The 142,504-nt window shown below is 32.4% G+C and overlaps 8 protein-coding genes and 1 long non-coding RNA gene across 18 annotated transcripts; 6 read left to right on the plus strand and 3 right to left on the minus strand.

Annotated features, from left to right (window-relative positions):
• Positions 1 to 31,580: 31,580 nt before the first annotated feature.
• LOC108453205 (nuclear poly(A) polymerase 1) lies at positions 31,581 to 39,414 on the plus strand. Of its 6 annotated transcripts, XM_053018988.1 has the most exons (13): positions 31,660 to 31,790; positions 31,878 to 32,549; positions 32,640 to 32,717; positions 32,880 to 32,987; positions 33,856 to 33,918; positions 34,017 to 34,178; positions 35,053 to 35,166; positions 35,260 to 35,322; positions 35,419 to 35,748; positions 36,982 to 37,146; positions 37,333 to 38,307; positions 38,909 to 38,976; positions 39,091 to 39,414. In XM_053018988.1, exons 2-13 carry the CDS (start codon positions 32,433 to 32,435, stop codon positions 39,134 to 39,136), a joined length of 2,289 nt encoding a protein of 762 aa, XP_052874948.1. In that variant the 5' UTR covers positions 31,660 to 31,790; positions 31,878 to 32,432; the 3' UTR covers positions 39,137 to 39,414. The 6 variants fall into 6 exon arrangements, with proteins under 6 accessions (XP_052874945.1, XP_052874948.1, XP_052874946.1 ...); XM_053018985.1 differs by having other exon boundaries at positions 31,581 to 31,704; positions 35,053 to 35,322; XM_053018986.1 differs by having other exon boundaries at positions 35,053 to 35,322.
• A 2,400-nt stretch (positions 39,415 to 41,814) lies between these two features.
• LOC108453646 (uncharacterized) lies at positions 41,815 to 48,438 on the plus strand. Of its 3 annotated transcripts, XM_017751877.2 has the most exons (10): positions 41,815 to 42,009; positions 42,112 to 42,302; positions 43,736 to 43,844; positions 45,174 to 45,513; positions 45,997 to 46,066; positions 46,214 to 46,281; positions 46,703 to 46,818; positions 46,907 to 47,013; positions 47,765 to 47,904; positions 48,173 to 48,438. In XM_017751877.2, exons 1-10 carry the CDS (start codon positions 41,833 to 41,835, stop codon positions 48,424 to 48,426), a joined length of 1,572 nt encoding a protein of 523 aa, XP_017607366.2. In that variant the 5' UTR covers positions 41,815 to 41,832; the 3' UTR covers positions 48,427 to 48,438. The 3 variants fall into 3 exon arrangements, with proteins under 3 accessions (XP_017607366.2, XP_017607365.2, XP_052874949.1); XM_017751876.2 differs by having other exon boundaries at positions 45,997 to 46,281; XM_053018989.1 differs by lacking the exon at positions 41,815 to 42,009 and having other exon boundaries at positions 42,178 to 42,302; positions 43,720 to 43,844; positions 45,997 to 46,281.
• A 10,513-nt stretch (positions 48,439 to 58,951) lies between these two features.
• Positions 58,952 to 71,346, plus strand: LOC108450367 (LEAF RUST 10 DISEASE-RESISTANCE LOCUS RECEPTOR-LIKE PROTEIN KINASE-like 1.2). The gene is made up of 4 exons (XM_017747954.2): positions 58,952 to 59,985; positions 69,684 to 69,719; positions 69,826 to 70,089; positions 70,163 to 71,346. The coding sequence occupies exons 1-4, from the start codon at positions 59,223 to 59,225 to the stop codon at positions 71,107 to 71,109; spliced, it is 2,010 nt and encodes a 669-aa protein (XP_017603443.1). The 5' UTR covers positions 58,952 to 59,222; the 3' UTR covers positions 71,110 to 71,346.
• Positions 71,347 to 71,732: 386 nt separating this feature from the next.
• Positions 71,733 to 78,412, minus strand: LOC108452824 (LEAF RUST 10 DISEASE-RESISTANCE LOCUS RECEPTOR-LIKE PROTEIN KINASE-like 2.5). Its single transcript, XM_017750608.2, has 3 exons — positions 77,415 to 78,412; positions 73,879 to 73,911; positions 71,733 to 73,004 (listed from the first exon to the last, which is right to left on the minus strand). The coding sequence occupies exons 1-3, from the start codon at positions 78,175 to 78,177 to the stop codon at positions 71,944 to 71,946; spliced, it is 1,857 nt and encodes a 618-aa protein (XP_017606097.1). The 5' UTR covers positions 78,178 to 78,412; the 3' UTR covers positions 71,733 to 71,943.
• Positions 78,413 to 82,287: 3,875 nt separating this feature from the next.
• Positions 82,288 to 84,717, plus strand: LOC128280783 (uncharacterized). Its single transcript, XR_008270936.1, has 3 exons — positions 82,288 to 82,412; positions 82,885 to 82,968; positions 84,361 to 84,717. It is a non-coding gene; the product is annotated as an uncharacterized LOC128280783 (long non-coding RNA).
• Positions 84,718 to 88,980: 4,263 nt separating this feature from the next.
• On the minus strand, positions 88,981 to 96,048 carry LOC108449981 (AMSH-like ubiquitin thioesterase 1). Of its 2 annotated transcripts, XM_017747386.2 has the most exons (14): positions 95,644 to 96,048; positions 94,329 to 94,393; positions 94,148 to 94,223; positions 93,915 to 94,067; positions 93,629 to 93,723; positions 92,561 to 92,666; positions 92,443 to 92,489; positions 91,877 to 92,201; positions 91,621 to 91,710; positions 91,477 to 91,539; positions 91,268 to 91,342; positions 90,363 to 90,425; positions 89,543 to 89,595; positions 88,981 to 89,447 (listed from the first exon to the last, which is right to left on the minus strand). In XM_017747386.2, exons 1-14 carry the CDS (start codon positions 95,755 to 95,757, stop codon positions 89,273 to 89,275), a joined length of 1,500 nt encoding a protein of 499 aa, XP_017602875.1. In that variant the 5' UTR covers positions 95,758 to 96,048; the 3' UTR covers positions 88,981 to 89,272. The 2 variants fall into 2 exon arrangements, with proteins under 2 accessions (XP_017602875.1, XP_017602876.1); XM_017747387.2 differs by lacking the exons at positions 88,981 to 89,447; positions 89,543 to 89,595 and adding an exon at positions 89,935 to 90,208.
• Positions 96,049 to 102,296: 6,248 nt separating this feature from the next.
• LOC108450789 (cysteine-rich receptor-like protein kinase 10) lies at positions 102,297 to 106,431 on the plus strand. Its single transcript, XM_017748557.2, has 5 exons — positions 102,297 to 102,746; positions 104,387 to 104,597; positions 104,714 to 104,951; positions 105,111 to 105,261; positions 105,850 to 106,431. Exons 1-5 carry the CDS (start codon positions 102,546 to 102,548, stop codon positions 106,225 to 106,227), a joined length of 1,179 nt encoding a protein of 392 aa, XP_017604046.1. The 5' UTR covers positions 102,297 to 102,545; the 3' UTR covers positions 106,228 to 106,431.
• Positions 106,432 to 109,607: 3,176 nt separating this feature from the next.
• Positions 109,608 to 112,171, minus strand: LOC108450178 (40S ribosomal protein S7-like). Its single transcript, XM_017747687.2, has 6 exons — positions 112,061 to 112,171; positions 111,063 to 111,146; positions 110,899 to 110,972; positions 110,681 to 110,804; positions 110,144 to 110,326; positions 109,608 to 109,958 (listed from the first exon to the last, which is right to left on the minus strand). The coding sequence occupies exons 2-6, from the start codon at positions 111,135 to 111,137 to the stop codon at positions 109,839 to 109,841; spliced, it is 576 nt and encodes a 191-aa protein (XP_017603176.1). The 5' UTR covers positions 111,138 to 111,146; positions 112,061 to 112,171; the 3' UTR covers positions 109,608 to 109,838.
• A 23,654-nt stretch (positions 112,172 to 135,825) lies between these two features.
• On the plus strand, positions 135,826 to 137,514 carry LOC108452631 (transcription factor BEE 1-like). Of its 2 annotated transcripts, none has more exons than XM_017750433.2 (6): positions 135,826 to 136,334; positions 136,420 to 136,539; positions 136,639 to 136,704; positions 136,842 to 136,910; positions 136,995 to 137,081; positions 137,176 to 137,514. In XM_017750433.2, exons 1-6 carry the CDS (start codon positions 135,939 to 135,941, stop codon positions 137,281 to 137,283), a joined length of 846 nt encoding a protein of 281 aa, XP_017605922.1. In that variant the 5' UTR covers positions 135,826 to 135,938; the 3' UTR covers positions 137,284 to 137,514. The 2 variants fall into 2 exon arrangements, with proteins under 2 accessions (XP_017605922.1, XP_017605923.1); XM_017750434.2 differs by having other exon boundaries at positions 136,995 to 137,072.
• Positions 137,515 to 142,504: the final 4,990 nt, after the last annotated feature.

Genomic DNA, 142,504 nt, shown 5'->3' on the forward strand with positions numbered 1-142,504 from the left:
TGTATTGGATTATGAATTAATGTGAATAATTGAAATATATTTGTTGAATTGAATGAAAATGTATGCAATTGTGAAAATGTGTGAAAATATGTGATTATTAGAATGGTATATTGATGAAAGATTTATTAAATTGAGAAAGTGAATCAAATACCCTATTAACAGTATCGGACCAGATTGGATACAAATGGCATGCCATTGGTTTTGTGATGTGATGAGGAGATTTGTAGTTCGGCCGAGAAGATGTTTTTGTTATTATATACTTCGGTTTATCCGAAGAGGCATTTAATGCCTTATTGGTGTGTTTGGGAGGATATGATATACTGGTGTGTTTGGAGGATTTATAATATTTCGGGTGTGTTTGGGTTGGATATTCTGGTGTGTTTGGGAGGAATCCACGTATCTATCAGAGTCCGAGTCTTGTTAATAGGGGTAAATAAGTGAAAAGATAAATCGAGTGAATTTGATTGATTGAGCTATTGGAATGAAATGAGAAATTGAATTGAGAATTGAAATTGAGATATGAGATTGAAAATATGAATCAAAAGGTTCATGAAATGAGTGAAGTTCAAATGGATGATAATTGATGCCACTTGATGAATTGAAATGTGAATTGAGATATATGAATTGTATGTATTTAGTGAAAGCTATCTAGAATAACACGTTGATATGTTATAAATGATAATGATTGATGTTAGAATGAATTAAAATGGTATATTGTTTAAGAAGTGAATTGTGAATATATTGTATAGAATTTATACGGTAAGTAGATGAAAAGAATTGAACAAATATGTTATTGTGTTTGTTATATGACTTGTATAGAATTTTTATGGTAAGTAAATGAAAATTATCTACAAAACAAATAAAGGAATACTTATAATTGTTATTGTGTGTAACACCCCAAACCCGGCCCAGACGTTATGGCCGAATCTGACGTGCCACATTGGAGTTGAAAAACCAACGTTCCGTGTTAGTGTTTTAAAAACCATATATTTTGTTGAGTTAACAAAGTGTATGGAAGCTGGGCACCAAATAGGTATCCGGAACAGAGGAGGTGAGCCATGAAGGCTGCTTAAGTACCAAGCTCTTTGATTGGATCCAATCCTAGACATGCCCACAACCATAGCCACATTTTGCTATATCGAGTTTAAATTTGTTTAAGTGGATGTCTCTGATAAATCGATTAATCGTGGCGCTGAGATATTTTGAAAACAAGTATCGTTTTGAAAACACGTCCTAAGCCTAGCCCATTTGAATAATTATCAACCGGGTTTAAAGTTATAAAAAAAATAAAATAATCCCGAAAAAAAATAAAAGAAAAGTTAAAAATGGCCTTATTACAACCCAAAAATAAATAATAATTAAAAGAAATTAAATGAAAACCAACACTTATTTAAAAGTCCAAAGGCGATCACCGTGGCTACTCTGAATCCCCTCCGGCCCAAGTCCCCACATCAAGGCTCACCTGCAAGGTTAAGGAAAGGGGGGTGAGTTTGGAAACTCAGTGTACAACAAGCCCCTTTAAGAGCCCAAAACAATAACAGCCTGTTGGGCCTAAGCCCAAACCCAATCTCAATATGTACTGGGCCGTAGCCCTTTTCATATTTCATATTTCATAATACTGGGCCGAAGCCTTTTCATATTTCATATTACTGGGCCGAAGCCTTTACTGTAAACGGTATGGCCCATAGGCCCATTTCAATATCACATATAATGTCAATGAAAGAATGCAAGCCCATTTGGGGAGACTACTCAACCCACAATCCGCTACTCTCCACCGGTACCAACCAAAACACCATGTGGGGATTAACTCAACCCACCCCGCTATAACTCTCCACTGGCAGCATAACTGCTTTATCATATAACTAGAGGCCTAGCCTCTTTTAATAACTGGGGCAAAAGCCCTTTTAATAATTGGGGCATAAGCACTTTAATAACTGGGGCATAAGCCCTTTAATAACTGGGGCGTAGGCCCTTTTTCACTTCCTCCATTCATATAAAAACCCAACCCAATGCATTTAGGATTACATCAAGTGCATATCATACATATCATGTGCATATCATACATACCATGTTTATCAAAATCTCATGTATTAAATTCATACATAAACCCTAAGGGTATAATGGTCATTTTTACCTAAGGGCAAAACGGTCATTTTCATGTTATAAGGGTAATATTGTAATTTATCAAAAATTAGGGTTTCCATGTTCATTAACGGTTACTAACAATTCATGGGTACAAACAGTGATTCTGGCCTATTTTTAGCGAAATCGAGTTATTGGGCCTAAAACCCCTAATGGGCCCTACTTAGCCAATTTTGTCATCTAGGCCCATTTAGCCTATATCCATAACAGTATTAACAGTTTTAACATGCAATTTAACATATTTCCGTTTTCTACCAATTTTTCCCAAATGGGCCCGAAAGCCTATTGGGCCCTATTGTAGCCCCTCGAGGCCCAACTTACCCTGAATGCCAAAAATCACGTTCTTACCTTTTCCAATGTTCCTGATCATCATCTCAATGAATCTAACTAACTAATGAGCGTTCGCTTGCTCACGAGTCCTTGAAATGCCAGAATTTCGTCATTTCGGCTTTTTGGCATTTATCGCTTTACGCTTATGAAAAAGGGTTCGTTACACACCTGTTTGGCGATATTCCTCGACGAGATCTCCTACACGATTTCTCCTATAATCTATTGTTAATAACCAGCTTCCCATAATTGAACCAAAAAAATCATCTAATACTAATACTTACACATTCGGTCACCATCCATAATGGCCTTAGGAATCTTACCTTTGTCGCGATTGATGACTAGGTCTAGCCACTCCGGAGATCCAAGCTACCCCAAGTCGATACTACACCTTGCTGCTCCTCCACTAAATAAACCACAAAAAATATTAAAAGAACACCCCATAAAGCCTATACCCATATTCGGCCATCTCCTTAAATTATAGGGTTTCGGCTTTTGGCCAACAGTTATTTTAGGAATCGTTTAGAGTTTGGGCACTTACCACAGTCTTTCTCCTCTTGAATCCGGATGCCTAAAAGGTAAAGAAATTGAACGCCAACAATTAGAAAGGAAAGAAAAGGTTGCTTGTCACAAAGAATCGGCACCCCCCTAGCTTCACTGATTTCGGCTTTTGCAGTATTTCGGCAGAAGTAGAGATAAATGAAAGAAATAATGGGTGAATGAAGGGAAATAATGGGCTGGTTTGGAAGAAAGAGAAGGAAGAAAAGATGGAAGAAGAAATGGTAGGTTCGGCTGCAAAAAGAAAAAGAGAGGAGAAGACTAACCTCAAGGGAGAGAAAACGGCACACCAATACCTAAGTGCCGAAAATCCCTAACTAAAACCCCTCTGCCGAAAATCCCCTCTCCAATCTCCCTTATTTGGCCAACTCTATCTTCATATCAAATCCCTAAAATCTCTCCCCTTATCCCTCTTTAATCTATGCATTTGACTTAATCCAACTCTCCTCTTACAGAATCCCCTTAGGTTCCAACACTTACCCTTCCTGCACATAAAAATAAATACTCCTATTTGCCAACACAGGGAATCGATCACAGGTCTTCCTTTATGCTCCACAGGCCATCTTCTTAGGAACTTAGTGGCGTCACCCTTGCCACTTTACTATAGCTCTTTTTGTGATGCATGTTACCCACAACTTTATATAAGGGCACCTAGCCAGAACCCCTAACTCCTAAGTCCAAAATTTAAAAATTCTACCGGGTTTTGGCCAACTCATGGGCCTTCCATAAGCCCATTTACATACCCAAATTATGAATTCCATAATCACATACCAAATTTTAGAAACTTACTTAAAATATCAAAAATCGCGAAAAACCCGAAAATCAGGATGTTACAACTCTACCTTCCTTAAAGAAATTTCGGCCTCGAAATTTACCTGATCCAAACAGTTGAGGGTATCACGACGCATTGCCTCTTGGTCTCCCAAGTAGCTTCTTCCTTGCCATGGTTCCTCCAAAGTACCTTCACTAATGGGACTGACCTCCTTCTCAACACCTTGACATCGCGATCAAGTATTTGCACAGGTTCCTCTTCAAAGGTCAAATCCGATCGTACCTTGATTTCTGCAACTAGCACGATATGAGTTGGGTCAGAACGATATCGCCTTAGCATGGACACATGGAAAACATCGTGAATACGATCCAGTTCAGAGGTAACTCTAGCTGATAAGCCATCGGCCCTATCCGCTTAATGATTCGGTAAGGCCTAATAAACCATGGGCTCAACTTACCCTTCTTACCAAATCTCAATATCTTCTTCCAAGGCGAAACTTTCAAAAAGACCATGTCCCCTACCGCATATTCAATATCCTTACGCTTCAGATCGGCATAAGACTTTTGTCGATCCGCCGCCTCTTTTAACTTATTCCTGATCACTTTAATCTTGTCTTCAGTATCTGTTACCAACTCTAGCCCAAGTATTTGCCTTTCCCCCAATTCTGCCCAACAAGTAGGCAAACGACACCTTCGCCCATATAGTGCCTCATATGGACCCATCTGAATACTTGCTTGGTAACTGTTATTATATGCGAACTCTGCCAATGGCAAATGGTCCTCCCAGCTGCCTCTAAACTCAATAGCACAACTCCTCAGCATATCCTCTAAAATCTGAATAATCCTCTCTGACTGCCCATCCGATTGAGGGTGAAAAGCCGTAATGAAATCCAATCGCGTTTCCAATGCCTCATGCAACTTCTGCCAAAACCGAGATGTAAACCTTGGGTCTCGGTCCGAAATTATCGATGCTGGCACACCATGCAACCGTACTATTTCCACCACATACAATTTGGCCAACTTCTGAAGTGAGTAATCGGTTCGGACAGGTATGAAATGAGCATATTTCGTGAGTCTATCCACAATCACCCAAACCGAATCATTCTTAGAAGGTGTCAACGGCAACCTACTTACAAAGTCTATAGTTACCCTTTCCCACTTACAAAGTGGTATCTTTACCGGCTGTAACAATCCCGAAGGTAGTTGATGCTTGGCCTTCACTTGTTGACATGTCAAACATCTCCCTACAAATTCGGTCACTTCTCGCTTAAGCCCAGGCCACAAATATTGCTCTCGCAAGTCTCGATACAACTTACTTCCTCTTGGATGCATAGCACAAAGTCCATTATGTGTCTCTTTCAAAATCATCAATCTCAAGTCGGAGTCTTTCGACATAGAAATTCTTCCTCGAAAACAAAGAACTCCCTCATTATTTAACCCAAAGTCCAGATTCTCCCCCTTCTCAACTTGCTGAAACCGAGAAACCAACGACTCGTCCTCCAACTATTGCTTCTTAATCTGTTCTACCCAAGTCGGTCTTACTTGCAACTCAGCCAATAAACTTCCGTCGTCATACAAACTTAGACGAGCAAACATCGCCTTTAACTCTTTCACAGCCCTTCGACTTAGCGCATCAGCCATGACATTTGCCTTACCTGGATGGTACTCAATCGAACAGTCTTAGTCTTTTAACAACTCTATCCACATTCGCTGCCTCAGATTCAACTCCTTTTGAGTCAGTAAGTACTTAAGACTCTTGTGATCCGTATAGATGATGCATTTCTCCCCATACAAGTAATGCCTCCATATCTTAAGTGCAAAGATTACCGCTGCCAATTCCAAGTCATGCGTAGGGTAGTTCACCTCGTGCGGCTTAAGCTGTCGTGAAGTATAAGCAACCACTTTACCCTCCCGCATCAACACGCATTTAAACTTACATGTGACGATCGCAGTACACAGTGAAATCCTTACCGGACTCGGTGAATCAACACCGGCGCTCACAAAACCTTCTTCAACTTCTCAAAAGCCTATTGCGCTTATTTGTCCAAACAAAAGGTGCTCCTTCCTTATAAGTTTCGTTAATCTGTCTTTGTCAACACGAAAATCCTTCCACGAATCTCCGATAATAACCTCGCTAACCCCGTAAAACTTCTGGATCTCATTATCGACCTCGGTGGCTTCCATTCCAAAATTGCTTCAATCTTCGAGGTCCACCTTGATCCCCTACAGACACAACATGCCCCAAGAAGGTAACTTCTTTCAGCCAAAACTCGCACTTACTAAACTTTGCATAAAGTTGCTTCTCCCTTAACACTTGCAGTACTACACGAAGATGCTCATCATGCTTCTCTTCCGTTTCCGAATACACTAAGATATCGTCAATAAAAACAACTACGAACCGATCCAAGTATGGTTGAAACACCCGATTCATCGAATCCATGAATGCTGCCGATGCATTAGTCAGTCCAAAAGGCATTACCAGAAACTCGTAATGACCATATCGAGTCCTGAACACCGTCTTATAAATATCCCCCTCTTTAACTCTTAATTGATGATATCCTGACCGAAGGTCAATCTTAGAAAATACCGAGGCTCCTTTTAATTGGTTGAACAGATCATCGATTCTTGGTAACGGATACTTATTCTTGATCGTCAGTTTATTCAACTGCCGATAGTCACTACACATTCGCATAGTCCCATCTTTCTTCTTTATGAATAGTACCGGTGTGTCCCACGGGGAAACACTTGGTCTTATAAACCCTCTATCCAACAACTCCTGTATCTGAGCTTTCAGTTCTACCAACTCCTTTGGTGCCATCCGATAAGGCGCAATGGACACAGGAGCTGTTCCAGGTAATAAGTCGATTCCAAACTCGACTTCTCTGTTCGGGGGTAATCCAGGAAGTTCATCTAGGAATATATCCTGAAATTCCTTAATAGTTTTAATCGACTCTATCGTTATCTCCTCAAGTCCAGTTTGACTTACAATGGCCAAGTACGCCTCACAACCTTTCCGAATCAATTTCTCGGCTCTTAAAGCCGAAACAACATTGGACAAATAATCCCTTCGTTCCTCTATGACCATTATCTCCTTATCTTCAGCAGTTCGTAGTACCATCCTCTTTGCAGCACAATCCAACGTCGCCTTGTGCTTAGCTAACTAGTCCATTCTCAAGATAAGATCAAAATCCCCAAATGGCAGCTCCATCAAATCTCCTTCAAAGATTTTATCTTGTGTCACTAATCTGATCGCCTAAAAGTTTATCTACCTTAACCGAATGTCCCAATGGACTTATCACTGATACCGCACTCACAGTCTCCTCAGAAAGCACATCCAAAGCCTCCGATACATCACAAGCTACATACGAGTGAGTGGAACCCACATCAATCAAAGCAGTGTAAGGCATGCTATGAATGAAAAACGTACCAGTTATAACATCGGGAGCGCCACCTCCTCACGATGTCGCAAAGATAAACCAACGCCGGTTGTCGAGCTTCAACAGATCCAAAGACCCCTTCCAGTGCCCCACGTCCCTCGCCCATTACCATTGCCACCTCTACCTTGCCTACGACCCTCCGTGGTGGTGGTCCTCCTCGCCGTGGTTGGGCATCCCTTTGCTCTGCAGCTAGCTCCTAAGCTGTCCTCCGAGGACACTCTCTGAACTTATGTTCCTTAGACCCACATCGAAAACATGCTCCAGTTCATTTCCAACACTCCCCCATATGCACCTTACCACAGTCTCTGCAAGCCTGCGGTCTATAAGTATTTACTGGAATTGCTCGAACAGGTTCCTCCATCCTTGCTCTTTTAACATTTCGATTCGTGGCACTTGAGGGTCTAAAATCCTCTTAAATCTGGTCGATCCTTCTCACGATTCTCGCTCGCCACGACTTCACGTCCTTGGCTATCTTAGCCTTCTCTACCAATGCAGCAAAACCACGCTCCTTCTGTGGAGTTATCAATATCCTAAGCTCATCGCAGAGACCATTCTTAAATCGAACACTGCGCTCATATTCAGTTGCCACTATCCCACTAGCATATCGACTCAGCCTTAAAAATTCTGCCTCATAGTCCGCTACAGTCTTATCACCCTGAGTCAGATTCAAGAATTCCTTCCGACGAGCATCCACATAGGTTGCTCCAACATACCTTCCTTTAAAAGCAGTTTTGAACAATTCCCAAGTTACCTGCTCATTTGGGGTACTCTCCCTTACAGTGATCCACCATCGGTATGCCTCGTCACGTAGCAGCGACACAGCTCCTTTTAGCTTTTGCTCCACTGAGTAATCTAGGTCGTCTATGATCCGTTCTGTTACCTCTAGCCAATATTCTGCCACATTTGGGGCTACTCCAGATACACCCTTAAATACTTCGCTTGCTTGGCTTGAGTCGCTCCGATATAGACCCTTTATTCACTTGTCCCAAGATTAGCTCCAAAGAACTCTTTCTAAAACCCTTAACATGGCTTGAGACAAAGCATCATCCCCTGCAGCTCGATCATAAGACCCAGTCTCCGTTGCTTGTGGCACAGTTGCCTCCTCAACTGGCCTATGCCCTGAGGATGAAGATTCAGCTTACACCCTTCCGCGACCACGTCCGCGGCCTCATCCACGAACTCCTCTTGTACTCATATCGACTTATCGATTTATTTAATTTTACTAAATTAGTATAATGTTCCACTATTTATTAAGAAAATATTTTATGGAAATGTAGCAGTTCAAGAATTGTTTTCAGATCGTCGTAGTCTAGCTATAGTCTCATTTCTACCGCTTTCACGCTTTTACCCTATCTACAAGATTATAGTAGAGTCTCAAAGACTATTCATAATATCATATCATATATCGTAAAGAAAATATACTTACAGACTTGGTGCCGGGATTCAGCAGCCATTTCTTTCTCCAATCCAAAACTTGAAAACCATGTTTTAATCACCGAAAATAGAAATTTGAAAACTTTGATTTGAAAACACCCTTTATTTTGAATTCTTGATTTAAAACAGCAAAAACTTGGACCATTTTAACATGTATACTCTGTAAAACATCTTTGAAAAGAATTTTCAAAAACCATTTCCAAAAATACCCTTCTTAGGCCTAAGTTTTCAAAAAAAATTTTAAACCCGATCCACAGCCGAGTTGTTGCAACCTAGGCTCTGATACCACTAAATGTAACACCCCAAACCCGGCCTAAACGTTATGGCCGAATCTGACGTGCCACATTAGAGTTGAAAAACCCACGTTCCGTGTTTGTGTTTTAAAAACCATATATTTTGTTGAGTTAACAAAGTGTATGGAAGCTGGGCACTAGGTAGGTATCCGGAACAGAGGAGGTGAGCCATGAAGGCTGCTTAATAACCATAGCCACACTTTGTTATATCGAGTTTAAATTTGTTTAAGTGGACGTCTCTGATAAATCGATTAATCGTGGCGTTGAGATATTTTAAAAACAAGTATCGTTTTGAAAACACGTCCTAAGCCTAGCCCATTTGAATAATTATCAACCAGGTTTAAAGTTATAAAAAAAATAAAATAATCCCGAAAAGAAATAAAAGAAAAGTTAAAAATGGCCTTATTACAACCCAAAAATAAATAATAATTAAAAGAAATTAAATGAAAACCAACGCTTATTTAAAAGTCCGAAGGCGATCACCGTGGCTACTTTGAATCCCCTCCGGCCTAAGTCCCCACATCAAGGCTCTTTGCAAGGTTAAGGAAAGGGGTGAGTTTGGAAACTCAGTGCAACAAGCCCTTCAGAGCCCAAAACAATAATAACTGTTGGGCCTAAGCCCAAACCCAATCTCAACATGTATCGGGTAGTAGCCCTTTTCATATTTCATATTGGGCCGAAGCCTTTTCATATTTCATATTACTGGGCCGAAGCCTTTACTGTAAACGGTATGGCCCATAGGCCCATTTTAATATTACATATAATGTCAATGAAAGAATGCAAGCCCATTTGGGGAGACTACTCAACCCACCATCCGCTACTCTCCACCGGTACCAACCAACACATCATGTGGGGATTAACTCAACCCACCCCGCCATAACTCTCCACCGGCAAAGATAGTCTTTATCATATAACCGAGGCCTAGCCTCTTTTAATAACAGGGCAAAAGCCCTTTAATAATCAGGGCATAAGCCCTTTAATAACTGGGGCATAAGCCCTTTAATAACTTGGGCGTAAGCCCTTTTTCACTTCCTCCATAAATATAAAAACCCAACCCAATACATTTATGATTACATCATGTGCATATCATACATATTATGTGCATATCATACATGTCATGCGCATATCATACATACCATGTTTATCAAAATCCCATGTATTTAAATTCATACATAAACCCTAGGGGTATAATGGTCATTTTTACCTAGGGGCAAAACGGTCATTTTCATGTTATAAGGGTAATCTTGTAATTTTACCAAAAATTAGGGTTTCCATGTTCATTAACGGTTACTAACAATTCATGGGTGCAAACAGTGATTCTGGCCCATTTTTAGCGAAATCGAGTTATTGGGCCTAAAACCCCTAATGGGCCCTACTTAGCCGATTTTGTCATCTAGGCCCATTTAGCCTATATCCATAACAGTATTAATAGTTTTAACATGCAATTTAACAGATTTCCATTTTCTACCAATTTTTCCCAAATGGGCCCGAAAGCATATTGGGCCCTATTGCAGCCCCTCGAGGCCCAACTTACCGTGAATGCCAAAAATCACGTTCTTACCATTTCCAATGTTCCTGATCATCATCTCAATGAATCTAACTAACTAATAAGCGTTCACTTGCTCACAAGTCCTCGAAATGCCAAAATTTCGGCATTTCGGCTTTTCGGCATTTATCGCTTTACACTTATGAAAAAGGGTTCGCTACACACCTGTTTGGCGATATTCCTCTACAAGATCTCCTACACGATTTCTCCTATAATCTATCGTTAATAATCAGCTTCCCATAATTGAACCAAAAAAAATCATCTAATACTAATACTTACACATTCGGCCACCATCCATAATGGCCTTAGGAATCTTACATTTGTCGCGATTGATGACTAGGTCTAGCTACTCCGGAGATCCAAGCTACCCCAAGTCGACACTACACCTTGCTGCTCCTTCACTAAATAAACCACAAAAAATATTAAAAGAAGACCCCATAAAGCCTATACCCATATTCGGCCATCTCCCTAAATTATAGGGTTTCGACTTTTGGCCAACAGTTACTCTAGAAATCGTTTAGAGTTCGGGCACTTACCACAGTCTTTCTCCTTTTGAATCCGGATGCCTAAAAGGCAAAGGAATTGAACGCCAACAATTGAAAAGGAAAGAAAAGGTTACTGGTCACAAAGAATCGACACCCCCTTAACTTCACTGATTTCGACTTTTGCGGTATTTCGGCAGAAGTAGAGATAAAAGAAAGAAATAATGGGTGAATGAAGGGAAATAATGGGTTGGTTTGGAAGAAAGAGAAGGAAGAAAAGATGGAAGAAGAGATGGTAGGTTCGGCTGCAAAAAGAAAAAGAGAGGAAAAGACTAACCTCAAAGGAGAGAAAACGGCACACCAATACCTAAGTGCCGAAAATCCCTAACTAAAACCCCTCTGCCGAAAGTCCACTCTCCAATCTCCCTTATTCGGCCAACTCTATCTCCATATCAAATCCCTAAAATCTCTCCCCTTATCCCTCCTTAATCTATGAATTTGACTTGATCCAACTCTCCTATTACAGAATCCCCTTAGGTTCCAACACTTACCCTTCCTGCACATAAAAATAAATACTCTTATTTGCCAACTTAATTTGGAGTTTCGTAGCTCCAGATATAAATATTTTAATGACTGTTGCTCAAGAAGACAGTTTTGACATAAACATAAGAAAATAATAGAATTATGTGTAATTATTCTGTAAACTCCGGTAATGCTCCATAACCCTCTTCCGGGATGGTTTTGGGTTAGGGGGTGTTATAATTGTTGGTATCAGAGCTATTCAGGTTTAGCCGATTCTCAGACTAAATCGAGCTCAGAATTGAGTCTAGAGGTACATGCCATAATTGAGTCGAAATTGAGTCGGGATCGGATGCTGATATATTTGTTTGGTACTGTTTTATAGTGAAAATGTTAGACAAAAATATCGATGGTATTAATTATGAAATGTGTACTGGAGACGAATAGTCTCGTGAATTAGATGAAAACTGAATCAACAACACTGGGTATAAACTCAATGGGTAATTAATTACTGAATGATGACTGATGAAATAATAGAAAAAAAAATGATACATAATTATTTAGAATTATAACTGATGTTCTTCAGTAAATAGAAGAAATTGTATTTGTTATGATATCTGCCCCTCCTGTTTCTTAATCGGTTCCCGAAGTGTTTCAAGGTATAGAGCTTATATGAACGGGTAAGTTATCTGCTGTTAATGATCTGGACATGTATATATATGGTGTGGATGAATTAAGAATTACAGTTGAGAATGATCTTGAAAGAACTGAAATCTGGTTAGAGAATATTATCGGGATTGTAAATGAATTATTCTGATCACCGATTAAATGTTAGAAGGGTATGATATTCCTGTTAAAAGATTCAGCTTACCAGTGGCAGAAAACATTGATTATGTTGTGATTAAGAAAAGGTTATTTGAAAGTTTTCTGAGATGAGTTCTGAAAGAAAAATATATATATCAGTCAAAGATTTCTTGATCAGAAACGTACAGAATTCTTGAAGCTTAAACAGATCATATAACCGCAAATCGTATGAAGGAATTTGTTTGATTAAATAAATATATCAGAGGGTATATTTTGATAGAAACTGTATGATACAAGTGGTTTGAAGATGGTTTAAAATGAAAATATAAAGTCGAAGAATGTAGAATAAAGAGCAGAATATGAGTTAGATATGATTCTTCTGATCATTATCTTAGTGATTGATTGAAGAGAGTTGAAAAGATATTATTTAAATTTCAAGACGAATACTACGCTTATTAGAGGTAGATTACTCAGTAACCCAGAAATGCGAGTGGTAGTTGAAGTGTGATAAAGGATTTCACTATAAAATCTGGAGAATGAATATCAGTCAGGGCATATGTTAATTGTATATAAGAAGATGTTTCTCTACCGGATATCATTACAGGTATTTCCTTCTTTATCGACATTAATATGATTATTTTAAATTGATATTGGTTTGACTATTCCTAAGATTACATAAGTTCAGTATCTATTAAAGATTTGCCTGTTGGGTTTGCTAAAATTTTTGGGTTGAAGCATTAAATTTTTCAGATTAGTATTTATGGGCTGATAAGATCTGCAGGAACTGTTTGATAATGATACTACTGTTTTCTGATCGATTTGATGTTCTTACTGTTTGATATAATCTCAATAATGGAATGGTTAATTCTGCATGATATGGTGGTAAATTATAAGGAAAAGTATATTATACTGCAAGGATAGAATGATGAAATGTTTTGTTGAATCAGAGAAGATTGAGCTAATTGTCTATTGTGATATTGAACATGCCAACACAGATATATGCCGGAAATGGGTCATAATATTTACCTTGTTTATGTATTGAATATTAAAGTATTTAAGTTAAGGTTTAAATCGGTGGCAATAGTGCAAGAGAATTCTAATGTGTTTCTAGAAGAATTGCCTGAATTACTGTTGATTGAAGAAGTTGTGTAACACCCCGTACCCGAGTCCGTTACCGGAGTCGAATACAAGGTGCACACAGACTTAACTTAATTGTTTTCACAGTCCATAAAAAAAAAATTTCCAGACAAGCTGGTTACTGCATCACTGTCGCCTTAAAAATCATATCTGGAGTTTCAAAACTCGAAAATCAGTTTCGTAATTTTTCCCTGAAACTAGACTCATATGTCCATCTACAGATTTTTTTCTAGAATTTTTGGTTGAGCCAATTAGTACAGTTTATTAGTTAAAGTCTCCCATGTTACAGGGGTCGACTACACTGAACTTCGTGCGTTACAACTTGAATATCTCCCTGTGCAGGGCTTCAATACTGATGTCGTTTATTTCTTTAAAAACTATACTCAAAGAGGAATCTATACATATATGGTATGGCTCCTAATTATCTCTGGTTAATTTATAATGAATTTCCAAAGTCGGAACAGGGAATCCGGGAACCGTTCTGGCCCTGTTTCACGAATACTTAAATATCTCTCAATATACAACTCATATGACGTTTCGTTTCTTCCATATGAAAGTAGATTCATCAGGGATCATTTACATAATTTATTCACTATTTAATTCCTCTCCTGCTATTTTTAGTGATTTTTCACATCCACACCACTGCTGCTGTCAGCATCTATTACTAAAACAAACTATGCTTATTTCATGACTTTTCCTTGATTTAACTAATAATTCATCATGCATGTCCCAAATTATAACCATGATTTGTGTCCAAACATCACAAAACCAATTCGTGTCCAAACATCACAAAACCAATTCCAACCGAACATTTACGCCATTTTCGCATGGCTAAAAGTTTACATACCAAATTTCAACAAAGCATAACAGCCTATACATGCCGAAATGTACTCCTAGACCAACTACGAAGAAAATACCAAAAGTTGTTAGCCGGTGTGATGACTTCGATGACGGTCCTGAATACACAAAAAGTCGAGTCCAAGAAACCTAAAATAGGTGACAAGCAAACACCGAATGAGTATATAACTCAGTAAGTCATAAGCAATGCACTACCAACCATTAATAACATTATCGCAAGAGGAAACAAAATGGAACGAGGCTAATTACTCCATTCAAACCGAACTATACCATAGTTCCTTAGACCTTCGATTCAATCTCATACCAAGTTACACATTCACATTCCATATACTAATCAATAGGATATTTGAAGCATTTTATACACCATTTTGTTTTCGTTACAATCATATATCTACATGACCTTTCACTTATTCCACGATAATTCTTATGTACGTGACTTCAATTTAAATTGTCACATAGGTTCAAACTTACCAAGCTCAACTCCAAATATAAACATAGTGCCTATTAGCCATGAACTCAAGGTACTTACCCGATCCGCTGTCCGTGATCGACTCAATAATGTCGCACACTCAAGGTCAATAGTGATTCAAAAGCATATAGTGAGTCCGCACACTTAGTGCTATATAATCAACTCGCACACTTAGTGCTATATGATCAAACTCGCACACTTAGTGCTATACAAATTTTAAACCCGCACACTTAGTGCCATTCTCATGATCACAAATGTTTATACCCGCACACTTAGTGCCAAATCAACAACTCAATACATCTCACCTCTTTTCTTTTCATTCAATACTTTCATCACCGCATACATACATGTATATAAATTTATCATTCCTTTCGGCATAATTACATAGACATTATGTCTATTTAAATCAATACAAAATATATGCTTAGTGACCTACCTTGTGTGGTGTAAAATAATTCCAAGTCGGCTACTCGATGACCTTCGATTTCCCTTGTTTGACGCCTCCTTTAGGATCTTGAGCTTAAACAAATAAATTAACTCATTCAACCGCTTTGCTACACATATTGATATTCACAATTTAATGATTTTATGACATACGAACGGCATGGTAAAAATTTTATCTTGCTACCTCATGCTCTTAGCTATTCGGCTCATAACCATATGCTATAGCCCTACTATCAATAATCCAATCACACATGCATATATATATATATGGCCGAATGTACAAAGCATAGACTCATCATCACCTATGCTCTTAATGTGATGGTCGAATATGCATACATGTATATACACTATTAATCAATCACTAACATTGCACTTCACCTTAATAGCTAGCTTAGCAAACCTCGATTTAACACATAGTTGTTCATAACACAACTTAAGCATACTCTCCATTCCATCAATTCCAAAACTTATTGTCTTACTCAAAAATGCTAAAAAGAAAATCCAAGAGTCATCAATCCACCATCACATGTATCATTAACAAGCTTCATATTTAGCATGCAATGACATTAACACAAAATCTACCTTGGCCGAATATCATCCCCATGATATAGCAAAGTTTTGAACCATAGACTAATTAGAACTCAAGCTAGCAACTAAGAACATGCATAAATCTCATGGCACAACTTCAAACATACCTTAATCTAGACACAAGTATGGCCAAACCTCCTCTTAATCCTCTTCCAAACCAAGCATGAAGCAAGAACCCCTTCCTTCTTCCTTAGAATTTCAGCTCAAAGAAATGAAAAAAGGATGAACAACAAATTTTTTCTTCTCTTTCTTCAACTCACGGCAAAGGGGGGACACTCACCATTCTCTTTTTTTGTTCCTTTCATTATTAAATTCCCATACTCATTATTTTATTTTTTCTTACATACACCATTGTCCCAACATGTTTTATGACATATTTTTACCCATAATCCCTTGTCATGGCTTACCACTAGCTATTAGAGGGGAAATTTGACATGCAAGTCCCCCTTTGATTACATGCACTATTAGGTCCTTCTAGATTAGCCTATCACATTTCAAAAGTGTCACACAAGTCCTAATAACTGAATTCACATGCAATCGACTAAATCAAGCTTGAAATTTTCACACATTCATAAATACATATTCTAGACAATAAATATTATGTTCAAACATTTCGGTGACTCGGTTTAGGGTCCCAAACCACTTCCGACTAGGGTCAATTTTGGTGTCACAACTCTCCCCATTTAAGAAATTTTCGTCCCCAAAATCTTACCGTGAATAGGTTTGGGTATCGCTCTTTTATAGAATTCTCGGGTTCCCAAGTAGCTTCTTCCATCCCGTGTTTGAGCCATAACACTTTTACTAACGGAACCCTTTTGTTTCGCAACTCCTTCACTTCCCGAGCTAGGATACGAATCGGTTCTTCTTCATAACTCATATCGGCTTGAATTTCAACTTCTGATGGACTAATTACGTGTGACGGATCAGATCTATAACGTCAAGCATCGAAACATGGAAGACGTTAGAATCTTTTCAAGTTCGGGGGCAAAATCAAACGACACGCAATCGGACCGACTCGTTCGGATATCTCATTTGGCCCGATGAACCTCGGACTCGGTTTGCCTTTACTACCAAATCGAGTATCTTTTCCAAGGTGAAACTTTAAGAAACACTTTGTCTCCCACCGATACTCAATGTCTTTTCGTTTCAGATCCGCGACGATTTCGACGATCCGTGGCAGCTTTCGACTTTCGCGGATTTACTTTACTTTCTTCAAGATCTTTAATCAAATCAACTCCGAAAATTTTACTTTCACCGAGCTCGGTCCAAAACAATGGTGTATGGCATTTACGACAAGACAAAGCCTCGTAAGGTGCCATCTTAATACTTGATTGAAAACTATTATTGTGTTTAATTCAATCAAAGGTAAGCACCGCTCCCATGAACCATCGAACTCGAGGATGCAACATCTCAACATATCCTCAAGTATCTGAATTATCCGCTCGGATTGACCATCGGTTTGGGGGAGAAAGGCGGTGTTGAAATGCAACTTGGTACCCAAAGCTTCTTGCAATTTCTTCCAAAATCGCGAGGTGAATCTCGGATCTCTATCCGACACAATGTAAATTGGTACCCGTGTAATCTCACAACTGAGAAACGCATAATTCAGCTAGTTTATCCAATGAAAATCCGTGACGCACGGAGATAAAGTGAGCCGACTTAGTCGGTCTATCAACAACAACCCAAATCGCATCCTTCTTACTTGCGGACAATGGCGGTCCGGACACAAAGTCCATTGTGACTCGATCCCATTTCCACTCGGTATCTTGATCGATCAAGTAATCCTCAAGGCACTTGATGTTCCGCTTTCACTTGTTGACATATTAAACATCTCAAACAAAGTCGGAGATGTCTCGCTTCATACCATGCCACCAAAACCGACGTTTCAAATCGTTGTACATCTTCAGACTCCCGGGTGAATTGACATTCGGCTACAATGAGCTTCGCTCGTAATCATCGAAATGAGTTCTCAATTTCTTGAACACACAAACGATTTCGAACCTCAAACAATCGTCATCATCAACTTGAAACTCGATTCCACATTTGGAACACATTCACCCGCTTTGAAACCAATTCATCATCGACTTTCGAGCTTTACGAATTTGACGAATCAACAAGGGTTTGGCCTTTAATTCGCCACTAGTACATTGTCGGATAGAATGCATAAGTGTACATTCATCGTCAGAAGGTAAACAAAGATTTACGACTTAAGGCATCCGCAACCACATTAGCCTTTCCCGGGTGATAGTCAATGTCAAGCTCATAATCTTTCAACAACTCGAGCCAACGTCTTTGTCGCAGATTCAAGTCTCTTTGAGTCATCAAATATTTGAGACTTTTGTTACACATGGCACTTCTCCCCAAATAGGTAGTGTCGCCATATTTTCAAAGCGAATACGATGGCAGCTAGTTCGAGATCATGGGTCGGATAATTTTTCTCATGTGGCTTTAATTGTCTCAACGCATAGGCCACAACTCGACCTTCTTGCATCAATACGCAACCCAACCCAAGTAGGGAGGCGTCACTATAGATGACAAACTCTTTGCCCGATTCGGCCGCACTAAAATTGAGCTTCCACAAATAAGTTTTCAGTTGATCAAAACTTTTCGACATTTTTCCGTCCATTCAACTTAACATCTTTTGAAGTAGCTTCGTCATGGGTGTGGCTATCATCGAGAAACCTTTCACAAACCGCTTGTAGTAACCGCAAGTCCCAAAAAGTTCCGAACCTCGAATATTTCTGAGGCTTCCAGCTAAGTATGGTGAAATTTTGCTCGGTCGACTCGAATACCGATGCAGATACCACATGACCCAAGAAGCTAACCTCTCTAACCGTAACTCACACTTGTTTGAACTTAACATATAACCGCTTATCCCGTAAAATTTGCAACACTAATCTCGTGTGCTCCACATGTTCGGTCTCATCTCTTGAATAGACCAAGATGTCGCTCAATGAACACAACGATGAACCGATCCAAATATGGTCCAAGATCCGATTCATCAAATCCATAAATACCGCAGGGCATTAGAGAGCCCAAACGGCATCACTAAGAACTCAGAGTGACCATATCTCGCTCAAGGCGATTTGGGTATGTCCGAATCTCGAATTCAAGAATCGATAATAGCCCGATCTCAAATCTATTTTTGAGAACACCGAGGTTCCTTCAGTTGATCGAACAAATCATCGATACGCGATAATGGATATTTGTTCTTTATTGTCACTTTATTGTCGACGATAGTCGATGCACAACCTCATGGTTCCGTCCTTCTTTTCACAAACAACACAGTGCACCCCAAGGTGAAAAACTTGGTCGAGCGAAACCTCTATCCGTCAACTCTTGCAATCGAAGCTTTCAACTCCTTCAACTCGGTTGGTGCCATACGATACGGAGCTATCGAAATTGGCGTAGTCCTGTGTACAAGCTCAATACCAAACTCTACTTCCCGAATAGGTGGTAAACCCGTAATTCTTCGGAAAAATATCCGTATTCACAAACCACCCAGCCAGATTCGGGTTTCTTTTCTAACTCTTTGTCATCAAGTACATACGCAAGGTATGCTTCACCCTTTCTTACATATTTCGAGTCAACATTGATGATATTACAATTGGCAACCCTTTAAGTCCGTAGACTCAACTCGGATTATCTCGTTATTTGCGCACCTTAAATTAATGGTTTTTCTTTTGCAACTCACCATCTGCGTCATATACGGTCAACCATCCATACCAAGAATAACATCAAATTCATCAAATGGTAAAAGCATCAAATTGGCCGGAAAACAGATTCTCGGATCATTAGAGGCATCTATTACACACTTTGTCAACAAGCGCATATTGACCCAAGGGATTTGACACTGAATTACGAATTCATGAGACTCAACAGTAGAGTCTTATCGGATGCTAAGGTTTCACATACATATGAATGAGTAGAGCGTGGTCAATCAACGCAATCACACTAGTATCAAAGAGAGTGAAAGTACCAAGGATAACATCGGGAGGATGCCTCCTCTCGTGCGCGAATGGCGATGCTCTAGCAGAGTACGGTCTCGGACCGAACAGTACGAGGCCCCTCTCGACTACCACCCCTACCTCCTGAAATTCTCGGTGGTCTACCTCTAGTCAGTAATTCCACTAGGTCTTGCACCTTGCATCCTATTCTTCTCATCAAGCTCCGTGCAATCTCTAATGAAGTGGTCCTTCAACCTCATCCGTAATGTGCCCTGTTGGTAGACTTACCCCAACATTCACCTATGTGTCTTCTCCCACATTGGGGGCATTCAGTTTCTCTTGACGGTTATTGCCCACACTAGCTACAAAGTAGCTCTGAGTCCGTCGATGGTCGTGTTTCTAATGGAAATTCCCGCATCGTCCTCGATTTATTAGTGTCCTCCCGAACTTCTTTACACCGAGAACGGAGCTTTACCCGTCGATCTTTTGTGATAGTCTCTAGCTTCAAATTCACCTTCTTCTTCTCCTTTCCAAGTTCCTCCGCCTTGCAGCTCGCTCAACTAGTGTTACTGAATTCTTTTATCTCCAAAATACCCACTAGTAGCTTTAAATCTTCATTCAATCCTTCTTCAAATCTCTTGCACATAGCAACCTCATCACCACACACTCTCGCATACCGATCGAGTCTTACGAACTCATGTTCAGATTCGACATCTTGTCATACTACCTTGCTTGAGTTCTAAAATTCCTTACGCTTTTGATCGATGAACTGTTGACTAATATATTTCTTTCGAAATTCTATTTGAAAGAAATCCCAAGTAACTCGCTCGTTTGGGACTATGGAAATCAAAGTCCTCCACCAATAGTAAGTCGAGTCTCAACAAGGATATAGCACACTTTAGACATTCATCGTGTGCATGATAGTTCATCAAACACCCGTATGGTGTTATCAAGCGTAACTCTACCCTTTCGGCATCATCAAGAACTATGGCCTTGAGCTCCTCATTTCGCTTCCTAATCAAGTCTACAGTGGCTTACTCAAATTTCACAGGATCAAGAATCGATGGCATTACGGGCTCTTGGGGTGGATTATTCAAATTCGGAATTCTTGGACACCGGATTGGTTCGGGCATATTGCGACCCATTCATTCATCATGGTAAAGAAGGCTTGTTTAGCCCCTCACCTTGATTATTCGCAGACATCGAGGTTCAACAGTAGCGTCCCTTGCGCAGAGCAGCCGCTACACTTTCAACGCCATCCGCCAAGGTTCTCTCTATACCGGATCCATTTACTAATCAAAACAAAAATTTTAACCGTCGAAGTCATCACACATTTAAACATTAACATTAAGGCATGTATAGCTAGACTCATACGTGCTATGGTAGTCCTAGAACCGACTAAACCATAGCTCGATACCAATAAATTGTAACACCCTGCACTGAGTCCGCATCGAGTCGAATACAAGGTGCACACAGACTTAACTTAATTGTTTTCACAAATCCATAAAAAATTTCCGCATAAGCCGTTTATCGCGCCACCGCCGCCTTTAAAAATCATATCTGAGTTTCAAAACTCAAAAATCAATTTCGTAATTTTCCCTGAAACTAGACTCATATTTCCATCTACATATTTTTTTCTAGAATTTTTGGTTGAGCCAATTAGTACAGTTTATTAGTTAAAATCTCCCATGTTACAGGGGTCGACTACACTGACCTTTGTGCGTTACAACTTGAATATCTCCCTGTGCAGGGCTTCAATATTGATTCCGTTTATTTCTTTAAAAACTATACTCAAAGAGGAATCTATACATATATGGTATGGCTCCTAATTATCTCTGGTTAATTTATAATGAATTTCCAAAGTCGGAACAGGGAATCTGGGAACCGTTCTGGCCCTGTTTCACGAATACTTAAATATCTCTCAATATACAACTCATATGACCATTTCGTTTCTTCCATATGAAAGTAGATTCATCAGGGCTCATTTACATAATTTATTCACTATTTAATTCCTCTCCTGCTATTTTTAGTGATTTTTCACATCCACACCACTCGCTTTGTCAAGATCTATTACTAAAACAAACTATGCCTATTTCATGACTTTTCCTTGATTTAACTAATAATTCATCATGCATGTCCCAAATTATAACCATGATTTGTGTCCAAACATCACAAAACCAATTCCAACCTAACATTTACGCCATTTTCGCATGGCTAAAAGTTTACATACCAAATTTCAACAAAGCATAACAAATTTATACATGCCGAAATGTACTCCTAGACCAACTACGAAGAAAATACCAAAAGTTGTTAGCCAGTGTGATGACTTCGATGACGGTCCCGAATACGCAAAAAGTCGAGTCTAAGAAACCTAAAATAGGTGACAAGCAAACACCGAATGAGTATATAACTCAGTAAGTCATAAGCAATGCACTACCAACCATTAATAACATTATCGCAAGAGGAAACAAAATGGAACGAGGCTAATTACTCCATTCAAACCGAACTATACCATAGTTCCTTAGACCTTTCGATTCAATCTCATACCAAGTTACACATTCACATTCCATATACTAATCAATAGGATATTTGAAGCATTCTTATACACCATTTTGTTTTCATTACAATCATATATCTACATGACCTTTCACTTATTCCACGATAATTCTTATGTACGTGACTTCAATTTAAATTGTCACATAGGTTCGAAACTTACCAAGCTCAACTCCAAATATAAACATAGCGCCTATTAGCCATGAACTCAAGGTACTTACCCGATCCGCTGTCCGTGATCGACTCAATAATGTCGCACACTCAGTGTCAATAGTGATTCAAAAGCATATAGTGAGTCCGCACACTTAGTGCTATATAATCAACTCGCACACTTAGTGCTATATGATCAAACTCGCACACTTAGTGCTGTACAAATTTTAAACCCGCACACTTAGTGCCATTCTCATGATCACAAATGTTTATACCCGCACACTTAGTGCCAAATCAACAACTCAATACATCTCACCTCTTTTCTTTTCATTCAATACTTTCATCACCGCATACATACATGTATATAAATTTATCATTCCTTTCGGCATAATTACATAGACATTATGTCTATTTAAATCAATACAAAATATATGATTAGTGACCTACCTTGTGTGGTGTAAAATAATTCCAAGTCGGCTACTCGATGACCTTTGATTTCCCTTGTTGGACGCCTCCTTTAGGATCTTGAGCTTAAACAAATAAATTAACTCATTCAACCGCTTTGCTACACATATTTATATTCACAATTTAATGATTTTATGACATACTGAACGACATGGTAAAAATTTTATCTTGCTACCTCATGCTCTTAGCTATTCGCTCATAACCATATGCTATAGCCCTATTATCAATAATCCAATCACACATGCATATATATATATATATATGGCCGAATGTACAAAGCATAGACTCATCATCACCTATGCTCTTAATGTGATGGCCGAATATGCATACATGTATATACACTATTAATCAATCACTAACATTACACTTCACCTTAATAGCTAGCTTAGCAAACCTCGATTTAACACATAGTTGTTCATAACACAACTTAAGCATACTCTCCATTCCATCAATTCCAAAACTTAATGTCTTACTCAAAAATACTAAAAAGAAAATCCAAGAGTCATCAATCCACCATCACATGTATCATTAACAAGCTTCATATTTAGCATGCAATGACATTAACACAAAATCTACCTTGGCCGAATATCATCCCCATGATATAGCAAAGTTTTGAACCATGGACTAATTAGAACTCAAGCTAGTAACTAAGAACATGCATGAATCTCATGGCACAACCTCAAACATACCTTAATCTAGACACAAGTATGGCCAAACCTCCTCCTAATCCTCTTCCAAACCAAGCATGAAGCAAGAACCCATTCCTTCTTCCTTAGAATTTCAGCTCAAAGAAATGAAAAAAAAGGATGAACAACAAATTTTTTTCTTCTATTTTCTTCAACTCACGGCAAAAGGTGGAGGACACTCACCATTTTTTTTTTTGTTCCCTTTCATTATTAAATTCCCATGCTTATTATTTTATTTTTTTCTTACATACACAATTGTCCCAACATGTTTTATGACATGTTTTTACCCATAATCCCTTGTCATGGCCGGCCACTAGCTATTAGGGGGGGAAATTTGACATGCAAGTCCCTCCTTTTGATTACATGCACTATTAGGTCCTTATAGATTAGCCTATCACATTTCAAAAGTGTCACACAAGTCCTAATAACTGAATTCACATGCAATCGACTAAATCGAAGCTTGAAATTTTCACACATTCATAAATACATATTCTAGACAATAAATATTATGTTCAAACATTTCGGTGACTCGATTTAGCGGTCCTGAAACCACTTCCCGACTAGGGTCAATTTTGGGCTGTCACAAGTTGAATGTGCTATAGATTTTGTAACTGAAATGATAGTGAAAATATATTTGAAATCAGAGGTTTTCTAAAACTAGTCGGTTATTACAGAAAGATGTGGAATTGGAATGATCTGATAGACGTTAGCAAGGTTTTGATTAGTTGAAAGCTCAGTTAACTGAAGTATTAGTTCTGGTTTAGTCTGAAATCCGGTGAAGAAACTTGTGATTTACAGGGATAGTAGTGTTTTGATGCAAGAAAGAAAACTAATGAATCATGTTAATTACATGAGAAGAATTATTTGATACATGTTGTCTTTGCACTAAGAGATCATGATTTGATAATTGAATATCATCCAGGAAAAAGTAAATAGAGTTATGAATACTCAGCATTGAAAGTTGTGCTTTGTGTTATGAACTATGAACACTCTATTGTCATTATCTGATGATCGCTCAATTCTAGTCGAAATAAAGGTTAAAGTTACTTCTCTACAGCAGGTCTGCAAAGTTCAGAAATGTGGTAATGAGTTATCGGTTAAATGGATATAGTATACATATGATTTCTGATTAAAAACATTTTGGATTGGATATGACAGTTGTTTGCTATTTAGAAATAAAAGCTGAACAGAGAGATTCAGAACATATACAGGAGAATTTGCATGAAATTATAATGGTACTATGTCTATGCATTCTGGAAGAATAAGATGTACAGTGATTTGAGACAGATGTATTGAAGACTGGGAAAAGAAAAGCAATACTTTGAATTTACATATAAATTTTTATATCAGATACAGATATCTTCAGAACTGTTACAGCTAGAAAAGATATCAGAATGGAAGTGGGATATAATTTCTATGGGTTTGAATTGGAATTATCTCGATCTTTAAAAAAAGAAAGACGATATTTGAATAATCGTCGAAGGTATGGTAAAGTCTGCAAATTCTATTCAGGTATGAATAAATTTCTTAATAATTGTCTGAAATATAGGTTTATGAGATTATCAGATTTCATGGTATGGTGGTTTCTATTTTTTTTTATTGAGATACGTGGTTTATACTCTGATTATAGAACAAGTATAAAAAGTTCTGGGTACGTAATAACAGTTTTCAACACTGTATGAAGTTCTGAATGATTATGATGTAAAACTGCATGAGATCTGATTAAATACTGTGAGAAAAAGAATATGCGGAATTGTTTAATTTGTGAAATTGAAGAAAAGTGGAAGTGATTCGAGATAGATTGAAAGCAGTTTTGAGTTTTGACAGACAGGAATTATATGTGGACTTGAAACGTTAGGATATCGAGTATTTTGTTAGTGATATGATATTTCTTAAAGATTCAGTTTGGAAGAAAATTTTGAAGATCGGGTTGAAAAAGAAGTTGAGTTCTTGTTCTGTTGGGCCATGTAAAATTTCAAAAAAAAAAAAAAAGAGTCAGTTGAGATATTAGCTTGAATGGTATTAGCTTGAATGGTAAAGTCATATCATCGAGGAAGCAACATGGGAACCGAAAGAAACAGTGAGATCACTAAACCCCCACCTCTCTTTTAGGCAAATTTCGAGGACGAAATTTCTTAAGGGGGAGAGAATTGTAATAACCCCAAATTTTACCGTTACCGAAACAGTGTATTTTCGGGTCTCCGTTTTTAAAAAACGGATTCGTAAATATTTATTAAAAATATTTACGAAGTAAAATGAGTGGTTAATTAGAGTTTAATTAAGTAAATTTAGCTTAATTAAGAGTAATTAGGAAAAATGACTAAATTGAATAAAGGATGAAAGTTGAATTGTAGATTAAAAGAAAATGAGGAGGACCAAAATGGCAATTATGCCATTTGTCCTAAGTGAGGATATAAACATAAAAATATGAGATTTTTATGTGTTAAAATATATATTAAGTTATTATTATTATTTATTATAGTTTTATATTTAATTATTATTGTTATTGTTATTATTATTTAAATTGATATTATATTATAAAATGAATAAAAGTAAGACAAGTGTGTGGTAAAAAAAATTATGTGTACCAATGATATACGTACACTTGTAATACACATATATGTTTGCTTATTATATAAGTATATTATATATTATTAAAAGTATAGTAAATAAAAAGGAAATAAAGGAAAGAAACAGAATGAAAAGAAATAGAATGTGGAAACGAAACAGAGAAGAAACAGGGGAGAAAGAAAGAAAGAAAAAGAAAAAGGAAAATTTGGGGTTTCAAGGTTCAAAGTTAATTTGGTAAGTTAATTTAGCCCATTTTCTTGTAAATTTTGAGTTTATGGAATCCTAGAGATGAATACTACTTGATTTAAGTGAAATTTTTGAAAGTTGTTAGCTTTTTAGATATTGTTCTTTTTGAATAAAAAGATTAATTAATGGCTAAATTGATAGAAATTCAAGTTAGAAATGAAATAATGATTAAATTGTAAAGTGATTCATAAGTTTTATGCTTTAAGGACTAAATTGAAAGAATTTTGAAATTATGGTTTTATGATGAAAAATAGATAATTATGTCTAAGTTTGGTTAAAAATTGAATAGAAATGAAGTATAAATTGAGATAGAAAAGTAAGTGAATCTAGTTAAGATTAAATTGAAATTAAAGTAGAAATTGAATAAAAATTGTATTAATTAGATATAAATTAGTAGTGAATTAACTAATATGAATTGTTTTAATTCCGTAGCTAATGTTGTCTCGAGAAGTTTCGCTAAGTAAGGAAATAGCAAAGTCGATTTAGGAAAAGCTTGAAAAGCTCGGAAAATACAGTTTGTATTTTTATAATCCAAACCTAGTTATTATTTGTTATATTTATATACATATGACAATTGTTAGTGTTAGAATTATGATGTTTTACTATTGAAATGGATTGATTTTGGTATGTGATGAATTTATCAAATTTATATTGATTGAAATCATTTTGATTAAATTTATATTGATTGAAATTATAATATATATATATATATATATATATATATATATATAATATGATTTATGTAAAATTTGAATATTGAATGAATGTTATATTAAAAATTAAATTGATTGGAAATATGAGAGAATTGATATGAATATATGAGATTTGTGATAATTGAATATTTGATATTAAAAAGTGAATTGAGTTGTATTGGATTATGAATTAATGTGAATAATTGAAATATATTTGTTGAATTGAATGAAAATGTATGAAATTGTGAAAATGAGTGAAAATATGTGATTATTAGAATGGTATATTGATGAAAGATTTATTAAATTGAGAAAGTGAATCAAATACCCTATTAACAGTATCGGACTAGATTGGATACAAATGGCATGCCATTAGATTTGTGATGTGATGAGGAGATTTGTAGTTCGGCCAAGAAGATGTTTCTGTTATTATATACTTCGGTTTATCCGAAGAGGCATTTAATGCCTTATTGGTGTGTTTGGGAGGATATGATATACTGGTGTGTTTGGAGGATTTATAATATTCCGGGTGTGTTTGGGTTGGATATTCTGGTGTGTTTGGGAGGAATCCACGTATCTATCAAAGTCCGAGTCTTGTTAATAGGGGTAAATAAGTGAAAAGATAAATCGAGTGAATTTGATTGATTGAGCTATTGGAATGAAATGAGAAATTGAATTGAGAATTGAAATTGAGATATGAGATTGAAAATATGAACCAAAAGGTTCATGAAATGAGTGAAGTTCAAATGGATGATAATTGATGCCACTTGATGAATTGAAATGTGAATTGAGATATATGAATTGTATGTATTTAGTGAAAGCTATCTAGAATAGCAAGTTGATATGTTATAAATGATAATGATTGATGTTAGAATGAATTAAAATGGTATATTGTTTAAGAAGTGAATTGTGAATATATTGTATAAAATTTATACGGTAAGTAAATGAAAAGAATTGAACAAATATGTTATTGTGTTTGTTATATGACTTGTGTAGAATTTTTATGGTAAGTAAATGAAATTTAACTATAAAACAAATAAATGAATAGTTATAATTGTTATTGTGATTTTAAGTTTAATTGTTATATTATTAAGTGTTCGCATTATAGAAATACCACTGAGTATACCATACTCAGCGTACGGTTTGTTTCCGTGCGCAGGTTTAGTAAAGATAGAACGTTGAATTAGCATCCCAGTTCGATCCCAAATTCATTAAGGTAAAGTGTGTTAATTATTAGTAATGGCATGTATCTAAGATGTCTTATGTGTGTGTCATTTTGAAATTGTAAATGTAAGGATGAAATGATATTGTATGGATTTAGTGAAAATAGTGGTAAATGAATAAATATGGCCTTCAGTAGTGTAACTTTTGAAATTCACCATAAATTGTGGAAATTGAATTAAGGGCTGAATAAAATATGAGATTAAAGCCTGATGAGTCTAGTTTCATATAGAGGAAATGGTGCATGCAATTGGATTTTATGTTATGAGATATTTAAATTGTTGTGAGACAGAGTCTGAATGACTTCGAGATCCTCTATTCTGATTTTAGAAAATCATTAGAAATTATACAAAAATAATTATGAGTTTTAATTTATATAGTTAAAATCCTATCGAGTCTATTTTCAAGAGGGATGGATAGGAACATCATCCGAGTCTCGAATTATGAGATAAATAATTTTTAGTGAAGAGAGGTCAGAACTGTTGGACAACGAAACAGGGGGAAATTTTAGAAATAAACTGTACTAATTGGCTGAATCAAAAATTCTGAAAATTTTATGGTAGAAAGGTATATGAGTCTAGTTTTAATGAAAATTAACGAAACTTAATTTGGAGTTTCGTAGTTCCAGATATAAATATTTTAGTGACTATTGCTCAAGAAGACAGTTTTGACATGAACATAAGAAAATAATAGAATTATGTGTAATTATTCTGTAAACTCCGGTAATGCTCCATAGCCCTCTTCCGGGGTGGTTTGGGGTTAGGGGGTGTTACATGTTTATTACTTTAGATATTCAACCAAGTTATTATTTTGGAAATTGTTTTTAAAACTTTGGTTTTTCTCTAAGTTTATTTTCCGCAGTGTTTTCCAAATACGATTTCCAACAAATTAAATGTAAATATTGTAACTACTAAAAAAGTTATTGTAACATTATTTATATTTTAAATATCTATTTCAAATTTAATAATAGTGTATTTAATTTGTAAAAATAATGATAACTTTTAAAATATTTATTTTAAATATGATTTTAAAATTTACATAATCTATTATGTGAAATTGTAAGTTAAATTATTGAAATTGAAAGGACTAGTTATAAAATATAACTTGCAAAACACTATTAAAATTATATTTAAAAGGTAGAAGGGTTTGTCTTGGGATTTTCCTCTCCACAAATGTTTACTTTCTTTACTTGTCACGTGTAAAAATTTTATGGTCTAAACATATTAGAAACTTAGAAACATTGTAATATAATTAATATATATATATATGTGTGTGATGTAATGTAATGTGATAATTATAAATTTTGTAATGTAAACATGATTTATTTCCTAATTCAGCTAAAACCTAGTAATATAATATAGGGGTAATGTAACTTTTGGCTCTTAAATTTGGCAAGTAAGTTCACATTGGCCAGTAAGTTCACATTGGCCTATGAACTTATTTTTATCCATTTTGACTCCTTAATTTGAAAATTGTTATTCTTTTAAGCCTAATCTGTTAATGACCCAGAAAAAAATAGGGATAATGTAACTTTTTCCCCTCGAACTTTTTTAGGTCCACTTTGACTTATTAACTTGAAATTTGTTATTCATTTAAACCCATTCTATTAGTGATTGTGAAAAAAATAGGGATAATGTAACTTTCGCCCCTTGAACTTGGCAAATAGGTCCACATTGGCCCTTGAACTTAGCAAGTAGGTCCACATTGGCCTCTAAACTTAATAAGTAGGTCCACATTAGCCCATTGAACTTGATAAGTAGGTTCACGTTGGTACATGTACCTTTTTTGTTCATTTTGGTACTTGAACTTTACAACTAGGTCAATTTTGATCCCTAAACTTAAAAAACCTAAAAGTTTTATATGTGCCACATCATCACTTGAAAAATAAAAATAAAAAAATTAAATGACAATGGGGGTACAATCGTAGAGTATCGGGTTTAATGTTTAAATAGCCAAATCGATAGTTGAAAGGTTATATCATCGGTTCGACCACTGAACTAACAATAATTAAATAAATAATTAATAAATCTAAAAAGTCAAGTAAAACTAGTTATATATATATTTACTTTTTTAGATTTTTAATTATTTATTTAATTATTGGTGGTCTGATGGTCGAACTGATCGAACTAATTGAATTGAAAATTAGTGGTATAACCTGTTCAACATACGACACTCTAAGGTTGTATCACATCATCATCTAGTTTTTTTTTTTCAAACTCAAAGCGCCACATCATAAAAAAAATACAAGTCCAATGATTTAAAGTGGACTTGATTGTTAAGTTCAAGTGAACCAAATACATGTACAAAAATGAACCTAGTTGTCAACTTCAAGGGCTAATGTGGACTTACTTGCCAAGTTTAAGGGCCAAAAGTTACATTATCCCCCTTTTTTTTTACGGTCATTAATTAAATGAGTTTAAATGAATAACGATTTTCAAGTTCAACGGTCAAAAATAGATAAAAAAAAAGTTCATTTGCCATTGTGGATCTACTTACCAAGTTTAGGGGCCAAAAGTTACATTATCCATGTGATATATATACTTATATATAAAGAGAAAGAATCCACTTACATTAGTGTAAAACTTAAGTGATTTTATACAAATCCATAATTTTTCTACGATTAATATTTTAACTATCTAAATATTAAAAATTTTAAGATATATGTACTTGTCATGCACGTAAAAATTTGGCACATTTCGATATATATATCATATCAATCTAAAATATTAGTTATATTAACATATATCTAATTTAATAGTTGAAAGAAACTAATAGTTACAATTTTTATTTTATGCCAAACTTAACATGCATTGTGCATGGACAGAGTGAGTAAATATTGTGGGATTTTTCTTTTAAAATTAAAATGTTTATAGAGGTCATATAAATTAATGTATAATTTTTTCCTTATTATTTTTCCTCCACTTCATTAGTAGATTTTCCTTTAAATATTTTTCATTTATATTAAATATTTATAAAAAATAAATTTAAGGCCTAAACATATAAAAATGTGTTTATAAAGTCAACATACAACTAATAATTTTTTAGAAAATAAAAATCACTTATATGCTTATTGCTGTTATGAGAATGTAATATATTAAAAGTTCAAACATAAAAATTTACAATAATTGCAGTAATAATTTTAAATAAAAATATTAAATTTCTAAATGATATTCAAAAAAATTCAAATTTACATGAAAAATAAGCACCAAGAATAATAATAATATTTATTATTATTTATTTTCTACTCAAAATTTGATTCTTATTTCTCTATTTTGCCCCTCAATTTTTTCGCCGCCAGCAACGACCATAATCAGCTAGCTGTTTGGGACGAGAGAAAAGGAAAAGATAAAGTAAAGCCCAAGCAGGGGTACCTCTCTTTCCTCTCTTCAATAAAAAGAAAATAATATAATATTAAGGAATTAAAAGTTTTTCCACAACAATCACGAAACCCCTGTAAACTCTCTGTCTCCTGTCTAGAGTCTCGAAAAATTCCCTAATCTTGATCCAATTTTTCTCTGATTTTTTAAATTTGTTTTTCAGGGTCCTTTATATTTTTCTATTGGAGGCTTCTGGGGGGGTTTTTTATTGAATTTTTCCTTCGGTCGTTATCGCAGACGAAGAACAACAACGTTAACATAGCCATCGGCAGAGTCAGCAACACAAGGCGGAGACCCTAAAGTTCTCGCGACTTCGGATTTCTAATTGTATTTTGTTTTTGGGTTTTGTGCCTGTTTTAGGGTTTGAGTAGGTTTCCAATCGGAGCCCCTAATTTTGGTGTTGTAATCTTTCCTTTATAGTCTTATTATAAGGAAAAAGAAGGATTAGCTTTTTATTCTGTAATTTCAGTTTCAATTTTGGCTGTATCCTCCCTAATACTCTACAATTAGCAATAATTTGATTCTTACCGCTGCATTTGTTCTTTTTTTTTTTGTTTTTATATAACTTAGGAAGGAAAGGAAAACAAAAAAAATCTGTGTAAAAATATTAGCAATAAAATTTTGATTAATTCTCATTTTGTTGCCAGAAAGGAAAAGAAAAAAGTGAGACTGAGTGAGAGAAAAAAAAAAGAAAAAAATTATAAAAAAATAAAGAAAAATGGGGAGTCCTGGATTGGGAACTGGAAACAGTGGGCAAAGGTTAGGCATCACGGAACCTATTTCGTTGGGAGGACCGACTGAATATGATGTGATCAAAACCCGAGAGCTTGAGAAGGTTTCTTTTTAACTGTACTTCCACTGCTGTAAGTTGTTTAGTGTTTGAGACTATACTGAAATTTGGTTCTTTGGAATTTTTAACTTCCAGTATTTGCAAAATGTGGGATTGTACGAGAGTCAAGAGGAGGCTGTTAGTCGAGAGGAAGTATTGGGGAGGCTTGATCAGGTTGGTTTGTAGTCCTTATTTGTCTGTCTCTTAAGAATTTGAAGTAGAATGAATTGGTAATAGTACTTACTATTTCTTGCTTGATTCTTTGAGTGTGGATTTATGTTTTTGGGTTATAGTGATTGGTGATGATGAACTTGTTGTTGATGTTAATTTAAACAGATTGTGAAGAATTGGGTTAAGGCAATTAGCCGTGCTAAAGGTTTGAATGAGCAATTGGTTCAAGAAGCAAATGCTAAGATATTCACTTTTGGTTCTTATCGGCTAGGGGTATGGCTGATTTCTTTCTTGTCTTAGCTTATTTGTATTTATCTCTAAATTTCATTTGAGTTGTAGTCCTGTAAGTTATAAAGGGCAAAGCATTAGGGTTTAATGAATTTATTATAAAGTTTTGTAATGGATGTACACTTTTATTAGCTGATTATGAGATGGTGGACAAACACAGAACTGAGTTATGTCTTCAAGCGGCTATTGATGCGAGCTTGTATGTTTGTTCTGAATTTCTGCCTTGTCATATTTGTTTATATATTCGTAGCTGATGCATCTATCTTAGCAATACCTGGTGGTTTATGAACGACTTGACTATCGTCTTGAGCTGGCTCTTTCAGCTTGTGACTAAGTTTATCGGCTAGAATTACTTTATGCAGGATGCTTGCTTGCTCTGCTATCTCATTCATCTATGAAACAGCATAGGGTTTTGTGGAAGAACTATTCATGCTTCTTCTTTGTGCAATTTCAACTACTCTGTTTAGGGTTTATTTTATTACAGTGCATACTTGTAATCTTAGACATGCCTCCATAGTAGTTCTATGTTCTAAATTGGTCAGATATTGAACTTGCTGTGATGTTTTCTTGGTTTACTCAAATAGCTCCAATCTGACTGGAATAAGGCATTTATATTTGGTTTCTAGTTTCCCATTTTAAGAAAGGAGACAAAACTGTGTCTAGAGTTTGATCTTCTTTATCTGGTCATTGGAGTATATAGTTTTCTATTAATTAATGTCTATACTGCTTTGAGTTTCGTAGTTCTGCAAAATTCATAATAATACCTTCAAATACGTGGTTTCTCTTACTCTTGCTTTGACTTTGGAGTTCTAGGTTGTCATGCTTTCCTTTGTCTTTGTTTTTTTGTAAACAGGTACATGGTCCTGGTGCAGATATAGATACCCTTTGTGTGGGACCTAGACATGCGACACGAGAAGTGCGACCAGATCTTTCTCTGCTTATGTTTCTTCAGTATTTTTTTCAATCAGGAAGTTTTAATTGACACCAAAAATGCTTGTACATGTTTGGATGTAGGAGGATTTCTTTGGTGAACTACACAAGATGCTATCAGAGATGCCTGAAGTGTCGGAATTGCACCCTGTGCCTGATGCTCATGTCCCGATCATGAAATTCAAATTCAAAGGAGTTTCCATAGATCTTCTCTATGCAAAACTTTCACTTTGGGTTATTCCTGAAGTATGCACTGGTTTATCCGGTCTCTGTCTTTAATATCATATACACCATACTGTTTTCATTTATTGCAAGGGGTTTTCTTTAAAGTTAATTTGCCATTCGAGATTTAGAAGAAGATTTATATAAGTGATGAAGCTTGTAATTATTCTATTTCTGCTGGAGTTTTTAGTTTGAGGAATTTGGGGGTTCACTTTGTGGAGGCAGTGTTAGATTGGTTGTGGGAATGGAATCCACTACATGAGTTATATTAGTATTTTATTTTGTGAATGATGACAGCCAAATCTTTATGAAGCATTAGAAGTTGTTTCCACTTCCTGGTCCCCATTATATTTGCTTCTCCACATGCATTTTTCTAGGTTCCTTTGCTTGCTTTCCTTTTCATGTATAATGAGAGTAGGAATTATTATAATTAAAATAGAAATGGTTTAACTGGTCATAGAGGAATGTGATTAGTTCACCTCGTAGTTTAGAGGCTGCTTTGGCTTGCCGGTTTGGTTGTGGTAATGAATCCAAACAAAACCACAGGTCTACTTCCATTATGTATTTTATTAAACAAATTCTATCATAAGGAGGTGCTCATAGTTGGTAATTTACATTGTGATTAGATGCAATGAAAAGAACAAATTAGAATATTAGATTGCAACCACGTTAAAATTTGCATGGTGTTTAATGATGATCATTAGAGCTGTGCCCTTAGAGGTATTCTGAGGGAGAACAGGTGGTTTTTACTCAGCTTTGGCTATGGCCTAGGGAGTGATGATGTTTTGTGTATTAATTTTTGCATAGCAATCTTGTCACTTAAAATTCATTATATTTTACCTCTCTCTTCTTCGTTGTGTCTGAAAATTCTCATAGCTTGTGTTGATTTCTGGGGCAGGACTTGGATATTTCGCAAGATTCTATATTACAAAATACAGATGACCAGACAGTTCGTAGTCTTAATGGTTGCAGAGTCACTGACCAAATTTTACGGTTGGTTCCAAATATTCAGGTTGTGGCTACCACTTTATATAGTGTGCACTACATATGTTTTTTTCCTCCAGAGATTCTGGACTTTGATTATGTTCTGTTACTTGATCTGCAGAACTTCCGTACAACTTTGAGATGCATGAGATTTTGGGCAAAACGTCGTGGTGTTTATTCTAATGTATAAGATGCTTTTCTTATTGGTCAGATTATCCTCTAGATCCTTTTATTCTTACCTTGATAAAAAAGTAATCCTTTTTTTTTTTTAATTCGGCAGGTTGCTGGTTTTCTTGGTGGTATAAACTGGGCTTTGCTTGTTGCTCGTATATGTCAGCTATACCCTAATGCTTTGCCCAATATGTTAGTTTCTCGATTTTTTAGGGTGTATACCCAGTGGCGATGGCCAAACCCTGTCATGCTTTGTGCAATCAAGGAAGGATCTCTTGGTCTTCAAGTTTGGGATCCTCGAAAAAATCCTAAAGATAGATATCATTTGATGCCAATAATTACTCCTGCTTATCCTTCTATGAACTCTAGCTACAACGTGTCATCAAGTACTTTGCGAATCATGACAGATGAATTTCAGAGGGGTAGTGAAATTTGTGAGGTATGATATTATGGTTCATGTCAAATCTCTTCTTGCCTATTTGTTGTTTTGTTTTCATTAGTATGAAATCAATTCCCACGAAGTAGTGTATTATTTTTCTAATAAACCCCAAAATCAAACAAAAAACTTGCACAAATCTATTGTGGAGCATTTTGCATTTTCATTGAACCAGGTGGTGAGGGAGAGACTAAGGAGAGAAAAGAGAGTGAAGTTTGTTTCAAGTGGAAAGAAATTGTTGAGGTTTTGAGCTTGGGGGCCATGTTGGAGGGTATGAGCTATGTATATGGATACCAGGCTGTAATAAGAGAAGATATTGGTGTGGAAGGGGGGGCAAAGGAGGGGAGAGAGAGAATAGAGATAAGAAAATGAGGGAAAGTCAAGATTTAATAAATACTGAAATGAAAAAATTAAGAAAAGTTTTAGCATTAAATAATTGATATTGATCTTAAATCTAAAAATGCTTATTGATCTTAGATAAGAAAAATCTCAGCTGAGATAAATTCTTAGACAAATGATTTAGAAAAGGCAATATCAAATGCTTTGTTGTATTTATAAGAACTATGAGCTTACCTCAGCAATATTTTATTTTCATTTCAGCTCACTGTTGGGTTTGGTACCCAATGTCCAAAGTTGTTTGAATTTCAAAGCAGTTTCTAGGTGGATTCATAATCTTCTTGACTCTTTAGAATTTATTTTTTGAATACTCATGGTTGTTGATAAAGCACTTCAATGTAAGTGTAAGATAACCGACCGCATTAGTGAATTTTTAATGAAGACGTCAATCATCTCAATCATGGATTTTAAAGTTTTGTTGGGCAACTAAAACTTGGATTTGGACCCCTTATTTGTATAAGTTAGCGAAACCCAGTATCTTAAAACAAATCTGTTGTTTTAATGGCTAGGTCTGAACTAGGGGGAACAGTTTTGATTGGTAATTCCAAGCCAAGAAGCTTTTTGGGGGTACATAATTAAAGACATTATTTGGAGTTTTAATATTTGAGCTTCTAAAATCAGATACAGATTTGGCTTAGATTTAAGTCCATGTTGTTTTGGATTTCCCAACTAATAATTCATTTGGAGCTGAACTGAAAATCCTTCACCGTCCAATTCTTGTTTCCAAAAGGACTATAAACTTGTTTGCTGTTTGATTTTCTTCATACCTTTTTAATAATTTCTATAGTTCTCATATTGATTTTGCACCTTGAATTTGTTGACATTTTTTAGTGCTTGCAGGCTATGGAGGCAAACAAAGCTGACTGGGATGCCCTTTTTGAGGCTTATGCCTTCTTTGAAGCATACAAGAATTATCTACAAATAGATATCTCTGCTGAAAATGATGATGATTTAAGAAATTGGAAAGGCTGGGTTGAGTCCCGTCTCCGTCAACTCACATTGAAGGTGAAAATAGTTTTCTTTTTTGTACAAGAGAGGGCATGACTAGAGTTCTATTTATACCCTCTTGAAAATCAAACAACTCACTTCTTATAAAATTCTGAAGTGGTTTTTGGTACCCTACCTGTTTTTTGTCTTCTTTATGCTTCTAGTCTATCGTAATCCTTTTCAATTTTTTATTTTTAAATCTAGATTGAAAGGCACACATATAACATGCTTCAATGCCACCCACATCCTGGCGATTTTCAAGACAATTCTAGGCCCTTCCATTGCAGTTACTTTATGGGCTTGCAACGCAAACAAGGAGTTCCAGTAAATGAAGGCGAACAATTTGATATAAGGTTAACTGTCGAGGAGTTTAAACACTCTGTTAATACGTACACTTTATGGAAGCCTGGAATGGAAATCCGTGTATCTCATGTAAAACGTAGGAGCATACCTAGCTTTGTATTTCCTGGTGGTGTCCGTCCTTCCCGTCCATCTAAAGCAACCTGGGATAGTAGGAGGGCATCAGATGCAAAAGTTTCTGGTCATGCTGGTTCAGACAAGTCTGGTGAAGTTAAAGGAGCTGCAGATGGACAGGTTGATGGAAAGAAGAGGAAGAGGGCAGATGACAATGCAGATACTCAATTGAAAAACAGCAAATATATCACTGCTGTGCCTTCTTCTAGTGCAGAAGTTCAGGTGGGTAGTCCTGGGGGTACTGTGACTCCTTGTTCCTTGAAGGGTGACAATGTAGATGCAACAGGATTGGTTGAACCAACAAGGGGAAAAGATGAGAGCAATATGACAAATGGCTCAAAAAATTCAAGTACGGAAGAACTTTCTTCCCTTAACAGTGAGGTTGATGGATCACTTAGATATATTCCTCCACATAAGGGTTTGCATGTGACCACTGATGCATCAAGCTCTAAAGAGGCAGAGAAGTTGGCTATTGAGCAGATAATGTCTGGTCCATATGTCTCCGACCAAGCTTTTCCAGAGGAACCTGAAGAGCTTGAAGATGATTTAGAATTTAGGAACCAGGTTGTATCTGTGGGGAACACTAACAATGGCTCTCAGCAGGCTCCAGTGTCAGATGCAGCAGGAGCTGCACCGATAATATCAAGCAATGGAGCTGGTCCTTCCATCAGTTTACATGCTAGTGGGAGTATAGAGGAGTTAGAGGTTTTTGTGCTATCCCTTCTCAGTTATTTACTAATTTCTATTTTTCTAGTAGCTCTATGAATTCTTGCTTTCATTACATTGCTAGATATCCCCATTATGATTCTTTTGCTTTGAATTGAGCCCTGCTGCTTGTTTTTTGGGGAAAGTTCTCTGTATGATTAACTTAAATTTTTATGGTTTTCTGTTAGAAAGTGCACCATTGTGCCTGAAAACAAAAATTTCTTCCCTTTGTGATAATAAAACCTGGGGCACAAACAAAGGCTGGAGATAGGGTAAACGGTTGCACAAAGGATTGTTTTAATGCTGTTATACAAAGCAAGATGCCCATTTCGCTAGGAAATTGAAGTAGGCTTCCCTTTGGCCGGTTGGAACAATGGGTGGACTAGTTTTGAAAATGTGCAATCGTAAATAATAAGCTTGTGAATGGAACTGGTTCAACCAAGAGAAGCTTCACTAAGCTCCATACCTATAAAACATTTTTGTTCCATGTAAATGCTGTTTTATCTCTTTGCAATTCTCAGAATGTACACAAGATCAAATATCGATGTTTGTTCTTACTACTAAGGACTGATTGATTCTGACTATCACTATTCACGTACAGCCTGCGGAACTTACTGCAATGACATCAATCCCTGTTGCACCTGTGGTCCAGAAGAAGCCGCTAATAAGGTAATTTCAATGACTTAGTATGGTAAAAACTTCAACTTTAAAAGGCACGAGGATTAGATTAGTTGTTTTGAAATGGCACAATTGAGGTTTATATATTTCCATTGTGAATTGCAGATTGAACTTCACGTCCTTGGGTAAGGCTTCGGAGAAAAGTGGGTAAAAGGGGGGTTTTTAGAGAAGTGGTTTTCACAGTAGTTTGGGAAGGTGGGGTTATGCATCATAACTAAAGTTAATTGTTCCCTTTCCATCCTTAAACAGTTAAGACTTATAGTTAATAAAAAAGAATTGTCAGAGTTTGCATGAATTCCAGCTTTCAGTTGTGTAAAGGAAATGGTAGATCGCTAATGCTATAAGTATTGTAAGGATAAAGCAGCTGGAAAACCTATTTGCTGTAATGCTTCCGGTTATTTATATTTCAGTACCTTTTTCTTTTAGCTATTTCGTTTACTTGAATCTAAGAAAGAGAAAAAGAATTCTAAATGAATCGAGCGAAGAATACTTGGAATGGTCATATTTTTCGTGATCAAGTGAAAACTCGGTTCAAACTTAAAAGAGTTTGAAGTCATATCACTGGAATACAAGATAGCAGTTGTTTCGAGTAACATGAAACTAGAGATGGTAATGTCTACCACCGCTGTCTTTTTCCGCTTTGCTTTCTACGGATGTTGAAATTTGGATACCTTTATCATTTTCATGAAGTTAGATATTTATAACTTTTAATATTATTTATGCACTGGTGGTTGTTCCGGTTTTGCATTAGAACGATGTGACCACTATGGTTCAATCCATACTCCTCAGATTTTAAAATAGTGGTATAATTTCAGTTTTAGTCCTTAGAAGAACGGTTTGGACTATGTATAAACTAAATATGAAACGAAGACCTTAAGGCATTCCAACACAGTACACGTGTCCTGCTTTTTACATTATAAAATAATGGTTTAATTGCAACTAAGATCGCTTTACTTTTCTAATTACTTTTTTAATTTATATAGGGTTAAATTTTAGTTTTAATCTCTATATAACGCTCAATTTTGAGATTTAATCTTTATATTTAATTTTTAACATGATTTGGTACTTTGGGGGACAAGTGTTTTGTTATTTCTCTCTCCATTATAAGATGAGGGTGCAATTTCAATTTTGATCTCTTTCCCATTTTTAGTTATAAAATAATGGTCAAATTTTAGTTTTTCGTCTTTATATTACATTCAAATTTGAGATTTTATCTCTATATTTATTTTTAACATAATTTGGTGTTTTTCAAGAATGATTTATATAATTCACATAGTAATGTATACAGATAAATGTATTTTATTACTTCATTTATTATTTTGTTTTTAATTATATTGATTGGTTCACCCGCACATTAAATAGTATATCATGTTTTAATTCTATTTCATCATATTTTTAATATCAAATTATCTCATATTTGTTGATGTATTTTGATTTAATTTCAAAATTATTTTCATAAAATATTAAAGATATGAAATAATATTTTAATTCACAATTTTTTTTGAAAGGTTTTCTTTTTGACAATTATTAAGTATAATTAAGATTTTATTTTAATTAATTACAGAAATCCCCAACGTTGTGAGGTATACAATAGTTTTTCACAAGTTTTCTGTCTCATCTCATTTTATATTTATTAATTAATTTTAAATCTTCGATGTACATTTAATAACATTGTTAATTATAGTTTAAAATGAGTTTAAATAGAAAATATTAAAAAAAAATCTCACAGTTGTATACTTATGTAGTTACCATTAAAAGGTAAATATTTTATAAAAAAATTCATTTGCACAACTCCTCATATTTTTCATCCTAAAAAAAATAAACCGAACCAAATCAAGTATTTTCGGTTTAGTTTATTTAGCTGAAATTTAAAATCAGTTCAGTTTAATTTGATTTCTTAAAATTGATTTATTTAAATTGTGATAAATAAAAACAAACCAACTAAACTGATTGAATACACATATTTAATTATATCCCTATTTAAACGGTGAGTTTAGGTCTCATTTACCCATCAAAGCAGCAAATTTTAATTAATTAAATGCTGAGCTTAAAATAGTCAAAACTATCTTATTTTAGAAAAATAAATTTAAAGATTAGATATAAAAATTAATAAAATTAGGATAATTATTTGATAAACCGACAGTGAAAATTTTAACTTCGTAAGTGAAATTAAAATTTTGTCACCACCTATGTATCAAATAATTACTCATAATTTATGATTAAAAATCATATTACTAAACTAAAATTACATGGTAAGTAATGCATTTAAGTAACTAAGTAGGTACTAAATAATGCTTTTCCATATGGTAAACCCTATAATTCATCTCTATAATAAAAAGAAAATAAAAATAATTATTTCATACAGAGTATTTTATTTCCACAAGTAAGATTTCTTAGCCTTGGCATTGGAATTAAAAGAAAATCAAATAATAATCTAAAATTTAATAGAAATTGAATTTCATTTTCATACACATTTAAAATTCCTTTTTCATTAGAATTTTTTAAACAATTATTGAATATGCTAATATTCTACTAAATTATACAAAATGTGTATAAAGGTAATAATATATTTTAAAATATTATGTTATTTTAATTGAAGTAAGCACGTTTTTTCAAGCTACTATGCATGTTAAATAATTATTAATTTAAAAAATTAGCTTGATAATAATATTTTGAAATAACTATTCAATGTAGAGATTTAAGATAAGAAACATTGAGTCATGAGGTTTTTTTTTTTTTAATTCTAAATTTTTATTGTTTTGATAAATATAAATAAATATTCTTAAAAAATATAATTTAATAAAAGTTGTTTTAATAGCAGCTAGGATTAAATTGGACAGGCCTTTTATGCCATTGCAGGACCCAGCCCAAGGCTCAGTCTTTCCCTCACTTTCTTCTTCTTCCTGGAGCCGCACCCAGAGGCGAGCTAGTCTGCCAGCAGCCATGGACTTGGAATTGAACTTCGAAATCAGCCGCACAGCAGAGTTCATTCTAAATAGGAACTTCACAAGAGTTGCTCTGCAGGTAGTAATCAGATATTTACATATATATTTTTTCTGGCTGTTGCCATCCTTTTCTCTTTATTTGTTTCTTCTGTTTAATGAAGATTTTGGCTTTGGGTTCCAGTTCCCTGATGACTTGTTGAAACATTCAACAAAAGTGGTTACTTGTCTAAGAAACAAGCTTGGGTCTGGTAATAAAGTCGGGTTATTCGTAATGGCAGACACAACATTTGGGAGTTGTTGTGTTGATGAAGTGGGAGCTTCTCATATCGGTGCTGATTGCGTTATACATTATGGCCATACCTGTCTCAGCCCGTAAGTACCTTTAAAAAAAAACTTATTTTTGTCTCTGTCTTAGGAAGCAGAGATGTAGTTTTATTCTGGGTCTTTATTGATGATTTGATTTTTCGAACATTTATGTTGGAATGGGCTTCTTTTTCCTCTGTTTATTGCTTAAGAATGTTTTGGTTTTTGCATTATCCTTGTTATATCTTAAATATGTGGTATTAAGCCAAATTTCTTGTGTTAAATCCTGAAAATCTTATACCTTATTAATTAGTTTCTTCATTTAGTGTCATGTTAATTGAGGTCTATATGCAATGTTCTTTAACCTTTCTTTAGTTTTCACTTTCTTGGGACAACTGGTTTCATGTGCAAAACACTTTTTAATCATTTCTGGTTTACATGTGAGTGATGTATCAGAATTAAGTATAAATGCTGCTTCATGTCAGCAGCACTCCAACTCTCTTTCGCAATCTTATGTCTCTTAGTTGTGCCATTAAATTACAATGCCTGATGTGATTTTGAGTCCAAACTGATAGCACCGAAATTATTGTGTATTTTTTTTTTTTATATTCTGATTCAACGAAGCTTTGCACCTGACTATTAAGTTACTAATGACAACCCTCCTGTACTTGGACCTAGGAAAGACTTGTAATATTTTATGTAATGAGTTTTAATTGTCTAGAGTTGGAAAAAGTGATAAGGGTTTAAATTCTTGGTAATAAAGATTTTTGATGATGTGGTGAAGTGAAACTTTAGAGTTTAGACCACTTCTAAGGAGAAGCTAAAGCTGATTGATGAATACCTAAATCCTCAGTCTTGCAAAAAAATTAGTTTTGGAGAAGGTTTTGGTGTACCAAAACTCAAGAATATGAGTCTAGAAAGATCTTCTCTTCTTGATACCTGTTAATATGGAGGAGCTTAAATTATCTCGACCTTTTAGTTTCTGCTCATAAGAAAATGGTCAATCATCAGCTTATACTTCAGCTACACTGCTTCACCACTTGTGGTTACATCTTTCCCCACATAACATCCTGTGATTTCTTTTTTCCCAATCAGGACCTTGTTATTAAATTTTTTTTTCATGTAAAACAAACTGTATAGCTCTATGGGAACGGAACTTATCCACAGGATGCTTTGTTTTCAAATCATGGGATTCTTGGAGGAGTTTATCCTAAGAGTTACACCAGTTGGATTTTTAATGTTTCTTGAAGATGGTTACAAGTTAAGGGTGCTAGTAATTGTTGCAAGAGTTAGCTGTTATTATTGTTTATGATTCAGTTTTTGGGATTGACTAATGGGATTTTGAACTTAGCTTATTTCTCTTGGTTTCTATGCTTTATGGGTTTCTCCTGTGATGGTTCAGTTTGAAGAATTCTGACTTTAGAAATGGTTCAATTTTTTTCCCCGTAAACTTTGTGTTGTACTAAATATGTTTTTATATCAAAAGCTACTTTTTGTTGCAGAACCTCAACTCTTCCTGCATTCTGTGTTTTTGGAAAGGCTTCAATCAGCATACCTCTTTGTGTTGAGAAGTTATCAAGTTACTTTGGGACCAATGGAAAACCTATTGTGGTATGATAAGTAATGTAGAATTTCTGCTTGTCAATTTTAAGCCATTTTATATTGTGATAAAAAATCATAGATAGCTTTTGTTAAAACTAATAAATATTTCTTCTGTATTTTTAGCATGTAGCTCACGTAGTTGCATATGTAGATATGTCTCAGTTGATGATATGAGATATATTTTTGGAGTCTTTTGTTTTTAGTTCCAATTTGCCTTGGATTCTCTCTCTTTGGAAAAAGGATCTAAAATGAGAAAAATACAAGTAACATTAGGAATGGGGGCATGGTAAATGGTCAGGATCACATTCATTGGAGACCCAATTATTGAAATATGTTTAGGAACCTATAAATGCTTCTGTGAGAAGATATCAATTAATGGAGGACACTAATGTCAAGCAAGGGAGAGGAAGAGACCAAAGAGGACTAGCTGAAACTATGAAAAGGGACCTCACTATTACTGAGCGCATTGATGGTTTGAATAAAGTATTTTTCAATCTGATTCACGTACCTGGACTTTTGTAGCAGGAAAAGGCTTAGCTATTGTTTTAGAAAATGAAAATAAATTTTGATCCTTAAATGGAGCCCAATTCCAGCTGCTGCAATTAGCGTTAGCAAAATACTTTTATTTTCATAAAGTAGATAGCTGAAAACAATAAGCCCCTTGATTTCAAATAAAGTGATTTTTCAAATCTAGCATCCGGAAGAGCAATCTGATTTGACCCTCTTACAAGCATCTCTTTCTAGCTGCAATTTACTTGTCATGGAAACATTGTTATATGTATGGATTTCAAGGCAGATAAGATGCGTATAGACTTTTTAGTTTTGCTATTTAAGTATTTCATTTGAATCAGCTGATTTATTTTTGTCAATGCCACTTCATACTCGGGGCCTTCGGAAATTTCATTTTTCTCCATCTCATGAAAGGTTCCCTTCATAATGCGCAGTCGACATGGTTTTTTATTTTGAGTAAGCTGGCAACATTATCTTAAGATGGAAGGAAATGCCAAATGCTCAAAGTTGATTGTTATTTATTATTCAGAAAAGTACTAAAAAAGAGTCATTATGGTCTTTCTCTGCTTATGTTTCTCTTTCCTGAGGTTTCATTTTTCTCTGCCTTATTTGTGAAAGGTCTTCTTCATTGTATGCAAGCAACATATTTCAAGACGAGAAGGAAATATTATCTAAATGCCAAATATTTGCACCCTGACATAATCATCATGATTGTTTCTTATGGGTCACTTCAAAGATATTTGAGGAAAGGGTTCATTATGTTTTTCCTATGGTGATTTTTCTCTTTCTCAATTCTCAGAATTCCTATCTTGTTTTTGGATATTGCAGGTTCTTTATGGGCTAGAGTATGCACATGCGATATCACATATCAAAGAGGCATTGGTGGAAGCTATGCCTAAGACCAAATTGGAGCTCATTTTTGCTGATGTTATGTGTTCCTCTATTAATCCATTAAAAGATCATAGGAAGTCCAACGGACTTGGATATTTGGGCAGCTGTTCTTCTGTTAACAGTTTAGGTGCGGCAACTGGTACTAGGTGTAGTCTAGGAGGCTTGATATGGGATCTACTAGAAGGACGGAGAGTGGAAGATTACTTGCTTTTATGGATTGGGCCTGACAATTCAGCTTTTTCCAATGTTGTGCTGACATTTAATGGCTGTGAGATAGGTAGACATGTTGCCATGTTTCCCCAGATACTCCCATCTTTGAATATAGTAATTACTAATGCATTCATTCCTGAAGCTATATGAGTACATACACCACAGAGCAAGGACATTTTACTTCTTGTTTGCATCTATGGACATGAATTTACCTTTATGTTAGCTTTCTGCTTGGTAAGTTGGCATAATTTTTCGTAATTAAGAATTACGTTTCTTCCTCTGCATCTAGCCAGTTAAATGATAGACTCCCACTGTGCATGCAATCATATGTTGATTTCCTTCTATTTTGTTACCATGCATTGATATACTTTCTTCTATGCTCTTGCTAGACTTTCTCAGACATTTTGATTAAGGAAACAGTACACATGATTTCGGAAAATTAGCTTCTTCTAGCGATCCATGTACAGTACACATTTAACAATGACTGAAGAATATGATAATGTTATCTTATTGGGAAGCTATTTGTTTAAAATTTGATGTTTGTTTTTAGTCAGATATGATGCAACAGAGGATCAATTAGTGACAGATGTTTCACAACAGAAAAGGATCCTTAAGCGTCGGTGTGCATTTCAACTTTTCGTGCTTCTGCTCACTACTTTCCTTACCCCTTCTCAAAGTTTGCTGTTTCTCTTCCCGATTCAGCAACACCCTTATCAATACGGTATTGTGTTACTCGTTTTGCACTATGTGACTGCCGTTTCTTGCAGATATTATCTAGTGGAGAGAGCAAAAGATGCTAATATGGTTGGGATTTTGGTAGGAACTCTTGGTGTGGGTAAGTTTTCATGGTGGTTTTCCTAAACTTAAAAGTTATGCAGAGGACACTCCTCCTTTCCTTGTAATTGTTATTTTTAGGAATTGGATTATGGATGTGAAGTGTCTTTGTTGGGTTTACATGGTTACCTTTTTAAAATCATTTTGACCATGTTAATAGTGTTGTTTTTTAGTATCCATGCACATATAACTCTTCATCCAAACATTTTTAATATATTGGTCCGGAAGTAATGCTTACTTTTGTTTACATTAGATGTGTGTATACTGCCCTAAATCCATAGTTCTGTTATTTTTTATTTTGCATTTGTCGGAGATGTTCTTTAGAATTTTTATTTTATTGAGGCTCATCTAAGATTTTATATTTTCTTGGAACTTTCTACATGCATCAAAGTGTCCTAAATAAGGTGGTAACTTTTGTGCAGCTGGCTACCTTCACATGATTCATCAGATGAAGGAACTGATCATGCTTGCTGGGAAAAAGGCCTACACTCTTGTCATGGGAAGACCAAACCCTGCCAAACTTGCTAATTTTCCTGAAGTAACCTCTCAGACATGCTTGTAGATAGTCTCTATGTTAGGAAGTCAAAGACTTTGAGGTTAATCTAAAAATTATTACATTTTTGCAGTGTGATGTTTTCATCTACATCTCATGTGCGCAAACTGCACTTTTGGATAGCAAAGAGTTCTTAGCACCTGTTATTACTCCATTTGAAGCCATGCTAGCTTTCAGCAGGTGAATAACCATTAACTATTCTCATTTTATGTTTTATTTGATCGAGAATAAACTTAACTTTCTCTAAAATGTCTTGACTGTCCTCTCTCTGCTTGTCCCCTATTCCCAAATCCTTTCAGCATTCTATCTGCAGGTTTAGTCATATATGTCGTTTTTTATTTTCCCAGTTCAACTTAACTATGCTTTATGGTGTAACTGGGTAGGCCATATGAATGCTTATGCAACTGCCAGTTTAATGCAATACCTCTCTCTTAGTGAACATAGTAAAATTGAAGGACTGTATGCTTTGTGAAACTGAGGAGACTGGCCAATTGCATATTTTTATTCTGTCCCGGACTTTCTATTTTTCTAACTTGAAGAAAGATGTAATATTAAAGATATTAAGAAGCGATGAATAAAGATGTTTGCTTTACAAAAGTTTTTGCTACTGTTGGAACTCACATGCTGAGTGTCTAACCTACATGGATTGTTCTAAATTGTTAATTTGTTCTTCGTTTATTGTATATTTGTCGATTTTGTAAAATTTCTCATAGAAAGATGATGTTTATTGTGTTTGTATTCTACAAATTCAAATGATAGGCAAAAATAAACTAAATTTGAGGGGAGATATGCTGTCGAAGTGGTAAAGCATATAACATGAGAACTTTGTAGGACAAATGCTCTGTTGACATATACAAGTGCTTGTACATAAAATATCTGGTATATTTATGCTTCCATTTTGGATATTTGATTTGGAAATTACATTCTTTAGAGGAAGCCAGTGGACGGGAACATATGTAATGGAATTTCGAGATTTAATCAGTTCATCTCAATTGGAGGTAAGTAAGCAACCTGAAGAAGCACGGTTTTCGTTCCTTAAAGGTGGATATGTTGAAGATTTTGAACTCCAAGGTACATATCCCTCACTTTTAAGTCCATTATTGGTGGTATTCAAATTTCTACTCTCTTATTTTCCGAAAGTTATGCTGAAAATATTGTCTGCATAATGCTTTGAGTGTTTCCTTTTTGTATATGAAATAATGGGTGCACCAGTTTTACCTGTAGAACTCTATTATTGCTTTCATGGTAACTGTTTTATTGATAATATTCTGCTTGGATGAGTTATTAAGCAATGCCTTTCTACGTGGTTTCACATTGGTGGGAATGTAATGTTATACAGAGAATGGAGATGGAGATAATGATGGCACTCTTGCCTTAGCTAATGCAACTGAGAAGGCTCTGCAATTGCGTAACCGAGACCCTGATTCTCTTGTCAAAGGAATAGCTAAATCGGGAGCTGAATTTTTTGTTACTCGATCTTATCATGGTCTTGAAACACAAGCCAACAGCTCCTCACCCGGGCCATATTTAATTGGAAGAAGTGGAAAGGCATCAGGCTACAAAGATGAGAAAAGTGAGCCTGAAACTTTGTAAGTTTTGAGAAAAGTCAAGGAAAAAAGTTCGGGACTGGAGAGCCGCATCCACATTCAATGTACCGATATCCTTGAACTGAGCATGGCCAGAGTGCAAGGAGCAGCCATCCCTATACTAACATTAGCTTATTGGTTCAGAACTGGAAGCTCTTCCGCGGAGTTATTGCAATGGTTGGTTTATAGATCTATCGGGTCCAAAGTTTATTTTGTGGTACAGCAATGCAAAGGCTGGTTGCTCTCCTGCAGCCTTGCATTGTTCTTATAAAATAAACATATAGGGTATGTTTGGACAGAATAGAGTAACTGAACGAGAGTGTAATTACAATGAATTGTAATTTCTTTGATGTGTTTGGTTGACAAAGTGTAATTGCATTAAAATTCTCCATATCATGGTTGATACTATAAATTGTAATTATATAGTTACATAATTCATATTTTTAGAAAGATTAATTATTATAAAAAAGTATTAATATGATAAAAATAATTTCTAAACAAGTAATAAAAATTAAAATTAAATAATTATATGTATTCTGCTAGTTTAAAAATGTAGATGATAATATGAGTGTTAATAAAATAGCAAAAAAAAATGTAATTTTATTTATTTATTTTAGTGTTTATTTGTTGAGTTATTCCATTTTAATATTTAACATGTACTTTTTATCATTATTTGTTAGTCTTTGATCAAGTTAATTTGAAATGAATTTACATCATTAAGATAAATAAAACCTCCTTTTATATACTCTTCAAGTACATGATTATATCATTTTCAACTACATTGAAGTTATAAAATATATAACATGCTAGTATGATCTATCATTTTTTTTATGTTATACTTACGAGATGTTAATATGAGAAATAATTTTTTGGAAATCAAATTTCTTTTCAACCATGTTTTCGAAATCCTGAATGTGTCATATTAAATAGTTCATGAGGTGTCTATGATGCTTATGGCTAGCACCATTCTCTCAAATAGTATCATACCTCATGATATGGCGTAAGAAAACCTTTTCTATTTGTATAATTAGCATTGACTATATAATATTTTAGGTCCATAGTTTAAATAAACCGTAAAAAAGATAAGGTAAAAGCAGGTCCCTTTGACTGGTGATATTAGCCCGATCTCACTACCATTAAAAGAAATTGAGTAACTCACTAAAGCGACACATAGAATTATCCAATCCATCCACTGTCGATGAAAGTCTAGATGCTTTAAAATAAATTGCAGATAATTTCAATCAACCTAGTTAGAGGCTTTACTAATATCAATTTTCATTGCAACCACTCTATTGGACCAAAAAATCTACATAGAAAAAATTAACCGCCTTCGAATAAAAAAATTTATGAATAAGAAAAAGACAATTGTTAAATGATGAAAAATAATCGGAGATTTTTCTCAAATCAACCGCATGAAAAAAAATTAAATGAGATACAAACCGTTACCAACATTTGGCTTTATACTAGCACCTCATATTGGCTTCCACAAAGACAACGAAAAATTGATTGCTATTCCCCAATAAACTTTGTAATAAGACATAACTCATAATCAATATCTACAACTACATTGTTAAGACCCTCTGGCCCAACAACTAATTCCACATCTTCCTTCTCTTCAATTTAAAGATTCTCCGTCTCTCTCTCCATTGCAAACGAAAGAAACAGATAGCATGAAAAAAAAAAAAAAGCAAACAAGATCTTTGACTAAGCGAGGCTAATCATGCACTTAGGGCAGAAAAACCTTGCACTCGTAAAGCTAGAGGCAAGACGGCGCACATTACTATTAAGGTATCTGACGTTACTTGAATTTGAAAAAATATGTTGGATATAACAGTAAGTATTTTATATAAATATATAAAAAATACAGATATATAAAAGAATCAAAAGTAATGTAACTGAGAGATGCCATTGCCAATATTGGTTCGGCTTATTTATCAAAAAGTAGGGAATAACTACTAATACCATCAGCAGTATTACATATGTAGAGCTAATATCACCCTTCTTATTGGAATTTTGGTGTAATCGGTTGATGATTTCTTTTTTATTTTTATAATTATGGTTTATATTTTAATAATTTATCGTTTTAAATCATTTATTACTTCTTTTGCAATTAAATTTTAATTCAAACATATTGTTTTTAAATCTATGAAATTAATCACTAATTTAAAAATAAAATTCAATTAATATTATTAATTCATACTTATTAAATTTGAATATGTGTCATCGATCAGACTTTAATTTTTAAATCAGAACTTTAAATATTGAAATTCAAATTTAAGGAAAATCTAGAAACAATATTATCAATTGAAATTTAATTTTATATAAAAAATAAATGGATTAAATTCAAAGAAATAAAAATATAGGAGTTCAATTTTAAAAATTTAAAGAGTATGAAGACTCGGTCATAAATAAACTGACTAAAAACTTATAAAAGAATTCAAGGATATAAAGTGCAAAAGATGCTAATGAGATTTTTTCTGTTTTCGAGAGAGATGCCAATGAGAGGTTCATTTAGCGGTAAAAAGGAGATTTTCGAGTCTGAAGATATAAAATGTAAGCTTTCTATTGGTCGAATTTTATATTAAATTTATGTAATTATATATAAATTAGTGACAGAGCGTGATAGAGAACCAAAAGACATGGTGTCTTTAAAATAATAAAATTTTAAATTAATAATAATAAAATTATAATTTAAGCGATAAAAAATATTTTCTGACTAGAGGTGAAGTCAGAATAATTTTTTAGAAGCTGTATAAAATTTTAATTTTTATATTCTATATTTTTATAATTTTTAAAAATTAAATTAAATTTTTAATTTTAGAGATCAAAATATAATCTTACCTTTATTAAAAAAATTTAACAATCTAATAACAAATTTACATTTTAAGAGGTCGGCGCAACAACCAGGCACCGTAGATTAGCCTCTGGCTCTGATTGCAACTTTTACCAACCTCATCAATAAAATTTAGCAAAGATAGAAGGAAAAGCTACAAAAGGCATGGGCCGGTGGGATAATGAGATGATATTTGATTCGAGGGTGAAATTGACTAAAAATAGAACCCTAGCAATGCAAAGCTTCCAAAGGAATATTTTTTCAGCAATTTCCACAACCAAAGATGCACTTAAATCTTCAGTTCCTTCATCTTCATCCTTGCAAGCAAAATTACCATTCATTTGCTTCAACTTCTCCACCCATTAAGGCATTTCACCGAAACTGCAACTGTTCTCAGCATCGGCAAAATGGAGACCAAGTTTCCCATCACAGATAAAGTGCAGGTAAAATCCAGTGGTTGCAAACGTAATCACACAAACCCAAGTCCTTCTCCTTCATCTTTAATAGAGTTCGGTTGCAGTGCTTGTTTTTTGTGTATTGTTGGGCCACTTTCGATGGTGTTGTGCATTGCCAAGTTCCCCTTTAAGATTGGATGGCGCGCTGCAAAATATGCTATAAACTCTAGTACTTGTTGTTATTGCAGATCCGATAAGAGGATTTCTGCAGAAATATACTCTTCATTTTCTGACATCGATTTTGGATGATTATATTAGGACTGCTTTCTTCTTCAAATTTTATCAAAAGCTTTTATACTCGATCCAAAATTTGGCTGTTCTGCTGCTACTGGTGTTAATTGCAAACTTTGTCTAAATGGTTGGATTGAAAATATCATATAATAATGAAACTCAAATATAATAATATCTCACAAGTTCAGAATTAGTTTTTAAGTTTTGTTCAATTCGGATACATGTTAAGTTCAAGTCGATAAAATTCAATTTTGAGTCCATACTCAGTACCGAGTCTTGTTAATTTTAATGTTTAATTAGTAAATACACATATTGCCGTCCGCCTAGTTGCCGCTCACTGCCTTGTTGTGATCCAGCTACGCACATACATCCGTGGATCCACTTGCATCACTCCACTGCCTCCAACAACATTACCAAACAACTAATCAGATTTACACAAATTTTAAAATATGTAACTTTAATTGTGTGCATTTTGATTATATAAATTTAATATTAGACTCGGTCTAAATTCAACCCTACCATGCGTCGATTTAGAACTTTTAAACCTAAATGAGTTTGTTTTAATTAATTTTAAGTTTATGATAATTTAATTGGATTTGAGTGTAATTATATATGAGTAAACAATCAAAATAGTCATTTTTGTTTGTCTCAGGTTATATTTTAGTAATTCATGTTTGAAATGTTACGTTTTAGTCACTTATATTATCATGTTGTAACATTTTAGTCACTAAGTCGTTAATTACCGTTAACAGTGTAACAGTAAGTTGACGTGGTACGTTAAGTCATCATTTCAAACGAAAATTTTAAGTTAAATCCTATAATTGGTCCCTATATTTTTTTGTTTTGAGTAATTTAGTTTTTTTCTTTAATGTTCTTTTAACTTCCTTTTTTTTTTCTCTTTATTTTCTCTTCTCTTCTGCTTCTCCCTCTGTTTTCCTCCATTATTCATTTCTTTTAATGTAGTTTTTCTATGTTTTCTATTTGTTAAAACTAATCCACAAGTTTACCTCACTCGAACAAAATAAATTCTTCAAAAAAATAAAAGTATAGGTACTAGTTTTAACAAATGACAAATATAGAAAAACTACGTTAAAAGAAATAGAGAATGGAGGAAAACAGAGGAGAATGAAAAGAAAAAAAGGAAAGTTAAAAGAACATAAAAGAAAAAAATTAAATTGCTCAAAACGAAAAAATATGGAGACCGATTGTATAAATTAACCTAAAATTTTTGTTTGAAATGATAATTTAATGTGCCATGTCAGCTTATCGTTACGCCGTTAACGACAATTAACGGCTCAGTGACTAAATGTTACAACGCAATAATGTGACTAAAACGTAACATTTCAAACATAAGTGACTAAAATTAACCTGGGGTAAACAAAAATGACTATTTTAATAATTTATCCAATAATATATTTGTGTAACCATTGTAATTGAAGCTTTTAACACCCTCTAGTTTTTAGGATTGAGAATTTGACTAATTAAGTGGGTAATTACAAATAATTAGACTCAAATTCAATTACCATAAGTATTTTCAAACATATCCATACATAATTTAAGTTAAAAAAGTTATTTTATACAATAATAATATTTTAATTTTAGGACATTTTTTAAATATAATTATATGTTATTTTATTATTTTTGTTAAATAATTTGAAAAATTTATCCATGAGAGATAATTTTATGCATTTTAATTTAATAAATAATTAAATAAATTACATAATATTTATTATTAATTATTTATATTTGGTCAACAATTAATTAATAATAACAATGAGTAAATGTTTAATGTTAGAGAGAGAATAATTCAACAATTATGAAGTAATAGAGTAATAGATAAAATTGTTTAGGATGTTTACTTTTTTTTAAATTTTATTAGTAACCTAATTTTATAGAATTTTTAAATTTTATTGATAGTTTTATAATAATTAATATTTTTTCAAAAATTAGTAAATAAACCAATCAGTGGGTCGTAGGAGCCCATCGGTGGGCTCTCATGGACCCAATTATACGGCCACAGTAAGCCCTTGATCTGGGCAAAAGGTCCCTCACGGCATCTATTCCTAAATATTAAAAGAATGTCCAATGGCTTTCTTCTACAGACACGCATCCTCCTTTTTTCTTAAGCTTTGGTTGAGTCTGTGGGTTGCTTTGACTAAGCATGAAACAGTAGAATACCCAAACAGCTGCAATTTGCATGTAACAATTTTTTTTTTTTATGATTCTAAACTGTATGTATATGTTGGTAATTTTCTAAACACGTGGGTCCTTTTTTTCTTATTATATAAAAAATGATAAAATTTCAATTTTGATCTCTATGTTGATATACTATATAGAAATATAATATAATTTTAATTTTGGTCCCTATGCAATTCTCAAACTTATTATTATATACCAATGGTCAAATTTTAATTTTGGTCCTTATGTTACACTCAATTTAAGATTTAATCTTTAAACTTTAATTTTTTGATAAAATTTGATACCTCGACTTTTACAATGTCATTGGTTAGTCCAAATATTTTATTTTAATTGAAATGCTAATGTAACTTTTAAGAGCTGTAGACATTGTTAGAATATTTGTTAAATTCGAGTCTATTGCAATATAATTTTTTGTTACATGATTGCTAAATATTTTTCTAAATTTTAAAATCTTACACATGTGTGAATTTAACAAAAGAGCTTAATAGTGTTAACAATTGTATTTAAATTTAAAAATAAAGTGATTAAATTTCTAAAATAAAAAATAAAAAATAAAAACTAAATTTTAAATATACGAAAAGTATAAAAATTTGAAATATATTTTAATCTTTAAATATTTACTTCAATAATTTAACTCAAAAATAATTAATGCAATACAAAGCGTAGCATAGACCATACTAATACCTATTATTTTCAATGCATTTTTCTCTGTTTTATTGTTGAAAAATATTTTCTAACCATTCTGCTATGTTCATACCTATTATTTTTATTAATTGTGCATTTACTTTTGGTTTGGACTCCAATTCCAGTAGGTCTTGACGCGGTTTAACTTTGAACTTGACTTTTAAAAAATGTTAGATGCGTTGAGATTTATATATTTAAAAACATGTAATATTTAGATTAGATGTGCTGGAAATGAAAAGAAAAAAAAAACAGTAGACACGTTGGAAAATGATATTCCAAACTTGATAAATAATTTTAAATAATAAAAATAAAAGGGTTTTCTTGAATTTGAATGTTAAGCTCAAAAGAATAAGATCTTCATTTTGATAATGTATCGAGGGCTGCTGAATATTTTGAGAAAAGCAGTGTTTGAAAATTTGGATTTAGTTAAATTAATTGGAAAAATAAGTTAATAATGGGATTTAAATGTAACTATTTGAAATTATATATATTTAAGGTTAGTTAAAAATCCACATCACTACTGTATCAACAATAATTAATAATAGTATTATTTTGAAACTATTAATAACATTATAAAAATAGAGAGATTAAATTATATTAAATTAATTAAAAGAATAAAATTTTAAAATTCAACGTAAATAAAAAAAATTAGGATTAATATATACTAAAGTACTTGAATCCAAAAATAATGTAGATTCGAATTACTATTATATAAAACAAAATATTAATGTATTATAATCTATAATATATTGTACCATAATCCCTAATACAATAACTATTTAATAGATTCCATTTTTTTATAATAACATATTCAATTTTAATATGCTTTTGAAAGTGAAAATAACCTTTGCGTAGAGGACTTAGTCATGCATGCATTTATTGGTTGAATTTTATTGAAGAATCTTACATACAGTAATTAATTATGTGAATAATCTCTTTTTTTTTTCTTTTGCCCTGAACACTAGTTCTATATTCAAACAAAAAGAAGGAAAGTCTGAATTGATAAACTCACTTGTTTTTCCTTAAAGGAAAAAGAAGCAAAGCATCAATTGCGATGTAGTCATTAGGTCAAATTACTCAAATGTCTTTGCAAGATTTAAAACATGTTATTTGTCATTAGGTCAAGTTCTCATTTGTTAGGAAAATGAGGTAGTTTTATATGTTTGTTATATTTTAGAAGGGATAATATATAATTTGGCACTTAAACTTGTTTAGTTATTAGTTTTTAAATTCTTTTTTAAATATATATCTGTATTTAGTTAGTTTTTAAATTCTTTTTTAGACTTAATTAGTTCTTGAATTTGTATTCTATCAATCAAGTCGATCCCTCCACACTAACACTGTTAATTTATGTTGATTTGATATTTCTAGTCAATCTAGTAATGTCACGTGGCAGCCTCTTCAAACACCACATGACAAACATAATTTATATTTTTTAATTTATGTTTGCCGGCACATTAAGAGATTACTATATGGCACCATCAAATAGGTTAACGGTGCCACATCATCACAATTCTGATTGATGAAATACAAGTTCAAAGAAAATATTTATTTACAAGATATATTTAAAGAGCTCAATTCCATTTTTTCTTATCTGATCCACTTGCAAAATCTTTACTTATTTTTAAATAATTATGTAAAAAATTTGGTACATACTTTTCACCTTCTCCATTCATTTAAAAAAAATCTTTTTAAGTTTTTAATATTTAAAATGACTCAATATATATTATTCTCCGAATCATTTTAAAACATACACCTAATCTTACAAAATAATAGAATTAATATTCATAATTAATAAAAAGTTAAAATATTATTTAATAATTTAACACCTAATTTTACTATTTATAAAAATTCTAAAGAATATGTGTGAAAAATAAAAAAATTGAAAGAAAAGAGATGAATGTTTGAAGAAAAACTAATTCTATTGCATGCCCTCTTGAAGATGAAATACCATTTCAATATAGTTTTTGTTGCATCCACATTCCAATGGAAACAACTATGATGAATCATTGTTATTTAACGGCTACAGTTCTGGTTAATGAAAGCTAATTTGACAAAGTCTGGTCCCAAAATGACACTAGGTGATGCTACACTCTTGCCCAATCTTTTATTCTTGCGGCTTTTTCCTCTTCTTCTTTTCTACATCAACATAGCGCTTATTTAAATAAAGTTATGGAAACTTATGTATATAAAATAAGGTTTAATGTATATTTTAGTCCTTAAATTATTTTTTTTCCGCTTTAGTTTTTAAAGTTTTTTTTTATCTATTTCAGTTTCTAATATTATTATAGATTTTCAATTTGATTTTTGAAAATTAAAATTAACTATTAAAATATTTAACCAATCATACGTTGAGATGTCATTGTGAAATAAAAGAATGATTATTAGCTATAAATATTCCCTTATTAGAGCCCGCCAATTTGGAAGTTATGCGTTCACATGATCACATGCTAATTGCTTGTGAAGGAGACATCCTTCTCCAACCTCATGCCTATATTAATTGGAATTTCTGCCTGACTGCATCTGTAAGGCGCAAACATATTGGTTTTTAAAAGGATTTTGGTATTTGTTATTCATATTAAATCCCACTAAAATTGAAGTTGAACTTGATAGTTATAATAGATTAATATATATATAGTGTATTTATAAATAAAACCTTGTTAAAAATTTCACTTTTGAACTTTGTTGAAATAAAATATTATTTAAAAAATAAATATTTGTTGAGTATTTTTAAGGTTATCTTCAAGACGAAATTGTCGATATTTTAAAGATTATTTTTAAAGTACTTTCAGGATTTTAATAACACTTCAAAATTATATGTATTTTAAAATTCATCAACTTAAAATTTTACTCCTTTTTCAATAATATAATATATGTGCAAAAAAATTTAGAAACCCAATAACAAATAAAGTAAACTTTATGAACTTCAATAGTGTGGGTGGTATAAATTGTGAGTCATTTTTCCGATACATAAATAAATATAAGATAAATTATAAAATAACTACTTCTTTTTTTTGTCTCAGATTACATTTTAGTCATTTATATTTGAAATACTATATTTTAGTTATTTACGTTATCGTTTTGTTACGAAGCAGTCACTCTGTCGTTAAGCTTCGTTACCTCCCTAACGTCAATCCTACATGACAGTCTAAATATATTTTAAATGCCAGCTTGGATGTGAATAGTTTTTCAGTCAAAATGAAAAGAAAACTAAAAGAAAAAAGAGATCTAGTTAAAGGCATAATTAATTTAAAATTTTTAATTAATTAAATTTATTTAATTAAAAATCTATTATCGTCGTAGTTGAACATCCAAGTTGGCATTTAAAACCTATTTAGACCACTACGTAGGGTTGTTGTTAGGGAGGTAATGGAGCTTAACGACAGAGTGACAATTTCGTAACGAAACAATAACGTAAGTAACTAAATCGTAACATTTCAAACATAAGTGACTAAAATGTAATCTGCGATAAACAAAAGTGACTATTTTTATAATTTACTCATAAATAAAATACATAGACAATTATTGATACATAATAATCTTTAATTCATGAATGTATATTATGATATTAATTTTTTGAAGGTATATTATAATATTCATGTATGTTCATAGTTCATGAATTATCATATTGAATGAACCCGGACTCACATCACAAGCTTATAGCTCAAATTATAAGGCAAATTTGTAGCCGGAATTATAAAATTTTCCATCGTTTGAGAACAATTTCTTATTCATCTATCATTGATTTTAAGCATGGTAATGTTTTATATTAAAATACAAAATCCTATACATATACTGTACATTTAAACATTTTCCCTGAAAAGTGTTTCCAACAATTAGGGCCTCAAACAAAAGGAAATCTCTCTTAATCCCAGTTTTCTTTAGTTCACAAACTAAAGCCTTTATTAAAATGTATTGAGCTCCCTAACAAACGTTGGTGTGGATATATTAAAAAAAGAAGAAGCTCCCATCCCATACATATTTAGAATTGCAGTTTTCATCGTCATATTGTCTTTATTGTAATTACTTGGTGTTTTCAATAAGATGAATATTATTTATTGCAGGTTTCACCACGTCTTTTATCATATTTTATATTTGATGAGATGATGTACTAGTTTCTGAAGAGATGAAATTTCGAAGTTGCTTCGTAAGCATTGCGTTTCTCGATAAACCATCGTAAAGGTCTAAGTCAATAACCTTTCTTATGAGCTCTTCCTTTCTCTTTCATAGAAAAGTCTTACAAACCAAATTTTCTTATTTGGTCAAATGGGATAGTCCACTTTATAATTTATTTTACATTTTAATCGTAGAAATACTGCATAATTTTCCGGTTTTTATTAGTCTACCATATAACTTTTTCTCTTATAGCTGTTGCTCCCTCTTCAGAAATTGAAAAAGAAAATGCATCATCAACCCTTCATTTCAACACCTTCCATCTCCATCTCCATCTTCACTTTGTTGTTGTTTATCATCTTCCACCTCCCAGTATCATACACCCAAGATGAACCCAGGCTTACGCAGTGTTTTAAAAGTTTTGATTGTGGAAACGTAAAGAGCCTGGTGTTCCCCTTTTGGAAAGAGGGTAGTCCTGAATATTGTCACCAAGAAGGCTTCGAGGTGACCGAATGTGAAGATGGTCATCAGCCAGTCATCAGTATTGGTGAGACTAAATTCCGATTGGTTTCTGTGGATCTGGTCAATTTTAGAATGACAATCACTAGGGAGGATTTGTGGGATCAAGTTTGTAGTTCAGATGCCAGTCGTATAACAAATGTGACTCTGGGATACTCTTTCCTGCGCTATTCCGATAAAAACCGAAACCTTACCTTCTTTTACAATTGCGAGCCATCAGTAGCAGCACCACCAGCTTCAGCTCAATTCCGGTGCGCCCAAGGGTTAGTTCCAGTCTATGCGGCTGATTTAGTGGATAGAGGTTCTTATGAACAGTTTTTTCGCTCTTGCCATGGCGGCCCTATCCAAGTTCAGGTTAATGAGAGGGCTTTCCAACAACTGAAGAATGGGAGCCTGGGAAACGTTGACTCTGAGGGTCTGGGATTTGATGTGTTCTATCCTTTGGCTGACCTTTTCTGCGAGAAATGCAAGATGCAGAACGGTTCATGCGAAAACATGGCCTCACCTCAATATCCTATCTGTAAACATCCTGGTACGCACAATCAATCTCTTCCTCTAATCAGTTCACATCTATTTGATTGCTAAAATCCCGTAAATTCCTAACCTCCTTAACCTTAATCTGTGCTGTGAATAGTGTTTTCTCCTTTAATTTTTCCAGTCTACATTGTACAACTAGAACTGGTAAGCAGCCATCACTCATATTCAAGCTTAGCCAGCCATAGGGTCAAAGCACGTATCTTCTAACCAAGTTGTCTTAGGTATGGTAAAAAAGTAGGTGTCAGGTGTCCACTATTCGATTCCAAAACGTTGGATAACTAAAATGGTGCCTTTTTTTTTCTTACTGTTGCAAACGCAAATGAATAAAAAAACTTAGATCAAAATTAGTAAACTTAATGCCCTAATTAGGGGGCCATTGACCATATACTTGTCAGCTAATTACATGTATAAGAGCAGCTGACCACTCACTAATTCGTACATTAGCATTCCACTAGACTCTAACAAATTCTCTTAGTTAGGCTAGTGTTAAATTAAGCAATGGGATCTTGATGTTACTTTGTACTGGAGATGAATGCTATGTTTTAGTGACATCAAGAGTCTTGAAACTGAAAACAGCGAAAACAATTAGATTGAGTATTGTAGTCATAATTAAAATTAGTAGCGACATATATTTTATATTTAGAAAACCAATGCTTAGATGAATTATAGTGAAATTTTCTTTATATTAAATAATAAAATTCATTATAATTGATATTTATGTTAAATAATAAATAAAAACTATTAAAAATCATTTTAAAAATATATTAATAAAATTAAAAATATAAAGACATAAATAGTTTATGATTGTGCTTAAATTCACATGTAGAATATTGACTACTTCAATTATAGTTTGATTACTAATTGGACCCTTGAGGCCTGGTAAGCAACTGAGGTCTACTGCACTCTATTTTTCCTTTTGAGATGTCATCACACATGATACAGGTTGACATTCAAAGGGTGTTAAATTGCTGTTGAATATTTCTAGGGGTTGTTGAAGGATGAAATCCGAAACTTATTTTATTAAATAAAACTTCAACATAAATCTTTTGAAAACTTATATGTGATTTTTGGTTGAATAAAACTTCCTTCTTTGTAGTAATTTTTTCAAAGTTAGAAATGGATAAATTCATTATTAAATTAGAATCGAATTATTTAACAAGTGAAATTTAAATATTTAGTGGTAACTAATGAGTTTAATTGAGTTTTTTTCTTTATTTTAATTAATATGGACAAAATTTAGTTTAGTTTTGAGCTTAATTATAAATAATCAAATTTGAAATTGAATATCTTTTTATTAAATAAACGAAATAAATTGAATTAAATTACATGAGATAAATAAATTCAATTTTATTAAAATTAAAACTAAACTTGAATAATTAGAAACTAGACTGTATGTTGGATGATATTTTGTCCTGTTCTTGTTCATTCGGCCTATTGGGCATTACAAACACCATAAAAATAGAGTGAAAATCAGAGTAAATAAACATTTTATGATGATGAATTCTGAAAAGAACAGAAATATAATTAGTAGTGATTAGGGTTATTGACCCGCAATCATGGTGAATCATTAGACCAATGAATAGTCATGGTGGAGATCCATTAATTCTTCTTCTTGTTCTTCCCCCCATCCCCCTCTCACTTGGGTCTCATTATTTTTAGGTTCTCTATATTATACCTACATTATCAATTTAGTATTTTACTTTAATTTGATTAAATTTAATTTTATATTTTTCAAAATTTAAAATTTTAATCTTAACTTAAACGGAAGCAATTAAAATGTTAGGTCAAATTCTACTATTAATTCTGTAGTCAAAGTCTACTATTAATTCTATAGTATATGTAAGTTGTGAATTTAATTTTTATTCTCCAATTTGATTATTTTAAGTCTCTATACTTCTTAAAATTTTGAAATTTCAATCCTAATATTTTTGTGAATTTTATGTGGAAATAGAAAACTAATATTACATTACACATGTAATAATATGATTATTGCACAAGATTTATAGATAGTAAAATTTAACTAAATCAATTTAATGACTATTATTTAAGAAGGCTGAAATTTTAAAATTTAAAAAGTATAGAAATTAAAAACAACAAATTAAAGTATATAGATACTTATTTTCTCTTATCAATTTCTTATTTACTTGTCAATTGTCAGATTTGCTTCTCATATTGATGGCAATTAGTGGGATATATAGACATAATGGTACAAGAAAATTAATGTTAGTTTGGTGTAAAGAAAATATAAATATAAATAAAAATGTAGAATGTAATGATAAAATATATTGTGTTATATATATATATATAAATTTATATAAGAAAGGTATATAACAAATATGATATTTGATAAAAATTTGCAATTTCTTCCCTATTCATAATTTGGCGGGTTTTTTATACCGAAAAGTTAAAAAGAAAATATAGTTAAACTTGTAATATATACTAAAATTTTGCACAGAGTGATTGGTAAAAGTGACAAATAAGGATAAATAAATAATTTGAAATTAAACCAACTACTTTGAAGTTAGACTTGGTCTTCCAACAGTTCTTAGTTGCAGATTAGTGTTTTATATTTAGATAAATTAAGTGTATTTGAAGCTTAAGCTACTATCATTTTCTACTATATATTAATTTCCCTTTAAAATTACTCTATATTAGTTGGCATATGAAAATGTCAGTGTTTTGAACACTTCAAATATGGATACTTGTACGAAAACAAATGGGAAATTTTAGTGAATTTACTGAATTCCAAGGGCGGATGTTTGAATGATTTCTAGCTTCAAATGAAAACCCCACGTTAGGCTCTCTCAGCCATTCGATCGGTCACATTACGTTTATTAACAACCACTTAGCTTTCTCTTTCTTTCGGTCTCGTGGAAAACTCTACGGTGTATTTTTCTTCGAAAAGTTAATGTCCTTAGCTTTGCAATACTAAATATAGGAACCCTTTCACTTAAAAATATTGACCTTGGTTCCTTCTAACTTCCACGTCTTCTTCCTTTCTCACAGGGAGACCTTCCTTTCCATGTAGGAAGCCATTTGTTGGTGTCTTTTTATGGCCTATAAGAGACTAGCTTTTGGTCTTAATATGATGCAATTCTTTTTGACTGTTAGTTCCATGGCGGGCCACCTTAAAAACTTGTTCTTGCTTCCATTAATCTCCAACTTCTGAATCCGTCAATTGTTCCCAGAGAGCAGCTTTTAATTACACCCAACCTTTTTGCCTTCATTTCTCCCAATTTTCTTTTGGCCAATATCAAACTTATGCTATTTCCACACGCTCCTCAAGTTTCTTACTTAGGTTAACAAATATGAAACACATGCTTAGACCCATCGTTTCCCACATGGAATGCAATCGAAAGGTGTGGCACAAGTGATCCTCTTTTTGTTCAACGACCAAATCCTTTGGTTTTATATTAATTTTATGTATGTATAAAGAAGTGCCCGCCCCACCCTTTTAACTTATTCTATACCATTTTATGTTGGGGAGGTATAGATTAGTTTTCGTTCAAGTTAATGAGATTTCGTTTTCAGCCAACTACAAGGGGGAAGTTTAAATAACAAAGGTTATCTTTATCTGATAGTGGGGTTTTAAGCATAAGCTGGCTTCCATTGTAGCTTTTAGAATTTAGAGGGTAAGAGTCATTTCAAAAAAATGTATAGTTTATTGGCCCATAGTGTTCCCCTAAATGGATGCATGAGATCAAGCAAACTGCACCATAGATTTGAATGTAGTAGGATGGTCAATCTAGGTAGGAAGTTGTGCAAGAAAAATAAAAACAATATCTTTGCCTTTGCTTTAATTATTGTTTTGTCTTCTTTTTCTTTCAAACTCCAATCACAATCTGTGAAAAATAAAATAGAATAAAATAAATAAAAATAAAGAACACATGAATTTTACGTGGAAACCCTTTCGGGAAAAAAACACGGGCAGAGGAGAAGAAAATTCACTATGTCGAAAAATTTTTTACTCCAATACAAGAGGAATAGACTATGTCTATTTATAGGCTTGCAAAGCCATATTCTAGTAGGATTGAAACACCTTATCCTAATCAATATAAAATAGATGGAGTTTAATAAGGTTTAAAACCTTATTCTAAAATAAAATAAAAGAAGTCTAGTTCTATATGGATTTTACTTTTATTTTATTTTCCATCGTATTTTATTTAAATAAGAATTTGGGTCACTTAATTCTAACAATCTCCACCTTGACACAAATTCTTAATGAACAAGTTCTTCATCGCGAACTTTTAATAAACAAGTTCTTCACCTCTTCCAAAAAACCCCTTAAGGGTTTAACTTCAACAATGAACACCAACCAAGTCTAAGCAATGCTCAAACTTGGTTATAGGAAGTGACTTAGTCATCATATCTGCAGGATTTTCATGAGTGCTAATTTTGCTCACAATAATATCACCACGAGCAATAATATCACGAACAAAATGATACCAAATATCAATGTGTTTTGTTCTCTCATGAAACATTTGATCTTTTGTAAGAAAGATGGCACTGACTGTCACAAAATCTTGTTTGATTTGAAGGTCTTCATTGAGTTCACTAAATAGTCCTTCAACCAAATAGCTTCTTTACAAGCCTCAATGAATCGCCATGTACTCAAACCGATGGTAGACAAAGCGATCGTAGTTTGCAAAGTGGCTTTCCAACTAATTGCACAACCTCCGATTGTAAAGACGTAACTCAGAGAGATCTTCTTCTATCAAGGTCTCCAAAGAAAATCAAGATCAACATACCCTATAACTCCATCTTTAGTTCTTCCAAACTGTAAGCAAACATTAGTAGTGCCTCGTAAGTATCTTAAAATCCATCGAATCGCTTTCCGGTGTTCTTTACCGAGATTCGCCATGTATCTCGCTAACTTGACCGATCGCATATGATAAATCGGGCGTGAACAAACCATAGCATACATGAGAGATCCTCTTGCACTAGAGTATGGAACATGTGACATGTACTCAATCTCATTATCGATTGAGGAGATAAGGCCGATGAAAGTCTGAAATGGTGCTAAAGGAGTACTAACAGCTTAGCACTCTGCATATTGAACCCGCAAAGAACTTTCTCAATGTACCCTTCCGACTTAGGTACAATTTACTTGCTTTTCTATCTCGAGAATCTCCATACCAAGTATCTTCTTTCTTGGTCCTAAATCTTTCATCTCAAATTCTTCACTTAGTTGGGCTTTAACCTTTCTTATCTCTCTTTATCTTTTCTTTGCTATCAACATGTCATCAACATAAAGAAGTAGATACACAAAAGAACCATCACTTTTTTCTTAAAGTAGACACAACTGTCAAAACTACTTCTTTTGAAATCATGAGAAGTCATAAAGGAATCAAACCTCTTGTACCACTTGTCTTGGTGATTGTTTCAAACCGTAAAGGGACTTTTTCACAAGCAAACATAGTCCTCTTTTTCGAGACTATAAAACCCTCTCGGTTGTTGCATGTAAATATCTTCCTCAAGTTCTCCATGCAAAATGCGGTTTTACATCTAACTGCTCAAGCTCCAAATCATGCATGGCCACAATACCAAGCAAAGCTCGAATCGAACTATGCTTAACAACCGGAGAGAACACATCTGTGAAGTCCACTCGGAATTTGATCTGTAACCCTTTGCAACAAGCCTTGCTTTATATCCGGGTTCTTCAACTCCCGAGTCCCTTCTTTCTTTTAAACACCCATTTACAACGAATGACCTTTTTACCTTTAGGAAGTTTTACAAGATCCCATGTTCTGTTTTTGTGGAGTGATTCCATCTCCTCTTGCATAGCAAACATCCACTTTTCTGAGTCTTCACAGCTAATCGCCTCAGAATAATTAAATGGTTCTTGATTCGCATCTATATCTTCAGCTACATTTAAAGCATAAGCAACTAGATCAACCTCGACATACTTCTTTGGAGGTTTAATTTCTCTTCTTGTCCTGTTTTTGGCGATAGAGTATTGCGGTGAAGAAGCAACTCTATTCTCAATATTTGTACTAGCTTGAGGAGTTAATTCTGTATTAATCTGATGCTCCACCTGCTTTTGGTTTTCTTTATTGGAAGAGTCTTTAAGAGATAAGTTAGGTAGCATAGCAGTTTCATCAAAAACAACATCTTTGCTAATCACAACTTTTCTATTTTCGAGACACCATAACTTATAGCCTTTTACACCACTTTATAACCAAGAAAACGCATTTAATGGATCTCGGTTCCAATTTTCCATTATCAACATGAGCATACGCAGGACACCCAAAAATCTTTAAATCGGAATAATTAGCGGATTACGGACCATACCTCTTGTGGAGTCTTTTTCTCAATGGCAGCGGATGGAGATCGGTTGATCAAAAACATGCAGAGAGGTCGCTTCGCCAAAATGACTTCGTAAGTTGGCATTTGACAACATACATCGAACCTTCTCCATGATCGTTCATTAATTCGCTTCGCAACTCCGCTTTGTCATGGAGTATGATGAATCGTCAAGTGTCTCATGATCCTTCGACTTGCACAATCTATTAAACTCATCGAGCGAACTCTAAGCCATTATGCATGCGGAGGTATTTTATCTGCTTTTCCGTCTGTTTTTCAATCATAATTTTCCAAGACTTAAATGTGGAAAACACATCGCTTTCGCTTCGGAAGAACGCCCAAACTTTTCGGAAAAATCATCAATAAAGGTTAGCATATAATTAGCTCCACCTCTCGAAGGCACTCGGACGGCCCCACGATCGAATGGATATACTCCAACGTTTCCTTCGTGTTATGGATTCCTCTAGTGAATCGAACTCTTTTTGCTTCCCAAAAACACAAGGTTTCACAGAAATTCGGTTTGCAAATTCCTTGCCCATTAAGAAGTCCTCTTTGCTTAATTCGCCATGCCATTCTCACTCATATGCCCTAGGCGATATGCCAAAGTTTAGTAATATCATCATCGACAAGGAAGAGGAAGTGACAATTGCATCACCAAGATATGATAGAACCATAAAACATATAACTTGGCAATCTTTCTTTGCCCTTTCATCACAACAAGGACCCTTTGAAATCTTTAAAACCCCACTTTCATTTGTGTATCTGCACCTTTTGAATCAAGAGTACTCAACGAAATTAAATTTCTTTTCAATTCGGAACATGCCGCACATCACTAAGTGTTCGACAACTCCATCAAACATCTTAACTTTAATTGTTCCAACACTGCGATTTTACATGAAGCATTATTTCCCATCAAAACAACACCTTCAGATCTTGTTTCATAAGTTGTAAACCAATCCCGATTGGGACTCAAGTGGAAGGTGCGACTGAATCAAGTATCCACTCTCGCTTACTTTAGAATCATTGATGAAGCAACTAGAAGTTCACCATCATTGTAGTCTTCTACAACATCGCCTTCACCGAATTTTCTTTGTTTTCCTTTTGATTCGCAGCCTCCCTTTTAATCTTATTTTGTAGCTTATAGCACTCAGATTTAATGTGCCCTTTCTTCTTGCGAAGTTACAAGTTTTACCTCTGTTTGAAGATTTCGATCTACCCTTAGATTTACCATGAGGATTCCGTTCTGTGTTCTACCACGATCATCATCAACATTCGGTCTTGTCTCCCACGAACAATGAGACCCTCTCCCGAGAGTTGGGTTTAACCACAAGATGCTTCATCTTATCATACGAGGTTAAAGAATCATAAACCTCATCAACCGTGAGAGACTCGCGGCTATATAAAATCGTGTCTCTAAAGGTTGAATAAGACGGGGCAACGAACAAAGTAGAATCAACCCTAGATCTTCCTTATCATCTTGAACCTCCATGGCCTCCAAGTTTGAGAGAATTTCTTTAAACACTTGTTCGTGTACGACGCACCTTCCTCCAAACGATGAGCATAAAGACGCCGCTTCATATGCAACTTGCTTGTTAGAGTTTTCGACATACATATTTGTTCTAGCCTCTTCCATAATGCAATGCGGTTTTCTCTTTCATCACATCCTGCAAAATTTCGTTGGACAAATGCGATGTAATTGTGTTAATGCCTTTCGATCCTTACGCTTCTTCTCTTCATCTGTTAATGTCGAAGGCATCTTATCTATCCTAGCGGGTATCCTCTAGATCCATCTGTGCAAGAACTGCTTGCATCTTAATTTGCCACAACGCAAATCGGTGTTGCGATCCAACAATGAATTTCATACTTCAAAGACGCCATTACCGTGATCGAGATGAATAACCCTAAGCTCGATACCAATTTGTGAAAAATAAAATAGAATAAAATAAATAAAAATAAAGAACACATGAATTTTACGTGAAACCCTTTCGGAAAAAAACCACGGCGAGGAGAAGAAAATTCACTATGTCGAAAATTTTTTACTCCAATACAAGAGGAATAGACTATGTCTATTTATAGGCTTGCAAAGCCATATTCTAGTAGGATTGAAACACCTTATCCTAATCAATATAAAATAGATGGAGTTTAATAAGGTTTAAAAACCTTATTCTAAAATAAAATAAAAGAAGTCTAGTTCTATATGGATTTTACTTTTATTTTATTTTCCATCGTATTTTATTTAAATAAGAATTTGGGTCACTTAATTCTAACACAATCAATTCACCAATTAAAAGCAAAAACACCATTAATTCTATCCAGTTCCCTTCAACTGCTTCTTCTTCCCATTTCCAGTTCATGTCATCCTTTATTGCTTTCTCCTCAAATGGATCCACAAAAGCTGATAAACTTTACATCATTTCTGTCTTTTTTATCACCTCAGCAATGGCAACTGAAACCCTGTCTAGGGACTCACACTTCGAGGCTTGTATGCCTTGAAGTTGTGGCCACGGTCCCAATATAAGCTATCCTGTTTGGATTTTCGAAGAACAAGAATCATTCTGCGGCTATCTGAACTTCGAGATCACCTGCAAAGAGAAAGATCCTACACTCAAAATTTCTGAGGAAACTTGCATCATTAAAGATATATTTTACAACAACAATTCATTGCTTGTAGTCAATGCTGTTGTACAAGATGATTGTCCGACGCCGCGACGAAATGTTTGCCTCGATCAAACTCGTCTTAGTCCTGACAATGTCAATCTTTCCTTTTTTTTGCTGTTTTCCACGAAGAATCTTTGGAAAAGACTAACTATTCGATCAAGTGGTGCCGGACTATGATTGATTCCCCTATCTTCATAAACGACGATGTTAGTTACGTTAGCTTATTAGACATGAATTTTACCAAAGTTTTGAAGTCGGGGTTTGTTTTGAACTGGACCGCACATAGTTGCAGCAGCTGTAAGAGAAGTGGAGGCCGCTGCCGTTCGGTTATAATGATGAATTCGTTTGTTTTTGCCTGGACGGGCCTCATCCGAAGATCTGCAATGGTGGTAACTTAGTAGGACATTCATACATCCTAACTCTACTAATACTTCCTTCCCTTACTTCTTCATGTTTTTTTTTTTGTTCTTTTTCTTAATTTTAGCTTGCCTAATAAATTTTACTTAAGAGGTATGTTATCAGTTAATCTTCCATTTGCACTCTCGACCTGTATTGTTCACTTACATCATAGGCAACTCTAATATGGTATAACATTATATTGTGTACCCTTTTTTCTTCATGTTTCATAGCTGAGGTTCGCATTTCAGAACATATAACTTGATCTAAACTGCTGATAATTGACCCTTTTTCAATAAAAATAAATTATTATTATTATTTTTTTTTCTATTTCAGGCGAAGGCTTAGACGTGAGAACAAAGCTGATCGTTGGTAATATGATCCCCTGATCCTCCTCTGTTTCATTCTTAGTCAGTTTGTTGCTTCATGCATTTTCTTCACCAAAATGACATGAAGTTTCAATATGTAACATGCGCAGGTTTCTGTGCCGGTGCTGGAGGTGTACTAATCACCAGCCTCTTCTTCTATTGCTGGTTACGTCACCGCCGTGGTAAAGGGTTCTTTAAATCATCTTTCATAACCGGCAAGAGTTATTTGGACCGCTCTTTGGCGAGCGATTATGAGAAAGGTGATAGCTTTGCTTGTGTCCATGTCTTCACCTACAAGGAACTTGAAGAAGCTACCAACAATTTCGATTCCAATAGGGAACTTGGTGATGGAGGCTTTGGAACTGTCTATTATGGTAAGAAAAACTTTATACTCGAATCACACTTTGTCAAAAAGTCTATTGTTTCATATCCGTCTTTCTTACCCAGGCAAACTTCGGGACAGTCGCACTGTTGCTGTTAAACGCTTATATGAAAACAACTACAGGAGAGTTGAGCAATTCATGAATGAAGTTGACATCCTAACTCGGTTGCGCCATCCAAATCTTGTCTCACTTTATGGATGCACCTCTCGGCACAGTCGGGAACTCTTGCTTGTATACGAATATGTTGAGAACGGCACTGTCGCGGACCACCTTCATGGTGAATGTGCTAAACCCGGGGCACTCCCTTGGCACATTCGGTTAGACATAGCCATAGAGACCGCAAGTGCATTAAAATATCTCCATGCTTCGGATATCATTCACCGTGATGTGAAAACCAACAACATCCTTCTCGACAACTATTTTCATGTTAAAGTCGGGGATTTCGGACTGTCTCGACTCTTTCCAACTGATGTTACACATGTTTCAACCGCTCCACAAGGCACTCCCGGTTATGTCGATCCCGAATATCACCAGTGCTACCAGCTTACTAGCAAGAGCGATGTATTCAGCTTCGGGGTCGTACTAACCGAGCTAATATCATCGAAACCAGCCGTGGACATCATGAGGCACCGCCATGAAATTAACTTGTGGAACATGGCAATCAACAAGATACAAAACCGGGCATTGCACGAGCTAGTGGATCCATCTCTCGAGTTCGAAACGGATGAAAAGGTTCGGAAAAAGATAACCTTAGTGGCAGAGGTGGCGTTCCAGTGCCTTCAAAACGAGAAAGACATGAGGCCGACAATGGCTCAAGTGTTTGAGGCTTTAGTGGGCATACAAAATGAGGAATACAAGAAAGAAAAGGGTGAAGAAATAGAAATGGAAGCAGCAGGGGACGAGGGTGGGTTGTTGAAGAGTACAGCAGTGCCTCATTCTCCAGATTCTGTGATGATAAAATGGGTTAGCAATGGCAGCTCTTCTACAACTACTACAACACCAAGTTTCTAAATTTCCAGCTATATGTAAATAGTACCATATATGTAGGATAAAGGGTGCATGAAAAAGTCAGCTTTTATTACTAAATTTTCAGCTGATTCTTGCTGGTTTTTTTTTTTTTTGGATCAATCAGTTCCGAGAAAATGAAAATGTTATTTTATTGTTTGGGAGGGGTGTAATGTAATGTAACTATGTAAGTGTAACAAAGGAATCTATGCCTTAGTTTTATGAGTGTTTTCTTGCATGGAAGTTAGGGTCCCAACTATTTAATTTAATTTTATAAGCTGATATTAGTGCAAATATGTAAAATCGAATAAGAGTGGCGGTGAAAAGCTGTATAAATATTGGTGTAATCTTTTGAACTCTGATGAAGTATGTGTTGAAAAATAACAGTGGGTTATCTTCTTTAATAAAAAAATTGGAAGAATATATAAAATTAACTTTTTACTGATTCAATTTGATTTTTAACAGGGTAATTTAAAATCCGGTTCTTACATGATCACCAAACTAAATGAGCACCTGATTGGACCAACCCAATGAATCAGTCCAGTCCCATTTTTAAATTTCATGGTTTGATGCAAAACAACAGAGGTGAAGTATAAAACAGTAGCAATATGTAAATGTGAAAAGAGAAGTCAAAATAATGGGAAACATTCCCATAACTCAGCTCTCATTCTCTGGTGAAAGATTATCAAGCAAATTGTTGATCCAATGAAATAAAGAAGATCTGAAAGGGTAAAATATTTAGAAAGGTGAGAGTTTCGTAATGAATATTGACAGCTTGGACAAAGTATATATGATATGATTTCACTAAATTCTCTTTCTGTCCAAAGGTGACGGAAATGACTAAGGCTTTGGTGGAATTTGCAACGGTTGTGTGCTTTCCAGCATCTCTTTCACCTTACTTATGGAAGGTCGGTCTTTAGGATTTGTTTGTATGCACCACAGCCCAACTACTATCATCTTCCTCGCAATCTCTGTTTCTTCTTTGCTCACAAGACCAAGCAATTCCGGTTCAATATTGCCTTGTTCAATATGCTCATAAATCCATTGCGGAAAATATATCTCGCTGGTGTGATGTACCCCAACATCTAGGTTCTTTCTGCCTCCACCCATCTCTAGAATCATCATGCCATAGCTATACACATCTGATTTATGCGAAACACATCCAATGTTCCTGCAAAATACTTCTGGAGCTATGTAACCAATTGTTCCTCTAGCTTCCAACATAGATACCATACTATCAGTCCTCCCACACAGTTTCGCAAGCCCAAAATCAGAGATTTTCGGGCAAAATTGATCATCTAGAAGAATATTATGAGGCTTTATGTCGAAATGCAGAATCCGAGTGCTGCAGCCAAGGTGTAAGTACTCGAGCCCACGGGCTATTCCGATTGCAATTTGATACAAGTCTTTTACTGTCAAGTGCTGACGATTATCTTTGGAAATATTTTGTTCATAGTCATAGATGAATTTTTCTAACGATCCGTTGGGCATGAACTCATAAATCAAGGCTCTTTTTCCGCCCTCTAAACAAAAGCCTAAAAGGGTGACAACATTAACATGAGAGGTACGACTAATACTAGCAACCTCATTGATAAATTCTTGACCATCTCCTTTGGATGTATTAAGCAGTTTCACAGCAACAAGGCGGCCGTCGGGTAGCTTCCCTTTGTAAACACTACCGTAACCTCCTTTGCCTAGCTTTTCTTTAAATGAGCTGGTCATTTTCTTGATGTCTGAATAACTGTATCTTTTAGGAACTAAACCTCCATTGTTTTTTAGGAAAGCCTCAATATCTTGATCTATGTTTCTAAACTTACAATAAAAGGTAGTCGAGATTTTTCTTCTGAAAAATAGAATGCTGATAACGGTGATCAGTAGACCAGTTGCTGCACTACCAAGGCCTGTCATATAAGCAGAAAACCAACTAGAGAAAATCAAGCAGCAAAATATTTTTATTTCGAAGTAGTAATTAATTTATAGAGATGTTCTATTATGGAAGAGATATTATTTAAATATTATATATCATCGAAATTTTTTATATAACACAATGTGATATAATTAAAATATTATTACAAATTTTTTAATAATATGTTATGTACTATTAATTTATGTATGTATGGTAATATAAGAAATGATAACAATTATTGAGTATTGATATTATACAGTTTATTTTTTAATATAAAATTTATTATATTATATTATATTATATTATATTATATCTAACAACTTTATAATTTTGTAGTTGTGCATGAAAGATTAAGTTCAATCCTAATAATTACACCACAATAATAATAATAAAATTAAGAATAAAATCTACCGTATATATTATATCATGAAATTATATTTATTTATTCTTTATGATTAATGATATTCGTATCAACTTGAAACAATATATGTATAAACATTATGGACATAATTAATACCATATTAATTTAACTGAATTTAGCTAAAAATTTTAGGATATAAAATATAAATTAACATATCTATATCTATATCCATATATATTATATATAATATTATAATTTTTGGCCAATATAATGTTATAACATGGTATATTAATAATTATATTTACTTATTAAATATAATATAATAATATGATATGTCATATACAATAATCTAATGCCAATTAAAGTAAATCTCAAAATTCCAACAATTTCTTAGTTTAATAAAATATTGTAGATATAAAATTTAAATTCAAACCAAGCAATCTCATTTTCCAACCTTAATTATATAAAAATATAACCCATTCTCCAACCCCGATAAATGATTTCATACCTATTGTAAGCTTTTTTAAGAGAGAACCTTTTCCTGCAACAGAAGATTACGTCACTTCAGCTCCAACTATTTCATAAGCAATTAATATTACTACTAGTACATTTTAAATTACGAAAATATTATAAAAATATTTCAATAAAGATTATTAATGGAGTGACAAGGAAACCACCTCATTCAAATTATTTCATTACAGGTGCCCAATTAAAGGCCTCCAAGATAGAATAGTTTATTTATATTAGAATTTATTACACGTGAATGAAAATATTTTATATTAATTATATATATTTATAAAAATATTTCAACAAATAATTATTAATAGAGTGACAAAAATTTTCTATATGAATTCGTCCGTATTATATTTGATTCTCAAATAATGCTTTTTACATGTTTTATTTAATATTATATAAAATGTAAAAAGATGAAAATACTTTATAATAATATTAAATACCCTTTAAAATAAGAGTATTTTAATAATTAATATGAAGTTGACTCGTAACACTAACTTAATTAACTATTTTATATATAATATAGACATAATAGGTTAAAGTAATTTTTCTTACCAGATTTAATTTTAATTTATTGAAATATTTTATTCAAGTAAATACTAATTAAAATTTTAATGTCTTAATTAAGTTTTGCTTCTTTAAATTTTTATCAAACAATAATTTCTTTCTATGAAGAGAAAAAAGATTACAGCCAAAATGCGTCCTAAAAGGGATAATACAATTTTCAGACCCTTAAAATTATTATCAAGATTTATTTTAGTTTTGGTAATTGTATTTTTTTATAGTTTATTTTTGTACTTGAATTTGACAATTAAGTTTAGTTTAGTTCTTGAAATTGAAAAATATAAAAATTTGATTATGCAGACATGTGTACGAACAGGTCAGATCACCTGTTTCAGATTCAATTAGTTTCATTGGTTTGACAATTGGACCAACAAAAATTAAATAAATAATTAAAAAATTTTAAATTTATAAAAAAATTATTAAAGCAGTTCAACTTGTTCAACTGTTGATTTTTGTACCAATTTTTTTATCTTTACTAATTCCAAGTAGTTTCTGTGTCAATCAGTTCAATTTTTTTGTTTAGACCATTATATCGATCAATTTTTGGTCCATTCGATCCAGTCTTGCTTTAGTAACATATGCCACATCATCAAATCTTGACAGAATCTAAGTTCAAGGTCTAAAATGAATCTAGTTGTCAAGTTCAAGTATAAAAATAGACTACAAAAAAATATAAATATCGAAGTAGAGCTAATTACCAAGTTCAGGGGCTAACAATTATATTATCCCTAAAAAAAAGTCAAGCAGGCTACAAACTTAGTTAGAGGAAGCAATTGAAGACCTCAGTGTCATACAACAGAAAGCTTCGAAAGGTAAGTAGAACCTAAAACTCTCTGAAGAAGAAAAAAATCATCTATTACTTGAATCAAGCCTCTGGTTGATAACTAGAAGCAAGGAGAAATCCCAACACATTCTCACGACCCTTTAAACCATATAGCACTCTTCGCTACGGGTCGAAAAGTAAAAATCTTCAACAGTTAATCCAATTAAAATGTTTTTTAAATACATTAACCGAATTAAAATATTTCAATGAATTTAATTGATTAACCAAAATTTATATATTTTTGTCTTTTGATTAAAATAAATATAAAATATAAAAAAAATATGTTGTTAATGTTTTTTTAATAGTTCAAAATATATAATATATATTAATTATTTAATTAATATAAAAATAATAGTTAAAAAATACGTTGCTAATATAAAAATATATCAATTAATTCAATTAATTAAGTTAATTATTTAATTTTAAATCTAATTAACTGATAACTAAATTTTAAAATTTATTAACCACCTTCCAACTAAACTAAATTCAATCATTAACTAATTAACCAAATTAAATTATTGAATTGATTAATTATTTTTAACCAAATTATAAACACCCCACCCTTATCCATTAAGGAAACAAAATCTTATCGTTGTGGCTATGAAGACATCTATGACCTAACTCAACTGGTGCACTAGAAGCCTAGTCAAAACGAGTTCCTGAAACTCTGGATAAAACCAAGTCATTGAAGACTAGAGAAATCGAGTCACCACAGTACTCAAGGTCCACGGTTAATCACTAAGTGAAACCAAAGCACGATCCAACACACGGACCAAAAAACTTCATTATTCCAATAATCTGTCCGCTCCCTACCAAAAAAGTTGGCCGAAAATCGACAACAGCGCATGGCTAGGATCGTAAGGGGGAGATGGCCGGCTGTTCAATGGCCAAACCGCTAGTGACCATGAAAATACCAGAGCCTTAAGGTTGTTGACTCAAAACAGCACCACTATGGATCTCCAATCGGAGATCCGAGCGGTCAAACGCCATAACTGAGCAAGAGGAACTGAGGTCCAAAGGCACGCGATGATCGATCGGTGGGCTGCTAGTGAACGGGGCTTATATCCTTCAAACTTTAGAGCGTAGATCTGAAAAGCTCCGATAAGAAATAGGAGAGAGAGACTGGAGAAGTAAGAGATAAGATAAGAACTAGGGGAGAGAGATTGGAGAAGTAAGAGATAAGGCAGTGACTAGTTGGTCGAAACCCACGGGGACAATGGACGATAGCTGTGAGAAACACGAAAACATGAGTTTCGTGGCTGTTTCAAGAGGATCTAGCACATAGAAAGAAAGAGAAGGAGGAAAACCCTCGAATGGTGGCTTGAACAGTGACTTTGACAGTAAAAACAAGGCGTGATAGCGTTGATAGTTATGACCGCAAGCAAGACAAATTTTATTTGTGATTTACTCAAGTTTTTAATTTTTAAATAATTTATTATCGTCATATATAAAATAAAATAACGTCTTAATAATAAAAGATTGAAGTTCATCGAATAAAAGAATATGAATTAAATTGAATAAAAATATAAAGGCTAATATTTTTATCTATTAATATTTTTTGTTATTCAATTATGAAAAGTTATAATAGTAATTCAATTATTCAATTTTATCTTTTTTATCCTCAGCTAATTAAAGTAAAAATAAAACATTCAAAAATTCAATATAGTTAGGTGGACAAAAAGATTATTGAATAATTGAGTGACAATTTTATAATTTTTAATAGTTAAATAATAAAAAACATAATTAAGTGATTTACCTCAAAATTTTAAAAGATCTGAAAGATTTTAACCATGATTCTTTTTAGAATCACTCATGGTGAGCTTATAGTTTTCCATTTTAATCTCACTAAATGCAACCTAGCTAGGAGAGTTTGTAGAGTTTAATGTAATATATATTTTTTTATGGAAGAGTACTTTAATGTAATATTAATGTGCAAACTTGCATGCGATCAGCTTGCTGTTAGACATGTGTAATTGGCATCGCTGCTACGTAATTTATGCTATATTTTCTTAAACTGAAAAAATTAAAGGAGAAAACACTATTCACACCACAGACTGAGTAAGGTTAAGGAGGTTAGGAATTTACGGGATTTTAGCAATCAAATAGATGTGAACTGATTAGAGGAAGAGATTGATTGTGCGTACCAGGATGTTTACAGATAGGATATTGAGGTGAGGCCATGTTTTCGCATGAACCGTTCTGCATCTTGCATTTCTCGCAGAAAAGGTCAGCCAAAGGATAGAACACATCAAATCCCAGACCCTCAGAGTCAACGTTTCCCAGGCTCCCATTCTTCAGTTGTTGGAAAGCCCTCTCATTAACCTGAACCTGGATAGGGCCGCCATGGCAAGAGCGAAAAAACTGTTCATAAGAACCTCTATCCACTAAATCAGCCGCATAGACTGGAACTAACCCTTGGGCGCACCGGAATTGAGCTGAAGCTGGTGGTGCTGCTACTGATGGCTCGCAATTGTAAAAGAAGGTAAGGTTTCGGTTTTTATCGGAATAGCGCAGGAAAGAGTATCCCAGAGTCACATTTGTTATACGACTGGCATCTGAACTACAAACTTGATCCCACAAATCCTCCCTAGTGATTGTCATTCTAAAATTGACCAGATCCACAGAAACCAATCGGAATTTAGTCTCACCAATACTGATGACTGGCTGATGACCATCTTCACATTCGGTCACCTCGAAGCCTTCTTGGTGACAATATTCAGGACTACCCTCTTTCCAAAAGGGGAACACCAGGCTCTTTACGTTTCCACAATCAAAACTTTTAAAACACTGCGTAAGCCTGGGTTCATCTTGGGTGTATGATACTGGGAGGAGGAAGATGATAAACAACAACAAAGTGAAGATGGAGATGGAGATGGAAGGTGTTGAAATGAAGGGTTGATGATGCATTTTCTTTTTCAATTTCTGAAGAGGGAGCAACAGCTATAAGAGAAAAAGTTATATGGTAAACTAATAAAAACCGGAAAATTATGCAGTATTTCTACGATTAAAATGTAAACTAAATTATAAAGTGGACTATGGTGAACTATAAAAATCGGAAAACCATGACGCAAATGAAGTTGGAATTTTCCACCAAAGAGAAGGGTATACAGAAATTCATATGAAAACACCACTCGTACTGGTCTTTCCCTTTTTCTATTCGAAAAGAAAGAGAAATTGTAAGCTACTTCGAATTTTCATCTATTGAGAATTTGACCCAATAACTTGTGGTTTGGTTTCAAGTTGGACCTAGTTGACATCATCTTTTAAGTTTGTGCTCAATGTGCAAATTCATCCTCATCCCTCGACTAAAAAATAGTTACTTATTTAAATTTTATATTTATATATTAAAATTTTTATATATACTATATTAAAAAACTTCAGTTGAAGTGTGATCAGTCAAACTCAAGGTTAATTCAATTAGAAATTTATTTAGGATGTATTTGGACACTAAAGAGTAATTAGATGAAACAGTAATTACCCAATCTTCTAATTACAAGAAATTCTAGTTACTTAAAATGTTTGAATTGTAGATTGAAATTACATTAAAATTTCTTCATGTTTAGTAATAATAAATTTAATTGCACAATTACATAATTTTAAATTTTAAAAGAATATTAATTATAATAAAATTATCAATAATACTTAAGAAAAAACTCTCTAAACAATTAACAAAAATTAGTGGTCAAAAGTTCGATCCTCGCCCTGGGTATGAAGCAGTTTTAAAACTCGTGGCCAGCATCTACCCCTTAAGGGACCTACAGAATGCGGATGATTAGTTATTAAATCGTTCTGGTAGATACCTTGAGAAAAAAAGAACCTAACATCAAATCTTATATGCACTCTAGCATTCCATATTTCTCTCTCTAATATTAAACATATATTCTTTGTTATTGTAACAACTCAATTTTCAGTGGTGTTGAAAATAGTGATTTGGAGATCACTAAATCCGACAAGTAAGTTTAAAATTTTAATAAATTAATACCTATGAGTCAAGTGTGATTATAAAAGTATTTTTTTTAATTAGTGAATTTTGTTATTTAAAAGAATTAATTAGGTAAATCGGGTTGAAAACGAGGTATCGAGACCTCGGATTCATAAACCAAGTCATAAAGATTTTTATAAATATTTATGGAGTTCTATTAAGTTAGTATTAAAGTTTCATTAGAAAATTTTAACGTTTGGTTAGTCAATTAATTAAAAAGGACTAAATTGAAAATAGTGCAAAATTTGTAAAGTGATTAAATAGCTTAAGTGACTAATAAGGAGGGATTTAAAAGGCAATGAGACCTAACTTTTATGGGCTGGACGGTTTGGGCAAGAAAATCAGCAAAAAGACAAGGAAAAACAAGGGCAAAATTGGAAATTTTGCAATTTAAACATATAAAATAAAGATAAAATTGAAAAATCTAGAGATATCATCATTTTTCTTCAGCAAAAACGCCATGGGAGGTCTGGAAGTTGCTGTTTTTTCATATTTTGACATATGTGAGTTCAATTTTTACTTTTTCTTAGTAATATTTATGTTTTTGTGACTTTTACAATTAGGTTCAACTATCTAATTCATTAGTTTTTGATTTTATGAGTGACTTTGAAAGTTACCATGAATAAGTGTTGTATTATTGTGGTGAATTATTATGAAATTGAAGTTATTATTTATTATATGATGATTTTATTAAGTGATTTTGATAGAAATTGATTTTAGGACCTAATTGTGAAAAAGTTGTGAATTAAGGTTTGGTACTGAAATTCTAATTTCCAAAGGTTGTTTAGTAGCTTATAATGAATAAATAAAGTGTTAATTGAGAAAAGTTAGTTGAATTGATGGGTTAATTAAGAAGGGACTAAATTGTAAAATTATAAAAATTTAGGGAAAAAGTGTAATTTTAAGAATTAAAGGGTATAAACTGTAAAGTATAGTAAAATTGAAATGAATGCTAATAAATTAATGATTTTACAATTATAGATCAAGAACACGAAGTGAATCGTGAAAAAGAGAAAATAGCTGATTAGTCCCTGAACTCGTATGACTTTTGCGAATTTGCCTAGGTAAGTTCATATGGCTAAATTCAATATTTTGTTATGAAAATTTCATGAATATTATGGTATATTATTGTATATGAACGTTATAAAATTTTGATAATTGTAAAATAATGATTAAGTAAAAGTACAAATTAGTTAGAACGATGGATTTGAGTACTTTCGTTCAGTGGCTAAGATGAATTGACGGAAAATACCATGATTGGACCATGGCAACATGTGATATGTGATTTCAGAATAAGACCATAGCTGGGTTATGGCATCGGTGTGATATGAGCTTCCGTATAAGACCATATCTGGGATATGGCGTCAGTATGATATGTGCTTCTGAATAAAACCATATCTGGGATATGGCATCAGTGTGATATGTGATCCGTGCAAGACCATGGCTGACCTATGGCTTCGGTATGTAATATGTGACTATGTGCAAAACCATAGTTTTACTATGGCATTGTGATAACGAAGTACTCAATTCCGTAATCATTCCCTAATTTGACTATGAGAGTAAATGAGAAATGAACCCAAAAGAACAAGAATTAGTGAATAGTGACATTGAAATCAATGAAATGAGTTTATTAATGATTTTGTGATTTATAGGAGGATTTATTGAAATTAAATGTTATATGATTATATGCAATGTTCGGTAAGATTTATTTTTCTATGCCTATGAGCTTACTAAGCTTTCATAAGCTTACTCTTGTGTGTTAAATGTTCTTGTAGATTGACGTGAAATCAGTGGATCGAATCAACACATTAGGGCACACTATCCAGATTACTTCGGTAAATTTTATTGTGCATTTTAAGGTTTATATGGTATGTATAGGGTTTAATTGAAAGGAAGTTAAGGTGTTATAAACTTAGTTATCAACATTTTTCACTAAAACGGTTTTGGACAGTAGTAGTAGTCCAAATTTGAAAAATCACCAAAAAATTTGAAAATCGAATTTGACGTTTAATAAAATATGAAATTAAAGCCTATTGAATCTATTTTTACATAGAAGAAACAGTGTAAGCAAAAGAATCGTATTTTATGAGATATTTGAATTTTTGTGAGATAGAGTTAGAATAATTTCGAAATCCCCTATTTTGATTTGGGAAAATCATTAAAAATTGTACAAAAATAATTATAGGTTATAATTTATATGTTTAAAATTCTTAATAAGTCTATTTTCAAAATAAACAAATAGGAATATCATCCGAATTCCGTATGAGGAGATAATTAATTTTTAGTAAAGAAAGGTCGAAGCTGCCAAACAGCAGAACAGGGGTAACTTTGAAGGATAAACTGTACTTTTTGGCTAAGCCAAAAATTTTGAAAATTTTATGGTAAGAAGATATCTGAGTCTAGTTTCAGGAAAAATTAGCGGAACTTTATTTTGAGTTCTGTAGCTCAAGATATAAATAATTTATTGACTATGACTCAAGTGGACAGTTTTGCTATGAACAGTAAATTTCATGAATTATTTGAAAATTTTCTGAAATTTTCGGTAATGCTCTGTAACCCTATTCCAGTGTCAGATATGGGTTAGGGGTGTTACAGTTATCATCGGTTAATCCTTAACCAAGTATAAATAATTAATAATAAGTATATACTTAAGTTAAATTTAGTGTAAATAATTTATAATATACACTATGTGTAACAGCTCGATTTTGGGCCTAGTCGGAACAGTGGTTTCGGGATCACTATTTCGAGGCTAGAGAAAATTATTTTAATATTATTTTATGTGTTATAATATAATTTTAAAAGTGCATGTAAATTTTGGTAAGTTAATTTTAGCAATTTCTAGTCCAATTTCGAAAAAGGACTAAATCGCGTAAAAGGTAAAAGTTGTGTTTAATACCTAAAGGTGTGTTAAATTGCCTTGTATCTTAAATTGGGGGTCTTTAAAGTGAAATTAGGCCATTGAAAGTGTGATGGCCGGCCATGGGAGACAAAATTGTTGAAAAGTCAAAATTAGGTGAAATTTGGTCACCAATTTTGACTAGTTTTATTATTAACAAATCAAAAAGAAAAAGCTATCACTTTTCTCTTCTCCTTCACCGAAATATGCAGCAAAGAAAGGGTTTTGAAGCTGGAAAATTTCAGCAACATATTTCCCTTGCTTGTAAGTGATTTTAATGTCTTTGCTTGATGATTTTTACATTTTTGGAACCCCTAAAGCATGAGCTTTCATAAGAGGGGACTATTTTGCAAAATGATGAAGAGTCTAGGGTTTTGCCATGAGAGTAAATGTGTTGTTTGTTGTGTTTTTATGAAAGATTATGAGTCCTAGTTGTCTAATAAACAACTTTTGTGAAAGAAATTGCATGAAAATACCTTAAAAAAGGGCTAGATTGCTAAGTTGTAAAATGAGTTGTAATGTGTAAAATAGTTGAAATTATGAGTTGCTATAGTTATGAAAATGGTCCATCTAGACTCAAGGAGTAAAGAAATGTGATAAAAATTATTTAACGAGCATTGGGGCAAAAGTGTAAATATGCAAAAGTTTAGGGGTCAAAATGAAAATTTGTAAAAATATGATTTTTAGACCCATATGAATATTGTGACTGATTGGTAGGCTAAATGTGATATTATAGATCAATGAAATCGAGATTTGGACCTAGAACGGAAAGAAATCGATTAAGGGATGATTATGTCCTTTTCACCTTTGTGGTATCGAGGTAAGTTTGTATGTAAACAATACCATGCTATACATGTATTTAAATGTTATCATTACATGAATTGTACAGATATTAAATGTATATGATTAATAGAAATATGATAAGACAAAGCCTTAATAGACGAGGAAAAATCCCGTTTGAACCTTAGGAATAGAATAGGATACGAGTGACATGTCACTAGGAATTATGAGTCTAGATGACTAGCTCGAGAGTGAGCATTGAAATGTCATGAGATATGAGGTAGCTTTAGCTACAATTGAGGCACTTATGTGCAAAGGCTTTTCCGAGTATCCAATTAGTATTCCAAGTGTTCAACGGGTAATCCAAGGAAAGAGTTGATGATGGTCCCAATGAGGTAAGTCATTGGTGAGTATACACTTGAGTTATGTTACGAGTTGTGCAAGTATGTATATTAAGCCTATGAAAATGCCTTGATATGTGATGATCTATGATGCATAATATGTGTTCTTACCATGATGGATGAAATGATGTTGTATTAATTTTGTGAACAATGATCATGAATGAGTAACTTAGCCTTGACAGATTTGAGTTATTGCAGTAGTGTAACTTTGAAAATACACTAAAAATACTGGAAAATTAGTTAGAGGCAGAATAAAATATGAGATTAAAGCTTAATGAGTCTATTTTCACATGAAAGAAACAGGGGAAGAAAAAGAATTCTATATTGTGTGATATTTGAATTCTTGTAAAACAGGGTCTGAATGAATTTGAGATCCCCTATTCTAACTTTAAAAATTCATCATAAATTGTATAAAAATTACTAAGAGTCATACCTTACATGCATGGATTCCTTATTGAGTCTATTTTTAGAGGAAATAAACGGCATGGTCGTTGGAATTTTGTACAGGGAGAAATTCGGTTTGTAGTCTACAAGGTTCAGAGTGGTCATACCCTGAAACATGGGAGACTTTAACTAATAAACTGTACTGATTGGCCCAACCAAAAATTCTATAAAAAAATTAGTAAGTAGAGATATGAGTATAGTTTCAAGAGAAATAGACGAGAACATTATTCGAGTCTTGTACTATGAGATAATCGAACTTTAGTATAAAAGGGTCGGAACTGTCAGGCAGTGAATCAGGGGTAACTTTGAGGAATAAACTGTACTATTTGGCTTAAACAAAAATTCTAGAAATTTTATGGAAGAAAGGAAAATAAGTCTAGTTTCAGGGAAAATTAACGGAACTTAATTCAGAGTTTCGTAGCTCCATATATAAATAATTTAGTGACCGTTGCTCAGAAAGACAGCTTGTAGTGAACTTGAGAATATGTTGTAAACATTGATAAAACAAGTTAATGAGTTGCTTATTGTTTTCATATGAACTTACTAAGCGAAAGCTTACCCCCCCTCTTCTTTCCCATGTTTTCCAGAGTTTCCAGGTTAGCTCGGGTTGGAGGTCATCAGAGATATTATCACACTGTCGAGTTAACGCTATCGGCGTAAGTAAACTCAAGTGATTCTAGTCTATGGCATGTATAGGGTTTTAATGTGAGTATGTAATATTATGATTTAGCCAAAGGCATTGGCTTGTTATTAAGGTAGTATTAGTCAATGTAAATTGGCCTATGTCGGCTAATATCGTTATGGGCCCATATGATTATTCTTATGCATGTATGTTATTATCTCTTGTGATGTGGCTTACAACATGTATGCTTAGAGATTGAATTGAGATTCATTGATGAGCTAATAACTAATGCAGGATTAAGTGATTGGTAAATAGTTAATAATGCTTCATGAATGGTTTGTGGATATGATTATGCATGCTTTGTGATGGACATGAGGTTTGATGACATGTTGATAGCTATAGCATTAATATGGTAAAGATGAAAGAAAAACTTATTGTAATGGTTGCATGTGAAATTACCATGGTCATGTCATGTTAGGAAGGTTTAAGTGCCTAATTTTGCCATGTTGTATGCTATTGTATAAGTATGCGTGCATGTGTTGTGAGTGTGACAAAATGGCTTGGAAAATAGCCTTGTATTTGTCCGTGTTTTGGACATGGGTTCGGACAGGCGTGTTCTTAGCACCCAGGCGTGTGTTCTATACCTACAGGCGTGTGGAGCCTTGATACAAGAGATTTCCTAAGTTTTTCATGAGTTCTCGGTTGGGTCCCGAACCACCCGAATGCATGTATTGGGCCTCGTAAGCTCGCATAAAGGATGAGATTGCATGAGAAAAGAAAAGTTTTTAATTATTTGAGATTTCATGGCCTTGTTTAGTATGGAAGTGTTAGTAAAAGTCAGGTAGCACCTCGAACCCTATCCGGGCGTCGGATGCGGGCCAGGGGTGTTACACTATGTAATTTTGTAGGTCAAAATGTATAGGAAATTATCTCTCATTAGTTAAAATTTTAAATTATTTAAACGAGATCAATAAAATATATGTCTTAAAATTAAAATACTATTATTATTGTACAAAAATAACTCTTAAAACTTAAGCCATGTACCAGCATGTTTAGAAAACTATATGGTAACTAGATTTGAGTGTAATTATTTAATTACTCTTGTAATTACTTTAATTTCTACCCTTCCACAAAGAATTGGAGAGTGTACTTAGGGTGTTCTAATTACGCTCAATTCAATTGGACTCACTAATTAGAGTGATTGCTCAAATATGCCACATATGTGTAATTATAAACAATTACCGTAAAATCTAATTATTAAGTGGCTTTCTAAACATTGTTAAAAATTATAAATTGAAATGATATTATTAAAATAAAATGAAGGATAATCAAGCTTTTTTTCTTTTAATAAATAACTACCCACTAAAATAATTACTCATTTAAAATTTAAAAAATTAAATTTTAACTTATTATTTTAAATAAATTAAAATGTCTAATTAAAATATTTTATATTTTATATTCAAATTATTTTAAATAGCAAAAGTATTATTTTCTTGCATGCTCTGAATGTTATGAATTTGAATCTAAAATATTATTTAAGTTTTTGATTTAGTTTGTATCACAATTTAATCGAATATCAATTATTGGGAAATAATTAAATATTTATTATTTTTATAAAGTAATAAATTAATATAAGGGTTGTTAACAAGATCAAAGTTAGAAATTTTGTTTAGGAGACCGAGATAATATTATAAAATTTGGGGCCCAAAGCCGAAAGTTTTGTATTTAAAAAATTTAAATTAAATTATTAATTTTTTGAAAGGGCTAAAATTATAATGTTTCTATTTAATCAAAGGTTAAAAATGGACTAAATTAAATCTTTTAATTTTGGAGAGGGGTTATAAAACAATTTTTTCATTGAGTCAAGGGGGACCAAGGCTACTGGCTAATCCTTTTGGTTACGCCCTTAGTTCTTAAGGGGTATGAGTTGGAGTAAGTTGATGTAGCTGCTCACTCAAACAATCTAAAGTCGCAACTGATATTGAGATGAGGAAAAAAGAGACTACATAGGGTTTTGGGAAAGGAAATGTAAGTTAGTGAAGTTTGGAGAGGTATTTAAGTAGGCACTTATAGGCCATGTGTTCTCTTTTGATTGGTGAATCGACGTAAATATTTTCTTAAGTTAATTATATGACTTTATTAGATAAAATTGTAAGATATTAGCAACAAGTGATAGTGACCTTATTGGGGTGATTGAGCTTGATGAGGAATGGTGAGTAGTAAAATAGTCCCCTCAGCGAGTCTTAGTGAAGTATATGTAATAATTACCTTCAAGACGAAGGGGTGATCATAAGTGACTTCCCCTGAGACAAACAACAACTACCCCTTTTTACCTGCGTCAAGTGATCCTCTACATCCATATATTTTTCTCTTATGCTAAAATATATTATCTCTAATGTTGCTTAAGGCAGAGAGTAATTCAGAAATTGAGGGGATCTGGATTAGTAAATTCTGCCCTACAATATCACGCTTACTGTTTGCAAATGACATTTATTTTTCAATGCTTCCATAGGCACATGTAGGCATCTTAATTTGAACAATTATTTTTCAGTATCTGGACTATCCATCAATCATAAGAAATCAGTTGTTCTTGAGGTATTCTGGGGTTGAAAAGTGTCGATAGGTTTATGGATATGTATGAAAGTATAGCTTTACGGGCCAGTTTAATGTCAAAGAGGCATGTAAGTTCATAGAACAAAGTAATGAAGGAACTGAGGAGTGCCAACAACGGAGGTTCAATTGGGAGACTGTTTGGAATATTGGGAATGAAACACGATGCCCACTGTGCTCAACTGAAGAAGATTTCTTGTGTACGAGTTGTGCAATAATCCTCTGGCAAGTACGGAAGCACAGGAATGCTGTTTGTTTTTCTAGAGAACGCCCTAACCCGCTCACAGTACATCAAGTACGTGGTTACGGCGCAAGTATATATGATGTGACAGAAGAATGCAGACAATCAAAAGATCAGATCAATGTTGAAAATGGACTTCGGGGTCGGCTATGTGGTTCCATCGGAATATTTTTCTTTTTTATGGCTAATCCAACAAACAAATCTTACGGTGAGGCCATTGTTATTGGAGATTAATTCTCATTCAAGCTGTCCAACCTTCAAGTTTTATCACTGTACTTCCATCCTCTATTAAATTTTGTCCCTTTTCTTTTGTTTCAAAGCTAAATTTTCTTTGTTGAATTTTGTTGTTTTATTTTTTTTACTGCATTTGTTCAATTTTAATTTCAAATAATTTCAAGAAAAATTTTAATGATTTTTATACTTAATTTGAATATGTGACAATAATAAGTTATATGTAGTTTTATTTTTCGTGTATTTATTTCATTAAATAAAATTTCCAAGTTAATTTATTAATTTTTAATATTTATAAATTAAATTATTGCTAGCTATTAAAATAAAAATATTTGAAAGAATTTATTATTAATTTATGTTCTCAAATTATCAAAATTAATATTGAGTTATAAAATTTAATTAAAAATTAAAGTTAGTGGTAAAATTTAATAAAATTCAAAGTTTAATTAAAAATTTAATCACATAAAAGTTGAGTAGCAAGTTTACACATATTTTTAAAATATAATAGCAAATATCAATGATAGTGGCAAATTTTAATATTCACCTATAATGTGTTGTGGTTTGGACTAGATCAGATTGATCGATCAGACCAGGAACTAGTACAAACCTTTTGAACCGATTGAATCATATTTATTAATTTTTTAATCGAATTGGTTAAACTGTTCAGATCGACTAGACTGACAAACTGATAGCCTAACCTGTTCAACCACCAGTTCAATTTAAAAAACTTTACATATGACAAATCTCCAGTTTAATCCAAAAAATTTAAGCTTCTATAAAATCTTTTAATTTAAAAAAGTTCAAAATTCTTTTGCATCTTTAACTTTTCTAAATTTTTATTGAACTTTTAATTGTTATAATTTTTTAATGTTTTAGATTTTTTTTATGATTTTGTAGCTTTTAAATTTTGATTTTTTTCTATAATTTTTGGAATTATAATTCTTAGTGATGATTTTTAGAAAAATTAAATTGAATTTACTATAATTTTTAAATTATCTTTTGTCATGACATATAAGATAAAATAATGTCACATAAATAATAAAAGGTTAATGGCCAATTTGACCCAAATTAAAGAATAAGGTCAAATTGAATTAAAGTGTAAAGCTCAAGAGTTATACTTGCTATTGTGCATTATATATAAAACACCCTTTAACAGCATAATTTTAACAGAGAATATTTTACTTTCATCTGAAATAGAGTATGCAGACTACAATGATACTTTTACCTAAAACAAGATCGACTTCTTGAAAAATAATGCATGCAATATCTTCGACTTCTTTGTATTATGATATATCCACAGCTTAATTGTTATGATAGACGGTAGACATTGACTTCAATAAGGGAAAAAGTGCCAAAATTTTTATGAGAAAACTGGTTCGAGAAACTTAAGAAGGTATGGCACTAGAATCGGCTGCTGATGGAATTTTAGAAGAAGTTTGTTGGTTGTCACTGTTGAGGAATGAGTTGAGAAGGGACAGCGAAGGAGATGACAGAGATACCTGATTCTGATGCAAGAATCAAAATGTGGACTGCCATTACAACTCTGCAATTCAACTTGGAACGAATCAGAACCTTTCTTGGTTAATACATAGAAAGAATAAAATCCAGTGTCCTCTTCGTTGTTTTCTTTTGCCAATTCAGTATTTCCTACCCTGACCATGCAAATATGATATTATTATACACTTCCTTGTCTTCTATGTATATGTACTATACAAGCAGGTAGATTTTACACTTGGTAAATCAACCTACTGCATTACCAAAACATGTCCACCCAGCTGCTATTTTGATATAGTGATCATCGAAGATCTATGACATCAAACTTCACACTCGGATTCATATACACATCTGTACAGGCATTATAGATGGAGCCCCCATCAGGAGGTGGATTGTGTGGATGAAAGCCACGTTGCTGGCACTGTCTGATGACTGACATGCCACCAGGAGTCGTCAAACGAAAAATCCCATGTTTTCTGCACTCATAATCAGAGGGATCAAAAGTAAAACACTAATTGCATAAGATATAGCAAAGATCCAAAATCATTAATCATTAGAATATGCTTCTCACCTTGAACTATCTGTTGGTGCCATTACTATCGCTACAGCTTCTGGCAACATAATCTACAAATACACAATCATTTCCGGCACATATAATGACCAATATGTCCATATCAATCTGCTTCTCTACAGGAAATGATAAGCTCACGGAGATCCTGCTAAAATATTGATCTAGGGATTTTCCAAATAAAGGAGAAAATGTAGTTTTACAGAGTCTAATCTCTCTTCCAATTTCACAAACAGAATGCTATAGAGTAAACAGACACAAATAGATTCAGAATACATAAAGAGATTCAAGAACTACAAAATGAAGAATGTTAAAAAGGGAATGATCCTGTCCACGGCCTTCTAAATAGTGGAGATATCCACTACTTGGACTTACAAATAAATATACGGTCAAGATTTGTTCAAATCATCTTCTCCTTTTAAATTAATTTCCATTTACGTTTACAACTGAATTAATATCAGTCATAAATTAAGTTCCACGTGCATTCTAAATCATGGGACGAAGTAAGGGATTCTCTGCTACCTTTTAGCAGAGAGGTCCTTACCCATTACAAAGTAAAAACACAGATACCTAAAAGGAGAAAGACTTCATTTTCACTTTATCCAACCTGTCTATACACTTCACACAGATTTCATTCATTCCCTGACAGTTTCTTGTGCCAGACACTGTCTGCACTTCAAGATATAAGCACAAAAAAGGACTATTCAAATTAAATACCAAAATGATATTAGCAGCTACCTAAATAAAGAACTGGAAAAAATAAACATAAATGAATCGATCACTAAAAGGCACTACTTTTATTATGATACCAAGAGGAACATACCTGGTATGAGTAGTGAGTATGAAGATCAATTGATGACATGAAACATGACTGAGTAGGATGCGTCTGGGGATTGAAATATATGGTCAAGATGGTCAGCATAAGGACTATAAAACACCGGTCCCCTCAAACATTAAAAATATATTGTTGAAAAATACCCTATTAGACATGCAAATGTCAAGTAAAAGAGTGGAAGAAATCTGACAGATACTTGGTTATATATTACTTGGTATTAATGTCCTCTATTCCTATTTTATGACATAAGATCTTGATAAACAGACTTGGAAACAAAGATTTCATTCATTTACTCCCCTTCCCTTCTATAATGGCAAACATAGAAAGGATACTGGTTCTGTTCATACACATTACAGATTAAGGAGACATATTAAGCTATGTAAGCACCTCTAATTTATAGTACTATAAAGCTCCTTAATTAGTTTTGGTATCACCAATCAAGTGGGACCAACCTTACAAAGAAAAAACATAAATAGTGAGGTCAAAGAGCCCATATTTTTAACCCACTTCTCCCTACTCCATCCTAAAAATGCTTATTTATGGAGATGGTTCCTCCTTATCAAGTGTTCATTTATGGTTTCATGGACACATGAAAAATGTCTTTGTAAAAGTATATTTTTCTAAAATAATGTATGAACTCTATGCCAACTTTATCAAATAAAAATATCTTCAGGGAGTAGAGAATAGAAAAATAAAACAAGGTTCTATCAAGCTTTCTCAAAACTAGGTTATCAAGTTCACAGATGGACCAAGGTAAACTATATTCTAACTGAACTTGTTTATTAAATGACTTCGAAATTGTGCTCAACTTACCACTAAGGAAGGTAAACTCAATTTATAACTTATCAGAAGATCAATTATAAGGTGAAGCGAGTAGACTATGAAACACTTACATGAATCCAGCCCAGGGGGAAGAGAGATTTCTTATCCTGCACTTCAAATATTTCCTCCTCATTTGTTGTCTGGCACTAATAAAAAAAAAAAGGTAAAATCAAAGGAATCACATAACATGCTAAAGAAGAGTAAAAAAAGAAAAGAGAATTTTGATCGATGGAAGAGAAGTGAAGTTGAATATGATAAATCCACAATGAGACAGCCATACCGAGTTAGATGTTGATTCCTGCTTCGGGATAATAAGAGCTGTAACATAGAACTTTCTATTTTTCTGCAGAACAGTATCACATTAAAACTTACGTATTGTATTGTGTCAAAGGCAAAACAAAGCTCTTAAGGCATCGGCACTTACAAGGGAACCTGCAAGAACACCACAAGTTTCTAAATTCCTATCAGTATTTGATTTAGCCAGCTTCATGAAGCTTTCCATCATTGTGGTTGCCTGCAACAGCCAATGTCAAATCAAAACATTAGGGGTTATTGAGGATAATAACCAGCAAAATATCTCTCATTAGAAAAACCAAATTATGCCATTGTCATTCCAAGAAGATTGATTGTTAATGAAGACAACATAGAATAAACATCAACAGCAAATGTCATTAACTTACAATGTGCAACTCTAGAGGAGATTCAGAATGAACAAGACCATCTGCAGAGGGATTCTCTATTATACTGGAGGCCTGGGTAGCATGAACCAAATCTTGTACTTCTGCAAGTACAGGAGGAGGTGATGGCTGTCTGGTAATATTATTATGAACAGGAGCAGTTTCTGATTCTTCAAAAGAAATCATCGGACAAGGTTCATCCACGTGACTTTTCTCACTATTCACATAATTATCAACACTGAGAATTGATTCGATGCTAGATGCTTCAGGCTCGGAGTTGCTATGATCATTCTTCCCTGGAAGTTCATTTTCTATAGGCCGCTGTAAACTGGTTACACATGAATACTATCAGATGATAAAGTACTCAAACCATAAACTTCAAAACTATCAAAATAAATAAAAAGGACATCAGCATAAGTAACTTTCAAAATTCACTTCAAAGGAAATATACTTCAATAAAATAATCCTTTATGCCTACAGAAACTATCATATTATCGCCTAACAGTGATGTAATTTTAGATCAACAAGTAGGAATTATTCCCAAAACGCAAAACCCATAAAGAGCTTACCTTGGGAATTCAACTGGAGTCAGATCAACATCGCTTGGATATTTGACCTGCAAAAAGAAATGAAGTGTAAGAACAGCCTCTTAGTGAGGACCGGACAATTAGATAAATATCATCATACCCCTTTATCACTCCTAGGTGGCTGCCACTGCCCATAAAGCCCATTTGGACCCAAAATAGAATGTTTGGAGAGGGTTTCCTCCTTTGGACGCAACAGGTTTAATGACCTAAGAAGCAACAAAATAATTAGGGGTCATCAAACACACTTTTCAAATGTAACATGCACCAAAATCTGGATGTTGAACTCCAGATTCAATTCCTATAACATAAAATGCCGAAGCTAGTAAAACTGCAACAGTACAGAAAAACCAAAGTATCTTTGTAACTTAAATATCAACTAAAATAAAGGAACAAAATGCCAAAGTAAAACCAAAGTTTAAGAGGTGAGAAATTGGGTTGGTGGACATTGGTATCTTCCATGTTCAACAAAGCTTCAGTTGAAATACCGAAAAATTCAAACCAAACTGCATTTCATGGCAGAGTAAGTGGTCCTTATCACTAATACGAAATGCAAAATGAGCATACCAACATGAGCTTCATTTTGTAATGCATATTTAGCATCAGATACAAATTCAAAACAAAATCAAAGCAATCTTCTAATGAGCTTAAGAGATTCCCTGATAATTTTTTTCCAACCCAGTCCACTTTCTCCATGAAAAAGAAACAAAAAAATTCATTTTATACAGGAATTAGCATTTTACAGTGCCCTAAAGCTCGTTTCTCATATTTAATTTTCTTTTAAATTTAATAGTAACCAGTTCAACAGTTAAAAAGAATAGAAACTTTATGCAGTTTGATGCTGCTTCAATAACTATGAAAATGTTTTCTCCATCTGGGAAAGATTTAGGATGAAATATACAAGTTTACCTAAATTTACTACTATTTGTCTGTACTTTAAAGATTATGAAGGGTGATTTGACAGTAAGACCAAAGATTTAGGATACTTTTTGTATATTGTAGAATCCAGATTTTAAACATAAAAAAGCAGGCGAGAAGAGGGACAGGATAGAAAAAGGCCAATTGTAGCAAGTTATTGAGGAAAAGAAAGCAAAACTTCACTTCAAGACTTAAAGTTCTGAACTCTATGCAACATTAGTGGGAAATCACTAAAATAAAGAAAACAATTTACATTCTCCGAAACTGCACTTCCATTGGGTTGGAATATGAAAGTTGCTGAGTTCTTGAACCATAATAACCAAGTTCTCGTGCTGCTGGTCTGACTGCCTGCAGGTAAAAACAGAATTTATTTTGATCATCAAGGCTGGATTTACAAGAGTAAAAGAATAAATCAGAAACTTTGTAGCTATAATCGTGAAAGAAGACTAACTCAGCCTATACTACAGGATGATAAAAAAGCAGTCAAAAGGAAATTGAAGTAGCAGTTCATGAGCAGAATTTAGAAGCACTAACAGTACCTTTGTCACACCGTAGTATGTCAAATTTTGGTTTTTCACAGCAGACTGCTCTAATGAAGTACTTTGATAAGTATATATTCTGTTTAATTCATTGATCTTTTGTTGCACCTGTGGCTTCAAATCCTCAAGCTCAGTCAAGGCATTTATTAGCCTCTACAACAAGAATTTGAAATCAAATTTCATATCAAACACTTAGAATAGTAACCAGACGGAGGGAGGGAGACAGTTTTTACCTTTTTCAAGTAAACCTTTTGATATTTTAGAGACGTTCCATAATCCCGATGGCAAGGTATTGTTTCAGAAACCAAACTGAAGGAAGAAACAGAGTGAGATAGCAAAAAATGTAGCTTTATATGCATTTCAAAGGAATATTATGATTTTTTTTTTTTTTAAAATGAAGGGCATTTTTCTGACCTTGAAAACCTTAGAAGCATGATATATAGATCTATAATATTCTTCTCAGCTCGAAATATATCAGCCTAGAGAGCAGTGAGTACATCAGAAAAAGCCAGATCATTCAAAACAAGATGTTAATTATTCGAAAAATTAACACTGCCTGTATTAAAACATGAGCAGCCAAACATTTGACATAATCTAAGCGACAATCCAGGGAAGCCATAGGTATTAGAAAAACATTATACCCAAAATAATGAACTATAAGAAGCCATCAACATTCCAAATACAATAATAATCCTCTGCAGGTGCAAAATAATTCATTTCTGAAGTCACAATAACGTTAACAATTTTGCCACAAATAAAAACCTTGGCTGCTCTTTGTACACTAATTTCACTTCGAAGACTTCCTTATCTGTTACTTTTACAGTTCATTGCCTATATCTCATACTAACTATAACCTACAAAAAAGGGTCAATACAGAGATTATCCATAGCTTTGACTAATAATGACGACAAAACTCATCAGGAAATATCTATTTCTCACTGATTCATCAAAATATACAACAGAAAGAGAAGAGAATACATATCTGAATGCAGAGTTAATAGAACTACACCAGATTAATTGAGTACCTTGAGATCAATAGTACACCACGAACGTGAAGCTATAAAAATGTAGTTGAAATAGAATGTCAACCGTCTATGCTACCCGGACTCAAGGTTGAGTTGCATACAGGCATGTGTTTAATACAGGAATGTTTATTATTTTTAAGTTTTTCCATGTATTTTGAGAATTGTGTACTCCAAACATATATCAGACACAAGAATGGTATATGAGTACTTTAGAGAAAATGAAGAATCCAGTTAATATAAGTTACCATTATCTTTTATCAATGACAGCATTAGAGTACTTCCAAGTTTTCCATCCCAATGAAAATTACATCATATCTCACCTTTTTCCAATTTAATCCTTCATGTGGTTACACTTTCCCGCGCTATCTAAGCCCTGACACCGTAACTATACTATCGCTAACTATGTTCTCAGATTCAGATCAGCACTTTCTTTTTCTGCTTTTAAAAGACCTTTCACCGCGGGACCTAGTACTTTTTCAAATCACTAATGATCATACTTCCGCGTTATTTGTTCTAATATTTAGCAACTGTTAGGAAACAAAAGCAGAGAGCAAAATGTAAGTGAAAAATGCAACCTCCAAACGAGACTTAAGTCACCTTAATCAACTAAAAATACCAAAATTATGGAACACAAACAGCACAATACATTTATATATTACAACTAATTCTACGTGAAAATAAATAAATATAATAAGAAAATATACCTGTTTGAGAATATTATCGGCGATCCGGTAATAATAGCGGAGAGGGATCCGATTATCAACATCAAGTTTTTGCGCACTTGCAGCTATGTTTATTCTCTCCGTCGAAGATCTCATCCCTTCTTCCCCTTCAATATGTCCTTCCGTTACTTTTTCTTAACTGGTTAGTAAAATAAGGTTAGTCAGAAGGGCCGATTCCGATCAGTTAACCATAAGGTATGAGAAATGAAGTCATCGGCGGATTGGGCGAGAAGCAAGGGACAGGGTACCAAAGAGAAAAGTCATTCTACAATCTGGTAGGGGCAAGTATGGAAATGCATAAATTCTTGTTTCGACATGTTTACTCCATTTTTTTGTAATTGTTTGGCTGCAGGGTTTCGGTATCCCTGTCCCAAGGATTAGCACGATTTTAACATGTGATTTTTTGGTTGTAGTAGATAACGGTTTGTGCGGGAATGTGGACAGTGGGAAGGGCAACTGCCTGCCCTGCCCCCTCAACTTTTTTGGGTTTATCGGTCTCTCCCAATTTTGAAATTGGGCAAATTTAACTTTGGCCCCTTAATTTTTTTAGTTTAAACTCTTCTTGGATCCCTGCTAATATCAAAATTAGATAATTAAGCACTATTTTTTAATTTTTTTTTTGTTTAAATACTTTTTAGATCTCTATTAATTTTTAAATTAAGCCATATTTCTTAATTGAACTTCATGATTTCACTTATATTGACTTTCGTGACAAGAAATAACGACCTTATCTATTATAATAAGTTGACTATGTATTTTCCTAAGAATATTTTAACAATAAATGTTATTGTATTTTCTTAAAATATTTTATCTCGGTTTCGTCCTTGGTTTTGTGGGTATCTTATTATTAAATATTAATATTGTTTTTCCTAGTTTAATACAAAGAAAGACACCATCGACTTAGTTAAAAATATGCATAAAAATTTAAAAGTATTTAAATAGGCTAATGAAGATTTGATTGTTTGTCCGTAAAAGAAAATTGATTGTTTGTCACTTTCAGCATCCAAGTTTAAATCAATCCAATAATTGTAAAAGATTAATTTTTATGGCAACTACTGGATTGGAGTGCCCAAGTTTTCCTGCAACTTTTTAGTCGTGGTATATTTATCATAATATATATAATATACATATAAAGTAACAATTTGAGTTGTTAGTAAGTCGGATCAGATTGAGTTTACGTTAGATTTAAGTATGATATTAATATATTTTACATTTGTTTAGTTTGGTCCGGTTCAAAATATAGACTTAAAATTTTGTTTAAATTTACCTATATTTATACATAGCTAACCAAAGCTCATTTTAGACTCACTCATATTATTATTTTTAAATATATATTTCTATTATTTTTAATTTAATATTTAATGATTTTATATAATTTTTATTTATTAAAAGTTTATATTTAGTTGTCTTATTACATTATAGTAGTATTATATATTATTATAGATTTAATTTTTTGTGTTATAAATTACATAATATATAAAAAAATAACATAATATAAAACATTATAAACTTAAACGCAGGTCAGGCTAGGCTAGTTTTGGCCTTGGGTGTTTAAGTCTAAGTCTGACCAATATTTTAAACAAGTCTAATTTTTTTACCTAAACCTATTTTTTGAACTTAATACTTTTGTTCAAACTCTCTCAAATTTTGAGCAAGCTTTGAGGCTTGGTCTAGTAGTCAGGCTCATGAAGAGATGTGGACACGATGCTAAACTTAGTCCTCAACATTTACATCTTTTGTTAAGTTAACATTTATTCTTTTTTTTAATTAAATTTAGCCATCAATCTATTAAAAAGTGTCAATTCACCTTTTTTAATAGAAATGTTACTAAAACATTAAAATTTTAACAATGTGCATAGCAGCTCACGTGGCAATTCAAGTGTACTTGGTGCTAACATGGCCTTATTTGTCTTATATGGCACATCAATAAATAATTTTAAAAATATAAAAGTATTCAAAAATAAAAAAATTCAAAAATTATAAAAAGTCCATAAAATTCATAAAAAAATAGCATGAAATACATGTGACTTACCATAGAAGCTGTCATGTTTAAAAATTTATATTTTAGTTAATATTTCATTAAAAACATCCGTTAAATTTTTATAAAAGTTAAAGGTCAAATTTAACTAAAAAACCAAATTGACAAAAAAATGTAAATATTAAAGACTAAATTTAGTATTATGTCAAATATAAATTTTGAAAAAATATTATTTTCACACAAACAAGTAGATTTACTTTTGAAATATTAAAATAAATTCTTACTCTAAAACATTCACCCAAACACAACATTAAAGTATATATACCATAGTAAAATATTTGCTAAAGTTAAAGGACCATCAATGTCATTATCTCAAAGAAAAGTGGTTGAAAAATCTCTGACATGACACATAAATGTGGTTAAAATAAGTTTCAAGTCATTGTTGTTTTGAACATTTAGAATTTAATCTTTTGCTTTTTTTTCTTCTAAAATTTAGTTTATTTTTATTTAAAATTTAAATTGTTAAACTCTTCTTTTAAAATTACTAGTATAGCATTTTGAAATGAAAAATAAAACCTACTTAATAGTGACATAAAAAATGGCTGTAATAAAGCTAAGTTTAATAAAAAAATTTAATTGGGCAAACAAAACTAAATTTAAAAAATGAAAAAGAAAATACATAGACTAAACAAATTTTAGTCTATAAAAATATTCGAAACACCAAATTGGGCAGCACCCAAATACAAAGGAATGAAGTCAAAGTCAACCAATGTTTTGATGAGGTAGAGAAATTGGTGACGATTAGCTCTGTACGTAGTGGAAATATTACGCATCTCTTTCTCATCGTCCATTTGTCTTGTTTCTTACCTAATCCTATTGATTGAATTTTAATTTAATTAATATTGATAATGTTATTAGTGTAAAAAGATGTAAATTGAAATATATTGAAATATATTTATACTATGTAATCTATCCAATCAATTAAAATATCTCACATGATATTAGATTTATTAAAATTAAAATATTTAAATTTATATACAAATGCACCACATAGCATCCCAGACTACACGGTTACGAATACAACGTGGGGGTAGTCTTTCTTCTGCCCAAATAAAATACCTTCAGCATAGAGGAAACATTGTTTAGCAAGTTTGCAGTCATATTGCGCTGCCTTTTAACATGAAGGAAAATTACTGGTCTGAAAATGTTGAACAGTTTCTCTTCCTCTTTACTTCAAAAAAAAATGGTTTTTGTTCCTCTAATTAAAACAGGTCCGGTGGTAGAGAATTCCCCTCTACATTGCTTCAAACCAGAGATCACTCAATGATGACCTTTTGGCGCTCAAGTTGCGAGGCTATTTGGCATTTTCTCAGCCACACCGTTTAAAAGTGCCGCAGGCAACAACAAACCTGTCAATTCGTTGACTCTGATTGTAAAGCCACCCCCCTCCCAGGTTGTTTGAAAGGCTAGAGCATGCATAAAAGTCAACCCTCATTAAATAGCCGGGAAGTGCTTGCTAAATGGATTGCCGTAGAAGTTGCTTGCAATCCACCTGAAAATGGGTCAGGTGATCCAAAAAGTGTAAAGATTTGAAAAAAATATAAACTCAAAAAAGTAAGTTCAGATAAAAAAAATATAGTCTATTTGTTAAATAGACGAAACCTTGGGCCGTTCTAATTTTTTTCTTACTGTTGTTGTTGTTATTTTAATGTTGTTATTTTGTTTTACTATTATTTCATTATTTAAATATAAAAATTTTAAATGTATTTTTAATTTGTTAGAAAATATTTATTTTAATGTTTTTAGTGTATTTAAAGTATTATATTCTTTAAATTTTTTATATAAAATAATAATCTAAAAGAATAACATTTATTTTGAGGATTTTTTATCTTTTTATACAATTTAGAAAAACATACACATGATGTTATTTAAATATTTAAATTTTCATATATTTGTTCCATACATTTTTTATCTGTGCCATAATTTAGTAAATATTTATGATGTTATTTAAATTTCGATTGAGTTGGTGCTACAAATCAACTAAACGTCAATTTAATTAGAAAAATTACAAAAATATATTTTTGTAATTAAAATAAATTTATAGTAATTTAATTTTTTATTTTAACAAAAATTAATAAAAATAAAATATGATAAAATTTAAAATCAAACCTACTAAATTGATAAAACCTTAAATATATCGCCGAGTCAATTTTGTATTTTTATTTTTATATTATTTTAATGTGCAGATTGTATGTCATTTTTCAAATACATTTTTATATTCCAATATATATTTTTCAATAAGGGAAGTTTTTCTTTGGATACAACGTGGCGTATAGAATTAATGTGAAATATCTCTCTTTGAAAAATATTTCGTCAACCTAATTAAGTCTCAAATTTTATGACAGTGTTCGGGGACATCCAATAAAGGTTATGACAGTGATGAGTGATGACATTTTCCACGAGTTAAAAAAAAAAAAAAAAACATATTCAACTCTTTTATTTTTATTTTATTATTAATTTAAGCAACAGTCCTCGAACAGTCCAACTGCATCCTAAATAAAATCTTAATGAAAAAGGGAAAATAAAAATTGGATTTTAAAATGGAGTGGAAGGTTAAAACTTCAATCAAAATGACCGTTACTTTTTAATGTTAATCAAGTAATTTTAATATTATATAAATATTAGATATAATAAATATTGTCTGTTCCATATTAGTTTAATAGGTCTCGTTGATGTTATAATAATCAATATAATATAAGTTTAAGTACATTTAAATGTATATATTTTAATTTAAAATTTTAGAAGATTTTATGTTAAACTGTGAAGAAAATTATAACAACAATTACACAATCACATATATAAAAAAATGATAGAATGAAATAACCTTCTTTTTAAAAAAAATTAGTATGAAACAACCATCATTGATAATAATTAAATTTAATCAAATATATTTAAAATGTTAAAGTAAATTTTAATTAAAATATAAATAATTTTAAAACTTTAAAATTCAACCGACGTAACAAGCGAGATACTTAAATAACAGTCACTCTCATAATATTTTTGTAAATATAAATTAAATTCAATGATAAATTAAATTAAAGACAAGGATAAAATTTTAAAAAAGTTTTTAAGTATGATATAAATAAAGAAAAAGTTAATCGTAAAATTTTAAAATAAAGATATTAACAATCAGTTTTTCCAAAATGAAAAACATCTAAGCATTTGACGTGAAAGGTCTTACTTTTATTTATTTATTGTATTTTATATTTAATATATATTGAATACTTTTCTTTGACTCGTGTTATTTAATTAAAAGATTACCACACATTTTAAATTTCATACATCTAATTATGAAAAAGTAAAAGTTGGATTTGCTTATGGCGTAGTTATACTTCTTCATTTCTTCTTAAACGGAAGTCGTATGTTGAAAAATCTCCTTTTCTGGTCGCTATATCTTTTAATTTTAAAGTTCTGATACTTTAAAAGGGTGGTTTTGAAATTTTGAGGTAAAAATATTGTGGAGATTTTTGTATTAGGTATTAAATTAAATTTTTGTTTCATTTATTTAGAAAATAGATAAATTAGTTATTACATGTTAGATCAAAGAGTAAATTAGTCATTTTGTAAATAAAAAAAATTCCATTTTTACAATTAATAATTGGTCCATGTATGTCAACATGAGGTATACATGGTACGCTATATGTCGTTGTTTGGTTATTTTGTCAGCCATGCCAATTTTGAACCGTAGAAATGAATGAATTTTTAAATAATAAGGTCCATTTTGCTATTTGATTTAATGTACAAAAACTAATTTAATTTTACCTATCTCTTAAGTTGATGGGGCAAAATGCAATCTGACACTTAGTATAGGGGTCTCTATAGTATTTTTATCAATTTTTTTCATTATTTGAATTGAGATTAATGCATAATGTTGCAAGGAATTCAATCAAATTATATGTGCATGAAAATTACGTATTTAAAATATAAGCGTGCAAAAGAATTTATAGATATTAGTGACATAGATTCAAATTTCAACGTTTGTATTTTTTTAATAAGAGAAAGATAAAATAACATCATAATAATATAACTTATTTAGAACATGTAAAGTTATTTTGTAGTTTTCTTAATTGAGTCGGTATCAAATTAACTCACCACATCAATTGAATCAAGACTTAAAATAATACTAAACATAAATATAAGAAAACATAAGTTGAAGAAAATACAAAGATAAAATTTTAATTTAAGTGATAAAAAGAAATTATAAATGGTGATAAAATAAATTCAAATCCCAATATTTATAATTTTAAAAAATAAAAGCTCATAATAAATTTATGCCTGAGTTGTGGTTAGAGAGTTTGAGATGACATTTTCATTCAAAACTCGTCGCATCCTTATTAAGGCTTCTATATAAATATACCAGTTGGACACTTGGACTCAAATATAAATATTAAGGTGTGATTAAGATACATATTTTAATATTTAAACTTTGAAAAAATTTTAGAAAATGGAGATGCAACCAAGTACATATGAACAAACTTTATAAATCAAGACAAACATAGGAATAGGACCAAAAGGGAGACCTCAATTTGAATATAGCAAAATTCTACCCCCCAAAAAAAAAAAGTTGTAAACATCAAAAGTAACTTTATCTTATTAACAGAAAATTCAGACGCCTCATAATAAAATCGTTGTTCAATGAATGAAAAGTCGTACCTAATACCCTCTTGAATACCCTTTCCTTAAATTACCTGTCAGTCCTCATAATCAATACCTCGCACACTTAAACGCGGCAAACTTCCCTTTTCGTCTGTCTTCTTCTTCTTCTTCTTCATGCTCACTTTTCTCTGCCGTACACCTCTACCTGGACTACGACCTTGGCTATTCCATTGGGCCCACCCATTTCTTCATGGGATTCTTGGCTAAACTTTCTGCTTGCATCGCCAAACGCTTCAAAGCCGCTCGAGGTGGATCCGCCGGAGAAGACGATTCCGACGACGGATCCGACACTCAGGGCCTTTTCTTCGAACTCCGTGCTCTCCAGATTGCTACTAACTATTTCTCTGAACTTAATCGCCTCGGTCATGGTGGCTTTGGTCCTGTCTACAAGGTACGTTTCTTGTTATAACTCCGTGCTCTTCAGATTGCTATTAACTATTTCTCTCAACTTAATCACCCAATGTTATTATTATTATTATTTATTTATGGACGTTTCTGATATATATATAATTTTCTCCTACTGAATCTTTATTTTTATTTTTTTAAAATATTTGTCGTTGTTGTAATTGTCGCTGAAGGGCCTGCCCTTGGCTGGATTGGAGTTAGCGTTTATTCAGGCTAAAAGCAATATTTAGTTTTTATGCAAGTTGTATAGATTTATTTATTTATTTAAAAGCTTATGAATATCTTTTGGAAAAGAATATTCTATGAGGTTATCGATTGTAGAAATAATAAATAATCACAATTGGAAATGTAAATTAGAACAAATACAATAATATTAATGAAAAAATGAATCAAAAGCATTTAATGATCCAATTGCATTTGTTTGTCTCTAGAGCCAGGGTGCAATGGGGCAAGTTGTTTTGCTCTAACAGTTCCAACGTCAATGAAAGTTAATTAGGGCTCTATCTCAGTACATTTTTATTTGGTAAGAGTACTTAAAGGCATGGAGAATATATGGAGAGAGTGGAGTCGAACATATAAGGAGAAAGGGTGGCGTAGTTTCAGAAGAATGGAAAATGAGTGTGAGAGGCAAGCATACGTCACAGCCTCATTAATCATAAAAAGTTAAGCACACAAAACCACGGTGAGTTGTGGTTGCTTAGAACCTGTGTTACTTAGAACTCGTCTGTGACTGTCCGGTATCGGTATGCCTCAGACATGGGAATGGTTAGATTATTTTAAAATTTTCCACATATTTTGAGTATCCTTGAAGGTCATAACCTTGTACTTAAAAAATGATCAGAGCAACATAGGTTAGAATGACTATAATGAGAAAGGGTGTTTCTACCTTATCTGTATCTGGGATTTGGAGCATTTGTTTGTTGAGAAAGACGTAGCCTGGGTATCTACAAGCAATGAAGTTATTTAATAGAGAAAGAGAACTTTTTAAGGAGCTTCATGTGGCCTTAAGCTTCATAGCTACCACACGGGAACTTGAACTAGATCTCATGTCTGACCAACCCAACTTAAAACCTCTGACAATGGAAATTTTCTCAGGCTTCTTCCACCTTTTATGGCATTCCAATCTATGTGAAAATTGGAATTTGACTTAATACGAAGCTTGCATCTTTATAGAACATCTACTGAATGGGAACTTGATCTTAAGATGTAGAAACGAGGAGAATGGATTTGTTTAGAAACAGGCAAAAAGGAAGTATCTGGAAACTGATGGTGTGATAATAAAATTTTTTCCATAAGACTGAAGAGTCCATCGCTCGTATGCAACTTTATGGTGATACACTGACATGTTATGTTGTTGCACGTGGAAGCTCTATGCTATAATGCCACCTTTGTTTCCAGTTTTCTTACCTGTTTACTCTCTTGAACTGTTGTCATTCCAACAATGCCACATAAACCATCGCGAGACATATATAATGGAATTAACTTTATATAGCACTACCTTATAAAAGAGCTTTTATATTGGTTACCATTATATGCTATCTTATTTCTTTGCTTGGATTGAGAGGGAGTGTTGGTGATTGGAGACTGTTGTGAGATTATTGTCTCATTACAGCTTATATCTTACAGGGTTTGATGCCAAATGGTCAAGAGATAGCTGTGAAGAAGCTTGCAATGGATTCAAGACAGGGACTGAAACAATTCATTAATGAGGTGAAGCTTTTATTGAAAACCCAGCACAAGAACTTAGTGATGTTGTTCGGGTGCTGCGCAGAAGGACCTGAGAAGATGCTTGTTTATGAGTATTTGCCAAATAAAAGTCTTGATTACTTTCTCTTTGGTAAGAACCCCTTTTTTTAAACACCTTTCACGTCTGTTGCTATCAAAACTTGTAAATTCAAAGTCTTATCACCTGTTTGGTAAACTAAAACTTATAATCGCAACTGAACTTCTCAGACAAGAGCAAGTCTCCTTCCTTGGATTGGACTACAAGATTTAAGATAATCACAGGCATTGCAAGAGGTCTCCTCTACCTGCATGAAGAGGCGCCTCAAAGGATCATTCATATAGACATCAAAGCCAGTAACATATTGTTGGATCAACAATTGAACCCAAAAATCTCTGATTTTGGCTTGGCAAGGCTCTTTCCTGGGGATGATACTCATGTAAATACTTTTAGGATTTCTGGCACCCAGTGAGTAGTTTCTTTGCTTTTACCCATCATAGTCTTCTCTAATCGTAATTGCTGCTTTTAACTGTATTAGGCTAATTTTCTTTCAAGTTTTATCTGGGCTACTTTTGGCTGTCGACTAAGAAAGATTAACAATTAAGTAAACCCTTGTATTGCCTGCAGTGGTTACATGGCCCCTGAATATGCCATGCATGGGTATTTGTCTGTGAAGACAGATGTTTTCAGCTATGGAGTTGTGGTCTTGGAGATAGTAAGTGGCAGAAAAAACCATGATAGCCGTCTTGGTTCAGAGAAGGCAGACCTCTTGAACTATGTAAGTTGAATTCTGAAAGGAAAAAAAATGAATGTAAATTCTGAAATCTCATTTAATAGTATTAGTCTCGCTGTCTAGATGGACGGGTGGATGGAACATTAGTTTAGTACTATCATAAATAATCCACAAATATTTTGGAAATTTAATATGAAGATTGAAGATAAACAAAGCTGCATGCTTCATCCAGTTGCTTAGATAATTTTGATTTGTATCCATTATGGATTATTTTGATTTATAGTATGATCTGATATTTTCCTAATTTTCTTGACCTGTTTTACTTGTATATCTAGTGCTGTGAAATTGGCCACTCCTTAGAAGGGCCTATTTGAATCTCCAGATTTATAAGCCTAAAATGTTGCTCCCCACTCTTTATTTTTATTGAACTTTTGATGTCCATTAAATGGATAGAGAGAGATATAACCTTCAAAGATCCTCCAAAATACATGGAAAAACTGTTAAAGAAAAGGACTATTCATTTCAGAGACATACCATATCTGACACTTATACTCAAAGTCCAAGTAATACATGTAGGAATAGATGATGTATAAGTCTGATTCTGACAAAATATTCTGGCATTTTCATATACAGTCATGGCTGCTATTTCAAGGCGGAAAGATGTTGGATTTAGTTGATCCAACCCTCGAGAAATACAATCCTGACGAGGCAGCAATGTGCATTCAGCTAGGCTTGTTATGCTGTCAACAGACTGTTGTCGAGAGACCAGACATGAACTCCGTTCATCTCATGCTTTCCAGCGATTCATTCACCTTGCCGAGACCAGGTAAACCAGCAATCCAAGGGCGTGTAGGCCGGTGGACGACCACATCTACTTCAGCTTTTACTAATACAAACACTAATGCAAGTAGCACCAATGGGGGTATGACAAAGGTTTCGGCGGGAAGTAGCTTTGTTGAAGATTATTCTAGGAATTCCATATCCTATTCGTCCATTGAAGAAGGTAGATGAGCTTCTGGTAGATCAGTGTAATTATAGTTGTAGTAAAATTCTGTTGTAAAGGTTATTATTATCTCTTTAAAAATATGATATATTTAGTGTTGATGTCATCTTATTTTCTATGGTGGTTCATTGTTTTTTTTTTTTTTCAAATTATTTGAATGCAACAATGATGGTTAAAGGAATCAATAATTCAACGAAGGAGTCAAAATCTAAGTATCTGTCTAAGTTTTACCCCACAATAAATCTAAACAAATATGTGAATTTTTTTATTATTCAATTGCTATATTATTTAATCTTCTTGTTCTTTTATAAATTGAGAAATCAGATTATTTGTTTACTAACAGCATGTCTCTTGGTTCATCGTTTCGGAGTTGTCTCGGTTCATCATCTGTTCTTCAAATCAAATTATGTTGGTCCTATACAAAAGATTTCCAATTTTTTTAATTATAAAAGGCTAATCAGCTTTTATTGAAATATCTTCTTTTCAAGGAAGAATTTTTTTTTCAAAAAAAAAAAATGCTTTGAGATTATGTTTCAGAAGCTGTGTGCTAAATCAATATTGTGTTTAAATTTGTATGAATATACTTTAGTTGAATCTCGATATTCATGATAATAATACGATAATAATCGTATCATTCTATACAACAACCGCACAAATTACATTTAATTAAAACAAATGCATGCAAATTTTTACAATAATAATCATATTAATTAAATACTACGTATCAATAAATTTAGTGCCATATAAACCACCACCCCATCTATTCAAATATTCAATACAAGTCCTACCATAAAACAATTATAATGTAATATGTATTATAATATAATGAAATGTATGATTATATTTTTATCTTCTTGTAAGAGAGAGTGTATAGTTTAGAAGGTAAAACACAAACAACTGTATTCTCGATTATAGAAGTAGACAACTACCTCTTATTTCGCCAATCATTAAATGAGATGTCATGTAAAATGCTTTATAATGGAATATCAAAACCCCAAACTCTAAACATGTGTTCAAACCAATTTGAAGTTTATAAAATGTGAAAGATACAGGGAAAGATTAAAAGGATTTAAATTGTTAGATTTATTTAGTATTGACATTCCTCTTTATTAATTATAGCATGTGAACTCTAATATATTGATAGATTTACATTAATTTCAAGAATATTGAATACCGGTTTTAAAATTTTGCCAATAGGGAATGTATCCAACAATGCATGAGATAATTCTAATAACAAGAATGAACTCTCTACAACAACCTTATCATCAATTGAAACCCCTATTAATAACATTATATTTTTCAGCACTATTCTAGGTTCTTCACTATGAATCATGAGATTCCATGGTTCATCTATAGAGAAATTGCACACAAAAATGTCCATTTTGATAATTGCATCTGCAAAATTTTCTAAGTGCAAAATAATTCAAGAGCTAGATGCATCTAAAGTCAAATTATGACATGAAATAATAATTTAATTTTCAATCTAAAAATAATCGTAAAAGGAACAATAGTTGTTCCTTATTGAAATCTAAACAAAATTAAATAATAACGTAGTAATTTTACAGATTGAAAATATATTTTGATATTGTAATTTAAATAAAATCATATCAAACTTTGGAAGCTTTGGTTTACTTAGGGTAGCTTAGATTTTTTTGGTAGGATTGATTAGGGATTGTAGCAAGGGTTATCGGGTAGTGGAATTTTATGATTTATGTGAAATTTGAAAAAAAAAAACAAAAAAACAAAAATCAATGTCATAGCCTGTGGTTGACACTGATAAGTCTATCCAATTGGGACGGTTGGACAATGTGATAATAAATGTTGAATCACTCTCATCACCTACATTATTGATTCTACTGCTTATTGGAAAGTCTTACATCTCATCAAGCGTTTGAAGTCTTTTGCATCCTTGCTTCGAAAGGCTTCATCATTTAGCTATGTTTGTTTTTTTGAAAATTATGGAAACATTATATTTTTTTTTGGTGTTTACATAGTGCTACCGAAAACATCATCCATTGTTTGATTAATTTGATTCTAACTCATTTTTCGAAAATTATTTTTAATTAAACACAATAAATATTTTCAAAATACCCAAAAAAATTTCATTAATTAATTTAGAAAGCTAAATTTAAATAGTAATATAAATCAATAAACATTACAAAACAAGAATGGCTTTGAAATCTGGTGCAATGTTGAACATGAATCCTATATTTTGAGTGAATCATTCCATGTCTTCTTCGTTTCCAATATAAACAAAGGTTGGGGAATTCTTCTTTGGGACACCCCCAATAAGTGTCATTGATTAAACATTTTCACTGAAATTTTGGGTAACTCATTGGATTGAAGTTGAAATGATTGAGAATTTGGGTGAAATAGTTTGCTCTGTAAAGCTTATTACTGCTACTTTTTTCTAGCGAGCTCCACATGCGTTGCTCTGGTGGCTGAATAAGTAAATCCGCGAAGCAAAATTTGCAGAAGATACTAAAAAACACAAACAAGAAAAATAGAGAAAAACCCAAAAATATAAAGATCAAAAGGGTTTTTTTCTATCTTGAAGAGTGAAGAGACAAACAAAATCTTAAAAAGGGTTAAGGCTTTAACTTTGCTTTTTTGATGTGGGTACTTACCGTTGGAGGAGATGATGAGAGCACAGGTTAGTGCCAGAGAGAAGCTGCCGAAAGAGTGAAGAGGCGCGAGAGGGGAACCCGTGTTTAGGAGGAACGTAAAATGACTTACAGAAAATCTGTTGACCAACAATACAGTTTATAGAGACTTGCTCTATTTTCCCCCATCAAACACAGGAAATTTTGGATAATGTTTTCCAGAAAATATTTTGTTTGAAACAAACAGACCCTCAATATCAAAAGAATCTCCCCATCTATCACCATTAAAGCCAAAAACAACACATTTCCATTAATAATATTAAAAATCCCTACCTAGGAAAAGAAACTTTTTTATACAAATTTCTACAAAATTTAGAATTTAATACAACTTCAAATTAGAAAAATGATAAGAGAGATCTTCACCCTACCCTTTTGAATTGCCAAATTAGTTTCAAAACTAAAATAAATATAAAGCTTGTATGACATGTAGGAGATTTTTGAGACCCAAGATGTTCTCTACCATGAACCAGATCCAGAGCCAGTGTAAAGAACAATTGTTTTTATAATCAATGTAAATGGGATTCCAACAAACAATCGTGCGTCGATATGACTGGTATGTTAATTTAGAATGGTATAATGTAGGCGACGAAAAACTGAATAAAATTCAAATTACACCGAATCAATGTTTGGCTATCAAATTGCATATTATATCAGAGTTCCTATATATATTTGGGAGATTTATCACAATACCGGTACAGAAAAAGTAAATGAATGGAAGGATTAAATTTGGAGCCAACAAAAAACATTTTAATAAAATCATAATATCCCTACATTAAATGTCATACCGCATTATCAAAGAAAATAAAATAAAATCCATCATGATACTTATATATCTCTGCTTGTTCGGGCAACTCAATAATGTCGAATTTTAAATAGCAAAAATGCAGTTTTTCTAAGGGAAAACAAGAAATGAAATAAGACCAGAAAGATGTCACAACACTTGTAAAAGGACTTATCTATGCCTCTGTAACAGGGAACTCGAACACAACATCCTTCCCAGCAAGCTTCCGGTAAACTGCAGAAAAGGTCTCAAGCTTATACTCAGTGTTGTTTCGTTCCTTGGGGTCCAAAAACACCTGCCCATGATGTGTCGGAAAAAGATTACAGAAACATTAGCCTTCAATAAATGACAACAACCATGGTTAATAAGAACTATTGAACCATATGTAGGTATTGATATAAAAGGATCACAATTCTTTCACTCATCGCTTAAGACCTTTTCATCAACATTTAACAGCATAATTATGACAGCAATTTGTACCTTCATTAACTTAGATCCATCAATTGCATATCTAGTGCGCTTCCCGACAATCTCGGCGGGCAAGACAATATCTTCTAGCATTGCCTCGTGTACAGCAGTCAATGTGCGGCTGCGAGGCCTCTGAACGGCAGAACCTTTCTTTGGGGGCCTCAATATCCTCCGGGTGGCAATAAGAATCACATCCTATCAATATGCATAAACCAAGTTAAAACTCAAAACCAAAACACGTAGTACATACTAATCAAGCCACTTAATAATCATCATTATAAATTAGCATAACAATAGAAACCACAAAGATATGCAATTTCATGACAAAATATGATTAATTCCCTTGTTTAAAGGGGAGCTGCAATGTTTTAGTCTGGAAAGAAAACAACTCCAAAGATTACAGCATCTTATGCTAAGAAAGGAAAATTAAATTTGTTACTGAGTTTCGTAATGATAATGCACTTGAAATAAATTGTAATCCAAAAGGCCTAACCCATCCTTGATTACTTCGTTGTAAAGAAAAAACTTTGAAGGAGGACTATTTCTCACCTTTCCACTGAACTTCTTTTCAAGCTCCCTCACAAGCTTAACATGAACCTTGCGAAAAGCTTTCCTCAATCGGTAGGGGACATGGATAACAACAGCTTTCCGGCTCCCAGACACATCAATTTGGCTGCATGCAAAACGCAAACAGATTACACCAATCATATGGTAGCCAGATAAATAAATCAATTTGGAATTAGTGCATCTCAAAAAATCATACATACACTGCTGAATTAATGTAGAGATCCTTGAGGTCACTTTTCAGATCCTGGTTGGTATTCTCCAAATCAAAGAATGCCTGTTACAAACATTCACACATAATTGAATCATGACTGGGACCGTTTTAGGAAGCTTTAAAAGTGCAACAAACACTAGAACATTTTAAAACCTGGGCAACTGATTCCTCAAATTCTGTTGGTTCAACATCCTTATCTTTGTGGATCTTCTTCATTGATGTATACATTTTCAAGATCTGCATTGTGGTATTAATAAAAAAACATTGAATTTTTTTTCAAACAATATATAATAATAAGAAATCAGATTGAAATTGAAATTGGATGTGTATTTAATATCCATACACAAAATTTAAAGGCCTTAGTAATCTCACTGGACATTTAAGAAGCTAAGATTCAGCCTTAAATTCTATGTTTCAATCCATGACCAGTTCATTACACCAAATTCAAATTCAATGATAACAAGTTTGATAATTGATAAAGTTCCAAACAAGGTCGATATCATACAAAAGCAAATAAGAAAATACTTCAACGTGAAATGCTTCGCACCCTTTTGAAAACGATTTTCTAAACAGAAAAATAAATAATACTAATCAACATCATATTCTTAAACCAATTACTAATAGTACCACTTATTCACTACATTACTTGAAAACTTGCATAAGTCTCAAAGTGATTATTAACAGTTTATAACATTAACTGACAACACAAAAACCCGCATACACAAATTCCAATATTTAGTTATTTTTACCACATTTCCCAGAAAATAAAATATATTCAAAATGAGAAAAAAAAAAGATTCAAATAATAGCTGGAAACACTCCATGTTCTTATTAGCTCAGAAAATAAAGAACATATTTGTTCATATATATAAACAAAGATGAACAAAGCCTAAAACTCATTGTTTGAACATCTATTAATGAAATTAAATTATTAAAGCTATACAACTAAATCCAACCATAACAGCATTTGTTTTCCCCTTTCCTACAATTTTTCTTAGCAACCAAACAGACGCCAGTAACAGAAAAGAGTAAAAGCCTGTATTACTCTGTTTAGTTATACAAGAAACCTTAACAGAAAGAAGAAGAAATCATTTAACCAGCTGAAATTTCTAGGCAACCAAACAAAGTGTAGGAAAATGAAAAGGCTGTACCTGAGAGAGAAGCACAATAAAATGTGATGAGAAGCTCTCTTTCCGCAGATCAGGAAAAACCCTAGGATTTCAACCTAAGATGACACTTTATATTGAGGCGCTGAGGGCCACGATTCTTTAGTTCACACGTGGACGACCATGATTAAGTCACGTGATCACCGTTGGTCTAAAGTTGGGCCGTCGGTTTTGATTAAAGTTGGACCGTTGGTTTTGGTCCTATCTGGTTTTGTATGGGCTTGTACAATACTGAAACTAACCCATTAAATTGATCATCACAATAATCAGTCGAATAAAGTAGTTATTTGGTGTTTTTTTTTTCCAGTCTTTTAAGAGTTCAAACTTACAGGTACAATTATTAAAAAAAAAAAAAAAACAATTACAGGTATAATACATCATACCTCAATTTTTATTCAAATAAATGTAATTAAGTTTCCAACTTTTTTTTTCATTCAATCAAGTACTTAAACGTTCAATATATATCAAAAGGTCCTTAAACTTTTCTAAAAACCAATTAAGCCTTTTTTTTTACACATGATTAAGTACTTGAACTTTTAAAATATATTAAAAATTTCTTTTGACCATTAAGTTTAATAATTAATCGTTAAAGTTAACTGCCCCTAATTTTTCTCAACTAGAGTCACCCGTGTCACAATCATGACGTGACATGTGGTAAAAGAATTATAAAAAATAAAAATCAATAAAAATTCTTAAAAATTATTCAATTTTAGTAAAAATATTACAATTTAAAAAATAGAAAAATCGTAAAAAATTGTAAAATTTTATAAAAGAAATTAAAAAAATATAAAATGCATAAAAAAATACAGAGGAGTGTTTGTCTCAAACTTGAACTGGATCATTGATTTAATTTGTGATATGAGATTTCATACGGACATGAAGAGATTCCTAAGACAGAAAAAAGGCTCTTTCATTTTTGTATTTCTTGATTTGTCCTGAGAATTATGTATTGTATTTACTTTATAACTATTATTTTTTCAATTAATAGCATTTCAGTTTGCATTAAAAAAAATCATTTAATGGACATAAGTGTAATGTCCCCCTACCCGAGACCGTCGCCGAAGTCGAGCAGGAGACATTACAAAACTTATCTTAGCACTTAAACAGTTTTCGTAGTAAACTATCTATCTGCGTCACGGTTGCTAAAAAAATCATATCTCGAGTTACTGAAACTCAAATCTAATTCCGTAAATTTTCCTGAAACTAGACTCATATATCTACTTACTAATTTTTTTAAGAATTTTGGTCGGGCCAATTAGTACAGTTTATTAGAAAAATCTCCCTGTTTGTGGTTCAAATACTCGACCCTTGTGCCCTCTGAATCAAATTTCTTCCTGTCAGAAATCCAATACTATGCCATTTGTTTCAATTAAAATAGACTCAATAAGGAATCCATACAAATAAAGTTTGAGTCCTAATTCTTAATACACAATTTATGGTGAATTTCTAAAGTCAGAACAGGGAATCCAGAAATTATTCTAACCCTGTTTCACCAAAACGTAAATATCTCATAAAATACAACTCTTTTACCTATTTTATTTCTTCCATATAAAAATAGATTCATTAAGCTTCAATCACAAATTTTATTCATTATCTAATTCACTTTATACTATTTTTGATATATTTTCAAAGTTGGACTACCGCTACTGTCCAAATCTGTTTTAGTATAAAATGTTGATGACTAAGTTTATAACATCTTCATTTCTTCTCTCGACAATATTTACCAACACTTCCTCTTATTACTCTTCACTAACATATCAAAACATACCATACTTAAGGTTTTGGCAACATTGCAACAGCCTAATTTTCAGTGGTTTTGAGATCACCAAATCCGACGGGTGAGTTAAAAATTTAATAAATTAATACCTATGAGTCAAATGCGAATATAAAATCATTTTTGAATTAGTGAATTTGGTGATTTAAAAGAATTAATTAGGTAAATTGGGTCGAGAATGAGGTATCGAGACCTCAACTTCATAAATCGAGCCATAAATATTTTTAGAAATATTTATGGAGTGTTGGTGAGGTAGTATTAAAATTTAGTCAGAAAATTTTGACGTTTGGGTGGTTAATTAAATAAAAAGGACTAAATTGAAAAGGGTGTAAAAGTTGCTAAAAGGATTAAATAGCTCAATTGTCAAATGAGGAAGGACCTAAAGTGAAAATAGTCCTAAAGGAGATATTTTGGGCGGCAATAGCTGAGAAAGATCAGGAAATGGATGAAATAAGGGCAAAATTGAAAAATTGTCAAAATTGGCTAAATAAAAATGGGACTAAATTGGAATATCTAGAATTCTCTTCATTTCTCTTCATATTCATCAGCTGAAAAACAGCCATGGAGGAGGGTTCAAGCTGGTTTTCATACTCTAGCTTCATGTAAGTTTAATTCTTGCTTTCTCCTTGACAATGTAAGTTTAATTCTTGCTTTCTCCTTGACATTTTTATGTTTTTGTGACTTTTACAACTAGGTCCACTTGTTGAATTCATTAGTTTTTGATTCTATGAAAGAAATTGAAAGTTGATATAAATATGTGCTGGAAGTATATGATGATTTGGCATGAAATTAGAGCTTTAAATTATTTATATGCTGATTTTATTGAAAGAATTGAATAGAAAGTGAATGTTTGGGACCTAATTGTAAAAGAGTTTGAAGTTAGAGTTTCATATGGAAATTCTGAATTTCAATAGTTATGAAATAACTTATAATGTCTAGAAAAAGTATTAATTGAGAAAATTATCTTAATTGAGGGGTTAATTGAGCAAGGACTGAATTGTATGAATTGTGAAATTTGGGGCAAAATGGAAATCAACATTTTGCACTAAAACTGTTTTTGACAGCAGCAGTAGTCTAACTTTGAAAAATCACCAAAAATTATAGAAATCTAATTAGAGGATGAATAAAATATGAAATTAAAGCTTATTGAGTCTAGTTTCTTATAAAATAAATTATGTAAGCAATGGAATTGTAAATCATGAGATACAATAACTTTTGTGAGACAAGGTCAGAATGATTTCGAGTTCCCCTGTTCTGACTTTGGAAAATCATAAAAAATTGGATAAAAATAATTAGGGGCTTAAATTTATATGTTTGGAATCCTGAATTAGTCTATTTTCAATAGAAACAAAGGAGGACATCATTTGAATCCTGTACAAGAAGATAATTAATTTTTAGTGAAGAAGGGTCGGAATTGTCAGACAGCAGAACAGGGGAGACTTTAATGAATAAACTGTATTAATTGGCCCAACCAAAAATTATGAAATTTTTATGGAAAGAAGGTATATAAGTCTGGTTTCAGGGAAAATTATAGGATCTTAATTTTGAGTTCTGTAGCTCAAGATAAAAATAATTTAGTGACTATGACACAGATGGACAGCTTGAATATTCACATAAGTAGATAGTGAAAATTATGGATAATGTTACCTACAAGTGTGTTGTTTATACTAAGGATGTGGAATGGAGAGGAGGAGGAGGAAAAATATGTATGAATATTCAGCTAGCATGTCTAATTTGTATGTTTTTGGCTCAAGGACTAAATTGAATAAAAGTAAAACTTTATGGGTAATTTTGTAAAAATATCGAAAATGACTAAATTGAAAGGAATGAATTATTTTATTATCTAAATTAATAAATTGAATGAAATTATCAATTTAAGATTGGGTGAAATTTGGGAATATGGTAAATCACCAATATGCCCTAAAACTTGGTATTTCGCAATTTAGTCGTAGGTTCGTATATCCTGCATGAGCATGTAAATATGAAAATTTAAGTATTGTATCGTATTTTATATGATATTTTGAATTGAATATATGAAAAGAATGTTACATGAAACATGAAAATGAATACTAAATAATATAAATTAATTGAAATTATTCTAAAAATCTCGGTAATGCCTCGTATCCTATCCCGGTCTCAGGTACGGGTATGGGGTATTACATTTAATGGTATCAGAGCTACGGTTTAGTCGGTTCTCGGATCAAACGTAGTATATGTGAAGTCTAAAAACACATGTCATTAAAATATGTGACGATGTGATATCTCTCGACTCTAATGAAATTTGTTTTACTTATAGAGAGATGTTTTATAACCAAGTTAATTCGATAATGCTAAAACGATACTCAAGTATACAAGTAGAAAGTTGATTATGATGAATCGGTAAAAAAAAAAAAAGGGCATGAATAAAAGTTTTATAATACATGTCGATAATGAATATTATGTTATATGTATTATTAAAAGTAAATTATATTACTATATGAAATATTATACGATGACTAAATTACAAAATATATAAATGTGATATATGAAGTACATGATAAGGATTATTAGAGAATTATGAATGAATAGTGAATTTTGAAATATATTACATGTATTGAAGATACAGAAGATATAAGCATATAAATTATTGGTACAAGGATTAAATTAAATCGTAAAGCATGTAAAAATATTATGCGAAAGGTGTAAAAGTGATATGCATGTATGAAATAATTTGCCCAAGTAGACAAGATTAGAACTACTAGGATGTTAAGGGACTTCAGCATGCTCTCTGAATATTAGCACGTCAGTGCTCTCTGATTAGCACATTTGTGCTCTCTGATTACTAGCACGCCAGTGCTCTCTGATTACTAGCACGCCAGTGCTCTCTGATTACTAGCACGCCAGTGCTCTCTGATTACCACATTTGTGCTCTCTGTTCATTAGTGCATAATAATGCACCTCTGTATAAGTCCTATATATCCGAAGTGTTCTATCTAGTCTACTGGGCCTCTGTTAAATAAAAAAATTAAACAATTTTCGTTACAAGATAAAGGATTATCCCTGAGTAAAAATGTTAGTTATGATGAAGCAGTACTCGTAAAAGTACGGATAAATGTTTTATAATACTTGAGAATAATAAATGTTATATAAGTAAATACATGAAAATTAAATTATAAGGCTTTATGATCTATACCCCTTTTACTAATACAGTTATATGCAATGAAATTCATGAGATTTATATTGATTAAATTCAGAAGCGGAAAGTGAAAAAGTTCAATGGTTGAACAATTGATAATACAGCCGGAACTGAGAATGCGTTAATAGGTAAAGATGGGTTCTGAATAGAGACATCAATTTTTTCTGAAAACTAGCTGGGATATCTGATACCCTTTGTTAAATAAAGAAGTTATTTATAGGAAAATCGATTTGTTCAAATATGATATTTACAGAATGGTTAACTGAAAATTCCTTCCAAATTAAATTCTTGAGTGAACTGAATGATGTGAAATTATTGATGACTATACTAGTCAATAGATTGGTGAATAAATTGCAAAAATATTTGAATATACCAGTTAAAATTGGGTATATTATAGTAAATGTTTGGGATATTATGTGGGTATTTTATATGTATTGATATTTTTAGAGGCATATGCAATTGTTAATGTTTGGATGCTATAATAAATATATTAAAAGGTTAGATAAATATGCTAATAGACAGAAATTATCGCAAGTCTGATTGATTCACAAGCGGTACTACTCTATCTTTCTTTGGTTTTCCAAGCTAATATATGTGATAAAACACTTGATAATAAGATTCATATGATATTATCTTCTATTCCTGTTGGTAAAAGCTCGAGAGGCGATGTGAAAATTGAATTGAAAATAAAATGTGAAATGAAAGGATAGAAAATGGATATAAATGATAAACTAGGTAAATATGTGCAAAAAGAAACTATAGAATTATAGAAATAATGAAATTCATGATCAAAAGAAAATAATGTAAAGTGTTTAGAGATACATGCCATATAAATCGTGATAGAGTGATGCGTATAATCCGATCAAATTTTTATTTTACTTATAGACGAAATACTTTTTAAGCGAGTTATTTCAGAAAGTGTTGAAAGTGACACTAATGTGTCTGAGTAAGAATGTGTTTATGATGAGTTGAAACTTGGAAAGGTATGAAAAGAGTTCATGATATGGATGTGATGATGTATGAAATGAAATAAAAGTTTATCTTGTGATGAGCGCGCCTATATTGTTTGGTATTTATATGATGTTATGTTGATTAATAAATGATATGTTAGATGTGTGTATATATATAAGAGCTAAAAGTCAAGGCTTTACAATCTTCACCCCCTATCATTATGGTATTATATAATAAAGTTTATGAAATTTATATTGAATAAGTTCACAAGTGTGAAACAAAAGAGTTCAAAACAAAAAGTGGAATAATTAATAAAGTGGTCAGAGATAAGAATGGTTTAGCAAGTAAAAACGATTCTAGAATAGATGATAGACTGTTTTGAAAATCATTCAAATTAAGTGATGCCACAGTTAAAGAAGAGGACAATCAACTTATCCAGGTATGATATCTAAAGAATGTGTTATCAGGAATTCTTCGAGTTTTCTTAAGAAGATTGACATCAACAAAATGTGGATTGTGCTAAATTTTTATATTGATTTTCTTTTATTAGGTAATATTGATTAAGGTCAATGAGATAAATCGAGATGTGGTGTTTTGTTTGAACTAATGCCGTTACTAAAGCTTTTTGACTAGTATGTTACGGAAATTTGTGAAAGATTATGTGATTGAGTTGTTCTAACAACTTGAAGAGGAAATTGTTTGAAAGGTTATTATTGTTTGACAGTTAAGATGGAATAAAATGTTTTAATCAAAACAAGTTATTCAGTTGGAAGGTAATTTGAGATATATGCATGTAAATCGATCCTCGAGTTTGGAAATGAATTTTATGTATTCATGAGTAAATAGATGGATAGTCTGAAAAAAAAAATTGCTACATAATCCCTGATTCCAAGAGTTTAAAGTGTTGAATATTACAGAAAAATTTGAATTTAAGACAGTAATGATGATTTGAGTTGTTGAAAGATTGTGAGTAGCTATCGATTAACCTTTGAGAGGAATAAACGTAGATATGTATGCTCTGAGCAATGAAGTTTTGTTTACTTTGCGAGTGATGATTACTTAATTAATATTGTATAATGACATTCAGAAAATTTAAAGTAATCGAGTACAGTGTAAGGTTCTTAGGCAACATTACAGGATGGAGGATTTATGCTGAAACCTTAACCTCTTTTCTGATAAGATTTTCGGGGACGAAAATCCCTAAAGGGGAGAGTTATATGACCTAATTTTCAAATTGGTATCGAAATAGAGATTTGAGATCACCAAATCCGACGGGTGAGTTCAAAATTTAATAAATTAATACATATGAGTCAAATGCAAATATAAAAGCATTTTTGAATTAGTGAATTTGGTGATTTAAAAGAATTAATTAGGTAAATTGGGTCGAGAATGAGGTATCGAGACCTCGACTTCATAAATCGAGCCATAAATATTTTTAAAAATATTTATGGAGTGTTGGTGAGGTAGTATTAAAATTTAGTCAGAAAATTTTGACGTTTGGGTGGTTAACTAAATAAAAAGGACTAAATTGAAAAGGGTGTAAAAGTTGCTAGAAGGATTAAATAGCTCAATTGTCAAATGAGGAAGGACCTAAAGTGAAAATAGTCCTAAAGGAGATATTTTGGGCGGCAATAGTTGAGAAAAATCAGGAAATGGATGAAATAAGGGCAAAATTAGAAAATTGCCAAAATTGGCTAAATAAAAATGGGACTAAATTGGAATATCTAGAATTCTCTTCATTTCTCTTCATATTCATCAGCTGAAAAATAGCCATGGAGGAGGGTTCAAGCTGGTTTTCATACTCTAGCTTCATGTAAGTTTAATTCTTGCTTTCTCCTTGACATTTTTATGTTTTTGTGACTTTTACAACTAGGTCCACTTGTTGAATTCATTAGTTTTTGATTCTATGAAAGAAATTGAAAGTTGATATAAATATGTGCTGGAAGTATATGATGATTTGGCATGGAATTAGAGCTTTAAATTATTTATATGCTGATTTTATTGAAAGAATTGAATAGAAAGTGAATGTTTGGGACCTAATTGTAAAAGAGTTTGAAGTTAGAGTTTCATATGGAAATTCTGAATTTCAATAGTTATGAAATAACTTATAATGTCTAGAAAAAGTATTAATTGAGAAAATTATCTTAATTGAGGGGTTAATTAAGCAAGGACTGAATTGTATGAATTGTGAAATTTGGGGCAAAATGGAAATCAACATTTTGCACTAAAACTGTTTTAGACAGCAGCAGTAGTCTAAATTTGAAAAATCACCAAAAATTTTAGAAATCGAATTAGAGGATGAATAAAATATGAAATTAAAGCTTATTAAGTCTAGTTTCTTATAAAATAAATTATGTAAGCAATGGAATTGTAAATCATGAGATACAATAACTTTTGTGAGACAAGGTCAGAATGATTTCGAGTTCCCCTGTTCTGACTTTGGAAAATCATAAAAAATTGGATAAAAATAATTAGGGGCTTAAATTTATATGTTTGGAATCCTGAATTAGTCTATTTTCAATATAAACAAACGAGGACATCATTTGAATCCTGTACAAGAGGATAATTAATTTTTAGTGAAGAAGAGTCGGAACTATCAGACAGCAGAACAGGGGAGATTTTAATCAATAAACTGTATTAATTGGCCTAACAAAAAATTATGAAATTTTTATGGTAAGAAGGTATATAAGTCTAGTTTCAGGGAAAATTATAGGATCTTAATTTTGAGTTCTGTAGCTCAAGATAAAAATAATTTAGTGACTATGACACAAATGGACAGCTTGAATATTCACATAAGTAGATAGTAAAAATTATGGATAATGTTACCTACAAGTGTGTTGTTTATACTAAGGATGTGGAATGGAGAGGAGGAGGAGGAAAAATATGTATGAATATTCAGCTAGCATGTCTAATTTGTATGTTTTTGGCTCAAGGACTAAATTGAATAAAAGTAAAACTTTATGGGTAATTTTGTAAAGATATCGAAAATGACTAAATTGAAAGGAATGAATTATTTTATTATCTAAATTAATAAATTGAATGAAATTATCAATTTAAGATTGGGTGAAATTTGGGAATATGGTAAATCACCAATATGCCCCTAAAACTTGGTATTTCTGCAATTTAGTCAGGTAGGTTCGTATATCCTGCATGAGCATGTAAATATGAAAATTTAAGTATTGTATCGTATTTTATATGATATTTTGAATTGAATATATGAAAAGAATGTTACATGAAACATGAAAATGAATACTAAATAATATAAATTAATTGAAATTATTCTGAAAATCTCGGTAATGCCTCGTATCCTATCCTGGTCTCAGGTACGGGTATGGGGTATTACAAACATTTACAAAACATACCAAAATATCACTTAACAACTTAGATACTTTCAAAATGACCAAAAGACATCCTAGGTACAATGCCATTTTCCAAAAGATAGAAACTTCACCAATTTGAGTTTGGGGATCGGCTTGTATCTTTGAGTCCTTATACTTTCGTACCTAGCTGCATACGAAACAAACCGTCTGCTGAGAATACTCTCAGTGGTATTTCTATAAACAATAGCTTAATCAACTTTAAAACATGGTAATTCAAACACATTATTGCTATTATTCAATATCAATCAAGACTTTAATAATCTTTACTTTATTTACCCTTATTAACATAACTTTCGGACATCGACGGATATACGGATCCAACCCACACTCGGGATAAGCACATAGTACTTCATCGGAACAAATCCGAACTTTAACATTATAGTACACAAAGTACTTCATCGGAACAAATCCGAGCTTTAACGTAGTCGACACATAGTGTCTCATCGACTCAATGTCGGAATATCCCAATACTTCCAATTCCTATGACATGTCAACTATATCCGACTAGCCCGACAATCGTTAATAGGGTATTCAAAATCACATTCATTTCAATATGGTAAAAATACTTACCTCATTCACATTTTCATACAATATAAATATCAAATATAGCAATAACGATTAAGCTCGGTTTATAGAAATACAAACCACTATTTATCGAATTTAATCGATATCTTCGTTTACTATCTTTTTTCCCTTCTTTGATGATGTATCCAGTGCTACGTTTGCTACTAACAATCATACAATTAAAAATCATCAATATATTAATTCATAAAACACATTTTCACTTTCTATCAAACTTTTACAAAAGTTCCAATTTCGTCCTTTTTCCATTACTAATCTTTTTTCTTTGACTTAAGCTTCATATTCTCTTTTAATCAACTCATTAACAATTTCTAACTCATAAAATTCATTATAAAACATAAATTTTGAGTTGTATTCAACTTAGTCCCTATTTAAACCTAACTTAGAAATTCCTTTAACTAATCATTTCTAACTTCAATTTCTATCAATTTAACCCATAAAACCTCAATTTATTCAACTAAATCAATATCTAAAAATTCTCTATTTTTCTTCATTTTAACCTCATACATGTAGAACTTTGAATTAGGCATCCATAAACATAAAAATCATAAGAAAATGAGCTAAAACAACTTACCAATCAAACTTTAGGGCCTTAATCCTAAATTTCCCTTTTTTATTTCTTTCTTTCTTTCTCACGTTTGCTCTTTGTTAGTCTTTCTTTCTTTCTCACGTTTGCTCTCTGTAACTTTTCTATTCTTTACTTATTATTCTTTATTCATTATACTATATTATATTATTATTAACCTATAATAAATATAAAATTAACATGTGTAATAGCTATAACATAAAATATCTTATAGCTACTACACATATATACCAACTATTACACACGTTATTCAATATTAACACACACATGGCACTTAGGGTCTAATTACTAGATTAGTCCCTTTTACTTCTTTAATCTATAATTAAACTTTTATTCCTTATGCAATTTAGCCCTTTAAACTAAATTCAAGCTACTTCACTTAATTAAACACTAAATAACTATTCAACTATAATTCATAAATATTTCTAATAAATATTCATGAATAAATTTCACGGAAATAGTACTCAAGACTCAATTTCCAATACCGTAACTTTCGGTTCATTACAATTCTCTCCCCCTTAATAAATTTCGTCCTCGAAATTTACCTGAAAAGAGATGGGGTATTGAGATCTCATCGTTTCTTCTGGTTCCCACGTAGCTTATTCAACACTGTGACTTCGCCATAGCACTTTTACTAAAGGAATACGTTTATTACGTAATTCTTTTACCTCTCGCGCTAGAATCTCAACTGGTTCTTCTTCATACGATAAGTCAGGTCGAATCTCTACATTCTCGGTCGTAATAACATGTGAAGGATCCGATCGATATCTTCTTAGCATAGAACCATGGAAGACATCGTGCATTTTCTGTAGTTTAGGAGGTAAGGCCAATCGATACGCTACTGGTCCAATTCTCTCAATAACTTCGTAAGGCCCAATAAAACGAAGACTTAATTTTCCTTTTTGACCAAATCTTAGAATTTTCTTCCAAGGTGAAACCTTTAAAAATAATTTATTGCCAACAGTATTCAATATCTCGTCGTTTCAAATCTGCATACGATTTCTGTCTATTAAAAGCAGTTTTCAATCTTTCCCGAATTTTCTTAACTGTACTTTCCGTTTCTTGAACCAATTCAGGTTCAATCATCTTCTTCTCATTCAGTTCTCTCCAACATACGGGTGATCGGCATCTTCGTCCATACAAAGCCTCATACGGTGCCATCTGTATACTTGACTGGAAACTATTATTATACACAAATTCGTCTAATGACAAATAATATTCCCAGTTAAACTCAAAATCAATCATATAGGCTCGAAGCATATCTTCTAAAATTTGTATTACCCGTTCAGATTGACCATCAGTCTGTGGATGAAAAGCTGTACTAAAGTGAAGTCGAGTACCGAAAGATTCATGTAATTGCTTCCAAAACCTTGACGTAAACCTTGGATCTCTGTCAGAAATTATTGATTTTGGAATACCATGTAATCTAATGATTTCCCGAACATAAACCTCGGCAAGTTTCTTTAACGACCAATCAGTTCTCATAGCTAAGAAATGAGCTGACTTCGTAAGTCGATCAACTATTACCCAAATAGCATTCTTTTTACTTGTAGACGTCGGTAATCCCGTCACAAAGTCCATCGTTATTCTGTCCCATTTCCATTCAGGAATATTGATGGGTTGAAGTAATCCCGATGGAACTTCATGTTCTGTCTTTACTCGTTGACAAGTCAAACACTTTGCCACATATTCAGTTATATCCTTTTTCATTCCTGACCACTAATACAATTCACGCAAATCACGATACCTTTTCATACCTCCAGGATGAAATGCAAATGGACTATTATGAAATACAAATTCGATTCTGAAATCTTAGACAGCCATTTCCATCAATGCTAAAATTTTCTGCTGTACCATTCCGAATCATCTCTCTTTTCTTTAACAACTTATCATCTTCTAACTGTGCTGATCTGATTCAATCAAACATTATTGGCTTTATTCTTAATTCAGTCAAAAGGCTTCCATCTTCAGTGATACTAAGTTGTGCAAACATTGCTTGTAGTTCAATCGCAGCTTTTCTACTTAGTGCGTCGGCTACTACATTAGCTTTCCCTGGATGATAGTCTATGACACAATCATAGTCTTTTAGAAGCTCTATCCAACGCCTTTGTCTCAGATTCAATTCTTTTTGCGAAAGTAGATACTTCAAACTTTTATGATCCGTATAAACATAGCACTTTTCGCCATAAAGATAGTGCCTCCAAATCTTCAAGGCAAAAATTACAGCTTCTAATTCTAAATTATGAGTTGGATAGTTGCGTTCATGCGGTTTCAGTTGTCGTGAAGCATAAGCAATGAATTTCCCGTTCTGCATCAGTATATATCCCAGTCCACTCAATGAAGCATCACTGTACACTACAAAATCTTTTTATGATTTTGGTAAAGTCAACACCGGTGCCTCTGTTAACATTCGTTTTAATGCTTCAAAACTTTTCTGACATTGCTCATTCCAAACAAATAGAATATTCTTCTGTAGTAGCTTGGTCATCGGTAAGGCTATCTTTGAAAATTCATCGACGAATCTTCGATAGTAACCAACCAATCCGAGAAAACTTCGTACCTCTGATACATTCTTAGGAACTTTCTACTGAATAACTGCTTCAATCTTCTTTAGATCCACTCTAATTCCATTCGCTGATACGACATGACCAAGAAACACAACTTCTGATAACCAGAATTCACACTTGCTCAATTTTCTGTACAATTGCTTTTCTCGTAGTATTTGCAAAACAATCTGGAGATGTTGCTCGTTATCTTTTTCTGACTTGGAATACACCAAAATATCGTCGATAAAAACTACTACGAACTGATCCAAGTATGGCTGAAAAATCCGATTCATAAGATCCATAAAAGCAGCAGGGGCATTTGTCAGTCCAAATGGCATCACTAAAAATTCATAATGCCCATACCTCGTACGGAATGTCGTTTTCAACATGTCGCACTCTTTTACTTTCAACTGATAGTATCCCAACCTCAGATCAATCTTTGAAAATACGGAAGCTCCTTTCAGTTGATCAAACAAATCATCTATTCGGGGAAGTGGATACTTGTTCTTGACAGTCACTTTGTTGAGTTGTCGATAATCAATGCACAACCACATCGACCCATCTTTCTTCTTAACAAATAACATTGGAGCTCTCCATGGTGATGTAGTAAGTCATATAAAACCTCTGTCCAATAAGTCTTGCAACTGTACTTTTAATTCTTTTAGCTCAGTAGGTGCCATATGGTACAGAGGTATCGATACCGGATCTGTACCTGGGTAGACTTCAATCACAAATTCTACCTCTCGATCAGGGGGTAATCCAGGTAATTCCTCAGGGAATACATCGAAAATTCGCGTCACATCCAATCTTACTACATCGACTTTCAACCTAATCGAATTAATCACATATGCTAAGAAAGCATTACAACCTCGATGAAGAAGCTTGATAGCTTTAATGGCCGAAACAATACGAATTGATCCACTAGTCCGAATACCATTTACTTCAATTCTATCTTCACTTTCATTCTGAACAATAAAGTTCTTCTTATAACTGTCTAAAATCACTCTATGTTCTGATAACCAGTCAATTCCCAAAATAACATCAAAGTCGCCAAATGGCATAATCAACAGATCAACAGGGAATATTCTATCTTGAATCATTAACGAACATCTTCGACATATATGGTTCACTAAAGTAGTTTGTCCCAGTGGACTAGACACTTCTATCATAACTTTAGACAATTCAGACTCTAATTTTTTTGTCTCAACTACTTTCGTATTAACATATGAATGTGATGACCCAGGGTCTATTAAAGCATAAACGGGTGAGAAATTCAATAAGAATATACCTGTCACCACATCATGAGCATCTTTCTCTTCTCGAGTCCTCACAACATACGCTCGAGCTGGAGCTTTAGCTTCAGATTTTTGTGTAGCACTCTCACTAGTTCTTCTAGTACCACCTCTAGCAAACGAACTACTTCGGCCTGATCCCCGGCCTCTGGAAGCAAATTCAGATCTTTGCACTACTGTCGGTGTTGTTCTAGATATCTTTAGGCAATCTTTAATAAAGTGATCGGTAACTCCACAACGGAAACAATCTCTAGTCAACTTTCTACACTCCTCTTTGTGCCGATTTCCACAATGCTCACATATTGGAATTTCAGTATTCTGAACTGGACTTCGGATACTGCCAGTAGACACAGTAGTCTGTCTTTTCTGACCTCAATCACTCCTTTCCAATCGAGAACTAAATCTCCAATGACCTCGTGATTCCTTTGACCGCTTAGGCTGCGGACTTGAACTAACCATTCCGGGACGTTTTTCAGTCGAACGAGCAACTTTAGACTTTTTATCCCTTCCGAGAATTTGTTCAATCATCTTAGTTCTTTCCATTAAATCCGAAAACTTAGTGATTCTAAGAGGCATCAACTGTAGTCTAAATTCATCACGTAATCCTCTTAAAAATATTTTACATCGGTCGGCTTCAGTCGGTACAAACTCAGTGGCATATCTGCTCAATCTCAGAAATTCTCGTTCATAATCCACTATAAGCATCTCACCTTGTTTCAGTGTTAAGAACTCTTGTCTTTTGTCCTCTATGTATATTTCTCCCAAATACTTCTTTTGAAACTCTTTTTGAAAGAAGTCCCAACTTATCTGTTCCTCAAGTACATTCTGAATCACTGATTCCCACCATACGAAAGCTTCATCTTGCAGTAATGAGACAACACACACTAAGCTTTCTTGTGGTGTACATTCAAGTTGCTTCAGAACTCTCTTTGTAGTCTTTAACCAATTTTCAGCAATAGTCGAATCAATTCCCTTCGCACCCAAAAATTCTGTAGCTCCATATTTTCTCGATTCTTTAATTGGAGCTCTTCGGGTAATAGGGATAGAGGACGTAGCAGGCATAGTTCTTACCGCTTTTTGAAGGGCATCGGCGATTATTCTAAAGATTTCAGTATTATCACTTCCAACATTCGGTTGATTTCCTACCGGATTCACAGTTGGAGTTGCAGACTCCGATTCATTCACATTATACGGTTCATCATCTTCACTATACATCTCTTTATCAGTATCCTCAATGCTTTTATCAGACATTCTTAATGCTATAAAACAAAAATATTCAATAAACATATCAGCATCCAATCCCAACTCAAATTTGACTCAGTAATGGCATGTACCTCTAGATTCACATTGACATTCGATTTAGTCCTAGAATCGACTAAACCTAATTAGCTCTGATACCAATCAAGATTGTAACGTCCTCCTACCCGAGATCGTCGCCGGAGTCGAGCAGGAGACATTACAAAACTTATCTTAGCACTTAAACAGTTTTCGTAGTAAACTATCCATCTGCGACACGGTCGCTAAAAAAATCATATATCGAGTTATGAAACTCGAAATCTAATTACGTAAATTTTCCCTGAAACTAGACTCATATATCTACTTACTAATTTTTTTCTAGAATTTTTGGTCAGGCCAATTAGTACAGTTTATTAGAAAAAGTCTCCCCTGTTTCAGGGTTCGGCTACTCTGACCCTTGTGTACTACGAATCAAATTTCTTCCTGTAAAGGAATCCAATGACTGTGCCATTTGTTTCAATTAAAAATAGACTCAATAAGGAATCCATACAAATAAAGTTTGAGTCCTAATTCTTAATACACAATTTATGGTGAATTTTTAAAGTCAAAATAGGGAATCCAGAAATTGTTCTAACCCTGTTTCACCAAAACGTAAATATCTCATAAAATACAACTCTTTTACCTATTTTATTTCTTCCATATAAAAATAGATTCATTAAGCTTGAATTACAAATTTTATTCATTATCTAATTCACTTTATACTATTTTTGATATATTTTCAAAGTTGGACTACCGCTACTGTCCAAATCTGTTTTAGTATAAAATGTTGATAACTAAGTTTATAACATCTTCATTTCTTCTCTCTACAATATTTACCAACACTTCCTCTTATTACTCTTCACTAACATATCAAAACATACTTAAGGTTTTGGTAACATTTACAAAACATACCAAAATATCACTTAACAACTTAGATACTTTCAAAATGACCAAAAGACATCCTATGTACAATGCCATTTTCCAAAAAGATAGAAACTTCACCAATTTGAGTTTGGGGATCGGCTTGTATGATGAGTCCTTATACTTTAGTACCTAGCCTGCGCACAGAAACAAACCGTACGCTGAGAATACTCTCAGTGGTATTTCTATAAACAATAGCTTAATCAACTTTAAAACATGGCAATTCAAACACATTATTGCTATTATTCAATATCAATCAGTACTTTAATAATCTTTACTTTATTTACCCTTATTAAAATAACTTTCGGACATCGACGGATACATGGATCCAACCCACACTCGGGATAAGCACATAGTGCTTCATCGGAACAAATCCGGAACTTTAACATTATAGTACACAAAGTACTTCATCGGAACAAATCCGAAACTTTAACATTATAGTACACAAAGTACTTCATCGGAACAAATCCAGAACTTTAACAGTAGTCGACACATAGTGTCTCATCGACTCAATGTCGGAATATCCCAATACTTCCAATTCCTATGACATGTCAACTATATCCGACTAGCCCGACACTGTTAATAGGGTATTCAAAATCACATTCATTTCAATATGGTAAAAATACTTACCTCATTCACATTTTCATACAATATAAATATCAAATATAGCAATAAAGATTAAGCTCGGTTTATAGAAATTCAAACCACTATTTATCGAATTTAATCGATATCTTCATTCACTTTCTCTTTTCCCTTCTTTGATGATGTATCTGGTGCTACGTTTGCTACTAACAATCATACAATTAAAAATCATCAATATATTAATTCATAAAACACATTTTCACTTTCTATCAAACTTTTACAAAAATTCCAATTTCATCATTTTTCCATTACTAATATTTTTTTCTTTAACTTAAGCTCCATATTCTCTTTTAATCAACTCATTAACAATTTCTAACTCATAAAATTCATTATAAAACATAAATTTTGAGTTGTATTCAACTTAGTCCCTATTTAAACCTAACTTAGAAATTCCTTTAACTAATCACTTCTAACTTCAATTTCTATCAATTTAACCCATAAAACCTCAATTTATTCAACCAAATCAATATCTAAAAATTCTCTATTTTTCTTCATTTTAACCTCATACATGTAGAACTTTGAACTAGGCATCTATAAACATAAAAATCATAAGAAAACGAGCTAAAACAACTTACCAATCAAACTTTAGGGCCTTAATCCTCAAATTTTCCTTTTTTATTTCTTTCTTTCCTTATTTCTTTCTCACGTTTGCTCTCTGTTAGTCTTTCTATCTTTCTTTCTTTCTCACGTTTGCTCTCTGTAACTTTTCTATTCTTTACTTATTATTCTTTATTCATTATACTATATTATATTATTATTAACCTATAATAAATATAAAATTAACATGTGTAATAGCTATAACATAAAATATCTTATAGCTATTACACATATATACCAACTATTACACACGTTATTCAATATTAACACACACATGGCACTTAGGGTCTAATTACTAGATTAGTCCCTTTTACTTCTTTAATTTATAATTAAACTTTTATTCCTTATGCAATTTAGCCCTTTAAACTAAATTCAAGCTACTTCACTTAATTAAACACTAAATAACCATTCAACTATAATTCATAAATATTTCTAATAAATATTCATGAATAAATTTCACGGAAACAGTACTCAAGACTCAATTTCCGATACCGTAACTTTCAGTTCATTACAATTAGAAGATAAAAGCATTTAGGCACACAAATGTTCATCATAGGATCGGACTATTTGACTTCTGAATGACCTATTTTAAATATTAAACTATTAGAAATATTTCATAATTTTTAACATCTAACTTTTTTTAGAACATTATTTTGTTAATTGGGAAAAAAAGGCCCAAACCGGACATGAATTGGGTTTAGCTGGAAGGCCTTTGGAGGGAGCCAAGCTTTCACACCTCTAGTTTCATAGAAAGAGCAATATTGTCTTTCCATTAAAGATATATACTGTCATTGGTTTCTAGGAATTGAAAATAAATATAAATTCTAAGATAAAGCAAACTAAACATATATTTTTATTATTTTAAATTAATAAAATTATTGCATGACTATTTACCCATAACCTAGAACTAATTATAAATAATTATGAACTTAAAAATCATATTTATTCTTTAAATATTGTTATTAAGTTATAATAAAATATGTAACAATCTAACTCAAATTTAACTAGATGATTCGACCGAAAAATTCATGATTTAAATAAGCCTAAGATGCCCCGTAGGAGGAGAGGGACCCAAACTCCTTTTAGATACTTTTCTTCTCTACTTCTTCACTCTCTCTTAATGTCCACATCTATTAATCTATTGCATGAACAAATATATAAACTTTAACTAATAAATGCATAGTTTAATTACTTCATTTTCATAATTTATAAACAAATAAAATAAAATCAAAATTCATTCTTTACGTTCATCTTCTCAAACATAAACATAAGAGAAACAAATTTATATACAACAAAATTTTTTGGAAAGACTTAGCTCAGTAAATTATTGCCGCTTGAAGATTGACATTTATCTGATTTAGAAATTAAATTCTAATATAAATGACATTTTTTTAATACATTTTTTAAAAAGTATAAATAAATAACCTTATATAGGAGATAATAGTAATTTTTGTCATTCTATTTTCTTCCAAGCAATAGAGTTAAGATTGTAACAGTAAATGTCCCCTTGAGTTGGAACTAACGTGTACTTATATACTTCCAAGTTCCAATGACTTAGGCCTGTAATTAATCATCTTCATCCCAAGTCAAACAAATCCTTTTCGAGGGAGCTCTTAATTTGTGGACGAAATGCATTCCAATTGTGCAAAATGCTTGCTAAAAAATTAATAGATAGTGTATAAACAAATGGGAAATACATGATTTTTAATAGGGCACCAAATCACTACTAGCTATGAACATTTTCAAACTATATCCAAATTTGGCCGAAGGGCCTCAATTTCACAAAATAGAACCTTTCAATACCTACATTTATAGACATATACTACTATTATATCTTGGTTTGTTAAGGAAGCCTAGCCATTTATGCCTTTTACTAGAAATTCAATTAAATGCTTTTGCCACTTACCAAACACAACATCTCACATGCATTCAGTTCATTCTTCTTCTTCTTTTCTTTTGCTTCCGTTCAAATTTATTTATATTCGTTTGAGTTGGTTTTTTATACTAGATTTTTTTTTAATAATTATTTTTTTTTACTAATATAATTGGTTGACATATGAAGATGAAAATGAAAGGAATCGGCCAAAACAACAGTGAAAAGGAAAAGGTGCTCATGCAAATGCAACTTGGTCAGTTTTCACCCAATTTAAAATGGCAAGAGGTCGGCACATAAATGTCCCACATTGGTCGGACGCGAGTTTGAATTCACTTTCAATTACAATTGAAAATAACCTTAGTTCGTCTATCATTTTCATCCCAATCCCTATTGCTTCTATTACATGCACTGTGTTTATAAAATGATCTTAACTATTTTTCCTTTCTTTTTTTTCTTTTAAATTTTAATTTTAATCATTGAGCTTTCCTTTTGGAACCATTCCGAACCAAAAGTACTTTAATATAAACAATCCTTAGTATGAAATAAGTGTTAGATGGCGAATGCTAAATTATATAAATTAATTTAATTAAATTCTAAATCAAACAACATTAGATACAAGTACTAAGGAGGCATTTGTATTAAAAGGCAGATTATAATTTGTCCCTTTATTTAAAAAAATAAGTAAATTAACTCATTTATATTAGAAAAAAGTGTAATTTGATCATTCCATTAATATGTGTTATTCAGCGGTGATTTGGCCTTTTTTTCTCAAATTTTTTTATGCAAGTAATGTGGAATTAATGGATGAGTAATATTATATAAAAGTATCGTAAAAGCCCTTATATTAGGGGTTGGTTGCATTTTGTTCACTTTAAATAAAAAAAGAAAGAAAGTTAATCATTACACGTTAGATAAAGCGCAAATTGATCATTCTATTAAAAATTCTATCAATTGTTATTGTTAAGTGATGAGTGGCTAATAGAGTAACCGAATAGCAACACGTGGATTGATGCGGGCAATTTTACCACGTCAACAAATATTTAAAAAATATATAAAAAACCATGCCAAGGATAATCTTGAACAAAAAAAATATAGAAATTTATTTGAAACTATAAAAAATTATTGTAGTTATTAAAAACAATGTCCATAATGCTCTTGGACAAATAATTGTCCAACTTCAAATGAGTCTAGATAATTATTTGTCAAGTTTATTCTAGAGTTATTTCTTACATAATTGTATAAAATTATTTAAAAATTATTATGAAAGGTTTCTATTATGTATATATATGTGTATGTATATTTTAATTATAATAAATTAATAAAAATATTAAGAATTATAAGAAATTAATAAAATAGATCTCATCAATTTGATTAACTAGAAATATCGATTCAATTAAGAAGATACATAAGTGTGTATATATATATTTGAATTCTTTAAATATATATGTGTATATATATAGATATTATATTTTTAAAAATTAATTATTTTTATTATTTATTATAATTCTTAATAATTTTCTACAATTTTGTATATTTTTAGTAATTACTTAAGAAATCATTCTAGAATGAACTTGGACAATTATTTGTCCATGTCAATTTTGGATATTATTTCTAATAAAATTATCAAAATTTTTATAATTTTTATAATTTTATATATTTTTGTATAAATATATACAAAAACATTAAATAAATATTTTAAACATATTTGTATAAAAATTATAAATAATTGAAAAAAAATTGTCCATTTATCTTGGATGTGGTTTTAGATAATTATAAAATAGTTTTATTTATTTTAGGATTTTAAATTTTTTAAATATTATCATGTCGAGTATGAGGTAAACATGACACGCCAAATGTTAGTGCTTGGTTGTTCCGTTAGCTACATTAACACTTAAATAGTAGAAATAGACGAAATTTAAAAAAAAAAATTACTAGTTTACTCTTTGATCTAATATATAGAGACTAATTTATCCAAATTTTTAGTAGAATGGGCAAAATACAGTTGAACTCTTAGTATGACGGCCTCCACAAACTTTTACCTCGAGTTAATTTACACTTTTTACTAACATACAGGGATTAATTTGTTTATTTTTTTAAATACATAAAATCAAATAAAATTTATTTATTAATGTAAGGACCTCTATGGTATTTTTACCTACAACTTTTAACATTTTGAAGCAGTTAGACTCAAACGATGCAACGCTTACTTGATTAGCTCCTTGTTTATTTTCTTCCTTTTTGTCATGTTTACCTAATGAAGCAACTCCAAGTTCCCATTCCATCTTAAGGCAACTTAAAACTAAAATTACATTTCAAGTCACAATTTTATTTTCTTTTTGTCAAGTTTGGATAACTCAAATCTATTTTTAAGATTTAAGCTCGATGACCTTTGAAACAAATATCATTTATTCAATATTAAATCTTAACAACTCTTAAATATAAATTAAATTATATTTTTAAGAAAACATATTTTCAAATTCGCTTCAAGAGTAAGTCACCGTGGCACTTAAAAGAAAACTGCATTTTACAATATGAAATCTAAACAACCTTTAAACCAAAGCTTAATTGAAGAAAAAGAATCAAATAAATTATCTTTGTATCAAAAATTCAAAAATTATAGACTTTTCAAAATCGATAAATAAAATTTAACTTTAAATTTTCAAGTAAAATATCAAATCAAATTTTACATATACATTTATTAGAAAAAAAATGTTTTATTATATTTCATAAAACCATATATTTGAAATTAGCATCAACAAAAAGTCAGTCTGAAGGCTAAAATCGAAGACCAATTATTGTTAAAGAAAAAAAAAATCTAAAGTAAGATTATTTGTATAAGCTAGACTTGCATACTATTCTCAAACAAAAGAAAAATTAAGTTATAAAATCTATATTTATGACGTTAGATAGAAAATGATGTGTTGAATTGAAAAACAAAAGGGACACATCCAAAATGATAAGTGCATCTTCAAATTAAGATTTTTTTTATAATTAAAATAATGAAGAAAATAGAGGGTAGGAATATTTGGATGGTTGCATTCACAGTTTCACATCTTTGTAACCACTAAAGCAAAATACTTTTGATATACCCGTTTTATGTCTAAATGCACTTATAGCAGCAATCATAACATTGGTTGGGGTGCTGATTTCATTTATTTAATAATTTCAAAATAAAAATAAATTAATATAAGCAATCACAATATATGAGCCTAGATGTCTAAAATTATCTATAATCTTTCTCCAACTCATAAATAATAAAATAATACGTTTTAATACACTTGAACCCATGTCCTCCTACGTTGACAACAATACCTATATCAATCAAACTAGACCTACTCATGAGAAAGTGAGAGGGTTTGTGAAAAATTATAGGTCCGAGAAATAAATTTCGACAAAAAAATAAGACTAATTTAAAAAATAGCTCGGCCCAAATTCACAAAAAGACAAAAAAAATGTTATTTTCTTGTTATTTTCTCCTTATTTTGCTACAATTTCACTATTATGTTACTACTATTTTGTTGTTATTGTTTGGATATTGTATAACACTTGTTTTAATGTTAATTTTGTTATTATTTTAGAGGCATTTGATTGTTAAGTTGCATCTATCTTAGTGTTATTTAGGTATACATATATATTTAAAAATTATATAAAAAATTAATACGACCGGGTAGGGCCCAAGTTTTAACATTTTTATTCGAGTCGGACTTGAACAAAATTTTAGACCTATTTTTTGAGACTGAGCCTAGCAACTAGGCTTAATTTTTTTGTTAGACCTAACTTGATCCAGCCCGATTCATGAGTATCTCTAAATCAAACTAAAATTTAATCAACAATTCGTAATAAAAAATATGAATTAAATCTTAATTTAGTTAGTATTATTACTATTATTAACTAAAAATAATAATAATTTGGACGCGTTTCTCCTAACGAAATATCCTGGTGAAGAAGTAATTCCAAAAATAATAAATGTAAAAAAGAAGTTCAAAAAGATTTTCTGAGACTTTCATAAGTGGGCCCAATCCATTATTGGATATATCTCCTGAACCCAATGGGACCCATTGGAGAGAAAAACAACAAAAGCCTACACTGCCACGTTTCCACTCATCTTCATTCTTTTAAAAAGAAAATTAAGAGTGCAACTTTTTTTTCTTCACATGCATATTATTGAATAACACTGATCCCACTCTATAAATATAAGTCCCACTTCCTTTTTTTCTCTCATTATCCAAACAACCATTTGAAAAACAAAGTCTCACAAATTTCTCTATGGCTGATTTCACAACAGATATGCAAAACTTTAAACAATCATTTTCTTTCATGGATATTGATCCTGCAACCATGGAGTCACTTAACCAATATGGTGGTGAGCTAAACCAAAGTGTTATAGACAATTCAGCCTTGAATTTCCAAACCTTTTTCCCTTTCTCCAATGAAACCTTCTTTAGCAACCAAGTAGCTGAAATCGCAGGCAATTGCAGAGCAAACCCACCAAGTTATTTCCATGATAGCAACCACAAGGGTTCAATTACAACACTATCAGTTGCTCACTCATCTTTTGTCACTTCCAGAAATGAATTCCATGACAGCAATAAGAGAAAATCATTGGACTTATCAGAAAGTAGTTATGGGAATTCATCATCACCTTGGATCAAGAGAATAAATGTATGATATATATTTCTATATATTTTATTCAATATTTTATTTTATTTTCCCAATTTGTTTTTTATTCGGGTTTTGTTATATGTAGAATTCGGGAAGAGGGAAAAGAGCAAAGGGTAATGAAAAGGGAGAAAATAAACCAAAAGACGTGGTTCATGTCAGAGCTAGAAGAGGTGAAGCTACTGATAGTCACAGTTTAGCAGAAAGGGTAAAATATATGTCCTTTTACTTCATTTTGTTTACATCTAAATTTGATTGATTTAACCATACTAACCAATTGAAATGATGTTTTTATATTGTCAATCAGGTTAGAAGAGGGAAAATTAATGAGAGACTAAGATGCTTGCAAGATATTGTCCCAGGATGCTATAAGGTTAATTTTATGCTATTTCTCTCTAATCCCATCTCTCAATTACACATATCATGTATGAATACATTGAAAGTGTAGCCAAAAAAACAAAGTTTTCTCCTACATTTTTTTTTCTCTCTAAATTGTTTGATTATGTGTAGACAATGGGCATGGCAGTCATGTTAGATGAGATCATCAATTATGTCCAGTCCTTGCAGAATCAAGTTGAGGTGAGATAATCAATAAACATATATGTATATACTGTATAGTTGTAACATAATTTCACATTTTTTACTGTTTTGGAAATGTTACAGTTTCTTTCAATGAAGCTAACAGCAGCAAGCACTTATTATGACTTCAACTCAGACAAGGATGCCGTGGAAAGAATGCAGGTGCTTCCTGTAGGTTTTTTTTTTTTTTCTGTTCATTTACGTATGCAAATTTTAATCTCACAGTGTTTTGATTGGAAATTATAATGAATGAATGGGATTTCAGAGGGAAAAAGCACAGGGGGCAAAAGATGAAATGGACAAATTTATGAGAGAAGGAGATATTGAAAGACTAGCTTGCTTCCACTCATCAACATGGTCCTCTTTGACTTAATTTCTACATCCATGCCTATACTTAATTGCCTTACAAAACATATGATCATGGAGACGCTATATTTTTCAACTCTTTTTTTTTTTTTTTTTCCTTTCATATTTAAATGTATTATGATCAGGAACACATATTGTACCTCCTACCTAAGCTAGAATATGTGAAAATTTTATACTTGTAATTTATTGTCACTCACAAGCATTAATGGAATTCTATTCAAAATATATGTACAAGAAATTAGCTAGCTAATTGCAAATATTATATTTACATTAATTTGTTGTTTCTTGTCATTTTCCCTTTGATTTAAGGTCACAAAGAGGACAAATTTTCTTAGTGCGGCAATATCATGCAACAAATCTTAATTAAACATTAATGGACATGATTAGACTTGAGTGCTTTGTAATTAGGGTATGGGTGATTAAAATGACAACTAAAGAGCCAAAAAAACTTGGACTTTTGGGACATTAAGCTTAACAACAGTAAGTACTTTAGTTCAATAATCCTAATCTTCCTTTTAATAGATTTCACTTATGTTTTGGACATTAGTTAATGACAAAATTAGGACAAAAGCCATGGTTAGTTGTTTAAGAAAACCCGACAATTGAACAAAATGAAGCAGACATGAGTTTTCATGCATCCCATTTTAAATCAAGCTTTTACAAAATATAAAACTTTGGCCACCATAGTTCTACCTTCCTTCATTATAAATACAATACGGTCTAGTGTGATTTATTAATCTTCAATTTTTTAATCTAATCATCTCAATCAATTCATTTAAATAAAATTTTAAATTCAATGAATCCCTTTTTTTTTTGTATAATATTAAATCGAACAAGTCATTGATTTAAATTAATTTCGTTTGAACTTTGTGTCCACGAATATAAATAGTCATAAACGTGTTTGTCTTAATTTACTATTTCTTTTTAAGTAAATAGACATATGTATGGTAAAATATTGACCCCAAAGATAAAGGTACTATTTTAGTCTTAAGTAGAGAGAGATAACCATTTGACATTTTTAGAAGAAACAACATATAGAAGCATCACATGTTGTTTGCCTTTTACTTTTAGTGATGGAAATTCATGTCAACTTGTTCATCCATATCAATTACCTTATTTTCTTTCTCAAACCTTTTTTTTTTTATTTGAACCCAAAGTAGCTATTTAAATGCAAATGTTCTGCATTTATGAATAAACATCGTAGCATGTACGATTTGATATTTTAGATATAATCGACAAATATACATTGATTACACATTAAAATTTAATAATTTATATTAGGTTTATGTTTAGGAGACTGATAAAAAGAATTTACTATAGATAAACACCCAAATGGTTATAATTGTGAACGAGCCACCATCCAAAAACACAACGAATGATTAGGAATAAGTTGTTATAAAAATCCTACTTGTCGGTAAGAAATCAAAATGTCCTAATCCTTTGGGGCACCAACAGTTTAGAGGGTGTGTCCCAATAACATTATGATGCAATGAAGCTATGGCCAATTTGGCTATAACACGTGGAACAAAAACAAATGAAACCCTAAACCCACAAAAACTGATAAGGATGTGTGTAATTAATAAACCTTGTTACATCATATGTTAAAAAGTAGAATTATTTATATATATTTTTAATGAGGTGATTGGATGAAATTTATATACTTTTCTTTTGTGTGTGTATAAATACAAATTCAAAATCTAATGGATGTTGGAAATTCAGTAAGGGAATGATTGAAGGAGAGAATGGGAAAGGATTTTTTGAATGGTTTAATTTATAGATAAATTTTGGGTGTTTAGTGAGAAAGAAAAGAGAGAAAGGGGGGCAAATACAGTGCATAGAAGAAGGTGGGAGGAGGACAGCTTGAAATGGGCCAAGCCATGCATGGCTACAAGAGGCAATGTGGGTTCTCCGACATTTGCGAATCATGATTAAGAGCTTATTAATCCTTTTTAAAGCCACTTTTATCACTCTTTTCCTATCAATTTCTTTCTTCTTTGACTCCCTTTTGACCAACTCTTTTGCCTTGTCTCTTGGAGCATGCATGAACTAGGTCTAGGAGGTAGATTTAGGATCTTTGAGTATCATATCATCTCAAATATATATAATAAAAAAATCATTTAAATTTATCAATATAATTATACTTGTCAAACATATAAAATTTTGAATTAATCTCATATTTGTATCATATCGATCTAGAATATTATCATTATTAATATATATTTAACAATTGAATTTTTTTTATATAAAACCAATAGTTAAACATATGGGGTTTTGTGACTCCACAAATAAATAAATAAAAATCATGTATCCTTAAGTTATATTTGAAAAATAAATAAGGAAGATTGAAAATCTTTTAACCCGATTTATAAAATTAAAAAATACTCCATCATTAATATATTTTACAAATATATGAATACAGTACTTTATGAATATACGATTCATGAGCTCTATCAAAAGTGGGGAAAGAAAATGGCTCAAAAGAAAGGATTCGATGCATAATAACAAAAAGGATAGCTTACATGTATTTCCCAATCTAGATTTAGGGTCACATATTAGGTGAAGTTGTGGGAGAATAGAGATGACGAGGCGCAAGTTCAAGGATCCAAGGACAGTGGGTTCAATAATACAAGTGGAGGAGGTTGTTAGGTGGTCATGTTTCTTACCAATCCCCCACTACTTTACAAATATATGTCATTAAATCTTCTTCCATAATGCTTTAAAATCCTTTTATCTTCCCAATTCAAATAAGTTCAACCCAAAAGGTTGATCCCAAAGTTGCTTTCTATGTCACTTCAACATTGAAACAATTTTATGTGGGGGTGGAGGACAAATAATATGATAACCATAATAAGCCTTTGTATCATAAAGTAAGGGAAGATCATTGGTCAAAGAAAAAGGAAGTAAATATATCCAAATTTTAGACATTTCTCAATCATAAAAAAAATTAGAATACAATTAAAATCATGCACATGGCGGGCGGTTGAAAGAATGTTTGATTCCATGTGTTCGAGTATCATTGTTTACGGGTTTTATTATAATATTCAAATTTATTGGATGTGTGAACTAATTAAGTTGAACTACATTAAGTTAGCATATCAATTTTGCTTTGCTAGATGCATGATTAAGGTTTTAAAAACGAATAAATAAAATTTTATTTTTAATGAAATAATTTTATTTGATTCACTAGTTACACTATTGTATTATTGTTATACTTTTATCTTGATTGAGGTACGTGATAATATGAGAAGTGATCTGAGAGATACTTGCAAACAACCCTTATTTGATATCATTTGGCTAACAGGTGACTTGTATCCTCAATATGAGATCATAGAGGCATAACAACATTGTATTATCTCAATAAATAGAATATTAGAGTAGGCGCACATGGTACTGCACTTGACGGCAACCGACATATAATGAACTTGTCACATGACTGACCACACAAGGGGGCGATCACCTGTATTGTCAGTGACATAGCACTGCCGGGCAAGAGACCTTCCCCTTATATATATACCCCAACACATGATGCCGAAGGGATTTTTTTTTCAATTCTTAACTTCTTAAACTTTTTACCCTAAGCACACCACAACCTCCTCTTATTCTCTCTGTTGCCCTCCACTTATTTCGATTCTTTACCTATCACAGGTGAATTGACTCTCTTATTACCGTTACCATCTTTTCCTTATCTCCTCCTTATTGATCAACCTGTATCAACAATTACCACAATACATAAAATATAAATCTCAAAATGATTTCCTTTATAGTTAACAAATTATAACTATAGAAAAATAAAGTTATTGCGAAAGAAGTTTGTAAAAAATAAGATAGCAATGTGAAAAAGAGGACTTTACAAGGGATAGTGATGGTGAATTGACAGTCAATATACCTACCAATAAAATCATGTCTCTTCGGATCTCATCTGATCATAATTTTAGTGGTATATATGTTGATGCCAAGTTTTCATATTGCAGTTCGATTTTCATTTGTTGTTGTCCGCATGTTGATGTTGTTTCACTATTTTAAGGTTTCCACCTCAAAAAAAAACTAAAAAATCAGGGCAAATAAAAAAGCAAAGTTTATCTTATCGTCTTAGTTCTTTCTTCCTCCCATCCATTTCAGAGTTCGCAAGTTTGTTTGATATTTCAGCAGTTTAACTATTTTGATATCTTTTTCCCTTTAGTTTGGGGTTTAGTTTTATGGTAGACTCCATATTAATGAAAATTTTAATGATTATTTAAGTTTGTTCCAATTATGGGTAAAAGGTCCTATTCAAGTTTAATCAAGTTATGTCAAAGTTCTAATTGAATTTACATAAATTTATTGATAAAAATTAGTTGTGGAGAGAGATTCATTTATATCTGTATACTCTTTTTCTTTTTATAATTAATATTTTAATGATTTTACTATTGAATTTATTGATATAATTGTAATTGTTGTCAAGCATGTAAATTTTAAATTAATTCAATATCTCTATCATATCAATCTAAAATAGTGTGTATATTAATATTTATTGAACGATTGAAAATTTGTTTTTTTAACTTAAAACAAATAATTAGGAAATTATAATTTACATCAAAATTGACATGCATGATTTATATGAATAGAATATAAAATAGGATGGTTAGATCATTAAAATATTAATCATACAAAAATATATAAAAGTGTAAAACTACTTTAATTTTACATTTTACATTGGTGTAAGTAGATTCTTCCCTTTATATATTAAGAATAAAAATTAATTATATAAAGGAAGTATATATGTTAAGTTTTTAATTCGATAGAATTTAAATATTTGCCAATAACTTTTTAATTTTGTGACAAAATATTATATTTTAGGCATGAGTGATTGGGTTCAAACCCAAATAACCTCATTCCTATGCCCAATTATATATTATAAAAAGTTTAAATACTTTAAGGGATGAAAGATGGGTTTAAGATTTTTAGTGTAATAGAGAATAATAAAATAATTAAAAATAATACTTGACATATCTTAAATTTGCTTAGAGATTAATAATTGTTTGTTAGGAACAGACAATTAATTTTAAAAATATTGACCCATCTTAAAATAATCCAATTTTTTGAAAATAGGTAAATCTTTTTAAGAAAATTTATTAATATTTATTCAAGTGTTGGGTTATTCCCCAAGTTTAAAGGCTTATTCAAAATTTGAAAGGATTTGGGAAAAAATTAGTAGGTCTAGAAAATTGATTCTAACAAAAAAAAAAATT

Source organism: Gossypium arboreum, chromosome 9 (assembly GCF_025698485.1).
Source record: "Gossypium arboreum isolate Shixiya-1 chromosome 9, ASM2569848v2, whole genome shotgun sequence".
NCBI classification, from domain to species: Eukaryota; Viridiplantae; Streptophyta; class Magnoliopsida; order Malvales; family Malvaceae; genus Gossypium; species Gossypium arboreum.

Coding starts and splice junctions, on each gene's coding strand:
- LOC108453205 (XM_053018985.1), top strand. CDS start 32,433: ATGGGGAGTCCTGGATTGGGAACTGGAAACAGTGGGCAAAGGTTAGGC. Junction 33,919..34,016: donor CTAGACATGCGACACGAGAA/GTGCGACCAGAT, acceptor GTTTGGATGTAG/GAGGATTTCTTTGGTGAACT. Junction 38,977..39,090: donor CAGAAGAAGCCGCTAATAAG/GTAATTTCAATG, acceptor TGTGAATTGCAG/ATTGAACTTCACGTCCTTGG.
- LOC108453646 (XM_017751876.2), top strand. CDS start 41,833: ATGCCATTGCAGGACCCAGCCCAAGGCTCAGTCTTTCCCTCACTTTCT. Junction 43,845..45,173: donor CCAATGGAAAACCTATTGTG/GTATGATAAGTA, acceptor TGGATATTGCAG/GTTCTTTATGGGCTAGAGTA. Junction 45,514..45,996: donor ATTTAATGGCTGTGAGATAG/GTAGACATGTTG, acceptor GTTTGTTTTTAG/TCAGATATGATGCAACAGAG.
- LOC108450367 (XM_017747954.2), top strand. CDS start 59,223: ATGCATCATCAACCCTTCATTTCAACACCTTCCATCTCCATCTCCATC. Junction 69,720..69,825: donor GAGAACAAAGCTGATCGTTG/GTAATATGATCC, acceptor TAACATGCGCAG/GTTTCTGTGCCGGTGCTGGA. Junction 70,090..70,162: donor CTTTGGAACTGTCTATTATG/GTAAGAAAAACT, acceptor TTTCTTACCCAG/GCAAACTTCGGGACAGTCGC.
- LOC108452824 (XM_017750608.2), bottom strand. CDS start 78,177: ATGCATCATCAACCCTTCATTTCAACACCTTCCATCTCCATCTCCATC. Junction 73,912..77,414: donor TCCTATCTGTAAACATCCTG/GTACGCACAATC, acceptor CTTCTGTTGCAG/GAAAAGGTTCTCTCTTAAAA. Junction 73,005..73,878: donor CTTAAAAAAGCTTACAATAG/GTATGAAATCAT, acceptor CTTATATGACAG/GCCTTGGTAGTGCAGCAACT.
- LOC108449981 (XM_017747386.2), bottom strand. CDS start 95,757: ATGAGATCTTCGACGGAGAGAATAAACATAGCTGCAAGTGCGCAAAAA. Junction 94,068..94,147: donor AAAAGGTTTACTTGAAAAAG/GTAAAAACTGTC, acceptor TTCTTGTTGTAG/AGGCTAATAAATGCCTTGAC. Junction 89,596..90,362: donor ATACTCACTACTCATACCAG/GTATGTTCCTCT, acceptor GTGTATTTGTAG/ATTATGTTGCCAGAAGCTGT.
- LOC108450789 (XM_017748557.2), top strand. CDS start 102,546: ATGGGATTCTTGGCTAAACTTTCTGCTTGCATCGCCAAACGCTTCAAA. Junction 104,598..104,713: donor TCTTGATTACTTTCTCTTTG/GTAAGAACCCCT, acceptor TGAACTTCTCAG/ACAAGAGCAAGTCTCCTTCC. Junction 104,952..105,110: donor TTTAGGATTTCTGGCACCCA/GTGAGTAGTTTC, acceptor TATTGCCTGCAG/TGGTTACATGGCCCCTGAAT.
- LOC108450178 (XM_017747687.2), bottom strand. CDS start 111,137: ATGTATACATCAATGAAGAAGATCCACAAAGATAAGGATGTTGAACCA. Junction 110,805..110,898: donor CTCTACATTAATTCAGCAGT/GTATGTATGATT, acceptor TTTTGCATGCAG/CCAAATTGATGTGTCTGGGA. Junction 110,327..110,680: donor AAAAGAAGTTCAGTGGAAAG/GTGAGAAATAGT, acceptor GCATATTGATAG/GATGTGATTCTTATTGCCAC.
- LOC108452631 (XM_017750433.2), top strand. CDS start 135,939: ATGGCTGATTTCACAACAGATATGCAAAACTTTAAACAATCATTTTCT. Junction 136,540..136,638: donor GTCACAGTTTAGCAGAAAGG/GTAAAATATATG, acceptor ATTGTCAATCAG/GTTAGAAGAGGGAAAATTAA. Junction 137,082..137,175: donor AAAGAATGCAGGTGCTTCCT/GTAGGTTTTTTT, acceptor ATGGGATTTCAG/AGGGAAAAAGCACAGGGGGC.